At 41.4% G+C, this 139,162-nt stretch overlaps 6 protein-coding genes across 6 annotated transcripts in view; 4 read left to right on the forward strand and 2 right to left on the reverse strand.

Annotated features, from left to right (window-relative positions):
* LOC139467730 (uncharacterized) overlaps nucleotides 1-86 on the forward strand; it is a 5,012-nt gene extending 4,926 nt beyond the window's left edge. Inside the window, exon 5 of the mRNA XM_071249239.1 lies at nucleotides 1-86. This exon is cut by the window's left edge and continues 1,078 nt beyond it. Within this exon, the coding sequence (XP_071105340.1) occupies nucleotides 1-86 (86 nt within the window).
* Nucleotides 87-15,801: 15,715 nt separating this feature from the next.
* On the reverse strand, nucleotides 15,802-53,544 carry LOC139469415 (inhibitor of nuclear factor kappa-B kinase subunit alpha-like). The gene is made up of 20 exons (XM_071251580.1): nucleotides 53,482-53,544; nucleotides 50,110-50,218; nucleotides 45,941-46,156; nucleotides 45,160-45,318; nucleotides 44,081-44,170; nucleotides 42,749-42,873; nucleotides 38,787-38,894; nucleotides 38,190-38,322; nucleotides 34,345-34,536; nucleotides 33,935-34,063; nucleotides 33,349-33,440; nucleotides 30,099-30,200; nucleotides 28,259-28,311; nucleotides 26,910-26,974; nucleotides 25,191-25,303; nucleotides 23,733-23,782; nucleotides 22,711-22,813; nucleotides 22,189-22,333; nucleotides 19,925-20,097; nucleotides 15,802-17,026 (listed from the first exon to the last, which is right to left on the reverse strand). Exons 2-20 carry the CDS (start codon nucleotides 50,197-50,199, stop codon nucleotides 16,924-16,926), a joined length of 2,241 nt encoding a protein of 746 aa, XP_071107681.1. The 5' UTR covers nucleotides 50,200-50,218; nucleotides 53,482-53,544; the 3' UTR covers nucleotides 15,802-16,923.
* Nucleotides 53,545-55,520: 1,976 nt separating this feature from the next.
* LOC139469416 (D-beta-hydroxybutyrate dehydrogenase, mitochondrial-like) lies at nucleotides 55,521-71,312 on the forward strand. Its single transcript, XM_071251581.1, has 8 exons — nucleotides 55,521-55,646; nucleotides 55,811-55,944; nucleotides 56,573-56,854; nucleotides 57,559-57,759; nucleotides 58,758-58,910; nucleotides 60,677-60,870; nucleotides 68,259-68,495; nucleotides 70,050-71,312. The coding sequence occupies exons 2-8, from the start codon at nucleotides 55,893-55,895 to the stop codon at nucleotides 70,152-70,154; spliced, it is 1,224 nt and encodes a 407-aa protein (XP_071107682.1). The 5' UTR covers nucleotides 55,521-55,646; nucleotides 55,811-55,892; the 3' UTR covers nucleotides 70,155-71,312.
* A 16,731-nt stretch (nucleotides 71,313-88,043) lies between these two features.
* Nucleotides 88,044-91,450, reverse strand: LOC139467731 (dentin sialophosphoprotein-like). The gene is made up of 2 exons (XM_071249240.1): nucleotides 91,402-91,450; nucleotides 88,044-90,319 (listed from the first exon to the last, which is right to left on the reverse strand). Exons 1-2 carry the CDS (start codon nucleotides 91,448-91,450, stop codon nucleotides 88,044-88,046), a joined length of 2,325 nt encoding a protein of 774 aa, XP_071105341.1.
* An 8,130-nt stretch (nucleotides 91,451-99,580) lies between these two features.
* Nucleotides 99,581-102,147, forward strand: LOC139469417 (beta-1,3-galactosyltransferase 1-like). Its single transcript, XM_071251582.1, has one exon. It carries the CDS (start codon nucleotides 100,880-100,882, stop codon nucleotides 102,110-102,112), a length of 1,233 nt encoding a protein of 410 aa, XP_071107683.1. The 5' UTR covers nucleotides 99,581-100,879; the 3' UTR covers nucleotides 102,113-102,147.
* A 284-nt stretch (nucleotides 102,148-102,431) lies between these two features.
* Nucleotides 102,432-108,888, forward strand: LOC139467732 (golgin subfamily A member 6-like protein 6). Its single transcript, XM_071249241.1, has 2 exons — nucleotides 102,432-102,474; nucleotides 108,254-108,888. The coding sequence occupies exons 1-2, from the start codon at nucleotides 102,432-102,434 to the stop codon at nucleotides 108,886-108,888; spliced, it is 678 nt and encodes a 225-aa protein (XP_071105342.1).
* The last annotated feature ends 30,274 nt before the right edge of the window (nucleotides 108,889-139,162 follow it).

Raw genomic sequence — 139,162 nt, forward strand, 5'->3', positions numbered from 1 at the left:
AAACACCTAAAACATGGTACTTGTTGTTACTCTCCCTGGCACTCGACATTAAGTGGATGAAACAAGGACTGGTTGGCTCGGAGTAGAGTGATTATACTGAGTCTGAGTGTTTTTTTATGTTAAACTGCAGCATGGTATCTCAATGGGGTAGCACTATGAAATCCGCATTAGTCCGGACACGCACGCACGCACGCACGCACGCACGCACGCACGCACGCACGCACGCACGCAAGTCGCTATAAAGGACGTTAAACATCATTTCACCTTGCCTCATCTCATTTACCCCAGGCTTCAATGTTTCAATACGAGATTTGTGTACCACAGTGGGTCAGGTGTCAAGGTGAAATCGTTTCAAGGATATTAATTGTGAATCTAAACAAGAAATTGACTTATCTAGTGAACATGTGTGTGGTACAACAATACATACACTGGATTTTTACAGGAGAATTTAATGAAAGGTCAATGAATAAATTGGATTTGGACCGGAGATTTTAATGACAGATCGATAGATCAATATATATATATATATATATATATATATATATATATATATATATATATATATATATATATATATATATATATATGTATATATGTATTGGCTTTGACAGGAGGATATTGGCAAGCAACATATGTTTGATAATTGTGAATTAAAAAGAGTACCTAGGAAGAATGGGTGATAACATGTTAACATCTCAGGAACTGGTCATTTATTAAAGGGGAGGGGGGAGCTGTCAACAAATGACACAGCGAAAGAGTTTGTTTGTTTGTTGTTTTACGCCGAACTCAGCAATATTCCAGCTATATGACGGCGGTCTGTAAATAATCGAGTCTGGATCAGACAATCCAGTCCATGAGCATCAGTCCACACACGTTATTGGGATGTTTTAACCAAGTCAGGGAGCCTGACCACCCTATCCCCTTAGTCGCCTCTTACGACAAGCATAGCCGTCTTTTAGGGCAAGCATCGGTTGTTGAAGACCTATTCTACCCCGGATCTTCACGGGAAATTTATCACCAATCTCCAACGATCAGTTTCTTATGCTTGATGACATTACATATAGTCGAGTTGTTTTTTTTCCTTTCAATCTGTATACATGTAACCTGAAGTCTGCGTAGAAAAAGACAGCTCGGCACTTGTTGGGTTTTCTTTTGTGTTTGTTTGTTTGTTGTTTAACGCCGCCCTCAGCAATATTCCAGCTATATGACGGCGGTCTGTAAATAATCGTGTCTGGGCCAGACGATCCAGTGATTGACATCATGAAAATCGGTGTACGCAATTGGGTAACAATGACATGTTTTAACCAAGTTCGCAAGCCTAACCACCTGATCCCATCAGTCGCCTTTTACAGCAAGCATGGGTTGCTGAAGACCTATTCTACCCCGGATCTTCACGGGTCGTTTTGTTTTGTGACACTATGTTGCAGTTATGCTATGTTGAATAGGGATGATCGTGAGCCTGCGTCCCCCAAAACAGCTGTTTGGGATAATTTTAACATCTCTGTTACCTTTTGTATTGGACAAGGAAAAGTCTGTTGCGTATTTTCCACATTTCTGAAATACACAACACGGCGACGTGACATTCAGATAGCTGGATTATATTACGAGTAATGAAAATTACTTTTACAAAACCACCTACAACATAACATGCGGGGGACACCAGAAAAAGGCTTCACACGTACACCCATTTGGGGAATCGAACCGGGTGTTCAATGTGATGAGCGAACGCTTTAACCACTAGACTACCGACAGTGTCCTGTGTTTGCGGGAAAGGTGCTCACCGAGATTGTAATAACGATTGCTTATTGGGTGGAATACAGTAGCTGTGACTTAAGTCTGTGTAGTTCATGCACATATGTTCATCTTCTCACATCTATTTTTTTGTCAAATATCGTTTACAGACTGGTCAGTTATTCCAGGGGTGAGTGGGTCAGAAGTTTTTGATGCACTAACGTACTGAAAATAATGATGACCCTAATGATGGTCATATTTATGGATGACCCTTACGATGACCATGAACAGTGTTTTCTTGATCCTCCCCGAAAAGACAAAATGCAAATGTACTTTATATTGTATTATGAAATGTCGATTTTTGTCCATGACCCTCCCCAGTTATGTGTTTTATACCCTCCCCTAGAGACTCCTATTTCTAAGTGACCCTCCCCTAGAGACTCCTATTTCTTAGTGACCCTTCCCTAGAGACACCTATTTCTTCGAGACCCTCCCCTAGAGACTCCTATTTCTTAGTGACCCTTAACTAGACTCCTATTTCTAAGTGACCCTCCCCTAGAGAGTCCTATTTCTTAGTGACCCTCCCCTAGAGACTCCTATTTCTTCGAGACCCTCCCCTAGAGACTCCTATTTCTTAGTGACCCTTCCCTAGAGACTCCTATTTCTTAGTGACCCTCACCTAGAGACTCCTATTTCTTAGCGACCCTTAACTAGAAACCCCTTTTTCTAAGTGACCCTCCCCTAGAGACTCCTATTTCTTAGTGACCCTTCCCTAGAGACTCCTATTTCTTAGTGACCCTCCCCTAGAGACTCCTATTTCTTCGAGACCCTCCCCTAGAGACTCCTATTTCTTAGTGACCCTTCCCTAGAGACTCCTATTTCTTAGTGACCCTCACCTAGAGACTCCTATTTCTTAGCGACCCTTAACTAGAGACTCCTATTTCTTAGTGACCCTTAACTAGAGACTCCTATTTCTTAGTGACCCTCCCCTAGAGACTCCTATTTCTTAGTGACCCTCCCCTAGAGAGTCCTATTTCTTAGTGACCCTCCCCTAGAGACTCCTATTTCTTAGTGACCCTCCCCCAGAGACTCCTATTTCTAAGTGACACCCCCCCCCCCCCTAGAGACTCCTATTTCTTCGAGACCCTCCCCTAGATACTCCTATTCCTTCGAGACCATCACCTAGAGACTCCTATTTCTTCGAGACCCTCCCCTAGAGACTCCTATTTCATAGTGACCCTTCCCTAGAGACCCCTACTTCTAAGTGACCCTCCCCGTGAGACTCCTATTTCTTAATGACCCTTAACTAGCGACTCCTATTTCTTAGTGACCCTCCCCTAGAGTCTCCCATTTCTTAGTGACCCTCCCCTAGAGTCTCCTATTTCTTAGTGACCCTCCCCTAGAGACTCCTATTTCTGACCCAACCCACTTACAATTAATGACCGATCCCTTAAGAAACCTATATCACAGACAAAACATGTCAATGGATGACTAGTGGTGTTATTTTTGGAGTGGTGACATAGGTATGTGTGAGCAAAAATATAGAGAAAGTAATAAAACAGGAAATAGCAAATCCTGGGTCACAAAACAAAGCGTGCTTCTGAGGTTACACTTTAACTGAAATGGTGTAACAGTTGAGTTGTAAAATATTTTTGAACGGGGCTTATTATAAGTAATCAGGAAAATATCTGCAAGATTATTTTATACTGTACTTCAATGGGAACATTTCAGATAGATTCGGGGCGGTGGGGTAGCCTAGTGGTTAAAGCGTTCGCTCGCCACGCTGAAGACCCGGGTTCGATACCCACATGGGTACAATGTGTGAAGCCCATTTTTTGGTGTCTCTCGCCGTGATATTGCTGGAATATTGCTAAAAGCGGCGTAAAACAATACTCACTCACTCAGATAGATTCATTATCTGCAGCTGGCTAGATTGGATGCAGCTATTCATAGTGTACTTATTTTCACAAGAACAAAGTGTTTGTATTCTATATAAACATGTTCTTGAAATGGGATGCGTTAGTATATGCACTGATCATATTGTCAATCAACAATATCACAGCTAGGTAATGAACATGTTCAGTAGGTCGATACAGACCTAGGTGCTGCCCACACAAGATGTTGTACCTGGCATAGTTTTACAAACCAGTGAATCATAACATGTTTTTATAATATCAAATTTCATCCAGGTTATTTAACGTCATTAATTTAGAATTACATTTCTCTTAAATGAGGTTCACAGCAGATGTTCATCTATGTTTTATGTGTGAGTAAGTTGGTTTTAACGCCTCTTTTAACAGTATTCCAGTTATATCACGGCGTGTCAAATTAATGTGGGAGGAAGGCCCGAAATGATGCATGTCTTAGACGTTTACCACTTCGGTGAAACCCACGAGAAGGGGTATGGTGCTGACAAACCTAAAGACATAATCGGGGCGAACTGGGATTCGAACCCACAACCATAGGTTTCTAGCGTACCCAAGGTATTGCGGCGCAATAGACTGGGTCGCCCGTGCCCTCCTATGTTTTATGATATAAGTTGTAGCGGGATCACGAGGAATAAAAGGGATTTATGCTCCCTCTCGAAAATCCACGCGAAGCCTGTCTTGCTCGTTGCGGGGTATAAGGGATTTATTCACCTGCTGAGAAATATATTTCCCTCCAAGGCGGGATACAAGATCAAGATCACGTGGACCAATCAGATTTCATCATTCTGACATGGAGGTATGATAATGTATTGTCAGGACATGTATGTTCCAGTATGTTAGAATAATAGTCAAGTACAATAATTTTGAATAATTTGTCAATTACTAATTTCCAAGTTCAAATTTGTGTTTCCTATATAGAGATATCAACTCATGTTTTAAGCACCTGTAACAACTGCACATCATTAATTGAAACAAGGCACCTGTAATTTATCAGTAAGTAAGTGAGTGAGTTGGGTTTAACGCCGCTTTTAACAGTATTCCAGTTATACCAGTAATATTCCGGAAGTAACTCACTTAATGTCTTTGTGGGTTGGATGGTCCTTATTTTTTATGATCCGACCCGTGAAGATTCGGGGTTGAATAGGTTTTCATCAACCTATGCTTGCCGTAAAAGGCGACTATGCTTGTCGTAAGAGGCGACTGACGGGATCGGGTGGTCAGGCTTGCTGACTTGGTTGATGCATGTCATCGATCCCAATTGTGTGGATCATTGCTCATGACATCAGTCACTGGATTGTCTTGTCCAGGCTCGATTAATTACACAGACCGCCGTCATATAGCTGGAATATTGCTGAGTGCGGCGTTAAACAACAAACAAACAACAATTTAATGAACCTTTCGAAGCTGTTATTATGTCAAACTAGACAGTTATGAAAATGAAACAAATATGTTTACAAAAGCTTACTTTCATTCAAACATAACATTTTAGCTCACCTGACAGCAACCATATTGAAAAACCCCCTCTTTAAGACCATTACTCGGCCATTTTATTTCAAAATGTAACAAAATTTGGTGCGTGTGCATTATTAAAAGGATTGACCTCTATTTCACCTTTGCGCTACCATGCTTCTAAAATCACTCATAAAGCAGTTCCTCTCACTGTAAACATCACCTCCTCAGAAACCCTTGAACCAATGTAGCTGAAACTTCTCACGCCTTTCCCGACCAAAATATGACACCTGAATCAATCAAAAGGTTCAAATCCGATTTTCAATATGGCCACCACGGCAGCCATATTCAACAACAGTTTATTTAAAATTCTTAACAATGTTTGTACAAAATGTAATGACATTTGGTACACATGTACCACTGTTTGCAATATTTTAAATTTTTACCTTGATAATTTCTCTACAAATGCATATTTCCCTTTGTCAACTTCTCATTTGAAATTGCCAGACTGAAGGAGCTTTGGTTTGTATGCATCTTGACTGCATATTTTGTTCAGTTAGATTTTAGTGTTAGTTATTGATATTAATGGAGGAAAAAGTTTAACATAAATCACAGACTGTTGACTACATTCCCAGGTGAGCTACTATCTATTATTATCATTCTATATTTCTTCAAAAAGACCTCATGATAAATGTCAGGTCCGGTACAAGATATACTGTTTGTGTTACAACTGCTTGTGTATATTGGGAGAACATTTGTCTGTTTGTTATACTGGACAAGCAGACAGCTGGGACAATGTCTGACTGGTATTTCAGTATTTTAATGAACATCCATTAGGACAGCCAAACATTTCATTAATAACAGAAATTCTTTGGAGAACATCTCATCTGGATAAACAGTGGCACGTCCAAAAGTATCAGTTTCAGGACAGTACAATAACATACTGATGCTGTCATTTCTTTCAGAAAATCACAATATATTAAATTAATTAATAATATTATCCATAATAGGTGGGTGATTGTTTTGTAAAGCAAACATTGTTGTATTCTGTCAGGCAAATTGATAAACACACCTAAGGTAAAGGAAATAAACACACCTAAAGTATATGAATACCGTATTCGCCGTAATAAGCGCCCCACTCTAATAAGCGCCCACACCGATATTTGCTGATATATTGGCTAGTGAACAATCCCAATTAGCACCCTTCCAATTGATCAATGTACGCAAGACTTATTTATTCGCCTATAATACACACTCGTGTGTTATATGCACCCTTAATTATGGGCAATTAAATTCTGGAAAAATATATCTGTCATACATAAACATTTCAGGCTGTCACTATAAACCACGAAATTTATCTTTCAACTGTTTTTTTCACCAACATAATATTCTAATAAGAGCCCCCTATTTCTAATTTGGAGAGGGCCCTGGGCGCTTATCATGTCAAATACGGTACTGATGTTACAATATTCAACATATATACTCACTGCCAAAAGAAACGCAAAACATAAAAACAAATAGAGAAGTATGTACTTCGAGAAGAGATGTTTCCAATGTGCACCAGTTAATGACAAAACTAACTATCAGTCAAGCGTCACCAGTGTCCTTATTCTTATCATGATATGCTGCAGGTGGTTTCCAAATCCTACACCAGACATATGGTGCATCTCGAGTCACACAGTTGATGCGTTCAAGTGGGTCGATTCACACAACATACCAGTATGTTCGTTTGTGTGTACAACCAATCTAATGTCTCTTGAATATGAGTTCTTCATATATTAACCAATGTGTATGGTATTGGCTCTTGATTTGGGTCATCGTACCCCGATGTCATGGATTGTTGCTCACAGTATCGATCACTGGATATTTAGTTAAGCCCGGTATTTGTTTGTTTCAATACTTAGATCATTGAGGAGTGTGGGAAGGCACATGTTTCAACCAATCATAACACAGTATCGTTTGTAGTGCATATTTTTCAATATTTCTGTTGTTTCGGCTGTTTTACTATTACTGTAATAAATGTTTTAATCAGTAGTGTTTTTTTACTCATTTTCAAATATTTATGAACATTTTAATATGAAATGGTAAACAGAGAGATAAAACAATGTAGGACCTATTTTCATCTAAATATTAACCTACTCTGACATTTGCAAACTCTGTATTGCTTTCCTTAATAAATATATCAGAATGCTCATATCATCATCCCGTGGGTACATGGCCTACAAAAGTACAATGTGTGAAGCCCATCAGTCCTTGAATACCTTACCTCTGTAACACCATAGCAATACATTCCTGTATTGGCTGTCAATGACACAACATTTGTTTGTTTGTTGTTTTATGCCACACTCATCAATATTCCAGCTATATGGCAGCGGTCTGTAAATAATCAAGTCTGGACCAGACAATCCAGTGATTCACATCATGAGCATCGATCCATGCAATTGGGATACGATGACATGTATCAACCAAGTCAGCGAGCCTGACCACCCGATCCCGTTAGTCGCAACAAAATCTTTAGATTTTCGACAGACGTCCTCTTCACTGCCAACATATCTAACAGCTGTGTGGAAAGCCCTTTCCTCTGCTTCACTGCCAACATATCTAACAGCTGTGTGGAAAGCCCTTTCCTCTGCAGGAAATGCAACTCCACATAGACAGTGATATTAGTGTGATTGACATCCAAAACAGGAATGTATGGCTCTGGTGTGATAGTAGTATTCTTAGACTAATACATAATGAAAACTTTTGTTTGATTTCTGGTGTCCCCTGCCATGATAATGCTGCAATATTGCTAAAAGGAGTCATTTATCAGCAGTCATGCATTGGATCACTTAATGCTGATTCCTATTGAGTGAGTTAAGTTTTATGCGCCGTTGAACGGTTGTGTCAGTAATTTGATGTTAAAAAAGACTAAGTGATAGACGTTTCCCACTGGTTAAACCCAGGAGCACCTGTATGGTGTTGCCATGGTTATGGGATCCTAAGACTACCATGGAACTAACACCCCATTTTTTTAAGAAACAACAATACGTTCAATAAAATGATGAACCAAGTTTAATGTATTTTCACATACAACTTGAGGCTATTATTGTCTTTTAGACAAATGGTACAGTATATATGGTGAGAGAAAACTGTCAAGATAGTATCTTTAGGATTGATTCAGATTTAACAATATTACAACCATCAATGAATATATCTAAAGGTATGTAATCTTTGCCAGTACAGTTGACAAGAACAGGGCACGATATATTTTACAAGTTTTTCAATCTTACATCTCTAATTTGACCGGCTTAATAAGTAATAAATCTACACAGAAAGGTATGTTGCTTTCATTTATCACAGTACCGGCATCGTCACTGAAACTGAAATTACATCTTAGGAGCATCTTCCCAAGGCAAAGAGAGTCCACTAGCCTTTTTAACAAAGTCTTGTTTCCACCCTTGCCACATCAAGCCCACTTTCCTGTGCTTAATATGATCGGACTATTGCACATATCGATAGTCCAATCAGAGAATGTTTCTAACAATCAACATCCATGACTGGAACACCTTCGTATGAAAGTGATTTACCGCTGCCTGTCTTTGTTGACACGTCTTTTTCATCTTTTAAACTCCCCAACGATTGCCTGTTTTTGTGTCAGGGAAGAAATCGTGAATATTTTTGTTATCTGATTGACGAGGTCGTCGCCTATGGTAGTTGCCATTTTTGTGAAGCTACACGACATAATAACAGTGATCTGATTGGATATCGCATTTTCATTACAAGGGGCACAACTCGTGATCTACGCGAGGTGGCGCCAGGGTTGAGCCACGAAAAACGGCCTTGATGTGGCAAGGGTAGAAACTAGGCTTTGCTATAGGCTAGTGGACACGCTTGCCTCAGGAAGATGCCTTAGTGTGGCAAGGGTAGAAACTAGGCTTTGCTATAGGCTAGTGGACACGCTTGCCTCAGGAAGATGCCTTAGTGTGGCAAGGGTAGAAACTAGGCTTTGCTATAGGCTAGTGGACACGCTTGCCTCAGGAAGATGCCTTAGTGTGGCAAGGGTAGAAACTAGGCTTTGCTATAGACTAGTGGACACGCTTGCCTCAGGAAGATGCCTTAGTGTGGCAAGGGTAGAAACTAGGCTTTGCTATAGACTAGTGGACACGCTTGCCTCAGGAAGATGCCTTAGCGTGGCAAGGGTAGAAACTAGGCTTTGCTATAGGCTAATGGACACGCTTGCCTCAGGAAGATGCCTTAGTGTGGCAAGGGTAGAAACTAGGCTTTGCTATAGACTAGTGGACACGCTTGCCTCGAGATCATCTGTGTCCTGGCACCTTTACCCAATGTACATTGAAACTTGACCCGAAGTGCTGAACAATAATGGAACTGCAGTGGCCCTAGAGAGTCAGGTGAGCTACATGTTCTGCCCATGTTCTTCCCAGCGATGGTCGCCTATAAGTGGATTCAGTGGCTCCAACCTGCTCCCTACAGACAGAACCAACTGGAGCGATGAACACGGGAATGGATTCCTCCCCAAGGAGAGTTTCAGTCTTCCGTCCCAGTAGGGCTGGGACGGGTAACTCGGGTACCCAGGTCGGGTGGGTCCTGAGTAGGACCCGGGTACCCACAGGACTACCCAGACCCATGGTTGGTCATGTGATATATTGTTGAATGACGAAAAAAATATCTAGAACTCTATGGTTACACTACAAGTCACAAATACTATGCACCCATTTCTTCTGACTTTTCACATCGTTGAATAAAGATAAAACTTGGGTCAACTTCAGTTTATGCATAACCACATTGTTTAATACATGTATCTAAATATGTTTTGCCAGTGCTATGGTAATAAAATACCCAATCGGACATTTTGTACCTATCTCTTGAGGCCTAGGGTGGGTATCCGGTAGGGCCGGGTAATAGGGGGGTGGGTACCCGGGTAGTAAATTCGGACTCGTCCCAGCCCTACGTCCCAGCACTGGGAGTGGGATGGAGATTGGGAGATTGATGATAACTTCTAGTGGACACGCTTGCCTCAGGAACATGTCTTATGAGATGAACATACTGTGTTCCAATGTACAGCTGGGTTACTGGTACCTCAACTGAATCAGGAGCCATGCAGAATGAGGTTTGAAAAGTTAATTGCAGAGTGGTTTTATCTGCAGGTAATTAATATTTACAATGAACACAATGTGTGCTCATCTTGCACGATGCACATTGAAAGAAACTGATAACTGACAATTACTTGCGTTGAATACACAGTAAGCTTCTTAAACATTTTTGCAGTAAAAACAAATCCTAAAATTATAACTAGTCAAAAAATGAAAAACATTTTAAACAAAAAACACAGCTGGCCTTGAGTAGGGCAAAATTCCCCTCCAATGACAATTCTAGAGTTTACATCCATTTTAGTCATACCTTCACCTTCAGTGACCAGTGACCACTGGCCAGAGTTAGAAAAAATAGCTTAGGCTAAAAAAAATAGTCTTGGTTCTCAGGCACCGACCACATCATCATAAAATCTGCCACACATTTAGTTTTTATTTCCATTTTCAAAATAATTTTTTTTCCCTAATACTTAATAACAATGCGATCTAATATAGCACACAGTTACTTCCCCTTACTGTGCATCTTGTGTTTAATATGGTCATTGCGGCAATAGGAACCTTTCCCAGGTTGATGGTACACAACTGTTTATTTGGTTACATATTTGTTTGAAAAAGGATAAAAAAACCTAAAAAAACACCACCCGCCTGCACTATATTTTCAAAAGTCATGCCTGAGAACCAATTCTTTTTTTTTTTTTTCAGCCTTAGGTAAAATATTGATTCACGTCGCATTCATGATTATATGCACATAGCCTTCAACATATACCATGAAATACAATAGATGTAGCCATGATGATCTGTATTTTGCTGGTTTGGGAGACAAGGAGCTGATCCTATTTTTTATCATTAACATTCACATCATACATCATGTACACATGCCATCACAGCTCTCTATTCACAATGTATATATATACATCAAACAAAGCTATATACACAGATTAATAAATAACATATTGTACAAAGCATGGGACTGAAAAGTGGCAAATTGTCGCACAGATAGAAACATATTCAACAATTTTAGCATCATTATTATTTACCTAATGGAAGAACATAGTGTATACAGTACTATAGTGTATACAGTATTATGGAGCATACAGTACTATAGTGTATACAGTACTATGGAGTATACAGTACTATAGTGTATACAGTACTATGGAGTATACAGTACTATAGTGTATACAGTATTATGGAGCATACAATACTATAGTGTATACAGTACTATGGAGTATACAGTACTATAGTGTATACAGTACTTTAGTGTATACAGTACTATGGAGTATACAGTACTATAGTGTATACAGTACTATGGAGTATACATTACTGTAGTGTATACAGTACTATGGAGTATACAGTACTATAGTGTATACAGTACTATAGTGTATACAGTACTATGGAGTATACAGTACTATAGTGTATACAGTACTATGGAGTATACAGTACTATAGTGTAAGCAGTACTATGGAGAATACAGTACTATAGTGTATACAGTACTATGGAGTATTGACAATGATTCAGCACCCCCAAGGGCGGGTGGGTAGCCTAGTTGTTATAGTGGTCACTCGTCACGCAGAAGACCCGGGTTCGAGTCCCAACATGGGTACAATTTGTTAACCCACTTCTGGTGTTCCCTGCCGTGATATTGCTGGAACCTTGCTAAAAGTGGCGTAAAACAATACTCACTCACTCCCTCACTCAGCACCCCCATGCAGGATACTGATGACCAAATGTTTGTTTGTTGTTTAACGCTGCACTCAGCAATATTCTAGCTATATGACGGCGGTCAGTAAATAATCAAGTCTGGACCAGACAATCCAGTGATTGACGTTATGAGCATCAATCCACGCAATTGGGGTACGATGACATGCATCAACCAAGTCAGCCAGTCTGACCACCCGTTCCTGTTAGTCGCCTTTTACGGCAAGCATGGGTTGCTGAAGACCTATTCTACCCCGCATCTTTACGGGTCTGCTGACCAAATGGATGGGTTTAACAGTAATACTGTGCATCCAGGCATGACGCCAAGTATGTTGACCATTACAACTTTGGAGAACAAGGAAGCACAGGTATGGTACAGACTATGGATCACAATCAGACTTAACGTGGGATTCAAACTCATCACTTAATTGCTGACACCGTTGAGCATGCCAAGGGACAAAACTCTGCACACTGTATTGTCACATCTTGGACCAGCGGCCCCCAAGATTAGTCAGTGATTGCCTTACACACAGGATGGGAATAAACATGTGACAGCCAAAACTTGTAAATAGACGGGGTGTGACAAATTATGCCAGCCATTCCTTATTATGAAAATATGGTTAGGGAGCCTTCTCATTTATTAAGATGGTACAAATGTTATATTAGGGATAACACTTTCATAGTAAAGTACACATTTTCCTACTTTTTGGGGGTTGAGTCCCATCCGTGATTCGAACCCACTCTGCTAGAGTGAGGCACCTAATGCCAGCACACAAAATCTAACCCACTCAGCCACCGAGCCACAAAAATGAAAGTCTGACAACTGGTTGTATAGATCACATACTTTGTGTACCCCTCTGACAAGTGTAAAAATTGGCACAGCTCCCATGGCGGAAAGCTGTGAATACACAATGTCATTTAGAAATTGGTCAAATGTAACAAATGTTATATCTGTATTTTAGTAAGAATATGTTATCCCAAATATAACATTTGTTCTATCTGACCACTTTCTAAAATGTGTGGTGTTCCCTGCTGTCATATTGCTGGAATATTGCTAAAAGAGGCGTAAAATGAAACTCACTCACTCACTCTCATTAAAAAGGACCAGGAATGGAACATTGAGAGAACAGGAGATGTTAGGTGGATCACAATTACAAACAGAGAGGAGGATCACAATTACAAACAGAGAGGGAGTGAGCACTGTTTTAGCAATATTCCAGCAATATCATGACAGGGAACACCAGGAATAGACTTCACACATTGTACCCATGTCAGGATTCTAACCCGGGTCTTCAGCGTGGCGAACAAACGCATTAACCACAAGGCTACCTGACCACCCAACAATTACAAACAAGGTCTGGGTGGAAAGGAGTCAATGTACCTCATTTCACATCAGTTTTGTCACCTTCACTGTGAAAATCTGGGAAACATATAAAGTAGCGTGTTTCAGTCAAAGCTGGTGTGAGCCATGAAACAGTGGCCCAGCAATGTGGGAGATGTATTGTTAGTTTACCCATTCCTGCTTTTTATAAACTAGAGCAGTCGGCCCTAGGATTACTAAATACATTGACGGCACTCAACCCAGCAAAGTAGAATCTGTACTTTACTAAGAAAGGGTTATCCCAAATACAACATTTGTTACATTTGACCACTTTCTGAATGGCATTGTGTGTTCACATTGAATACGGTGTTTCCCTGCAGATGTAAGACTCAGATTCATTCATGTTATATGTACATACTTGGTGAGGAATAGCTGCTGGCAGAGACCTTATAATAGATAATCTATTATATGGTCTCTGCTGCTGGTAACTTTTGCATGACTGATTTATGTACAAGTTTCTTTGAAACTAACAATACTAAAGAGATATAACCAAAGGCAACACATGAATCTCTGATCACGACACCTCCACACGGAGAGACTGCCATTTCACCCTGTGGTTCCGATTACCCAACCCCTCCTATTTTATTTAGTGGAACCCGCTGTTCATGAACGAACATGAAGATACATACTGAACAGGGTTTATCTACCATTCCAAACTGAATGGCCTTGGCAGGCAAATTTGAAAAAATTGTGATATTGTTCAAAATTGGATTTTTTACTGTTCGTATTTCTGTAAATTTTAAAGAATTAGGATTTGTTTTATTCAAACTGGGAATTTTTATTGACATTTGCTGCTGACCTGGGGCCGAAAATTGGCCTCGGAGAAAAGAAATTGGATTTTTTACTGTTCGTATTTCTGTAAATTTTAAAGAATTGGGATTTGTCTTATTCAAACTGGGAATTTTTATTGACATTTGCTGCTGACCTGGGGCAGAAAATTGGCCTCGGGGAAAGAAATCTTAGCACTAAGGTGATCGTAATGCCCATACTTTAACATAGGTTTACGATCACTTTGTGGAACAGGGCCAAGGCCGGAGCAGGTCCAGATAAACCCTGCAGAACTTGACCGCAGTTCCCCAAATAGAAGCAGAGGTTTTAAAAGTGAAGTGTAAAAGGTCTACCTCCCTTATTTTGAAAATATAATATAATCTGAACCACATTTTCTTAAGATTTTAGCATGATTTCATTGCTTAGACATTCAACAGTTCATCACTAGATACAAAAACTATGCACATTCAAAAACTGTACGAATAAAACATTTCCTGTACAGTATAACTACAACCTGAACAATGGCTGTTGAATGTAGACCATATCAAGTCCAGCATAAACATAATACACGTTTCAATAGCTATAAAAACTGAAAACAATTTTAGATTAACAAAATGATCTGTAAAGCAAACTCAGGGTGCATTAAATACACAATATCAGAAACGTTTATTAATAAATAGCTGGTCCTCTGTGTAACTCGTACAGTACTCAGTGTGCGAGACTGTCGGATTAACGGGTCTAAATAGCACTGATATAATCGGTTCCCAGTGTTGGATAAAGCCGATTGTCGGATTAACAGGACTTATATCGACATTAAGTAAAAGTCACTGTGGTAGTTAAAATCCTGAGACCAAAACACACATGCCGGTACTCCATTTTTAAGTAAAATATCAAACTCATGAACGAGTTTAAAGGTGTAATATCAGATTTCAAATCAAAAGAAAACATTGGAGTTCTGTTAACAAATCACGAACTATGTGTTTTTTTAATCTCTAGACCTGGCCAGTTTTGTCAATGGTATTTAAAGGGTAAGTAGGGTATTGCTTTGTTATCACTATTTGGGCCAGTAGACATTCTTGGTTAATTTCCATCCACAAACACTTAGCTATATGATGATGGCATGTAAACAGGTAAGTATGGACTAGACAAACCAATGATTGATATTATGAGCAGCCTCCCATGCCATTAAGGTATAACACGATATGAAAAAAGTCACTGAGCCGACCCCTTGGGGCCTGTTCAACAAAGCAATCGTGAGCGCCACGACTTTCGTAAATGTTAATGTATGGTCGTTACGATCGTCTTAGTGAGATGATCCCCTTTAGGAATGATCCTGATCCACTTATTCGCCTTGTATGACCTGCAGCAGGAGGTGAGGTGAAGGTGAGGTGAAGGTGAGGTGAAATTGGGTTTAACGTCGCTGTTTTGTTATGCGTTTTGTTGTATTCGAGAATGATGCATAACTTAAGGATCACAGGAGGCGTCTGCTTGAAGTTGGGTTTACTCCGAAAGTTAGTACATGAAGTCACGTGATGTCCCATTGACATATTTGGGGACGTGATGCACAAGATGAATATTACATATCGTAACAGTCCCGTCAAAGATTATTGCACTTATATAGCGACGTGCATGTGTGTGTGTGTGTGTGTGTGTGTGTGTGTGTGTGTGTGTGTGCGTGTGCGTGCGTGTCTGCTTGTACTAGTCCAGACTGATGCCGATTTGTAGTGCTAGCTCACTGAGATACCATGCCGCAGTTTAACATGAATACCCAACTCAGACACAGTATACTGACTCCGAGCCGACCAGTCCTTCTTTTAGCCCCTTAATGCCGAGCGCCAGACAGCATAACAACAAGTACCATCTTTTAACATCTTTTGGTATGATGCGGCCGGGGATCAAACCCCGGACCTTCTGCTCTCCGGGCAGATGCTCTACCACTAGACCACGAAGGCGGTCTGCAGCAGGAGGAGCTGGGGGCAGACTCTACCCTGGACCACCGAGACTGAACATAAAGCAGGCTCTCATTATTGCCGATCATACTCCTAACCTCTGACAGACAGACCAATTAACATAATAAATTCACATTCACAGAATCTCAAAAGACTGGTGAGGACACTACAACAAGGCAGAGGAATAACTCACTAACACGCAATCACAGTCATGGTTCATTCTCATTCAAACGTCACTTATGCATATTTGTGTGATGATGTGTGGTTATTATAAACATGATTCTGCCACGAGGTTAAACGATGGATATGTACAGTCCATTAATTATTATTTGATAAATTACATCAGCCATAAAAAGTGTGATCTAATTTCACCACTTGCCACCCTACATGGTGTTCGTATGACTGACGATGACACCTGGGGTCTGTCCACCACTTCTCACTAACACTTGTTGCCATTGAGGTGAAAACAATGGAGCAGCTAACGATAGTTGTTGATGAAGCATGACGTCCTTAAAACCAGGATCTTATTAACACAACAAACAAAGCCCTGGTAATCTCTAGCCACATAGGCATGTTAGGGACAATATGGCTTCCAGATGAAAAAAAAAAAATATATAATAAAAAAAACATCGGCATTATCTCTGGAATGACAAAATCCTGATCGTCCCTCCAAAGCTTCCAGGGGGACACACATCCCTCCACAGCTTCCAGGGGGACACACATCCCTCCACAGCTTCCAGGGGGACATACATCCCTCCACAGCTTACGGGGGGCCACATATTCCTCCAAAACATCCAGGGGGCCACACATCCCTCCACAGCATCCAGGGGGACACATATTCCTCCACAGCTTCCGGAAGGACACATCACTCACTCCATACCACACTAATGCACAATGTCCCTTGAGTGAAGCTGGAATGAGCGTTGGCAGTCCTAGCTGGTGGGGTCAGCGATATCGATGACATCGTTGAAGGATGCCATGAGGGACATATTCTCCTCCTGTTCCTCCCGGAGACTGTGCATCATCTCCTCCATCCTGGAACAGATCAATACATACAGATCAACCAATCATCAAAGAGCTAGTACAGATCACGTCTCAAGTCCTTCCACTTGTCAGACACCCAGTTGTCAGTGGAATATTTTTTAACTGTCACACCCCGCTTTACTCACAATGATACGACCCAGTGAGTGAGTGAGTGAGTGAGTGAGTGAGTGAGTGAGTGAGTGAGTGAGTGAGTGAGTGACATTTGAGTTTTTCTGTACGCAAATTAATTGAAAGAAATTGGGTTTTCAATATTTTGGGGGGGGATTTTACGCACATACACGGCATATCTGTAGCTCTGGTGAAGGTTCTATACCAAGAAGACCACCAAGTGAAGAAGTAGATCTGGAGAGCAGCCTTTTGGCCTTCCTCACACTAGGCATTTCCGTATTCATAATGATTGATGGTCATTCTATATGATGTTATCAGCTGATCATTGCAATGTGTTTTTTTCAAAGCGCATAACACCTGATAAATCTTTTCCACTATGGATCATAAACAACTACTATTCTAATCTTTTTTTAAACTCTGAAAAGGCAACGTAGATCTTGTTAGGTAGGCAGAGCATGTATACTGTTTTGTTGGTCATCTACCACCTATGACTCCACCTCAGTTAAACTGCTGGTCGCCTGTAACGCTCATCAATTATTTGGTCCCTGAAGGTAGCGTTGTAGCGAGGGATCACTGTACGTACATGCTCAGAGAAGGGACATAACTCTGCGATGTTTACAACTGGGCCATTCCAACTCAACCCACTTGGAGAGAATTTCAATGGATCACAACATTATATTGTTGTATTGTTTTCTTCATGAGGAACCAAACTGTTCCCAAACAAATGTTGGTATTGAAACCATATACTTTTAGCTATCATTACAAAACATAATAAAATCATACAACGTAAATAATAAAATTACAGAGAAATGTATGGCCTAACCAAACATATGAATTATGTAAGCAACTCAAATTCTTCTGACAATCTGCATAGTGTTATTTTCTTTGTGGTTTCCATTGTAACTCCGAGACTGGATGGAAAATGAAGACAGAAACTGTCAAAGTTGTGCATGGTTGAACTGAAACTTTGACAATTTCTGTTAAATTGACCACATCATTGAAAAGCTTTCAATTCACTATTTCTCCCAACAATCAATTCAAAGTAGAATTCACTATTTCTTTCTACGATAAAACCTGTGAAGATCTGGGTTAGAACAGGTCTTCAACAACCCATGCTTGCCATAAAAGGTGACTATGCTTGTCATAAGAGGCGACTAAAGGGATCAGGTGGTCAGGCTCGCTGACTTGGTTGATGCATGTCATCGATCCCAATTGCGTGATGTCGATCCCTGGATTGTCTGGTCCAGACTCGATTATTTACAGATTACCGTCATATAGCTGGAATATTGCTGAGTGCGGCGTTAAACAACAATCAAACAAAAAAACAAACAAACAAACAAACAAGCGTATAGTCGACAAAGTCATCTATATCCGCCACCCATTTTAACACGTTATGGTCCCAAACCATGTAACTGACCCAACATTTCTCTTAGCCCATGTCAATATAGGTGCAATAGAAATTCTAAAATAAACATTTCTAAAACTCCTTAATATCAAATGGCACCAGTTCAGTATGTGCTTTATATATGGACATGCAATGTTTGGCAAGGAAATATTTAACAATTTATTTGTTATACTCTAGTAACTAAGTGAACCCACCCTATATCAAAACTTAAATCCAACTTGTTGCCATGAAAAAAATTCTTAAAGTGCTAAATATGAAAAGGCACCAGTTCAGAATGTGCCTGGTAGACATGCAAAGTTTTGTAAGAAAGTATTTTACGTTTTTTGAGTTACGCTCCTGAAACGAACACCACCCATATAGAAGTCCAGCTTGTTGCCATGGAAACGTTAAAATAAAAATTTCTAAAATTCCTAAATAGCAAAAGGCACCAGTTCAGTATGTGTCTGGTAAACATGCAAAGTTTTGTTAGAAAGTATTGAATGGATTTTGAGTAATGCTCTGGAAACAAACTCTACCCTGTAGAACCTAAGTCCAACTTGTTGCCATGGAAAAATAAAAAATAAAATTTTCTATAAATCCTTAATAGCAAAAGGCACCAGTTCAGTATGTGCCTGGTAGACATGCAAGGTTTTGTAAGAGAGTATTTAAAGGTTTTTGAGTTACGCTCCTGAAACGAACTCCACCCTTATAGAACCTTAGTCCAACTTGTTGCCATGGAATCATAAAAAATAAAGATTTCTAAAATTCCTAAATTTCCTAAATAGCACAAGGCACCAGTTTAGTATGTGCCTGGTAGACATGCAAAGTTTTGTAAGAAAGTATTTGACAGTTTTTGAGTTACGCTCAGGTACGAACACCACCCATATAGAACTTAAGTCCAACTTGTTGCCATGGAAACGTAAAAAATAAAATATTCTAAAATTCCTTAATAGCAAAAGGCACAAGTTCAGCATGAGTCTGATAGACATGCAAAGTTTTGTTAGAAAGTATTCAATGGGTTTTGAGTTATGCTCTGGAAACGAACTCGACCCTATAGAACCTTAGTCCAACTTGTTGCCATGGAAACATAAAAAATAAAATTTTCTAAAATTCCTTAATAGCAAAAGGCACCAGTTCAGCATGAGTCTGATAGACATGCAAAGTTTTGTAGAAATATATTTAACGGGTTCTGAGTTATGCTCCAGACATGATTTCGGGACGCACGCACGCATGAACGGAACCTATTTCAATATTCCCAGCCAACTTTGTTGGGGCGGGGAATAAGAAACAAACTTCCTACGATGATATTCCCATACTATGTAGTTGAGCCAGTCAAGACTCCACACTGCCTACAGCAAGTACACCATGCAACAATGTTAAGGAGAGAGAACTCTCACTTCTTGCAGCGCTCCTTGGACTCCTCCATGACCCGCAGAGATTCCTGGTTCCCGCTTGTCTGGAAGGACATCAGAGTTGCAGTGCCAAACATGCTGGCCAGACTTGATGGTCCAGAAGAGCTGGTACGTGAGTTGGACCGCACAAGAGTACCAGACTGCTTGCCTTGATTCACCTGAAACCAGTCAATCGTGGACCCGCTGTGAAGTGAACATGTCAGCATGGATATTGTTCATTCGACACAAAATGTTATTATCAATTGAAAATAATTGCAAGAATTTCCAACTATCACATAGTAAATTACCTTTTCCCCCAAAAATATCCTTCAAAAATAATATTGCATTCCTTCAGCAAAAATATGAATATTTTTCAATGATGCATGTATAGGTGGTGTCTCGTTTTGTTTGTTTGTTGTTTAATGCCACTCAGCAATATTCTATCTATATGACCGTGGTCTGTAAATATTCAAGTCTGGACCGAAAATCCAGTGATTGACATCGTGAGCATCGATCCACACAACTGGGATAAAATGACATGCATCAACCAAGTCAGCGAGCCTGACCACACGATCCTGTTAGACGCCTCTTACGGCAAGCATGGGTTCCTGAAGACCTATTCAATAATCATGTAAGAAACACATTGAAAAAACATATTTGTAATCATCATAATATTTTGACATCCTGGCAATGACAGGAGAATTTGAAATAGAAAATAAGAGTTTTCAGTAAGAAAGAAATTAATTTCCTGGAAGTTCCATCTTCCGAGGTAAGCGTGTCCACTAGCCTATATCCAAACCTAGTTTCTACCCTTGTCACGCTAAGGCATCTTCCCGAGGCAAGCGTGTCCACTAGCCTATATCAAAACCTAGTTTCTACCCTAGAAACGCTAAGGCATCTTCCCGAGGCAAGCATGTCCACTAGCCCATATCAAAACCTAGTTTCTACCCTTGCCACGCTAAGGCATCTTCCCGAGGCAAGCATGTCCACTAGCCTATATCAAAACCTAGTTTCTGCCCTTGCCACATGAAGGCATCTTCCCGAGGCAAGCATGTCCACTAGCCCATATCAAAACCTAGTTTCTACCCTTGCCACATGAAGGCATCTTCCCGAGGCAAGCATGTCCACTAGCCCATATCAAAACCTAGTTTCTGCCCTTGCCACATGAAGGCATCTTCCCGAGGCAAGCATGTCCACTAGCCCATATCAAAACCTAGTTTCTACCCTTGTCACGCTAAGGCATCTTCCCGAGGCAAGTGTGTCCACCAGCCTATATCAAAACCTAGTTTCTACCCTTGTCATGCTAAAGCATCTTCCCGAGGCAAGCGTGTCCACTAGCCTATATCAAAACCTAGTTTCTACCCTTGTCACGCTAAGGCATCTTCCCGAGGCAAGCGTGTCCACTAGCCTATATCAAAACCTAGTTTCTACCCTTGTCACGCTAAAGCATCTTCCTGAGGCAAGCATGTCCACTAGCCTATATCAAAACCTAGTTTCTACCCTTGTCACGCTAAGGCATCTTCCCGAGGCAAGCGTGTCCACTAGCCTATATCAAAACCTAGTTTCTACCCTTGCCACACTAAGGCATCTTCCTGAGGCAAGCATGTCCACTAGCCATGAAGGCATCTTCCCGAGGCAAGTGTGTCCACTAGCCCATATCAAAACCTAGTTTCTACCCTTGTCACGCTAAGGCATCTTCCCGAGGCAAGCGTGTCCACTAGCCTATATCAAAACCTAGTTTCTACCCTTGCCACATGAAGGCATCTTCCCCAGGCAAGCACGTCCACTAACCTATATCAAAACCTAGTTTTTCACCCTTGCTACATGAAGGCCACTTTTCTGGACTTGACCCTGGCACTATCTCGCGTAGATCACAAGTTGTGCCCCTTGTAATAAAAATGCGATATCCAATCAGATTTCTGTTATTATCTCGTATAGCTTCACAAAAATGACGAGTACCATAGGCGAGGACCTTGTCGATCAGATAATGAAAACATTTGTCATTTCATCCCTGACACAAAAACATAGCCAATTGTTGGGGTGTTTAAAAGATGAAAAAGACATATTCGTGCCAACAAAGACATACGAAGGTGTACCAGTCGTGAATGTTGACTTTGTGAAACATTCTCTGATTGGACTATTAATATGTGCGATAGTCCAATCACGTTTAGCACAAGAAAGTGGGCTTGATGTGGGAAGGGTGGAAACAAGATTTTGAAAAAAAGGCTAGTCGACGCCCTTGCCTGGGGAAGATGGGAAGTTCAACTGACCACGACTTTGAGCATGTTCCAGATGTCCTGCTGCCGGTTTTGCTGGTTGGTCATCAGCTGTCGGCTGGCCGCTGTAATCTCATCACAGCACTGATCCAGGGATGGCATGATCTTCTGCAGCTCATAGCGACACTGCGACACTTTACTGACAGCCACAAAACAAACGTGTAAGACTCAGAGTGACATAGCTTTTAAGCCGCTTTCAGCGATATTCAAGATTTTCTGAATGAAAACACTTTTGCTTTAAATCAAAGATGGCTCCCTGTATGATCAGGAAGGCTAAAAGGGAAACTTGGGCTAAATATCTGAATATTTGTAGATGGGAATGACAGAAGTAGGCTCTAAGCCCAGGTGTAAAAACAAATCCAGGATTTTTCGCAAAAGTGATTGTAACTCCCATACCTTAACATCGACTTATCAGTCGTATTGTTTTGTACAACGAGACGCAGGAAAGTGTTACACGTAAGACCTAGGCTCAGTATCTGAATATTCCTCGTGAGGGAAAAAGATGTCAGGTCTCACCCCAGGTAGGTGTAGAGATCCACGACGGACTTGTCCCTGACCAGCACACACTTGACGACAGGCTGCACCATCTTGGTGTGGTCCATCAAGTTCCCGCGGTTCTCTGAAGCAAACACCAACTTATGGAACCTATGCTATCCTGTAACCCTGAGGCTCGTCACAATAAGAAAGTGAGTGAGTGAGTATGGTTTTACGCCGCTTTTAGCAATATTCCAGCAATATCACGGCGGGAGACACCAGAAATGGGCTTCACACATTGTACCCATGTCGGGAAACGAACCCGGGTCTTCGGTGTGACGAGCGAACGCTTTAACCACCAGGCTACCCGACCGCCCCCACAATAACAAAGACTAGTAACCACTGTTGATACTATCTCTGTTGTCTCCACAATGTTTAAACCAATCACATGCTATCCTTCTTAAAGTCCATCCTTTGAATATTTAAAAGGCAAGTCTCTGGGTAAGGCTGGTGATCACTTAGTATGTTTAACTGTCATGAATCGGAAGTGCTCTACAAAACACTGTAAGTCAGTCTACCGCTAATATGAAGGAGTGACTATTAGTCAAATTGTAAAAGATACGGGGTAATATATCAAACGGAATCTTACTTAATTCCCATCTGTAACAGGTAGTATATAGCTCACATCAAAAGTCAAATTGGAGTAATCAATATTCCTTAAACTTGACGTCACAGTATTGTAATTTTGTTGGTTGGTTGGTTTGTTGTTTAACACAGCACTCAGCAATATTACAGCTATAGGACGGCGGTCCACACAATTGGGATAGATGACATGCATCAACCAAGTCAGCGAGTCTGACAACCCAATCCCGTTAGTCGCCTCTTACAACAAGCATAGTTGCCTTTTACGGCAAGCATGGGTTGCTGCAGACCTATTCTACCCTGGATCTTCACGGGTCCCACTGAGTTGGTAATGTGTAACATACAGCTTGCCTTGTTGTCCAGACGGTCAAGGAAAAGAATATCGAGAACAAGTCACACAGACAATGGTGTGATGTCCTTACCCTTTGGTGTCTGCATCAGTTCTTGGTATAATTTTTTGGCTGACTCTTCACTGAAAGGAAATAATTTGACATTCATTGTCAAGCTCATTACAATGCAACAATTGCTTGACAGACTGTATCCACTATAAAAACACACAAAATCATTTCTTTCTGTACCAATTGTTTCCAGCCAAGAATCAAAAGAAACGAAAATGCTTTTTGAAGTTGATTTGAACCTATGTCTGGAGAAGAGGAAGATATTGTCATTCATATGCAGCCTTGATGTTCTTTCTTTAAGGTGCCTGTTGTTTCTGGCGGTGTATCTAGTAGTAGTGGGACGATACACTGATGCATCGGTGGATCGCGATATTTTACTTTCCGAAACAAGTATCGATCTTAGTCACGCACTAAGAACAAAATATAGATTCATACTTTAAATGTTTACTTTATGGCTGTTACACCAAAGACTAATTAGTAGTGAAAATTAGTTACGAAAAAGTAAATATTTTCATCTGTTGCGTCATACTTGACACTGCCAGCTGTAAATCGTCAGTGTGCCATGTATTGACTATCCTGTCTATGAAAAAGATGGCTTACACATCACAGATAAGAGCACTTACAAGTATTGTGATACATATTGGATCGTGAAGAAGGTATCGTGATACTTATCGGATCGCACAGTTGGTGTATCGTCCCAGCCCTAGTATCTAGTGAGGGTTCTGGTGGCATATCTAGTTAGGGTAGTGTTCTGGTGGCACATCTAGTGAGGGTTCTGGTGGCGTATCTAGTTAGGGTAGTGTTCAGGTGGCACATCTAGTGAGGGTTCTGGTGGCGTATCTAGTTAGGGTAGTGTTCTGGTGGCACATCTAGTGAGGGTTCTGGTGGCGTATCTAGTTAGGGTAGTGTTCTGGTGGTGCATCTAGTGAGGGTTCTGGTGGCTTATCTAGTTAGGGTAGTGTTCTGGTGGCACATCTAGTGAGGGTTCTGGTGGCTTATCTAGTTAGGGTAGTGTTCTGGTGGCACATCTAGTGAGGGTTCTGGTGGCGTATCTAGTTAGGGTAGTGTTCTGGTGGCACATCTAGTGAGGGTTCTGGTGGCGTATCTAGTTAGGGTAGTGTTCTGGTGGCACATCTAGTGAGGGTTTTGGTGGTGCATCTAGTTAGGGTAGTGTTCTGGTGGTGCATCTAGTGAGGGTTCTGGTGGCGTATCTAGTTAGGGTAGTGTTCTGGTGGTGCATCTAGTGAGGGTTCTGGTGGCGTATCTAGTTAGGGTAGTGTTCTGGTGGTGCATCTAGTGAGGGTTCTGGTGGCGTATCTAGTTAGGGTAGTGTTCTGGTGGCACATCTAGTGAGGGTTTTGGTGGTGCATCTAGTTAGGGTAGTGTTCTGGTGGTGCATCTAGTGAGGGTTCTGGTGGCGTATCTAGTTAGGGTAGTGTTCTGGTGGCACATCTAGTTAGGGTTCTGCTTTCTGTGGCTTACCAATCACATAGGACATCATTCTGTTTTATTCTAGCAAATGGACTGCGCTGCAGCTCGACAATCTTCGTCTGTAGGGCTGTAGCCTGCTGTTCCAGGATGTTCACTCTCTCTTTCTGTGGATGTGCAGATACAAAACAACTATTAACAATATCGTCACGTCAGGCAAGAGAACAAATGGAGTGTTACAATAACCTGTGAGATTTCATGTAGGACTCGGACTGAAGCGTTATCGTTCCTGTTCAATACCTTTAAGCTGGCATGGGTGGCAAAGTCATCTAAAGTGCCACTAGTCACTGTGCAGAGTTAATTCCCTTAGGCATGCCAGGATTCTATGAACATAATTTTGGACATCCAAGATGTCACTTGGTTTGTCAGCACCATACCCTTGCTCATGTGTTTCAGTGGTACATTTCTAACACCGGCATCACCTGAGGCTCACTGCATTCTGCTAACACGCCATGATATAACTGAAATATTTCCAAAGCAGCATGACACCCAATGCACTGACTCACTTAGTACTCTTATTAGCATTAAGAAGCAGTGATATCAGTGAAGACTGATGCATGGATTTCAACTTGTATTCTTTCAGCGAGAGGCTTTGCTACATGCTGGAGTGCGGTTATCAGGCTAGTGGATGATACAAGTACCTGTACCGAATAGTCACATCAAAACAACACAAGAAGCTGAAGTGTCGGTCCTTCTTCCTACATGACCTATAATTTCTTGTGTTTCCTATATGACCTATAATTTCTCTTGTTTCCTATATGACCTATAATTACTCATGTTTCCTATACAACCTATAATTACTCGTGTTTCCCATACGACCTATGATTACTCGTGTTTCCCACGACCTATTATTACTCCTGTTTCCTATGACATATAATTACTCCTGTTTCCTATATGACCTATAATTACTCGTGTTTCCTATATGACCTATAATTACTTATAATTCCTACATGACCTATAATTACTCGTTTCCTACGTGACCTATAATTACTCAGGTTTCCTATATGACCTATAATTACTCGTAATTCCTACATGACCTATAATTACTCGTTTCCTACGTGACCTATAATTACTCGTGTTTCCTATATGACCCTATATTTATTCTTATGGATGATCCAGTCACCAGTAAGTCAGAGCAACGAATCAAAAACACAGAAAAAATTTCCAGGACAGCTGATGGGTCGTCTTCATGCTAGCATCGGTGTATATTCCAGCAATATCACAGTGGGGGACACCAATATGGGCTTCACACCTGGGCACCGGGAGTATACACCTACGTTCCTTACTTACACCTTAGTCATGATGTGGTGGACATGCTGAACGGGCTTCTCGTGACTGAAATAATATCTACGATGTATTTGACTTGGGAAGTGACCTGATTATGCTGATTTCTCCCCAACAATAGTAATCACTCCCTGATAGTGCACATTCCAGCATGACTCGGCACATTCCAGCATGACTAGGCACATTCCAGCATGACTCGGCATATTCCTCTCCATAGAGGGACAGAGAGAGAATCTGCAGCCCTAAACAAGACCATCAGCTTATGTTTATTGTCTCCCCAGAAACTTTGACCTGTCTGTGTAGGTCTACAGCTCCATCTGTTTACGTGACTGATGACTGACACTGCACAGAAACATCTCAGTCTGCTGATTTATCACGGAACTCTAGTAACCATGGCAGCTGCATGTGGGAATATCTATAGTTTCTTACCAATTCTGAGAATCTTTCGATTTCTTCAGACATTCTGAGCCATTTTGAGAACATTTTTTCAGATGCTGAAAAGAAAAAAGAGCAATAAAAGTATGACATAACATCAACAGCCATACAAACTAACTTCAGAAAACCACAAACCCTACCACTGACTGGCCTGGACCAGACAAACCAGTGATTGATATAATGAGCACAGACCAAACTGTGGGTACTGTGACATGCTATAAAGACACACATGACCATTAGGTCGCCTCCTAGGACCAGCACACCTTGCTGGGGATCTGTTCGTACCTGGAAACCCAACGGAGGACTCAGGATTTTCAGGGACAAAGGACAAGGGAATGACAAATACTATCAACAAATCACTTCTAAACATTAAAGAATGGTAAGACAAATGTGATGGAACAGTTGGCAGCTTGGCAACATCAGGCTCACATGCACTGTATTTCCATCTGTGCAAAGCTTCATGAAAAAATTATTGGACAGTTTTACGATAAGCTCCAGAAGAAGTGAGTGAGTGAGTATGGTTTTACGCCGCTTTCAGCAATATTCCAGCAATATCACGGCGGGGGACACCAGAAATGGGCTTCACACACTGTACCCATGTCGGGAATGGAACATAGATCTTCGGCGTGATGAGCGAATGCTTTAACCACTAGGCTACCCGACCGCCCCTCCAGAAGCAGAAACAGCCCCATACCGATTCCTACTTATGCCCATGATAATGAAGCCTTTCAAAATTCTCTTCAACGATGGCGAGTTTCAAGAAGTAGATTTTTAAAATCCTTTTTGCTTTAAATATAAATCCTACGTTCAGAGGAGTCTTACAACAATGAAACTTGCAAAAATTGACACTTGCCAAAAAACTGCATTGGGAAATGGCAGTTGATGCGAGCAGAAGAAGCGGGAATCCTGCCTAGCTACAGGTCCAGTTTGTATAACTGCCATCAACTTTGGAACTTCTCATTTTTATAAGTTTGTCCATGTAGTGACTTTTGTAGATCCCATCCAAACACGATCAGACATTCTCACAGCAAGTGATGTTAGATGACTGCAGGGTACTTACTTATGCCACCCGTGAAGATCCGGGGTAGAGTAAGTCTTCAGCAACCCATGCTTGCCGTAAAAGGCAACTATGCTTGTCGTAAGAGGTGACTAACGGGATCGGGTGGTCAGGCTCGCTGACTTGATTGATGCATGTCATTGTATCCCAACTTCGTGGATCTATGCTCATGATATCAATCACTGGATTGTCTGGTCCAGACTTGATTATTTACAAACCTTCATTATATAGCTGGAATATTGCTGAGTGTGGAGTTAAACAACAAACAAACAAACAAGCCACTTACTTATGCCCCCGTTAGATGCCTGGTCCTTATAATGCTGCATGTCAAACACCAAGCTGGGGAGGAAACAACAGACAGCCTAGGTCAATACATGACAGTGACAGTTGCAACATACTTCAGTCATTCATCATCGTGCATCATCATGCATCATAGTGCATCATCATGCATCATGGTTCTGCTTTCATGATAGAGTTCGATATAAGCTGCGTATTTGCGTAAAATATTCATTATATCAATTGAAATCCGCAGATAAATCGAATTCTAGCATATCAAACAAAAACTATAAATACCCTGTTGAAATAAAATTAATGCATATATGATAACAATTAGATAAAACGATTGGGTATATTACAACTGTCAGACAAAATGATTGTGTATCAGCCGATCACCAAATTCACTTACCGACAGTGACATTTGGAAAAGATTCTGCGACAAACATACTGATAGATGGCAATTGAAATGCACAATCGAGCCTAGTCAATATACATGTTGTATCTTAATTAGTCGCTGATGTTTTATGCTGTCGAATTTAATTATAAGGATTGACTGTGTATTTTTTTCTGTTCATTGAGGTATGAATCGAAAAACCAATGTGCAAACTGTATGAATCCGCGAAGCCGATTCTTGCAAAAGTTTGCACATTGGTTTTCTATTACATTGACTGTAATATTTGGATTCCCCGACATTCCGAAGTAATAAAACAAGTGCGCCTCGGTGGGCGTGGCTTAATTTTTTTACATTCATTGAGAAATGAATGCAATAACACGTGACCAATTCAGCTAATCAGAATGCAGGAATCTCCATGAACACAACAAAAATTTAATTATTATCTCCTTTCTTACAATGCTAGGTTTTGTAAACAAAAAAATGGCGGATAGGGAGCCACAAGCAGACGCGGACGGGTATACTACTATTCACATAGTTTTAAATGATTTTAAGTTAAATACCTAAATGTCAAGAAACAGGTGAGTAAAAAAAAATTTGAATACCCTTTAAAATTTGTGGATAACCAATCAAAACCACCCCCCTGGGTAAAATACCCCAATAACCAAAAGCTTATCTGTAGCTCTGTTCTTGTATGGAGATATCATTACAAGATGTGTACACAAAGTTCACAAATTACACCATTAACTTCATGAACACTTGAACGATCCTTATTCCTTGGCTATAACTAGCAAAGACACACTTGTGTACTGGGGTAACCACTCTATTGGTGTTCTAAAATATATGTAGGATCATGTCTGTTGACTTCTGAGGTGCCTATCCCATTAATGCCCTATCAGCAAAGCTTAAAAAAATAAAAGAATTGGTTCTCAGGCAATGACTTTTGAAAATATAGTGCGGGGGGATTGTGCTTTTTTAGATTTTGCTTGTTCAAACTAGTATGTAACCAAATAAACAGTTGTGTACCATCAACCTGGGAAAAGGCCTCCATACATAAACAAGCATACAAACTATTGCCACCATGACCCTAATATGAGATGCGCAGTAAAGCAGTGCGCATGTGAAGGGAAAATATGCATGCTATATTTGATAACTGAACAGTTATTTGACAGAAATCAGAAACTGCAGAATATATTTCACTGAAATATTAATTAAAAGCTTCCTACAGTGTACTTCCTGACATGATGTTATGTTAATCTACGAGCAAATTACTCACAATGTGATGGCAAACTACTTAAGTTATGCTGTTTTTCAACAAATAGATTAATATATATTTTTCCATAATAGTTGACATTATCATCGCAATACTGCCATTATTAGATTACAATCATAGAGAGGTAGTTTACTTTGACATAGTATTGGCTGTTGACTTTGACATAGTATTGGCTGCATGACTTACCTTTCTTTAAAATGTTCCTTTCTTGCCATCAGCTGTCCTATTTCATTTGTCATTCTGTTCTTTAACTTAAGGAATGTTGAATTTGTTCGTAATAAGTTGAGCCTGAAAATGAAATTGTAAAAAATGTGTTTGATGTTTGCGAAAATCTAGCCTGTTTACTGTTTGATATGTCCAAAGTAGTTTTGCTTGTGAACACACACTGTCCCAATAAGGGGAGAGCACTCCTGTGTTGCAGGTCACTGCGTTGGACACGAACACACACTGACCCCACAAGGGGAAAGCACTCCTGTGTTGCAGGATCACTGGGGGCAAACGAACACACGCTGACCCCACAAGGGGAAAGCACTCCTGAGATTAAGGGTCACTTGGAGCAAACGAACACACGCTGACCCCACAAGGGGAAAGCACTCCTGTGTTCCAGGATCACTGGGGGCACACGAACACACGCTGACCCCACAAGGGGAAAGCACTCCTGTGTTGCAGGATCACTGGGGGCACACGAACACACGCTGACCCCACAAGGGGAAAGCACTCCTGTGTTGCAGGGTCACTGGGGCACACGAACACACGCTGACCCCACAAGGGGAAAGCACTCCTGTGTTGCAGGGTCACTGGGGCACACGAACACACGCTGACCCCACAAGGTGAAAGCACTCCTGTGTTGCAGGGTCACTTGGGGCACACGAACACACACTGACCCCACAAGGGGAAAGCACTTCTGTGTTGCAGGGTCACTGGGGCACACGAACACACGCTGACCCCACAAGGTGAAAGCACTCCTGTGTTGCAGGGTCACTTGGGGCACACGAACACACACTGACCCCACAAGGGGAAAGCACTTCTGTGTTGCAGGGTCACTTGGGGGCACACGAACACACACTGACCCAAGGGGAAAGCACTCCTGTGTTGCAGGGTCACTTGGGGCACACGAACACACACTGACCCCACAAGGGGAAAGCACTTCTGTGTTGCAGGGTCACTGGGGGGCACATGAACACACGCTGACCCCACAAGGGGAAAGCACTCCTGTGTTGCAGGGTCACTTGGGGCACACGAACACACGCTGACCCCACAAGGGGAAAGCACTCCTGTGTTGCAGGGTCACTTGGGGGCACATGAACACACGCTGACCCCACAAGGGGAAAGCACTTCTGTGTTGCAGGGTCACTTGGGGGCACACGAACACATGCTGACCCCACAAGGGGAAAGCACTTCTGTGTTGCAGGGTCACTGGGGGGCACATGAACACACGCTGACCCCACAAGGGGAAAGCACTCCTGTGTTGCAGGGTCACTTGGGGCACACGAACACACGCTGACCCCACAAGGGGAAAGCACTCCTGTGTTGCAGGGTCACTTGGGGGCACATGAACACACGCTGACCCCACAAGGGGAAAGCACTTCTGTGTTGCAGGGTCACTTGGGGGCACACGAACACATGCTGACCCCACAAGGGGAAAGCACTTCTGTGTTGCAGGGTCACTTGGGGGCACACGAACACACGCTGACCCCACAAGGGGAAAGCACTCCTGTATTGCAGGGTCACTGGGGGCAAATGAACACACGCTGACCCCACAAGGGGAAAGCACTTCTGTGTTGCAGGGTCACTTGGGGGCACACGAACACATGCTGACCCCACAAGGGGAAAGCACTCCTGTGTTGCAGGGTCACTTGGGGGCACATGAACACACGCTGACCCCACAAGGGGAAAGCACTTCTGTGTTGCAGGGTCACTTGGGGGCACACGAACACATGCTGACCCCACAAGGGGAAAGCACTTCTGTGTTGCAGGGTCACTTGGGGGCACACGAACACATGCTGACCCCACAAGGGGAAAGCACTCCTGTGTTGCAGGGTCACTTGGGGCACACGAACACACGCTGACCCCACAAGGGGAAAGCACTCCTGTGTCATCCCTTGCTTGTAAACATAACAGGCAGTCGACTAGACTCTATGTCTGGTTGTGGCCACCAAGCACAGTGGCAAGCTGTGGTGGTGGCGAAGACAGCATTGAGAGGTCCGAGAACAGGCTTTCACTGTGAGAAGCTTGACACTGTCCTCAAGCTCCTTCCCAGCCCGTGACATCTTCGTTTTACTCTCGGTAACATCGCTGCCACCAGTGTGGGAGCGGCCATTACAATTACCCTCTAATCCCAAATGTTGTAACGTTTATATCTTTGTTTGTGTCTTTGGGAATGCCATAACAGTTAATTTTGAAAAGATTTACGACTGACCATATTTGCCCGATGAAGTTACCTTTTTGTTTGTTTGATCAGATTGGTTCACTCACTCACTCACTCCTACTATTGCAATTACATGATAGATGCAATGAAACAGAAATTCAAATTGACAAACAAAGAAAATAATTAAACTGGGGTAAGAGTATTTGGCGTCACGACGGGCATCACTTGTTTGTATACATAATGGTCAGTCGGTTGCGAGTTCAACTCCAAGCATGCTTTTACAGTGTGGAGCTTTCAATGGTGGCAGTGGTAGCATAGAGAGCTCCGCGACACAGGATACCACTGTGAGGAGCTTGCTCCGTCCCTATTAAGGGGAGAGCACCCATAGACTGGAGTTGGCGAGTTGTAGTTCTGTGGTTTCGCATAGAGAACGCCATCAGTGGTCCAGGTGAAACATGTATACCATTTCCCTGACTACTAACAAGGGTGGAGCTGACAAACCAAGCATGATCATCAGGGCGAATCTGGGATTTGAACCCATGACCAGAGGGGTCCTACCACTGATGTTTTCTTTTCACATTCAATCTTGAGTTCAATCTTGAGTTTAACACTTTTCAAACCATTTAATATTCATCAAGATCAAGAACAGAGAATCAGTCTTCCCATGATAAACATATCCTTAAAACTCAATATATAGAATTGGTCTTCCCATGATAAACGTATCCTTAAAACTCAATATATAGAATCAGTCTTCCCATGTTAAACGCATCCTTAAAACTCAATTTATAGAATCAGTCTTCCCATGATAAAAGTATCCTTAAAACTCAACATATAGGATCCGTCTTCCCATGTTAAAGGTATTGTCATAACTCAGTACAGAGAACGATCTGTTGGATACACATTGGTGTAAAAAATTGTACTTGTGGTAAATTCCTGTGGTACTTGTGCCGAAAAACGACAATTATTAGGGCCAGTGCTGAGAAAGTAGTTAATTTCCCTGCTCTAGATCTTCAATTATTACCACTGACCAGAGTGCAGGCGTAATACAATGGAAGTACTGCAACTTACATGGCCGCCCTCTGACTTAGTATCAACCTCTTAAAGTCCAGATTCTGTTCATGGCAGAAGTAGACTGAATGTGCCCAGGCCCTTCTCTGTTCCTGTAACACCATAAACATCATTGACAACATCAAAAACACCATTGAAACACCACAAGCATCATTGAAACACCATGCCCATCATTGAAACACCATACCAATAATTGAATTTGACAATATCATTCTCATCATTGAAAACACTGATGAGTAACAGAGATGACACCAATGTTGGTTGGTTTGTTGTTTAACATCGCACTCAGCACTCAGCACTCAGCAATATTCCAGCTATATTACGGCAGTTTGTAAATAATCGAGTCTGGACCTGACAATCCAGTGATTGACATCATGAGCATCGGTCCATGCAATTGGGATATGATGACATCCATTAACCTAGTCAGCGAGTGTGACCACCCGATCCCGTTAGTCACCTCTTACGACAAGCATAGTTGCCTTTTACGGCAAGCATGGGTTGCTGAAGACCTATTCTACCCCGGATCTTCACGGGTTGAGTGACACTGATGAGGGACACAGATGAGTAGGTGCATCTGCAGACTCACATGTGCCGGGAGGAGTGTGTTGGGTTCCTTCACAATCAGTTGAACCATCCTAGGCAGTTGCTTCTGCTTCCGGGGGCCGGGCGAAGAGTTTCCTTTTCGGAACAGAAATACAATCCATTCCTCGTCATTCTGAAATGTGAAGTCACTTACACAAATTAATTTAATAAGAGAGTAAAGACTGTACATAAATATTCAGCTAATGAAACCCATAAATACATGTCCTGACCTTAGCAAACTATCTGCATTTAGATGTGTTCAGTTATACAAAGAGATTGAGAGTGACTCACCGGTTGGTTACTTCTACAAGCTGACCAGTAGAGTGACTCACAGATTGGTTACTTCTACAAGCTGGCCAGTAGAGTGCCTCACCGGTTGGTTACTTCTACAAACTGGCCAGTAGAGTGACTCACCGGCTCTGTCCAGCACTGATAGGCCGGGGCGCTGGGGTCTGGAGGAATGCCGCTTGCTAGGAGGATGTCCTGCTCCGCCACCGGGATCTTCGTCTCCTGCTCGATGATCAGCTGCAGGTTCTGCATCGTGTGCTCCTCCGGCACGGGGTACGTGATCAACTGGTTCGCCTCCACGTACAGGATGTGCACAATCTGTGACAGAAAGATAGGATGTGTGACAGAAAGATAGGATGTGTGACAAAAAGATAGGATGTGTGACAGAGAGACAGGATGCGCATGATCTGTGACAGAAAGCCAGGATCTGTGACAGAAAGATAGGATGTGTGACAGAGAGACAAGATCTGTGACAGAAAGATATGCTGTGTGACAGAAAGATAGGATGTGTGACAGAAAGATAGGCTGTGTGACAGAAAGATAGGATGTGTGACAGAAAGATAGGCTGTGTGACAGAAAGACAGGATGTGTGACAGAAAGATAGGATGTGTGACAGAAAGATAGGATGTGTGACAGAAAGATAGGATGTGTGACAGAAAGACAGGATCTGTGACAGAGAGACAGGATGCGCATGATCTGTGACAGAAAGCCAGGATCTGTGACAGAAAGATAGGATGTGTGACAGAAAGATAGGATGTGTGACAGAAAGATAGGCTGTGTGACAGAAAGATAGGATGTGTGACAGAAAGATAGGATGTGTGACAGAAAGACAGGATGTGTGACAGAAAGATAGATGTGTGACAGAAAGATAGGATGTGTGACAGAAAGATAGGATGTGTGACAGAAAGACAGGATGTGTGACAGAAAGATAGGATGTGTGACAGAAAGATAGGATGTGTGACAGAAAGATAGGATGTGTGACAGAAAGATAGGATGTGTGACAGAAAGATAGGATGTGTGACAGAAAGACAAGATCTGTGACAGAGAGACAGGATGCGCATGATATGTGACAGAAAGCCAGGATCTGTGACAGACAGATAGGATGTGTGACAGAAAGATAGGATCTGTGACAGAAAGATAGGATGTGTGACAGAAAGATAGGATGTGTGACAGAGAGACAGGATGCGCATGATCTGTGACAGAAAGCCAGGATGTGTGACAGAAAGAGAGGATGTGTGACAGAAAGACAGGATGTGTGACAGAAAGACAGGTTGTGTGACAGAAAGACAGGATGTGTGACAGAAAGATAGGATGTGTGACAGAAAGACAGGATGTGTGACAGAAAGATAGATGTGTGACAGAAAGATAGGATGTGTGACAGAAAGATAGGATGTGTGACAGAAAGACAGGATGTGTGACAGAAAGATAGGATGTGTGACAGAAAGATAGGATGTGTGACAGAAAGATAGGATGTGTGACAGAAAGATAGGATGTGTGACAGAAAGACAAGATCTGTGACAGAGAGACAGGATGCGCATGATATGTGACAGAAAGCCAGGATCTGTGACAGACAGATAGGATGTGTGACAGAAAGATAGGATCTGTGACAGAAAGATAGGATGTGTGACAGAAAGATAGGATGTGTGACAGAGAGACAGGATGCGCATGATCTGTGACAGAAAGCCAGGATGTGTGACAGAAAGAGAGGATGTGTGACAGAAAGACAGGATGTGTGACAGAAAGACAGGTTGTGTGACAGAAAGACAGGATGTGTGACAGAAAGATAGGATGTGTGACAGAAAGACAGGATGTGTGACAGAAAGATAGGATGTGTGACAGAAAGACAGGTTGTGTGACAGAAAGACAGGATGTGTGACAGAAAGACAGGTTGTGTGACAGAAAGATAGGATGTGTGACAGAAAGACAAGATCTGTGACAGAAAGATAGGATGTGTGACAGAAAGACAGGATGTGTGACAGAAAGACAGGATGTGTGACAGAAAGACAGGATCTGTGACAGAAAGACAGGATGTGTGACAGAAAGACAGGATGTGTGACAGAAAGATAGGATGTGTGACAGAAAGACAGGATGTGTGACAGAAAGACAGGATGTGTGACAGAAAGATAGGCTGTGTGACAGAAAGACAGGAAGTGTGACAGAAAGACAAGATCTGTGACAGAAAGACAGGATGTGTGACAGAAAGACAGGATGTGTGACAGAAAGACAGGATGTGTGACAGAAAGATAGGCTGTGTGACAGAAAGACAGGAAGTGTGACAGAAAGACAAGATCTGTGACAGAAAGATAGGCTGTGTGACAGAAAGACAGGATGTGTGACAGAAAGACAGGATGTGTGACAGAAAGACAGGATGTGTGACAGAAAGACAGGATGTGTGACAGAAAGATAGGATGTGTGACAGAAAGACAGGAAGTGTGACAGAAAGACAGGATCTGTGACAGAAAGACAGGATGTGTGACAGAAAGATAGGATGTGTGACAGAAAGACAGGATGTGTGACAGAAAGACAGGATGTGTGACAGAAAGATAGGATGTGTGACAGAAAGACAGGATGTGTGACAGAAAGACAGGATGTGTGACAAAAAGATAGGATGTGTGACAGAAAGACAGGATGTGTGACAGAAAGACAGGATGTGTGACAGAAAGACAGGAAGTGTGACAGAAAGACAGGATGTGTGACAGAAAGATAGGATGTGTGACAGAAAGACAGGAAGTGTGACAGAAAGACAAGATCTGTGACAGAAAGACAGGATGTGTGACAGAAAGACAGGATGTGTGACAGAAAGATAGGATGTGTGACAGAAAGACAGGATGTGTGACAGAAAGACAGGATGTGTGACAGAAAGATAGGATGTGTGACAGAAAGACAGGATGTGTGACAAAAAGACAGGATGTGTGACAGAAAGACAGGATGTGTGACAGAAAGACAGGATGTGTGACAGAAAGACAGGATGTGTGACAGAAAGACAAGATCTGTGACAGAAAGATAGGATGTGTGACAGAAAGATAGGATGTGTGACAGAAAGACAGGATGTGTGACAGAAAGACAGGATGTGTGACAGAAAGACAGGATGTGTGACAGAAAGATAGGATGTGTGACAGAAAGATAGGATGTGTGACAGAAAGACAGGAAGTGTGACAGAAAGACAGGATGTGTGACAGAAAGACAGGATGTGTGACAGAAAGACAGGATGTGTGACAGAAAGACAGGATGTGTGACAGAAAGACAGGATGTGTGACAGAAAGACAAGATCTGTGACAGAAAGATAGGATGTGTGACAGAAAGATAGGATGTGTGACAGAAAGACAAGATCTGTGACAGAAAGATAGGATGTGTGACAGAAAGATAGGATGTGTGACAGAAAGACAGGATGTGTGACAGAAAGACAGGATGTGTGACAGAAAGATAGGATGTGTGACAGAAAGACAGGATGTGTGACAGAAAGACAGGAAGTGTGACAGAAAGACAGGAAGTGTGACAGAAAGACAGGATGTGTGACAGAAAGACAAGATCTGTGACAGAAAGATAGGATTTGTGACAGAAAGACAGGATGTGTGACAGAAAGACAGGATGTGTGACAGAAAGACAGGATGTGTGACAGAAAGACAGGAAGTGTGACAGAAAGACAGGAAGTGTGACAGAAAGACAGGATGTGTGACAGAAAGACAGGATGTGTGACAGAAAGACAGGATGTGTGACAGAAAGACAGGATGTGTGACAGAAAGACAGGAAGTGTGACAGAAAGACAGGATGTGTGACAGAAAGACAGGATCTGTGACAGAAAGACAGGATGTATGACAGAAAGACAGGATGTGTGACAGAGAGACAGGATGTGTGACAGAAAGACAGGATGTGTGACAGAAAGACAGGAAGTGTGACAGAAAGACAGGAAGTGTGACAGAAAGACAGGATGTGGTCCCATGTCAAATTGATATCACAACCAGTCCACTGACCTTCAAGTCCAGCGCATGCTGCAGCATGTTAAAACACTTGGGCCTCTTGTCCGGCGTGAGGCCCCCTCCCCTGGCCTTTGCGTCCCACCGCAACATCTTCCTCAGCCACTGCTCAAAGTAGCCGCGCATTGTCCTGAGGGAGACAATATCTCACATCAAGGCTTATTTGCATATCATGTGACTGGACTTTTCTCTTGTTTGTAGTTAAACATGATTTTTCAGAAACCAGTATAGAAAGGACTAATGCAAGTATTGGGGGCCGCTTTACATATTGTTTTGCATAATTACAAAGATATACTACTACAACTGGGACAGTGAGTTGCATGACAATATATATTTATACATCAAAGTAACCGTATCGCTAACTCTCCGCTGGGCTTTGATGATACTTTCTTTATGAATGCTGTGACGAAGCGTCACATGGCGCTGGCCTGTGGCAGAGGTACTATGCTGGATGGCTGCTGGCCGCATGGAACTCTGGGTAGGAGAGTGTTCTGACCCTACATCACAGATTCCTGACCAGCACTGACAGATAAAACAGATTCATTCATTTGTTAGTGAAGAGTTTACTTCTCCACACACATCAAAACTACAAACCTGGAAAGATGGTTGGGAGCCGGAAGCCTCTTGTGGAACTTCACCTCTCCTGTGTTAGTCATCTCTGCACAGATGTCTTCTGGGGACTTCTGGCACACCTCCTTGTGCCTGAAGCCAGACACACACTTTAACAACACATCTACCCCCACATGTTGGGTAATATAACAATATTCACAACACATCTACCCCCACATGTTGGGTAATATAACTACATTCACAACACATCTACCTCCACATGTTGGGTAATATAACTACATTCACAACACATCTACCCCCACATATTGGGTAATATAACTACATTCACAACATATCTACCCCCACATGTTGGGTAATACAACAATATTCACAACACATCTACCCCCACATGTTGGGTAATATAACTACATTCACAACACATCTACCTCCACATGTTGGGTAATATAACTACATTCCCAACACATCGACCCCCACATATTGGGTAATATAACTACATTCCCAACACATCGACCCCCACATATTGGGTAATATTACTACATTCACAACACATCTACCCCCACATATTGGGTAATATAACTACATTCACAACACATCTACCCCCACATATTGGGTAATTTAACTACATTCACAACACATCTACCCCCATATTCGACCTAATAACCGCCCCGCTCTAATAAGCGCCAACGGCGATATTTGCTAATATATTGGCTAGTGAGCAATCCCAATTAGCACTCCTTCTGAATGATCAATGTACACAAGACTTATTTATTCGCGTATAATACACACTCGTGTGTTATATGCACCTTAAATATGGGCAATTAAATATCCTGCATTAGGAATAAACATTGTATTTAGCGAGCCTTGGTGAGCTAAATACATAGTGTTTATTCCTAATACAGGATATTTACCATCCCCAAACACACAAGCGTGATAACCTCTTTTCCATATAATGTCATTCTTTAATTCTGTGCTTCAAAATCGCTTTCCATCTCTCACAAACATTACGGAAACATTGCGAGTTTTCTTGGAATGCGCGCATTAATATTTATTACGTCACAGGGTAAGCATGGTAAGTGATGTGTCAGGCGGACAGTAACAGTAGCCGATATAGTTCAAACTGAAATCAGTTTCTTATACAGTGGCGAAGCAACATATACGCAAAACAACAATTGTTTTTAATAGCCTTTTGCGGCAATCCATCGGTCTGTCCGCTAGAGTAACTGCCTTTTGTCAAAGGGAAGCTACTCTAACCCTAGTCTATAAGACGTCACGGCCACGGTCAGACGTTGTTGACAGTCGGTCTGTCCTGTCATAACGTTAAGAAGTGTAGTCAGATGTACACACAGCGACAAAACGAAACAAGGTAACAATTCAAACATATTTCGGCCAAATCCAACTATTTTAAATTGTGGAGAAGGTTTCAAGCCGCAGAGGTCTACAAGCACACATATGGCTACTGATCCCTTTTGGCTACGCCTCGTGCCCTCGCAAAATTGTTTCGAAATTTATATCTCCAAAGTTGCCAAACTTATAAAAAGCCTTAGCTACGTCACAGTTAGACACTGATTTTAGACTGATTAGACTGTTCTTTTTGATAATGATAGCAATTATCCCTATAGTTTATCCAGATTCCCGATGGTTAATTCTTACTCGATCTCCGAATGACGAGGACGACGCCATGTTTGTTTATAAACAGTGAAAGTAGTCCCTACTTGACCTTTGATATTTACACCTCTATCCGCATATGACCCCAAAGGATATCGTTTATATTCGTTGGCTTTATCCTGCCGAGAAACCTACCCATTATATGATAAAGTTATTTATTTATTTATAATGTTTTGAGTGAAGCTGCAACTAAACTAACATGATATTGGAATAAATTATTCCTGATAAAATAATAGTTTCAGATACAATGCATACAATCATTGTATCCAAATTCTTTAAACTTATAGTATAAGGATAATTTTTAATCAGCTGTAGATTCTGGAAATGTGTGCACAGCTGATTGTTGCTTCCAGCTCAGTTTACAAGACAATACACACGGTAATCTTAATCTCTGCGTATAAAACAAAGCCTATCAGAACAGGAAGTACAATTTAATTGTTAAATCATCATGTCTAGTGATGTTTTATCTCAAATTTGTATTCACCAAGTTTAATTGTTATGATCTGTTTGTTTCCTTGAATTTTCTGAAGCGATATGTTGTAATTATTTTCTGTGGAACTCATTTTTATTGCAAATGTAGGGACTGTGTATGCACTGGTGACATGCTTCATTCTGACTCGATTTATAGACAGAGTACATAAATTAGCATTGATTTTGAAGGCTTGTACAGGGGGGTCGCCTTATACATGTGGCTCCTTTTAGACGACGATATACAGTAACTCTTTTCTACAGGAAATATGAGGGTTCTGGAAAGAAATGAAGTGTACTGTAATACTATTTCAAGTACAGGAGTGTAATATTTCTTGTAAAGAATTGGGTATCCCTCAGGGTGCAATAATCCATTCTATACAATCTGCATCTATTCTATACATTTGAGCATACTGGATGCACATTTTCGCATCATGTTAAAACCTTGTCTGCTAACTGGTAATCTACTTACTTTGTTGGGACAATGTCTCAATAACATTCAAGGTACAGTCATCCCCCACGATAACGCAGGTCTTGGGGTCCATGGACGACACCTCACGTTATCGGACACTCGTGTTATTCCAATTATGGAATGTAGGTCGGATGATAGTTCAGCTAACGAGGACAAGGATACATGTATGTGTATGCACACTTGAAGATATATGTGTATAAATGTGCATGGTTAAGATAGAAAAATTAACGTTTGTTTTCTGAGAAAAATAAATATATATGAGGGTATTCTTGTGTTTTTCTTCAAGGAGGTTCGATCTTTTGTACAAGTTTATGTAGCCTGTTATAGTTAAAACATGTGTAAAATATGTTTTAACTCCTTCTTTACTTAGCTCAATGCTAGTTTACAAACAACTCGACGACCACTTTTTGAGCGATGACACTAAGCACGATTTTCTCGACAAATAAGCCAGTTCAACACTATTTCAGACTGCAAATTATTATAATGTATGAAATAACATGTGGGTTGGACAATAAAAACAAATGTTATATAACACCATAGAGGTACCAATTTTGTGCTAATTTCAAAACACCTTATCAAACAATGGAGCAGCAGCATGCGAGCTGCTTAGCCAATCAAATGACTCGTAGGTTATTTGTTTACAAAAAGGAAGGTAATGAGTGGTTGATCGCATTAAAAACTTTACCAAAAGAATGTAGAGAAACACGATGGCAGTGATACAACACAGGATTTATTAGATAAATTGATAAGTATATGACAACAGACGCAAATATTTATCACAGCATATAGTAGTGTGATTTCATCACTCACTTCTTACTTTTAGTGGTTACAGCTGAATCTTAACTCTTACAAATTGCTTTCAGACTGTATGTGATGACTATGCAATTCATAACTTGCGGATGTTGCTCTGGATTAAGTACTTATTCCAATGACAACATGCGGCACGCTTGATGTTCAAAACTATTCACGAAAGTTCACAGCTGAAAGGGTAACAACTTACTAACAAGGTAAATGTTTATTTAATAATTAAAGTTAAATTGATGAGGCTGGAAGTCTGATCCTAATAAGATATGGAGAACATACGACGTGTGTTTTTAACAACTCAAACAAACCAGGTGTTCATTGTTGTTTGGATATTTATTTTATTAGTTCATCACTGTTCTAGTAATGATGTTGAGAGCAAGAGATTGGTAACAGACCCCCAGATGGTTTAGTGCCTCCATAGTTTAGGTTGATCTTGATTAGATCAAGCAAAAAAGGACGACCATAACGTAAAGCTAGCATCTAATTTCCCACAAGGCATTAATCATGATGTCTAGATCAACACTGTGGAAGCATACAAGATGACAGAACCAAGTGGTGCCCTCTGGAGTCTACTCACCATCTGACTGGAGGAACGGTGGGCAGGAAAGGCCGGAATCCCACAATACACTCAAACACAACTGTCCCAAACGACCAGTAGTCCACGGTGCATGTGTATCTTTGGGACGCAAACAGCTCGGGGGCCTGGGGCAGACACAATCACGGAGTCAGTGAACTGCATTTATTTATTTACCTCCCAGCATGTCAACGTAACACAGGGGGCAAACCTGCACTAACACAAGCAGTGACAAAAATATGTACAAGGGGGTGCATCTGAGATGTGAAATCACAACCAGCTGATCCTGGTCAACTAAGGGAGGCAACTTTCCAAAGCGGGATGCAGCACATACCACTGAGCCATTTCCCCCCCCTCATGAATAAATGTGAAAGGCAATTTTAACATATTTCTTTGCTTATTCAGGACCTGTACCAAGATTATTCTGTAGTAAATAGCTGGGTAAAAGAAGTTAACTCTTTTCAGACAATCACATTGAAGTATTAGCTATAGTAAGCAGGCTTCCAGGAGAGTGAGTGAGTGAGTGAGTGAGTGAGTGAGTGAGTGTTCCAGCAATATCACAGCGGGAGACACCAGAAATGAGGTTCACACATTGCACCCATGTGGGGAATCAAACCTGGTCCTTCAGCATGATGAGCAAACACTTCAATCACAGTACCGCTTCCCAAGGGAGTGTATTTTGGTGATGTCACAGATGTCTGTGATCATGTTCTGTGATTTATAGCTGACTCAGCTGTATTCCAGCTGAGTAATTGCAGCCTGTAGATAACCTTGGACCAGACAAACCAGTGGTTGATAGCGTGAGTAAAGATCCATGTCATCAGTACATGACAGGATTTGATATCAAGCAGGAAGACATGATTTCAATCCCAATATCACATGATTTTTATTTGTTTGTTTGTTGTTTCACGCCACACTCAGCAATATTCCAGCTATATGATGTCGGTCTGTAAATAATCGAGTCTGGACCTGACAATCCAGTGATTGACATCATGAGCATCGATCCAGGCAATTGGGATATGATGACATGCATCAACCAGGTCAGGGAACCTGACCACCCGATCCCGTTAGTCGCCTCTTACCACAAGCATAGTTAGCTTTTATAGAAAGAATGGGTTGCTGAAGACCTATTCTACGCCGGATCTTCACGGGTCCAATATCACATGAGTCACATTACACGAGTCACCTTTGACACAACATTTGTATGAGTCAGTTCTAGTTCCTACACCTGACAAGTAAGAAATGACAAGGAGCACTGTAAAGCTACTCTCACCAAGAATTACCACAGGGGCAACATTTTGAAAATTGTGCAAGATGAAATGAAAAGGTTCTCACGAGGTACTGCAGAGTTCCAACGAATGAGGTGCACACACTTCCCTGGTCCAGCTCCTTGGCGTAGCCCAAGTCTATGAGCTTGTACACAGTCTGAAACACAGAGGACAACATGGGCTGACAGCTCCAGCACAACATTAGCATACAGTTCCCCAGTCTACCAATGCCATAACAGGTTTCATGTGCAGTACCCAGGGGATGGAAGAACAGGGAACTATTTGCTTCCAGAGAGTCAGCGTTGTTTAATGCCAGTCAGCAATATCCCAGTTATTGTATAGTGGCCTGCATCTTCCTGAGGCAAGGGTGTTAATTGACTGTAAAAGTCCAGTTTCCACCCATGCCAAACTAGGCTGTTATTCCGAAGTTACATTTTGGGTGGACTAACAATTCTTTGCATCGTCCAATCAAAGCCGCATAACAAACTAGATATCCGGTTCGTTAACAACATCGATTTTGGTCGACTGCAGGATGTGCAGAGCATGTCTATGTCAACTGGTGTCGACAGATATTTTTCAAATTTTTTCATGTTTTTAATCAAGGTGCTAAAGTGATTTGATGCACTTTGCGAGGTAAGACACGTTTTGTTACAGCAGAGATCTTGATTATCAATTAGATCGTCTTTTACTGGGCGCTGCCTTTTTGTTAGAAGCAAATGCAAGTAATATGAGAGGTGGAATCTGACTGATCAATAGGAGGGACATAGAACTTGTAATGGCCATCGGTGGCGTTACGGCCGTGCTATGAAACTCCAGCCTAGTCCGGCAAGGGTGAAAACTGGACTTTTATAGACAGTTAACGCCCTTGCCTTGGGAAGATGGTTGGATACACCAGATATACCTATCACTAAAAGCTGAGCAAAGATTCATGCCGCTGGGTCGCAATTAGTCGAGTCAGCGAATGTGACCACGTCATCCATTGTAGTCAGTTCTCAACACCAGCATCAGTAACTGGAGACCAATCTACCCTGAAATCTCAACAGGGACATGGGTTCCATGCATGTATGTGACTGATTCTTGGAATATTACATTCCAAAGATCTACCAAACAAACAGTAATGAAATGACCGTATGTTTTGATTCTTACCCTTTCCTCCACTTGCTGCAGTACAATATTCTCAGGCTTCAGGTCACGGTGGATGATCCGGTTGTCATGGAGATACTCCACAGCCAGCGCAATGTCCCGCACCAAGCAGCGAATGTCGTACTCTCGCATCCCACAACAGTTTTCAGGTTTGTTCAGCACCTGTGGATTGAAGTTTGTCCCTCTCAGTTTAGTCAACACACATTAGGGAGTGAGTGAGTGATGTTTTACACCGCTTTTTGCAATATTCCAGCAACATCACGGTGGGGAACACCAGAAATGGGCTTCACACAATGTACCCATGTCGTGAATTGAATCCGGGTCTTCAGTGTGACGAGAAAACGCTTTAGGCTACCCAACCGCCCCTCAACACACATTGAATCATGTACAAGGAATAGAGATATCAGAAAAACATAAATAAAAGTGAATATTATCATGATTATCATATAAGGCTAAAAAAGATAATAGTCTTGCTTCTCAGGCACCACCTGCATCATCATAAAGTCTGCCGCATGTTTCGGTTTTATTTCCATTTTAAAAAAAACACAAACAAAACAATCTTGATACTTGAAAAACAATGCCATCCAATATAGCACTCAGTTACTTCCCTTAACATGCTCACTGCTCAACTGCACATCTTGTTATTGTCATATTGTTATTGTCCCAGGTAGATGTTAAACAACAAACAAACAAAAAACAGTACATGCGGTTCACATTAATGACCACACTTAAAAAATGTGAGATTATTATTTACAAAACTGGAAATGCTGAGAGAGTAACCTACCCGTCTAAGGTCCCCCCCAGCACAGTATTCCATGGCCAGCAGGGGGACCTCATCGCCAGTGACATCAAGTCGTGGAGGGACCTCCCGGGCAGCGATCACGTTATCGTGACACAGTCGCTTCATGATGTCGACCTCCATCTTCCATCGCTGCCGATGTTTGGGCGACATTTCGTTCTGCACCCGACATCGCTTCAAGGCGATTTGTTCCCCATTCTCCTGGTAATGAAAGTAAAACAATCAGAATCCTATTTATATATACTATAATGAACAACAAAAGTTCCTGTGACATTGAATAAGATTTAATGCAAAGTTATGTTTTTTACCAAATCTGAAACAATTTCGGTTTGCAACAGATAAAAGACCCCTGTAAGTGTTCAAATGGTTTAATTTGCCATACTGACTTCAGAAAAAGTGATTTCATAAAAAACCCATGAACATCCCAAAATGTCAATTTACAAATCAATAGTGTGTGTGTCCACCTCTGGTTGGGATGCAAGCAACACATCTTCGTATTGGTATCACAGGAACTTTTGTTGTTCAGTATATGTTAAAGTTACGTCCATACATCAAACAATATCTGTTTGCGTTTATCTGAGAGTGATATGGGTAGATTGTGATTTTTTTAATTATTATTGCCTATGTATCCTACATGGGTAAAAAAAAAAACACTTTGTGAGTGTATAGCTACGTATCTATTATTAAATGACAATATAATTGATCGATCATGATTTTAAATCTAAAAACGTAAATAGATACAAATCTCATGCCACATCAAGACTCAGTAATTATTTTGTCCTTTTAAGCAAAAAGAAATTAAAATGAGACAAACTTAAATTATTATTATCTGCAAATGAAGGCCACGAAAGCATGTAAATAAGAATACATATAAATATGTATAAGGAGAACTGACCTTTGTGGTACTAAGCCATTGTAAATTGACAGATTGTGATGACTGTTTAACATCTAAATTTAATGGTGGCTATTTTAAAATAGATGCTTAAAAACTCTGGGTCGGGCGCAATAATATTTACTGAACAAAACTACACGAGCTGCACACTAGTTTCCTGACAGTCGGATACTGATGCAAGGCAATACAAAACTTTGGCAAATTTGCACCATAGATTGTCATAAATGATACTTCATGTGAAACACCCTACATAAGATATGCACATTGTGTATAAAGGCAAGGCAGTTCAAGACCTAGGTACAGCATAAAATATGGATTGATAATACAGTGATCCCTCGCTATTGGGCTCTTCGATAAAGCGCTACCCCGGTTACTACGCGCGGTATCGCATGGCTCCCAAAATTTATGTACACTTTTAATACTGAGAGTTTTAAACAGCCGTGATTGCTTTGATATTCGCTGTTCATTTGCACATAACGCTTCTCATTGCATAATCAACCGTTTATCGCTGAATGGAGTTTTCATAATCTGTTCGAAAACATCCACGGCAAGTCCCGGTAATACGATTGTTCTACTAGTTAACTTTTCACACTATACATCCTTTGATCTTAGAAGAGCATGCATGCAATAAAAGAGAACTACAAGCGAAGTTTATTTTCTTACCTCCTCATACAGCTAACATGTGCATGGTGTATCCACACATTTCATATCACTGGTGAGCTGTGACACACTTATGCATAGATTACTTTGAAGACATTTGAGATATAACAAAATCAGTTGCATTCCGTCTTTGACGTTTGACATTATTGACAATAACAAGTCTGTATCAGTAAATCTAAACTTTATTTCATCACAATAGTTTATGTAAGTTATTATCATTGACAACAATTTCATATAGATAATCGTTAATATTTCTTCCAATTGACGATAATTCCGATTATCAATCTTTTTAGCCAGCCCTAACAGTAGCAGAACTAATCACAGGCCAAGCCTGGACAACCAGCACCAGCAGGCAGCTGACCAGACGGACATTAGGTGCAGACACCTTGGGCTGGCTATCGATATAGATTATTATCGATAAGTTATCCATAAATATCAGAGAAGTAATTGTAGTCAAATAAGCACACACTGGTGATATTAAAGTTAAGTGAGTGAGTGAGTATGGTTTTATGCCACTTTTAGCAATATTCCAGCAATATCCATCGGGTGACACTAGAAATGGACTTCACACATTGTACCCATGTCGGGAATCGAACCCGGGTCTTCGGCATGACGAGCCAATGCTTTAACCACTAGGCTACCTGACTGCCCCTATTAAAGATGAGATTCTTGGATACTGGTAAAGATATTAAGATTAATAGCCAAGTTTGTTTCCATATCATATCAGGGCTTGCTTACGTTCTCATGTTTTAGTCCACTAGTCCTTATCATGACAACATATAATGAAATCCTTAAAAATAGCAAAAATAGTCCTTCTGAAACCTTAACTATTGGGTGAGGTGAAATGGGGTTTAACGTCGCGTCCAAGATTATTGCACTTATATAGCAACGTGCATGCACGTGTGTGTGTGTGTGTGTGTGTGTGTGCTTGTACTAGACCGGACTGATGCTGATTTATAGTGCTAGCTCACTGAGATACCATGCAGCAGTTTAACATGAATACCCCACTCAGACACAGTATACTGACTCCGAGCCGACCAGTGCTTGTTTTAGCCCCTTAATGCGGAGCGCCAGACAGGGTAACAACAAGTACCATCTTTTAACGTTTTTTGGTATGACGCGGCCAGGGATCTCTGGGCGGACGCTCCACCTCTAGACCACGGAGGCGGTCCTTAACTATTGGGGATTTGGCAAGGACTACAAGACTAGTGCCAATTTCTAACACTGAGTAAACCCAATTGTTTAATGTTTGTGTTGTCTAGTCCGTGGCATGGTGTTATGATCTGGAAACTATTCGATATTATGTTCAGTAAATTAGGAGAAGAATTTCATATTTCCTTCGTAACTGACAGTCAGATGGACATCAGATAATAAACCGTAACACAGGTTCACACTGATCATGCTGATGACATGGTGAGCTATCGATATAGATTATTATCGATAAGTTATGTTCAGTAAATTAGGAGAAGAATTTCATATTTCCTTCGTAACTGACAGTCAGATGGACATCAGATAATAAACCGTAACACAGGTTCACACTGATCATGCTGATGACATGGTGAGCTATCGATATAGATTATTATCGATAAGTTATGTTCAGTAAATTAGGAGAAGAATTTCATATTTCCTTCGTAACTGACAGTCAGATGGACATCAGATAATAAACCGTAACACAGGTTCACACTGATCATGCTGATGACATGGTGAGCTATCGATATAGATTATTATCGATAAGTTATGTTCAGTAAATTAGGAGAAGAATTTCATATTTCCTTCGTAACTGACAGTCAGATGGACATCAGATAATAAACCGTAACACAGGTTCACACTGATCATGCTGATGACATGGTGAGCTATCGATATAGATTATTATCGATAAGTTATGTTCAGTAAATTAGGAGAAGAATTTCATATTTCCTTCGTAACTGACAGTCAGATGGACATCAGATAATAAACCGTAACACAAGTTCACACTGATCATGCTGATGACATGGTGAGCTATCGATATAGATTATTATCGATAAGTTATGTTCAGTAAATTAGGAGAAGAATTTCATATTTCCTTCGTAACTGACAGTCAGATGGACATCAGATAATAAACCGTAACACAGGTTCACACTGATCATGCTGATGACATGGTGAGCTATCGATATAGATTATTATCGATAAGTTATGTTCAGTAAATTAGGAGAAGAATTTCATATTTCCTTCGTAACTGACAGTCAGATGGACATCAGATAATAAACCGTAACACAGGTTCACACTGATCATGCTGATGACATGGTGAGCTATCGATATAGATTATTATCGATAAGTTATGTTCAGTAAATTAGGAGAAGAATTTCATATTTCCTTCGTAACTGACAGTCAGATGGACATCAGATAATAAACCGTAACACAGGTTCACACTGATCATGCTGATGACATGGTGAGCTATCGATATAGATTATTATCGATAAGTTATCCATAAATATCAGAGAAGTAACTGTAGTCAAATATGCACAAACTGGTGATATTAAAGGTGAGACAGCCAGATGGACATCAGATAATAAACCGTAACACAGGTTCACACTGATCATCCAGTTGAATACAATGTACTCACCTCATTTTCCCATAGCACCACCGTCCCAAAACCACCGGATCCAAGTGTCTTAACTTCCCTCCAGTTTCCCTTCTTTACTGGCTGTGTCATTCCAGGGACACTTCACCACCTGAAATACATGCCACCATGTGATATATGTGATATACACCTGAAATACATGCCACCATGTGATATATGTAATATACACCTGAAATACACGCCACCATGTGATATCTGTAATATACACCTAAAAACATGCCACCATGTGATATATGTAATATACACCTAAAAACATGACACCATGTGATATATGTAATATACACCTAAAAACATGCCACCATGTGATATATGTAATATACACCTAAAAACATGCCACCATGTGATATATGTAATATACACCTGAAATACATGCCACCATGTGATATATGTCATAAACACCTGAAATACATGCCACTATGTGATATATGTCATAAACACCTGAAATACATGCCACCATGTGATATATGTAATATACACCTAAAAACATGCCACCATGTGATATATGTAATATACACCTAAAAACATGACACCATGTGATATATGTAATATACACCTAAAAACATGCCACCGTGTGATATATGTAATATAGACCTGAAATACATGCCACCATGTGATGTATGTGATAAACACCTGAAATACATGCCACCGTGTGATATATAGAGGTTATCACGCGAGTGTGTTTGGGGATGGTAAATATCCTGCATTAGGAATAAACATTGAATTTAGCGAGCCTTGGCCTCAAATAAAATATTTTTCAATTTCCTGAATAATATTGCTACTAACATGATTAACGAAGGATAAACAAACACGTTTTGGATGATAAATAGAATGTCAAAAGACACTAGGTGAGATTCTCTATCACCCATATTATATGCAGTTGGTAGAGAAAAACTCAAATAAAATATTTTTCAACATCCAGATTAATATTGCGACTAACATGATTAATGAATGATAAACAAACACGTTTGGGATGATAAATAGAATGTCAAAGACACTGGGTGAGATTCTCTATCACCCATATTACACAGTTTCCCACTGCCATGACTACAATGTTTGCCTACATGTATACATGGTATCTATCTAACACATCCATCATTTCCTTCCAGAAACTTACTAGCCTCACAACACTTCCTTGCTTGGCATGTTGAGACAGTTTAACATTTTTTTCCATGTCCAGTAACCATGGTAACCAATATGAGTAAGGCTGTAAAGATTTGCCAAATAATCTGTGCATCTCACTGATTTCCCCCCACTATTCTATCCTACACAATGATGGTTGACAAACTGGACATAATTTATGGACAACAACTTCTTTAATACTGTAAAAAGCAAAGTTTCGGGTAGATCCTTATACTGTTGTCTTGCTTGACAATGGTATCAGGATCTACACTGAAAGGTCGCTTTTTACAGTATTAACATGATTAAAGAAGTTGTTATCCATAAATTGTGTCTACTTTGGCATCTGCCAACTTCTAAGTAATGCCTATCAAACAATTCACAATGATGGTTGTATGGATAAAATAAAATATTTTTCAACTTCCAGATTTATACTGCTACTAACATGATTAACAATGATTAATGAAAGATAAACAAACAAGTTTTAACATCATGACCATGGCAAGATACCGGAACATAACTGATTGGGATGTTTGTTAGAATAAAGATGTTTATACGTATTATTCACCATTTCTTACAAACTGCGGTGATAAAATCTCATATTTGTTCCAATTCAGCCAAAAATTGTCATAAGTCTTTTTATATGTTTTTTAATTTCAGTTTGTTTTTGTTGGTCAGTCTAAAAAAAATAAATAAAGCCTAAAAATATAAAAAGCCTTACCAGTAAGTTACCACTAAGACATGCACATGAAGGATGAGAAAGGAGAAGGAACTTTTTTTTGTACATTGTGACATCGTTGTATCAGTAAATGTTTAATGTTGATGCTGTATCGATACAAATTAACAAACGTAAACCACTACTACAGAAAGTCTACAGACTTGACAATAATAACATAACACGACTAATATACTTTGTGCAGAGGATATATAGGGGGGGGGGGGGGGGCAGGGAGGTTTAGTGTTGGGTCCTATTGGGTTTCAAAGTAGTAACGGCAAAGCAGACAAGTAAATAATTGTCTGTAAACTCACAACCAACTGTCTTACAGTGGTAGGATGATTAAGAAGCAGGCTCCCTAAGACAGAAAACACTGAATAGTGGCAAGCGATAGAAGATCACATTAGAGACATCAAGAAATATTACAAATACGTCTGAGATAAAGATTTAATGAAATATTTAGTTTAAACATACATCGGTTCAATCTGACATTTTGTGCATTCGGAAGAATCGTGCAATATACATTTCTTACATTTCAGAATCACGATATATCATGATACTAAAACTTATTTATCAATGACATCCCTACTTTTTGAAAGAGCAAACTGACAAATAACATGGCTCTGTTACAACTCAAGTGTTTTTCAATTAACAAGCACACATCAATCAGTTACTTCATTGTTGAACATGTCAAAAGTAGAGTTCTTGTTCTAGGCCTACCACTTTGAAGATCCTGGGTCTTAAGTAACCCATGCTTGCCGTAAAAGGTGAATGTGCTTGTCATAAGAGGTGACTAACGGGATTGGGTGGGTGAAACTCACTGACTTGGTTGATGAAAGTCATAGTATCCCAATTACGTGGATCGATGCTCATGAAATCAATCACTGGATTGTCTTGTCCAGACTCGATTATTTACAAACCACTGTCATATAGCTGGAATATTGGTGAGTGTGGCATTAAACAAAAAACAAACTTTCTCAGGTGTTTTAACAGTTGACATGGTACACAGTTACTTGTGCTATTGTATCAGTTTATGGGACTGACCACACAGTGATCTGTCATTAGTTGCATAATCATTCCGTATTTTAATGTTCTGGCCATCAGGAGAGTGTGTTTATACATCTAAATAACCATCTAAAAATTACCTTTCAATATCCAAAAGAGATAGACGTTCACTGATGCAGTTTCCGAGATAGAGTGGACAGTAGGTCTATAATCTTCAGTCCGACTGAGATTTTCCCGTGTGACAGTACTGGTGGAATGTTTATGTTAATTCGTAGAATGATCTGTTTGTATCATTTCATCTATATAGATCTATACTTCCTGAAACGCATACAACGATGCGATAGTCTCAGAAACTGGAGCCATCACTTTGACTGACATGACAGACAAATGAATCTTATCCTCGAGTTTACATCACAATAAACACAATTATTTCACTTATTTTGCTACTAGAGAACTTACTTCATATACTCAATACCGCAAACTGATACATCATAGAGCAAAGAACGCTGGAAACTTACCACAATACTTATATGTGATCGTCAAACCAATGTAACAGGAAGTCTTCTGAACCTCGTTTCGATGTGAGTATTTCTAAAAATAACTTCAGGATTTCCTTCAACCACGTGACTGTACTATTTATAGGGCGGGAATTTTGACGCGCAAAACACCGCTTGGCGCGCTTTATAACGTGATAGGTTGACTGAGTATTTGACGCTGGTGTGTTGTTGTTATTGACTGTTGACCACGAACTAAATTATGGCGAACCCTAGATTATATTTCATCCGAAATCCCCCATGTGAGGATGTCCAGTCCCTAATAGATTTCGTAGTTTGGGTACAAACTCATGTCCTGTTTTAAATTACAACAATAAGCCGAATTGAGAATTATTGAAAACATGCAGGTTTATCCTTTAATTATTTCATGATACCCCCCCCCCCCCCCCCAAACACACACGCGCGCACGTGCGCGCACGTTCTGTTACCGTCGAGACTTATAATATAAACGAATTAAGAATTGTTATCATGAAAAACCAAAAAAAAAATGATATTAATAATCAATGTAGTCATGCAGATACGTTTATTATGATGTCGTGGTTTATTGTATTGATTGTTGTTTCAATAAAGCGTGTGTGTGAGCGCGCGTGAATGCCGAATACCCTTTAAATAAATCCCGAGTCCCACGTACCACACTGTCGAGTCCCAAATACCCTCTAAACAGACCGTCCGAATCCAGCGTACCACACTACCACGTACCGAGTACCCTCTAAAATAGACCCTTAATCCTGCAAATCATACAACCGAGTCCCGAATGCCCTCTAAAAAGACCCTCACCCCACACCCCTCCGAATCCCGCGTACCACACTGCCACATCCCGAATACCCTCTAAAATAGACCCCGAATCCTGCGTATCATACCTGTAACCGAGTCCCGAATGCTCTCTAACTAGACCCTCACCCCACCCCCCTCCGAATCCCGCGTACCACACTGCCACATCACAAATACCCTCTAAAATAGACCCCGAATCCTGCGTATCATACCTGTAACCGAATCCCGAATGCCCTCTAACTAGACCCTCACCCCACCCCCCTCCGAATCCCGCGTACCACACTGCCACATCCCGAATACCCTCTAAAATAGACCCCGAATCCTGCGTATCATACCTGTAACCGAGTCCCGAATGCCCTCTAACTAGACCCTCACCCTACCCCCCTCCGAATCCCGCGTACCACACTGCCACATCCCGAATACCCTCTAAAATAGACCCCGAATCCTGCGTATCACACAATCGAGTCCCGAATGCTCTCTATATAGACCCTCCGAGGTCGGATTCTTTTGAGGGTGTCATCATTTTTTAAATACGGGTAAATATTTTTAAAGCTTGAACATTTTATTAACATCCTTAGGGAAGCTGTACGTAATATTGATATTTCACATAAGAAATAAACGACTCGTGGTCGTTGTTTATCGTACAATAAAATACTACAGGGAGAATAGAGGCTGCGCCCCTCATGGTTTATTCTCCCTGCAGTGATTTATTGTACGATAAACAACTCCCACTCGTCGTTTATTTCTTAAATATAAGATAACTGCGCCATAAATCACAAAGGACAATGAAGAACGAAGCGTGGTTTATTTCACGAAAAAACATTGTTCTATCATGACGTCGATTCTGGAGATTCGAACATGCGCTCTCAACGTCATCATTATTTAAATACAATAAACATGGAAACCTTCAAATAGGGGCACGTGATACGTTAAACAACTCCCACTCGTCGTTTATTTCTTAAATAAATTATTCCATCACGTGAGCTGAAAATGTTGACATCAATATCGCCAGGTCACTCGATAAATATCATCTATATATTAAAAATATGTATATCACACATTATTCGGTGCCGCCAATCATCGATCCCACAACGATACGAACCATGATGTTGTTGAACGCGATCATACATGTATGTGAACCTTATTCGTCGTAGAGTTACCTACTCTTGACTAGTCTTCTTATTACACGACGCTTATCTTTGTGCGCTCTAAATATCACAAAGACGGAACCTTGTCCCCACCGGACACTTGTCAACACAGAGATCAAGATCGACGGCCTTGATAAGTGATTGCGAGTGATCTATGATCTTTTGCAGCTGATAACATGTATAGATGACACATATACTTCACAAAGAAGGGTATTTATGATGCCAATTCAGTACACAGTTTGCTTAACGGCTAAATCATTTGACAACGGAAAGATCGGGAATGTATCAGACAATGATAGCTAATAGTAATAGGCTATATCTATGATGGTATGAAATCTAGTATATTAACCGACATTCAACCTTTTGTTTATCAGGTCGCTCTCTCAGATGGTTGGGTACCTGCCAGAAAACACGTCAGCAGTAGGAGAAAGGTGAAACTGATTACAGGACTGATTAATGTTCCGACTGCACCAACTGGAGATACACAGACCCTTTCGACATCTTGTGTGTACGTTTCCTTTCCTCTTCATCATTTTGGAAGTTCTCATTGTATTGTTGACACATATGCCTCAGCTTTTCTCACCTTGTTATATCTGTGATAATTGTTGATCATATCTGAAATTGTAACATTAAATCATAAATGTCCTTTTTTTAAATAGCTATCATCCCATAAACACTACCCATGCACCTATTTATGTAAATCTCATTTAAGTTAACAATATTTGGTGTGGCATTCCATAATTTTTCTAAAAGCAGTGTTAAACTTTTACCAACTCTTTCATCTCTTAGGGGGGTGGGGTCGGGTAGCCTAGTGATTAAAACGTTCGCATGTCACGCCGAAGACACGGGTTCGATTTCCGACATGGTGTGTAGTTCGCATGCCAGAAACCTATATCATCATCGTTTCAAATCCCAGATTATGATTCTAGGCTTGTCAGTATACTCATGTATGTGAGCTTCACCTAAGTTGTAATATCTAAGACATGCATCTCTTTAGACTTTCCTGCCACATCAAGTGATATGACTGAAATACAGTTATTCCGATAAAAAGGATCTACAAATAGATATAAATAGTTGCAAAGTAAGCAGCATTTATGACTTTCCAGAAATGTATACCTCAGTTTTTGTCTGCGCAGCCACCAAAGCTAAGTGTCAAGTATCCGACCAGCCTCCACCGAGATTTGCCACATTCATTCGAGGCGGCATGAAGCTGAAGCAGTTTGTAAACCTTCAGGTGTTTGAACTCTTCTATCTCCTCGTCCTTGCCTTCCTGCCCTTCTTTGTGGCCCAGAAGGTGGTCGGTCTTACTATCCTCACCGTTATTGGAGTCTTCGGGTTCTACTATATCTTCAAGAAGTTGCTGACAAAGACCATTGAAATCACAGGCCAGGCCGTTCTCATAACTGGTTGCGATTCAGGTGGGTTGGTCATAGATCCTCGATGTAACAAGCGACTTTATGGAATGGATGGTCAGTAGTAAAGGGGCGATGCACCGATGCATCAGTGGAACATGATTTTTTACTTCTCAATACAAGTATTGATCACCATCCCACACTAAGTAAAAGAGTATCGATTCTTACCTTAAATGTATTCTTAAATTAATGTTACACCAAACACTAATTATTAGTGAAAATGAGTAGTGAAAACAAATATTTTCATCCATTGCGCCATACTTGTCACTGCCAACTGTAAATCGTTAGTGTGCGAGGTATTTGGACATCCTGTCTATGAAAAAGATGGCCAAGATGGCTTACAGACCACAGATAAGAGCACTAACAAGTATTGTAATATGTGTCGTTGTGACCAAGGTATTGTGATACACGGTTTGTGTATCGTCCCAGCCCTAATGGTCAGTCTCGATGACTTGGTTGAGTGCATGTCATCGTACTCTGACTCTAATTGTTGCTCACAATATCAATCACTGAATTGTCTGGTCCTATTATCTACAGGCTGCAGTAGCATAGCTGGAATATTGCCATTTATCTAGATACTGATAATGATATGAGCACATATTTCCCTCTCTAATTGTGTTATGTAGATTTCTATTATTAAATTTCCTTTCTTAAAACCAATATGTTGCTCCCTGTAACGATGTGTCTGTTTTGTTATGAATTCCCACCAGGATTTGGCAATGCTATTGCAAGGAGGCTGGACAGCATGGGCTTCCTGGTGCTTGCTGGCTGTCTGTCTGAGAAGAGCGATGGTGCTGAGAGACTCAAGGCCAGTGGTTCCGGTCGGATTCATGTGTTTGAGCTGGATGTGACCAATGACTACAGTGTTGAGAGCTGTCTGGAGAGGGTCAATCAGCTGACCAGTGAGAGAGGTCAGCCCATGACACATTTAGTTGATAATGAGCTAATATTGGGGACTGACAAATTTTTCTTTTTTTGAGCCACATTGTTGTTTTTGGGGAGCCACATTGTTGTTTTGGGGAACCATAAAGTTGTTCTGGGGGAGCCACATTGTTGTTTGGGGGAAGTCACATTGTTGTTTTGGGGAGCCACATTGTTGTTTTTTGGGGAGCCATATAGTTGTTTTGGGGGAGTCACATAGTTGTTTTGGGGGAGCCATATAGTTGTTTTGGGGGAGCCACATAGTTGTTTTGGAGAGCCATATAGTTGTTTTGGGGGAGCCACATAGTTGTTTTGGGGGAGCCTCATAGTTGTTTTGGGGGAGCCACATAGTTGTTTTGGGGGAGCCATATAGTTGTTTTGGGGTAGCCATATAGTTGTTTTGGGGTAGCCATATAGTTGTTTTTGGGGAGCCACATAGTTGTTTTGGGGTAGCCACATAGTTGTTTTTGGGGAGTCACATTGTTGTTTTGGGGGAGTCAGATTGTTGTTTTTGGGGAGCCACATTGTTGTTTTTTTGGGAGTCAACTGTTGTTTTGGGGAGCCACATATTATTTTGGATCGAGCCACATAGTTGGGTATCCATTCTTTGAACAGCTGTACCACTTGTGAAATTCGTTGTTGATGCACAATTTCTAAGAGCGACAGAACACCTCACTGTGTTGACTGACCTCACTCACTCGTGGATCGACACTGAGATACTAGTTGTTCATGCCGTATCTGTCAGTGATCTGTACCAACGACTAGATTAACTTCTTTGAGAGGCATTTAGAAGGTGGAGTCCTTGATAAGGATAAGATATATAACAACTTCTTTATTACAATTAGGAGCAACATTTCAATTTGAGTTCTAACTCCGTTATAAAGCAAGTGATATCATCAAAAAACCTACACCGAATAATGAATAATACAGAAGTTGTTCATCCATATATCTTATCCTTACTTAAGAACTAGATTGATTATTTTTCCAGGACTCTGGGCCCTGATAAACAATGCTGGAATCAACTTTGAGGGTGACTTTGAGTTCTGCACACTGGACATGTTCCGGCAGGTGATGGAAGTCAATCTTTACGGAGCTATTCGCATGACCAAAGCATTTCTTCCTCTCATTAGACGAGCTAAAGGTGAGACAAAACACAATGGATATAAACTCAACTAAGACTGGATAGAGCACCAATCAGGGATTCAACTTGCTTATTGTGAAAGAGGGGGCACGGATGGCCCGGTCGTCTAAGGCACCGTGATTCACTGTGCAAAGTTGCGTCCCTTGGGCACGTCAGAAACCTATGATTGTGGGTTCGAATCCCGGTTCGCCTTGATTATGTTTCTCGGTTTGTCAGCACCGTGCTCGTGGGTTTCACCGAAGTGGTGAACGTTTGAGACCTGTATCACTTTAGGCTTTCCTCCCACATTAAGCTGAGATGCTGTGATATAACTGGAATACTGTTAGAAGCTGCATTGAACCCAACACTGTATGGGGTAAACACTGTTGTGAACACTGTGTCTGATCGGAACACTATAGGGTTAACACACTCTTATCTGAACACAATGGGGTGAACACTGTCTGATCAGAACACTGTATGGGGTAAACACTGATGTGAACACTGTGTCTGACCGGAACACTATAGGGTTAACACACTCTTATCTGAACACAATGGGGTGAACACTGTCTGATTGGAAAACTGTGGGGTGAACACTGTCTGATCAGAACACTGTATGGGGTAAACACTGATGTGAACACTGTGTCTGATCGGAACACTATAGGGTTAACACACTCTTATCTGAACACAATGGGGTGAACACTGTCTGATTGGAACACTGTGGGGTGAACACTGTCTGATCAGAACACTGTATGGGGTAAACACTGATGTGAACACTGTGTCTGATCGGAACACTGTGGGGTGAACACTGTCTGATCGGAACACAATGGGGTGAACACTCTCTGATCGGAACACTGTATGGGGTAAACACTGATGTGAACACTGTGTCTGATCGGAACACTGTGGGGTGAACACTGTCTGATCGGAACACAATGGGGTGAACACTGTCTGATCGGAACACTGTGGGGTGAACACTGTTGTGAACACTGTCTGATCGGAACACTATATGGTTAACACACTCTTATCTGAACACAATGGGGTGAACACTGTCTGATTGGAACACTGATGTGAACACTGTCTGATCAGAACACTGTGGGGTGAACACTGATGTGAACACTGTCTGATTTGAGCACAATGGGGTGAACACTGTGTCTAATCTTAACACAATGGGGTGAACACTGTGTCTTATCTGAACATATTGGGGTGAACACTGTCTGATCTGAACACTATGGGGTTAACACTGATGTGAACACTGTGTCTGATCAGAACACTGTATGGGGTAAACACTGATGTGAACACTGTGTCTGACCGGAACACTATAGGGTTAACACTCTCTTATCTGAACACAATGTGGTGAACACTGTCTGATCAGAACACTGTATGGGGTAAACACTGATCTGAACACTGTGGGGGTGAACACTGACCTGAACACTATGGGTGAACACTGTCTGATCGGAACACTGTATGGGGTGAACACTGTGTCTGATTGGAACACTGTGGGGTGAACACTGTCTGATCAGAACACTGTATGGGGTAAACACTGATGTGAACACTGTCTGATTTGAGCACAATGGGGTGAACACTGTGTCTGATCTTAACACAATGGGGTGAACACTGTGTCTTATCGAACACATTGGGGTGAACACCGTCTGATCTGAACACTATGGGGTGAACACTGGTGTGAACACTGTCTGATCTGAACACTATAGGGTGAACACGAGGTGATGTGAACACTGTGTCTGGTGTGAACACTTGTATTTTACCTGCATTGACCCTGGTTTTTCTTCCAGGTCGTGTTATAAACGTGAGCAGTGCCAAAGGTCAGCTGGCCGCCCCCAACAACTCTGTCTATGGTGTCACCAAATTTGGACTTGAATCACTGTCAGATGTTTTGCGGCTAGAGATGAGTCAGTTTGGCGTCAAGGTTGTGGTCGTTGAGCCTGGCAACTTTGGTGGTGCAACTGGCATGCTCAGCAAACCTACTGTAAGTTGTATAGCCATAACAGAGTCATGGTTCTTTGGTATTTAAAGGTTAGAACACTAAGAAAAAGCCTCATTGTTGTTAATTGGGGTACCAGGTTATGGTTTCAATTACTGTGGACAAAAACATTTATAAAATAAGACTTAGTTTAATTAGGGGTGATGGGGGTAATTTATTGCCATCAGAACTTCAATATTGTACATGGGTACTGCTTGTTACTGGTCACTCCTTGTTAGTGGTTACTGCTTGTTACTGCTTACTGCTTGTTACTGGTCACTCCTTGTTACTGGTTACTGCTTGTTACTGGTTACTGCTTGTTAGTGGTTACTGGTTACTGCTTGTTACTGGTTACTGCTTGTTACTGGTCACTCCTTGTTACTGGTTACTGCTTGTTACTGGTCACTCCTTGTTACTGGTTACTGCTTGTTACTGGTTACTGCTTGTTACTGGTTACTGCTTGTTACTGGTTACTCCTTGTTAGTGGTTACTGCTTGTTACTGGTTACTGCTTGTTACTGGTTACTGCTTGTTAGTGGTTACTGGTTACTGCTTGTTACTGGCTACTGCTTGTTACTGGTTACTCCTTGTTACTGGTTACTGCTTGTTACTGGCTACTGCTTGTTACTGGTCACTCCTTGTTACTGGTTACTGCTTGTTACTGGTTACTGGTTACTGCTTGTTGCTGGTTACTGCTTACTGCTTGTTACTGGTTACTGCTTGTTACTGGTTACTGGTTACTGCTTGTTACTGGTTACTGCTTGTTACTGGTCACTCCTTGTTACTGGTTACTGCTTGTTACTGGTTACTGCTTGTTACTGGTTACTGGTTACTGCTTGTTACTGGTTACTGCTTGTTACTGGTCACTCCTTGTTACTGGTTAATGCTTGTTACTGGTTACTGCTTGTTACTGGCTACTGCTTGTTACTGGTCACTCCTTGTTACTGGTTACTGGTTGTTACTGTTTAGTGGTTACTGCTTGTTGCTGGTTACTGCTTACTGCTTGTTACTGGTTACTGCTTGTTACTGGTTACTGGTTACTGCTTGTTACTGGTTACTGCTTGTTACTGGTCACTCCTTGTTACTGGTTACTGCTTGTTACTGGTTACTGCATGTTACTGGTTACTGCTTGTTACTGGTCACTCCTTGTTACTGGTTACTGCTTGTGACTGGTTACTGCTTGTTACTGATCACTCCTTGTTACTGGTTACTGTTTGTTGCTTGTTACTGGTTACTGCTTGTTACTGGTTACTGGTTACTGCTTGTTACTGGTTACTGCTTGTTACTGGTTACTGGTTACTGCTTGTTACTGGTTACTGGTTGTTACTGGTTACTGCTTGTTACTGGTTACTGCTTGTTACTGGTTACTGCTTGTTACTGGTCACTCCTTGTTAGGGGTTACTGCTTGTTACTGGTTACTGCTTGTTACTGGTTACTGCTTGTTACTGGTTACTGGTTGTTAATGGTCACTGCTTGTTACTGGTTACTGCTTGTTACTGGTTACTCCTTGTTAGGGGTTACTGGTTGTTACTGGTTACTGCTTGTTACTGGTTACTGCTTGTTACTGGTTACTGCTTGTTACTGGTCACTCCTTGTTAGGGGTTACTGCTTGTTAGGGGTTACTGCTTGTTAGGGGTTACTGCTTGTTACTGGTTACTGCTTGTTACTGGTTACTCCTTGTTACTGGTTACTGGTTGTTACTGGTTACTGCTTGTTACTGGTTACTGCTTGTTACTGGTCACTCCTTGTTAGGGGTTACTGCTTGTTAGGGGTTACTGCTTGTTACTGGTTACTGCTTGTTACTGGTTACTGGTTGTTACTGGTTACTGCTTGTTACTGGTTACTGCTTGTTAGTGGTTACTGGTTACTGCTTGTTACTGGTTACTGCTTGTTACTGGTCACTCCTTGTTACTGGTTACTGCTTGTTACTGGTCACTCCTTGTTACTGGTTACTGCTTGTTACTGGTTACTGCTTGTTACTGGTTACTCCTTGTTAGTGGTTACTGCTTGTTACTGGTTACTGCTTGTTACTGGTTACTGCTTGTTAGTGGTTACTGGTTACTGCTTGTTACTGGCTACTGCTTGTTACTGGTTACTCCTTGTTACTGGTTACTGCTTGTTACTGGCTACTGCTTGTTACTGGTCACTCCTTGTTACTGGTTACTGCTTGTTACTGGTTACTGGTTACTGCTTGTTGCTGGTTACTGCTTACTGCTTGTTACTGGTTACTGCTTGTTACTGGTTACTGCTTGTTACTGGTTACTGCTTGTTACTGGTCACTCCTTGTTAGGGGTTACTGCTTGTTAGGGGTTACTGCTTGTTAGGGGTTACTGCTTGTTACTGGTTACTGCTTGTTACTGGTTACTCCTTGTTACTGGTTACTGGTTGTTACTGGTTACTGCTTGTTACTGGTTACTGCTTGTTACTGGTCACTCCTTGTTAGGGGTTACTGCTTGTTAGGGGTTACTGCTTGTTACTGGTTACTGCTTGTTACTGGTCACTGCTTGTTACTGGTTACTGCTTGTTACTGGTCACTGCTTGTTACTGGTTACTGCTTGTTACTGGTTACTGCTTGTTACTGGTCACTCCTTGTTACTGCTTACTGCTTGTTACTGGTTACTGCTTGTTACTGGTTACTCCTTGTTACTGGTTACTGCTTGTTACAGGTTACTGCTTGTTACTGGTTACTTGTTGTTACTGGTCACTGCTTGTTACTTGTTGTTACTGTGTACTGCTTGTTACTGTGTACTGCTTGTTACTGGTAACTGCTTGTTCCTGGTTACTGCTAGTTACTGGTTACTGCTTGTTACTGGTCACTGCTTGTAACTTATTGTTTCTGGTCACTGCTTGTTACTGGTTACTCTTGTTTCTGGTAACTGCTTGTTACTGGTTACTGGTTGTTACTGGTCACTCCTTGTTACTGGTTACTGCTTGTTACTGGTTACTGCATGTTACTGGTTACTGCTTGTTACTGGTCACTCCTTGTTACTGGTTACTGCTTGTTACTGGTTACTGCTTGTTACTGATCACTCCTTGTTACTGGTTACTGTTTGTTGCTTGTTACTGGTTACTGCTTGTTACTGGTTACTGGTTACTGCTTGTTACTGGTTACTGCTTGTTACTGGTTACTGGTTACTGCTTGTTACTGGTTACTGGTTGTTACTGGTTACTGCTTGTTACTGGTTACTGCTTGTTACTGGTTACTGCTTGTTACTGGTCACTCCTTGTTAGGGGTTACTGCTTGTTACTGGTTACTGCTTGTTACTGGTTACTGCTTGTTACTGGTTACTGGTTGTTAATGGTCACTGCTTGTTACTGGTTACTGCTTGTTACTGGTTACTCCTTGTTAGGGGTTACTGGTTGTTACTGGTTACTCCTTGTTACTGGTTACTGCTTGTTACTGGTTACTGCTTGTTACTGGTCACTCCTTGTTAGGGGTTACTGCTTGTTAGGGGTTACTGCTTGTTAGGGGTTACTGCTTGTTACTGGTTACTGCTTGTTACTGGTTACTCCTTGTTACTGGTTACTGGTTGTTACTGGTTACTGCTTGTTACTGGTTACTGCTTGTTACTGGTCACTCCTTGTTAGGGGTTACTGCTTGTTAGGGGTTACTGCTTGTTACTGGTTACTGCTTGTTACTGGTTACTGCTTGTTACTGGTTACTGGTTGTTACTGGTTACTGCTTGTTACTGGTTACTGCTTGTTAGTGGTTACTGGTTACTGCTTGTTACTGGTTACTGCTTGTTACTGGTCACTCCTTGTTACTGGTTACTGCTTGTTACTGGTCACTCCTTGTTACTGGTTACTGCTTGTTACTGGTTACTGCTTGTTACTGGTTACTGCTTGTTACTGGTTACTCCTTGTTAGTGGTTACTGCTTGTTACTGGTTACTGCTTGTTACTGGTTACTGCTTGTTAGTGGTTACTGGTTACTGCTTGTTACTGGCTACTGCTTGTTACTGGTTACTCCTTGTTACTGGTTACTGCTTGTTACTGGCTACTGCTTGTTACTGGTCACTCCTTGTTACTGGTTACTGCTTGTTACTGGTTACTGGTTACTGCTTGTTGCTGGTTACTGCTTACTGCTTGTTACTGGTTACTGCTTGTTACTGGTTACTGGTTACTGCTTGTTACTGGTTACTGCTTGTTACTGGTCACTCCTTGTTACTGGTTACTGCTTGTTACTGGTTACTGCTTGTTACTGGTTACTGGTTACTGCTTGTTACTGGTTACTGCTTGTTACTGGTCACTCCTTGTTACTGGTTACTGCTTGTTACTGGTTACTGCTTGTTACTGGCTACTGCTTGTTACTGGTCACTCCTTGTTACTGGTTACTGGTTGTTACTGTTTAGTGGTTACTGCTTGTTGCTGGTTACTGCTTACTGCTTGTTACTGGTTACTGCTTGTTACTGGTTACTGGTTACTGCTTGTTACTGGTTACTGCTTGTTACTGGTCACTCCTTGTTACTGGCTACTGCTTGTTACTGGTTACTGCATGTTACTGGTTACTGCTTGTTACTGGTCACTCCTTGTTACTGGTTACTGCTTGTTACTGGTTACTGCTTGTTACTGATCACTCCTTGTTACTGGTTACTCTTTGTTGCTTGTTACTGGTTACTGCTTGTTACTGGTTACTGGTTACTGCTTGTTACTGGTTACTGCTTGTTACTGGTTACTGGTTACTGCTTGTTACTGGTTACTGGTTGTTACTGGTTACTGCTTGTTACTGGTTACTGCTTGTTACTGGTTACTGCTTGTTACTGGTTACTGCTTGTTACTGGTTACTCCTTGTTACTGGTTACTGGTTGTTACTGGTTACTGCTTGTTACTGGTTACTGCTTGTTACTGGTCACTCCTTGTTAGGGGTTACTGCTTGTTAGGGGTTACTGCTTGTTACTGGTTACTGCTTGTTACTGGTTACTGGTTGTTACTGGTTACTGCTTGTTACTGGTTACTGCTTGTTAGTGGTTACTGGTTACTGCTTGTTACTGGTTACTGCTTGTTACTGGTCACTCCTTGTTACTGGTTACTGCTTGTTACTGGTCACTCCTTGTTACTGGTTACTGCTTGTTACTGGTTACTGCTTGTTACTGGTTACTGCTTGTTACTGGTTACTCCTTGTTAGTGGTTACTGCTTGTTACTGGTTACTGCTTGTTACTGGTTACTGCTTGTTAGTGGTTACTGGTTACTGCTTGTTACTGGCTACTGCTTGTTACTGGTTACTCCTTGTTACTGGTTACTGCTTGTTACTGGCTACTGCTTGTTACTGGTCACTCCTTGTTACTGGTTACTGCTTGTTACTGGTTACTGCTTGTTACTGGCTACTGCTGGTTACTGGTCACTCCTTGTTACTGGTTACTGCTTGTTACTGGTTACTGGTTACTGCTTGTTACTGGTTACTGCTTGTTACTGGTCACTCCTTGTTACTGGTTACTGCTTGTTACTGGTTACTGCTTGTTACTGGTTACTGGTTACTGCTTGTTACTGGTTACTGCTTGTTACTGGTCACTCCTTGTTACTGGTTACTGCTTGTTACTGGTTACTGCTTGTTACTGGCTACTGCTTGTTACTGGTCACTCCTTGTTACTGGTTACTGGTTGTTACTGTTTAGTGGTTACTGCTTGTTGCTGGTTACTGCTTACTGCTTGTTACTGGTTACTGCTTGTTACTGGTTACTGGTTACTGCTTGTTACTGGTTACTGCTTGTTACTGGTCACTCCTTGTTACTGGTTACTGCTTGTTACTGGTTACTGCATGTTACTGGTTACTGCTTGTTACTGGTCACTCCTTGTTACTGGTTACTGCTTGTTACTGGTTACTGCTTGTTACTGATCACTCCTTGTTACTGGTTACTGTTTGTTGCTTGTTACTGGTTACTGCTTGTTACTGGTTACTGGTTACTGCTTGTTACTGGTTACTGCTTGTTACTGGTTACTGGTTACTGCTTGTTACTGGTTACTGGTTGTTACTGGTTACTGCTTGTTACTGGTTACTGCTTGTTACTGGTTACTGCTTGTTACTGGTCACTCCTTGTTAGGGGTTACTGCTTGTTACTGGTTACTGCTTGTTACTGGTTACTGCTTGTTACTGGTTACTGGTTGTTAATGGTCACTGCTTGTTACTGGTTACTGCTTGTTACTGGTTACTCCTTGTTAGGGGTTACTGGTTGTTACTGGTTACTGCTTGTTACTGGTTACTGCTTGTTACTGGTTTCTGCTTGTTACTGGTCACTCCTTGTTAGGGGTTACTGCTTGTTAGGGGTTACTGCTTGTTAGGGGTTACTGCTTGTTACTGGTTACTGCTTGTTACTGGTTACTCCTTGTTACTGGTTACTGGTTGTTACTGGTTACTGCTTGTTACTGGTTACTGCTTGTTACTGGTCACTCCTTGTTAGGGGTTACTGCTTGTTAGGGGTTACTGCTTGTTACTGGTTACTGCTTGTTACTGGTTACTGGTTGTTACTGGTCACTGCTTGTTACTGGTTACTGCTTGTTACTGGTTACTGCTTGTTACTGGTTACTGGTTGTTACTGGTTACTGCTTGTTACTGGTCACTCCTTGTTACTGCTTACTGCTTGTTACTGGTTACTGCTTGTTACTGGTTACTCCTTGTTACTGGTTACTGCTTGTTACAGGTTACTGCTTGTTACTGGTTACTTGTTGTTACTGGTCACTGCTTGTTACTTGTTGTTACTGTGTACTGCTTGTTACTGTGTACTGCTTGTTACTGGTAACTGCTTGTTTCTGGTTACTGCTAGTTACTGGTTACTGCTTGTTACTGGTCACTGCTTGTAACTTATTGTTTCTGGTCACTGCTTGTTACTGGTTACTCTTGTTTCTGGTAACTGCTTGTTACTGGTTACTGGTTGTTACTGGTCACTGGTTGTTACTGGTTACAGGTTGTTACTGGTTACTGGTTGTGTCTGGTTACTGCTTGTTACTGGTTACAGGTTGTTACTAGTTACTGCTTGTTACTGGTTACTGGTTGCTACTAGTTACTGGTTGTTACTGGTTACAGGTTGTTACTGGTTATTTGTTGTGTCTGGTTACTGCTTGTTACTGGTCACTGCTCGTTACTGGTCGCTGTTGTTACTGGGTTTTACTGGCTACTGCTCGTTACTGGTCGCTGTTGGTTACTGGTAGTTACTGGTTACTGGTTACTGGTTGTTACTGGTTGTTACTGGTCACTGGTTGTTACAGGTAACTGCTCGTCACCGGTCATTGCTTGTAAATGGTCACTGCTTATTTCTTGTTTGTGGTTGTTTTTACAAAAAGTAAAACAATTCTGTCATAAGCATAATTAGTTTGGCCTTTTCTACTTCTTTCAATTAATTATGTATCTGTGAAAATACTCCAGGGAGAAAACATAATGATATGAAGTGGATGTGTCTTTCAGCTGACAAGAATGCGAGATGAATATGACGAGATGTGGGAGAAGGCCTCCAGTGATGTGAAGGAGACGTACGGCAAGGCATACCTAGATGCCAAGTATGATGCCTTTGCGCAGTCCGCCTCCACCACATGCTCCACCCTGGCGCCAGTCATTGATGCCCTGGAGGACTCGGTCTGTAACATCAAGCCCCTTGCCAGATATCTTGTCAGCGGCAGCAACAAGTGGTTTGACTATTTTGTTGTAAGTATCGAGGTATATCCTGTTTGAAGTACAGACTTTCGGTGCCAACCTTTTGTTATGTTTGTGACTATCCTTCTAACATTTTGTTCCAAGCCCCGGGATTTAGAAACACTGTTTTTTCTGATAACATTAACGTTTACTTTAGGGAACCCCACCTCCTCATGTTTGTTGTAAAAGGGGATTGAAAAAAAAGTGACGAGTAAATATTTGATGATGTTTTTCATTGACCACATGCTGCAACACATCTGTTGTTTTTTCCATGAATAACATTACACAATGTCCATGTTAGTTTACATGGGTGGTGACCGCCTCCGTGGTCTAGTGTCCGCCCAGAGAGCGGAAGGTCTGGGGTTCGATCCCCGACCGCGTCATACCAAAAGACGTTAAAATATGGTACTTGTTGTTACCCTGTCTGGCGCTATGCGTTAAGGGGCTAAAACAAGGACTGTTCGGCTCGGAGTTAGTATACTGTGTCTGAGTAGGGTATTCATGTTAAACTGCAGCATGGTATCTCAGTGGGCTAGCACTATAAATCGGCATCAGTCCAGACTAGTACAAGCAGCCAACACACACGTGCTTGCACATAGCTATATAAGTGCAATTATCTTGGATGTGAGGTTAAATCCAATTTCATCTCACTTTATATGGGTGGTGATATACAGTAGTAACCTAATCCTGCTTTGCCGTTACATACTCAAATACCCGTTCTCCTGGGTTTCCCCGAAGTGGTAAACGTCTGAGACCTGCATCACTTCCGGCTTTCCTCCCACATAAAGCTGACACGCCGTGATATAACTGAATAATGTTAAAAGTGGCATTAAACCCAACTCACTCACTCTCATACTCAAAATGTATTCATAATTGCAACATCCCCCAACACGCTAGAGTTACCTCCCTTAGCAACAACACGTTTACGTTATGTCCCCTTGTCTTTGCTTGGTATTACATGACACTGAAAATAACCATTCGCAGACTTGTTAGTAGAGTTAAGGTAATACAGTACTCTGTCATCATGATGGAAATTTATTCACTATCATTGATACCCAGCACGAAGGAACATAGATAATAGATACATGTACACACGTTTTATGTCCTATTTAGGTGTCAACATCAACAATAATGAGTAATCATAATGGCGTTAATGTTTGTGGTTGTTAATTATTGTGTGCTGGGAGTAATGGAGGTCTGAACAGTTGACTTATTTCATATTTCCTTGCTATTACATAAGACATAGCTGGAATATTGCTGAGTGCGGCGTTTAACAATCAAACAAACAAACAAAACATAGAAAAACAACTTATTTGATTAAGACTAATACAATTTTGGTCTATTATGTACTTGATTATCTAATTTATTGGCATATTTATTGAATCTGTGATTTGTAACATATATTTAATCCCCACAATGGATCTAGGTCAGAAGTCCCCAGCACTGATTCTTGTGATGAGTTTGCTGTGCAGAGTTGTGTCCCTTGGGCCTGCCAGAAACCAATAGTTATAGGTTTAATCTCGTTTTACCAAATGCCAAATGTTGTATATGAATATATCTTTTCAGATTTTAATCTACTTGAAAACTATCCTGCCAGTAACCTGGATTGACTCACTTATCATCAAGCAATTCATCCACCCATACCCCAGGGCAGCACAGGCTGTGAGATGAACACAGCTGCCATCATCACCATGGAAACAGTTATTTGTTTGTTATGTATTAATATTATCATTTTTCATCCTCACTATCCTACAGACTTCATATTTATTAAAATCATAGTGTCAGGTTGTAATGGGATTGCTTGGTCATGCATACCTTGATGTAATAAAGTGACCATCACCATATTGATCAGCTGTGGAAAAACATTTTATCACTATGGTATTCGAGAACCTAAGACAATGTTTTATCTAACTTACAGGATTCAGTGTTGATTCTAATCATTTGCAGTTTCTCAACCAAACTTTCTAGTCAGTGTTTTTCGTTTTTTATTTGATGGATGAAAAAAGATCTACCTGTATTCATTCATTCACCTATTGAGAAACAGATTTGTGCTTTTGTTTATTCAGTCAGTCTTTGTGGGTTCACTGCTTCCTTTCTTATACAACACAATGTGGACTCTTTCCTCCCACATTCAGCCTCCATGTTGTAACAGGAACACTGTTTAAGTGGCGGTAAACCAACTCACTCACTCCATGTGAATTCCTTGTCAGTTGATTGCAGTATTTGCAAGGCATGTGTAATGTCAACATGCCTTCAACAGAAATTTTCCGAATCTTTTCATGTTTTTAATCAAGGTGCTCACGTGATCTGATGCACTTTGCGAAGTGTTACAATATAGAGCTTGATTATCGATCAGTTCATCATCACTGGGTGCCACCATTTTGTTTGAAGAAAATGCAAGTGAAGTGGAATCTGATTGGTCAATAGGAGGGACATAGAAGGGACATAAATGGTAATAGCCAGTGGTGGCACTACGAATGAGCCCAGAAATTCCAGCCATAGTTCCGCAAATGTGGAAGCTGGACTTTTACAGTTGGTTGTCTGGTCGAAACTCGATTAATAACAGGCCATGTGATACAGCTGGAATATTGCTGAGTGTGACACTAATCAAGAAAGGAACTAACCAATCATTGAAGTTATCACCCTGCTGTTGATGTGGGTGGTCTGGAAGAGGGCTGAAACCATTTTCCAGATAGTCATTTTATTGTCCGAGGAGAAATGCAAAATTCATGTTACTAGTCAAATCCTGTATATTTAATGTATTTAAGGATTGAAGATGCTATCACATGCTATACTTTCCTATACTTGCTAATAAACCAAGCCTTACTATACTGACACTGTGTACTGTTATTGTGTGAGTGTCAGAGGAGTATAATGATTGTATTCATTTTAATATTTGCTGCATCTTCCGAGGCAAAGGTGTTTCCACACCTGTGCCAAACTATGCTGGACTAACGAGTCCAGGCATAGTCCAATCAAAATTGTGTAACAAAATGGACATCTGGTCCCTGATCAACGATGCAACCACTGTGAAGATTTCAGTTGAATGCTGGATTTACAAAGCATGCGTAGGGTCAAATGGGCTTCGATGTTTTCCAAATCTTTCCATGTTTTTATTCAAGGTGCTTAATTGATGTGATGCACTTTGCGATGTAAGACCCGTTTTATTACATTATAGATCTTGATTATCGATCAGATCATCTTGACTGGTCAATTGGAGGGACATAGAAATGACATAATCATTAATAGCCACTGGTGGTGTTGAGCTTGAGCCATGAAATACCAGCCTAGTTCGTCAAGGGTGGAAACTGGATTTTTACAGTCAGTTAACTCCCTTGCCTCAAGAAGATGGATTTGCTGGGGCTGCCAATATATTGCCAAGGCTCGTCCCACTTCTTGAGAGATGATTTGTCTAGTATTTGAAAGCATACATATAATCTACATGGCTGCAGTAGGAGGTGTCACAAGGGTGTTGAAACATCTTGGTATTCATGTCCTTGTAAGGTATCCACGCATGGGATCAAACTACACTGTCTGCCATGTTGACTTTAGGCTGAATAACTAATTTGTAATCCTCAACAAATGTACAAAAACACTGTTTGAACTTGTGCATTTTTATCTCAGAAATGCCCCCAGGAATTCCACTTGGAAACAAGTGTCATGAATATTTTGTTTCTTTACACGATAGTCATTGTTTTGGTTGACACCACAGGATATAAACATTTTTAAAAGATTTTTGATCGATATCATATTAACACACATATTTTGTTAGGGTTAGTATCTTTGTAAATCCCTACATTTTAACGATAAAATAACTACCTTTGGAATTACTGTCCATCTCTCAGTCTCAAAAGACTCAACTAGGGTTGAAAACCGGCATGTTTTGGGGATGTTGTGCTAGGTGTCCCCGTGGCGACGTCAAACTTTGGATGTGGTTGGCAGAGGATCATCCTAACATGGCAAATAAAAAAGGTGGAGTTGAAGATTTCTGTATGTGAGTCTAATATCAACGTGTTTCGACTTCTGCCTATCTGTATGATGCACACATGTGCCTGGTTGGAGTGGTGCCTGGTTGGTGACAGGGATGGTTGTGTAGATTCAGCAACACAGCCTAGCTCCTGTGTCGACACTGGCTGTTATCCTTTATAGTTTGTTTGTTAATTAACCCTGCGCTCCGCACTATTAGAGGTGTATGAAAGCCCTCGAGTCTGACCCAGACAAACCCTGTGATTGATGTTATGTGCAGGTATGAACACCACTGGCATGTTTACAAGGCTTTAAGTTAAGTCACCAGTCTGTCCACCTGTTCGATCCATTCATACACCCTATAGGACCATTATAGGTTTCTGGCTCCTACCTTATTGGCCTCGTGACCCCCTTCCAACATCGTAAAACCATACTCACTCACTACTAAGACTGAAGGTACATTCCGTACAGCTGTATTGGGGGTGGGGATGGGGGTGGGGGACACAGAGGGAGCACATGTATTCTGAAAAAGGGTAGATGGCAACTGCCACATGGTCGAATGAGTAGTAGTAGTAGTAGTAGTAGTAGTAGTGTGTGTGTATTGAAAATAGAATCTGTACATGTCACAGTTCACCTCAAGACGTTTCAATTTATTATTGAAGGCAGTTGTAAAAAAACATCTTCTCATTTTGGGTCCACGGACACAAGTGATACATAACAACTTCACATTGTAGTCATTCCATAAGGCAAAATCAGACGTCTCGCGGATTTCCATGTGGCAATTCCCTTCTCTTCACGTTCAGGGAAATATGCTACAGTGCCCTCCCACACAACATAACGCAGTTTATTGAGTTACAGCCACGTCAAAAGGCCCGGGTGCGAGGTGATCTGCCACATAATGGTCCAACATCACAGAACGTCCTCCGAACTCGTGACATTTACATTGTGTTCCTCTGAGACTCCGACTGAAAGTGCTTAACGTCTTAGACCTGCGTCCCACCGAGCTTAAAAAAATGGCGTTAAAGCGAATTCACTCTCTCATTCTTAAGAAGCCAGACTGTCTCTTTATATATGGTATGAATCGAGTATGAAAGCTTGCATAAATGCGTTTGACCTATGTGAGTATCTGCAAATTATAAAGAAAAAATATCGGATCATTGCTATTCCATTAGATTTTGAGGTTTTTCTTTCAGCCATCAGAAACATGCTAATCTTTCAATCCTTGCAAAACAACGTGTGTTGTCCCTTTAAAAACTAAATCCCAGCTTTGGAATACATACTCCTAAACACACAGATTTATTTAAGGGAACAAACAGAAAGAACACGCGATAGCTACGTCCTCCACAGACAGAGGGGGGATGAGTTAGTGAGGTAGTGCTACAACACGCTGCATCAGCACCGTCTGAAACAACGGCAAGAGGGCACCTCATCCTGCGACGTGGGCTGCTGCAGCAGATGATTTAAAAAATATATCCCACGCAATATTTTTACAACAGCATCCACTGGCGACAAAATGCCAAATGCAGTCCAGCAAAACCTTGAGGGAAATCCACATGTCAAGCATGGATTATACAACGATGCCGGTACAGAAATGTACAATACTGCTACACAAAGGATAATAGATTTTGCAAATACCAGAGAGCGGCGCAGGAAGTTGGCCAGGGAGCCATCATGATATTGTATGGAATATTCCACTTGAATAACAGAGGAAGAAAAAAACATCTCTCTCTGACGATGGAGCAAGTCTCAACGAAGACTAATTAGTAGCGCAGCAATATTCTCTCATTCTCCCCAGAGACGATTTCTTCCTTTTTCGGCTTAAATTGCAATGGGTTGATTAGCCAGTAGCCGCCGTGATCTGGGACACGGGGCCCACGGCAGCCGACTACAGGGGGCGTTGTAACTGCTCCTCCAGGCTGACGACAGTCGCAACCTCCATCTGTCTATTTTGGGGACGATTTGCCATATTTAGGTTTAATGAAGCATTAATAGGTTGGTATTGACACTGTTCCGGGAATAAACAGAGTGGGTGCTGATTAATGGTGTCCCGTGCTGGTTTCGGGGACTTAGTGAATAGTCTAGTATTTTTTACGATTCTGTTAACATCCAGCGAAAGCACGACAGAGGGCATCAAGAATGTACAAAACACATTTGACCAATATTGGCATCTGAACCGATCCACGCGGTGTGACGAAAGCGTTACCACGTGGCTGCTCTGCCTCTCCACCGTTGACATTACGATGATATGAGCCGGGTGAGTTGAGGTGAGGTGAGGTGAGGTGAGGTGAGGTGAAATGGGGTTTAACGTCGCGTCCAAGATTACACCTCTTTTATAGCGAGAGTTGTGTGGCTGCTTGTACAAGTCTGGACTGGTTCCGATTTATAGTGCAAGCCCACTGATATACCATGCCGCAGTTTAACATGAATACCCCACTCAGACACAGTATATACTGACCCCGAGCCGACCAGTGCTTGTTTTATCCCCTTAATGTCGAGTGCCAGGCAGGGTAGCAACAAATACCACCTTTCAACGTCTTTTGGTATGACTTGGCCGGGGATCGAACCCTGACTTAGCCGGGGATCGAACCCCGACCTTCCGCTCTCCGGGCGGACGCTCTGCCACAAGACCACGGAGGCGGCCTTACGACGAGGAGGGCTCAACAGGAATATAATAAAACCGGTTTCACCAAAATGGCAAACTTCCACAACATGCGTATGTTCTGATCTCAATTATTGTTCAAGAAGGCGGCGTTACCCCAACTCACTATGCTTTGTAATGTCTCAGCGGGCAACCATTCCTTGAGGTCATTATCGCCGACTTGTCCAGATGAAGTGCCTACCTGTCACAAAAACACCCTCATGGTTTATTTGGCTTTGAAGTCTGTCAGCAGTATGTGCTGAATTGGCGATATCGCTAGAAGGCAGAATCAGTTAACTTTGGAAAAAAATCCTACATAAGTATCTCCTTACACGCTTTGTGCAACAATGTTAACTTTTTAGATAAAAGGAAATCTGCTCCTCTCGGCGCACCAACACAGCAGACGAAAATAATTTGTGAGGAGCTCGGAGAGAGAGAGAGAGAGAGAGAGAGAGAGAGAGAGAGAGAGAGAGAGAGAGAGAGAGAGAGAGAGAGAGAGAGAGAGAGAGAGAGAGAGAGAGAGAGAGAGAGAGTAATGTTTATTATAGTGTGTATACACTTCATACTAAAACACGTACACAAACTATAAAGTGTAATATCCGCCCAGGTATGGCCTACGACAAACGCACGCACGCACGCACGCACGCACGCACGCCAAATTACTTACACAATACCTCACGCACTCATACACAAACACGTAAACACGTACTCCACACTCACGAACATGCATACAATACTCAACAACAAAAGTTCCTGTGACACCAATATTTTAGTGTATTTTACAAACAAGTAAAGTTTGATTTTCAATATTGTAGTACAGAATCAAGTCACAAAAACGCAACTGCTACACAAAAGCATGCATTCCATGCAAAAGTTGACTTTTATGCAAGCCCCATACACTTCACTACCGAAGAATGGGTATAAAAACATGTGCGTTAACGGGAATCCATGTGCATTGTTTAGCATCGTGCTAACAACCACTCAGAAAAACAACAAAATTACGCAATTATTCAACATAACGAAATGCCACGTCTGTCCGAAAATAAGCGTCTGCGAGCCATTGGTATGCTTGGAGCAAGATCGAGTCAACGTGATGTTGCAAGACAATTTAGCGTCCACAAAACACCATTTGGTGTTTATGGCAACGTTGGCAACAGACGAATGCAGTCATAGACTATCCTCGGAGTGGCAGGCCACGCGTAACCAATAATCGACAAGACAACTGGATTCGAACAACACACCTACGAAATCGATTCCAGCCAGCAACAGTGACTGCAAGAAGCATCCCTGGCCTTCGACGAATATCTTCACAAACCGTACGCCGTCGCCTCAGATGTGCAGGTATTGTCGCCAGAAGACCCGCCAGACGTCCAATTTTGACAGGAAACCACCGACAAGCACGTCTACAGTGGTGCAGACATCGTCTACGCTTGACGGCCCTGCAGTGGGGACAAGTTCTATTCACTCACGAGTCTCGTTTTCACCTCAGCCATAGCGATGGACGGATTCGAGTGTACCGACGTCGAGGTGAACGTTACGTCAATCATTGTGTCATTGAAGAAGATCGGTTCGGGGTTGGCAGCGTTATGGTATGGGGTGGGATTACAGCAAGACAGAGGACCCGTTTGATAGTGGTAGAGGGAAATCTCAATGGACAGCGCTACCGCGACGAGATCATCTGCCCTGTTGTTCTACCGTTTTTGCGTCGTCATGGCCCAGGCATTACCTTTCAACATGACAACGCCCGGCCTCATATTGCTCGACTTGTTCAGGATTCTCTTCAACAAAACAACGTGAATGTCATCCCCTGGCCGGCTCGCTCCCCTGATCTCTCAACAATCGAGCACATGTGGGATGAGATGGATCGGCGACTTCGAAGTCATCCACGTATTCCACAGACACTCCAGGAACTCCGAAACATGCTCCAGCAGATATGGACAGATATCCCACAGGACTTGTGCGACGCCTGGTCCATTCCATGAGACGAAAATGTGTTGCTTGCATCGGAACCAGAGGTGGACACACACACGCTATTGATTTGTAAATAGACATTTTGGCATGGTCATGTTTTTATTTTATTTTATGAAATCACGCATTTTCTGAAGTCAGTATGGCAAATTAAATCATTTGAACACTTCCGGGAGTCTATTATCTGTTGTAAACCGAAATTGTTTCAGATTTGGTAAAAATACCCATGACTTTGCATTAAATCTTATTCAACAGGAACAGGAACTTTTGTTGTTCAGTATATAACAATTATACAATTATAATCACATACTTTACATATATATATATATATATATATGATGGGAATGCATGTCACTCAACATACACATTTCATATGTAATTCACACATTCAAATAGTCTACGACGAAGCACCAAAGTCTATCGTCTAGCCAGCTGCCATGGAATTGACAAATTTCAAATTTAAAGAAATGCTGAAAAAGACCTGAAATTCTTTGAGACAATTCTGTGCTTACGGCAAGCACAGATATCGATTGTCAAATGTCCTTTAGACTTTCTAAAGTCTTTTTCGTTTATGTCCTGTATGTGTTTTTATCCGACCGCCGTCTAAACCTGAAACCGACCTCTCCTATTAGGCGATATTCCCGTATGGACATTTCATGATTTCGTTGTAGGGATCAGCATATAACAAAACCTTTTCCATAATCTTATGAAATCTTTACTAAAAGCTGTTGATTGTTTGTTGTTTAACTCCGCACTCAGCAATATTCAAGCTATATGACGGCGGTCTGTAAATAATCGAGTCTGGACCAGCCAATCTAGTGACAGATATCATGTGCATCGATCCACGCAATTGGGATACGATGACATGTTATCAACCAAGTCAGCGAGCCTGACCACCCGATCACTTTAGTCGCCTCTTACGACAAGCATAGTCGCCTTTCACGACAAGCATGAGTTGCTGAAGACCTATTCTACCCCGGATCTTCACGGGTCGCATTTGTTTATGAATCACTATCAAATAGTAATGCCACAATTGTTCGCGAAAACGTCAGCGTATCCTATCTTACCAGTAGCACCCGTCACAAACATGCAAAGGCAAGTTAGGTGTTTATCCGTTACAAGCACACGTAAACACAAGACAGCTGTTCACCCGTCGCAAAAAACATGCAAAGGCAAGTCAAGCGTAGTAACTGATAACGTTTAATTACAACTTCCCATCGTTATGTCGCCATCTGTTAACTGCTTTTTATTATCTCTGGTTACTAAGTCGTCTTTGTCACCGCAACTTGCTTTGCAGAGTTACCTCCCAGAGCCGAGCTAGGATCCGCTGGTAGTTGGTTCGAATTCCACATTCTCAACAATTATGGTCCATGATCTGTCAGTAACATAACCCTGCTCGTGGGTTCCAACGAAGTGGTAAACGTCTGAGACCTGCATCACTTCGGGCTTTCCTCCCACATTAAGCTGACATGCCGTGATATAACTGGAATACTGTTAAAAGCGGCGCTAAACCCAACTCACTCACTCACTCCAGGAGGAAAATATGTATGACCTGCTTTCCCGCCAAAATAAGGGGTACGGGTGGCCCAGTCGTCTAGGGCACCGCGATTCGCTGTGCAGAGTTGCCTCCCTTGGGCACGCCAGAAACCTATGATTGTGGGTTCGAATCCCGGTTCGCCCCGATTATGTTTCTAGGTTTGTCAGCACCATACCCGTGCTCGTGGGTTTCACCGAAGTGGTAAACGTCTGAGACCTGCATCACTTGGGGCTTTCCTCCCACATTAAGCTGACACGCCGTGATATAACTGGAATACTGTTAAAAGCGGTGTTAAACACAACTCACTCACTTACTGACTCTCCAAAATATAGCTGACGCGCCCTGATATAACTGTTCAAGGCAGCGTTAAACCCATTTCCCTCACGTTACTTCCTGATTGACGTATTGGGAGTGTGTTGTTCTTCGGCCAAGCCCTATTGATTACAACAGCTTCGCCCACGGAGCCACGGACCGCGTCACAGAGGAAAGTTTGTTGAGTCACTCTTATAGCAGCAGTTGAAGGCGCGATATCTCACATGCCTATCACGACAGAGGTTCAATACAATGTCAGCCGAAAACTCAGAAATAATCTTTGGCGGGGAATGGCCACCGGAATTATGTAGATGCATTCCATTACTCATGTCGATGGGCCCCGGGAGATTTAGGAGAAAAAAAATGTCATCAGTGTTCTGTCTGATCCGAAGGTTAATGGGATCGGCGAGAGAAAATTTACAGCTATGTTCTGTATACCATTTGTAGCTGTCACAGTCAATAAATTGTTGCTGTGTATATCAGACAAGAATTAGTGCTACATGATCGTTGGCCGGTATCTTAGACCAGTGTCGTTGTTTGTTTGTTTGTTGTTTAACGCCGCATTCAGCAATATTCAAGCAATATGAAGGCTGTCTGTAAAAAAAACGAGTCACGACCAGACAATCCAGTGGTTGACATCACGAGCATCGATCTACACAATAGGGATATGATGAAATGCAACAACCAAGTCAGCAAGCCTGACCACCCGATCCCTGTTAGTTGCCTCTTACGACAAGCATGGTCGCCTTTTACGTCAAGCAAACAAACTCAAGGAACATAGGGATCGCAATTTCACACTACACAGAAATGAACAAAGTAAAGTGTGACATTTAAAGTGTATATTTTCTTTTTCCCGGCAGTTTACATTAAATGAGATACACGAATAAGGATGCAATGATTATGTTGCAAGGAAAACGGGAATTCTTACCAAGTAGAAACAGCTGTCCTTGAGACATGTTCTGAAATTATCTAAAAGCGTCATGGACTACTTTCACTCAGTGTCACTTTCTCATAAAAGTAGTACGAGCTAGAGTAAGTGCAAACAGGCGATGATAATTTTGCTGCATTATTACGAAAACTGCACAGGGAAATTTAGCCACAGGGTCAGTCGAAGGACACATTGCAACCGATGTTTTATGAAATAATTATTTGGAAGAAGATCAGAGAGATTGCAAAAGGTTTCGTTTTGACTTCTGAATTACACAGGCCAAAAAACGGACGCTTTAATGACGCGGGCAGCGCGTGGCACACGAAAACACTGGCGCCAAATGTCTTTCTCTGCCAATTGGATTGGATTCTGATACCAATTTGAGGATGAGCACGAATACATTTCGACCTGTGATGACTTGAAGAAATATCTTTTTGCTTGACCGTGGTTTGTAGGTTATGGATATGAAAAACGGTTTAAAAATAAATTACAGTTATTCCCCTTGCCAATTACAATGATGTTTCTACCTGACAGACTCCAATCCGGTTTTGTTCCTGGGTAGCCTGGTCGTTGGGGCATTCCGTCGGTAGATATTCAAGTAGAGTTGATATTGATGTTGATTCCTGCTGTGTAATATTTACAGGCTAAACTCACTCTCTCTCTCACTCACAAGTCTTATGCTGAGTGATTGTGAGTGAGAGTGCGCTTCAGTAAATGGCAGCGCTTGGTGAGGGGGTTTATCGTCGCGTTGCAGAATATTGCACTGATCTAGCCACGTACGTGTGCGTGTGTTTGTACTAGTCCGGACTTAAGCCCGTTTTATATTGATAGCCCTCCCAGATACCACATCGCAGTTTAACATGCCATCCCGCTCAGACACATTACTCCGACTACTACTACTACTACTACTACTACTACTACTACTACTACTACTACTACTGATGATGATGATGATGACGATGATGATGATGGTAATGATGATAATAATGATAATAATAATACAGAATGCTGCAGTGTTGGGGAGTCTTCACATTCTCTGAAAAGTTCTGGATGGGTTTGACTAGGCAGCGCTTCCTGGGAGAAGTCCCATTCGCTGTCACGGCTGCATGTAGAGGGGGCAAGGGCCTTGAGCTGATGGTGAGCCTAACTAGCCTGACTGTGCCAGGACTGTACATACTACTACTACTACTACTACTACTACTACTTCTACTACTACTACTACTACTACTACTACTACTACTACTTAATTGTAGTAGTGCGTCAGATAATGCTCACGGTGTACTGCACCCGGTCTTTGGATCAATGTGTACTTAAATTTCATTCTCGCCCCTTGGGGGTATATAAACCAGGCTGTCATTTGTGGCGCTAGAGGGTTTACACTCCATTGCCATCTCATCCTACCGGGGACCCATTCACAGCAGGGTGAAAGAGGTATATTTCGATTAAAGTCTCAGGGGACAGCACATGTAACCTGATATGCAGTGAACCCACCCAGACTCAATTATGTACAGAGTACAGCGTTAAACAACAAACAAACAAACTACAGTAAACTACATTTATAACGAACACGCTTATAACGGACTGACGGATATAACGAACTGGTTTTTTATCCCGTCCATTTGCTGTATACATGTATATGCTTATAACGAACTACGGTTATAAAGTACAAAAATAAGTGGTCCCTTTGAGTTCGTTATAACCGCAGTTATACACGAGCACTGGCACGGTGCTGACAAAACGGAAATATTCTCAGGGCGTTGGACAGCTAAATGCGGAGCTTGAAGAACTAAAACAATTCAATTGAAGCGCGTTGGGTAGCGGGTTGGTCTGAGCGTTTGCTCGTCTCGCCGGAGGTCAGGTTCGATTCCCTTATTGCTACCATGTGTTTATTTTCGTTTTCGACGCCGTGAAATGGTTTGAATATTTCTCCGTAAAACTCATTGCCGTACACACGAAGTAGCTGAAGATATTGCTAGGCAAAAGAAAGAATACATCGTCATATTTGGTGCAATGGTTTTTCGATAGTGATGTATTTGATAAGGCTATCAAGGGTGTGATTTGAAACTTAAGCTTGCAGTGTTTCGGCGACTGTTTTCAGCCTAGTAACGTTTTGATAACGTTTGAAATTTTTCGGTCAAATTCAAGTTTTACGTGTATACATTCTTTTGCCCGGTACTTTATATAGATATAGACTTTCTATGATAAACGAGAAATCGTGAGGCTTTCTATAATACACGAGAAATCGCGAGACTCTCTATAATACACGAGAAATCGTGAGACTTTCTATAATACACGAAAAATCGTGAGACTTTCTATAATATACGAGAAATCATGAGACTCCCTATAATACACGAGAAATCATGAGACTTTCTATAATACACGAGAAATCATGAGACTCTCTATAATACACGAGAAATCATGAGACTTTCTATAATACACGAGAAATCGTGAGACTTTCTATAATACACGAGAAATCGTGAGACTTTCTATAATACACGAGAAAGCATGAGACTTTCTATAATACACGAGAAATCATGAGACTCCCTATAATACACGAGAAATCGTTAGACTTTCTATAATACACGAAAAATCGTAAGATTTTCTATAATACACGAGAAATCATGAGACTCCCTATAATACACGAGAAATCTATTGCGGAAGTCTAAACGCGTCTGTCCAGCGTCATCGTAGTGTGCAATTTGACAGTTATCGTATAAACACTATCAACTGCATAACAGGATTTCCATATCGACATGTCTCAATGACGACTCTGTCTGGGCCGAACTGCTGCCTTATTCCATACTGACCTGCATAGCACTAAACGCGCTGAAGTCGCCTATGGATTATGGCTTTGAATGCGTCGTTATCAGGTTCGCTACTAAGTATATCTCACTCTCCCTAACGGGAACTTGGAAACTAAGTTAGGACATTGTCTGCCTGAAAATCTACATATAAACCCGACTTACTATCTCACTGACAAATGAGTTACCCTACAATTTCCTATCGTCTACTATGGAAATAAAGACATTTTGTCCAATAATGTTCATTATTATTTCACCTTTTATGCCCTAATTATGGACTATGTTTTTGAGACAGGCTATTGTCTGGCGAGGGCACGGGTGGCCCTGTCGTCTAAGGCGCCGCGATTCGCTGTGCAGAGTTGCGTCCCTTGGGCACGCCAAAAACCTATGATTGTGGGTTCGAATCCCGGTTCGCCCCGATTATGTTTCTAGGTTTGTCAGCACCATACCCGTACTCGTGGGTTTCGTCGAAGTGGTAAACGTCTGAGACCTGCATCACTTCGGGCTTTCCTCCCACATCAAGCTGACACGCCGTGATATAACTGGAATAATGTTAAAAGCGGCGTTAAACCCAACTCACTCACTCACTATTGTCTGGCGTTGACGTCTAAAATTCACACCCTAATTACCGCATGTTCCCGTGTTTCTTGCAGGTGAGCAATTGCTTGCTTTTCTTGTGTTTGTAGCGGGTACCACCGATGGGACAAGAAACGTCCGCCTTTACGCGAACACCTGGTATCATCACTATTTGATAGTGATTCCGAACAAATGCTTCTGATATAGACTCCGCTTGATGTAGCGATTCCTTATGATTATCGAAATGGTCGTCTTCCAGGGGCAAGGGAGTTAACTGACTGTAAAAGTCCAGTTTCCACCCCTGTCAAACTAGACTGAAATTTCCAAGCTCGAAGGTAGCGCCACTAGTGGTTATTACGAGTTATGTCCCTTCTGTGTCCCTCCTGCTGACCAATCATATTCCACCTCTCATAGAACTTGCATTTGCATCAAACAAAATCGCGGCGCCCAGTGAAGACGATGTGATCGATAATCAAGATCTATATTGTAATAAAACGGGTCTTACCTCGCGAAGTGCACCAAATCACTTGAGCACCTTGATAAAAAAACGCCGAATTGGTGATATACATGTTTTGCACATCATGCAGTCAACCGAAATATGCATTATGTTACGAATCGGATGTCTAATTCATTACGCGATTTTGTTTGGAATGCATAGACTCGTTAGTCCAGCCAAAATGTAACTCCGTAATTCCAGCCTAATTCAGCAGGAGGGACATAGAAGGGACATAACTCATAATAGCCACTGGTGGCGCTACGATCGAGCTTGGAAATTTCAGTATAGTTCGACAAGGGTGGAAACTGGACTTATATAGTCAGTTTACGCCCTTGCCTCGGGAAGATGAGAAATGGTATTACTAGCTTGTATTTACATTCATGTTCATGCGATGCTGTGCTACCGGTGCTGTGATATTGCCTTCAGACGGTGGCGTGTAATAACGAATACGTCACACTCGGCGAATATCTAATGTTGACAGTGATAGAAACAATAACAAGAGTGTTCATGTATAATTAAATCTTGGGAGATTGCATGGTTCGGTACATAACTGCATGTGCTGTTCAGGAAATCTGCACATATACCCATGTTTTCAAACTGACGTTGTTAACGTTTCCGAGAATTAACTTCATTACCGATACCTGTATAATGTAAATAAGATCCAAATATGTATCGGTACCACTGTCATATAGCTGGAATATTGCTGAGTGCGGCGTTAAACAACACACAAACAAATAATATATATATCAGTATGTTATATACTAATGTATGATTTCAAAGCTGTGACAACAAGTCATTGGTGTGTTAATTCAATCCCATCTTAAGATTCTCTGAACATTTAGATTTCAAATCATACACTTCAACTTCCGGTTCAGGCATATAAAGAGTTAGATCCAGAACCACTGCCACGATTACTAATATGCCACCCGATGTTTGTGGAGAACCACTACCTCGATTACTGATATACCACCCGGTGTTTGTGTAGAACCATTACCACGATTACTGACATACCAACCGGTGTTTGTGGAGAACCACTACCACGATTACTGACATACCAACCGGAGTTTGTGGAGAACCATTACCACGATTACTGACATACCAACCGGTGTTTGCGGAGAACCATTACCACGATTACTGATATACCAACCGGTGTTTGTGGAGAACCATTACCACGATTACTAATATGCCAGCCCATGTTTGCGGAGAACCATTACCACGATTACTAATATGCCAGCCGGTGTTTGTGTAGAACCATTACCACGATTACTAATATACCACCCGGAGTTTGTCGAGAACCACTACGACGATTGCTAATATGCCACCTGGTGTTTGTGGAGAACCATTACCACGATTACTAATATGCCACCTGGTGTTTGTGGAGAACCACTACCACGATTACTAACATACCACCCGGAGTTTGTGGGGAACCACTACCACAATTACTAATATACCACCCGGTGTTTGTGGAGAACCATTACCACGATTACTAATATACCACCAGGTGTTTGTGGGAAACCACTACCACGATTACTAATATACCACCCGGTGTTTGTGGAGAACCATTACCACGATTACTAATATACCACCCGGTGTTTGTGGGAAACCACTACCACGATTACTAATATACCACCCGGTGTTTGTGGGAAACCACTACCACGATTACTAATATGCCGTAAAAGGCAACGGGATCGGGTGGTCAGGCTCGCTGACTTGGTTGATGCATGTCATCGTATCCCAACTGGATCGATGCTCATGATGTCAATCACTGGATTGTCTGATCCAGACTCGATTATTTACAGACCGTCGTCATATAGCTGGAATATTGCTGAGTGGCGTTAAACAACAAACAAACAAACAAACAAAACTAATATGTCACCTGGTGTTTATGGAGAACCACTACCACGATTGCTACAAATATACTGTAGCGTATTGAGTATATTGAGTATCAGTAACTAATTGATATAGAATACACATATATTTCTAGTTTCAATTAGTAAAACATACTCACTCACACTAATTTTAATTACACAGCATCTTGGGCCGGATAGATTTTTGACGAACCTCATATTGTATATGTCATTCACGTTCATTAGCTAATGAAGATAGGAAGCATAATTAGGAACAGCAATCGATACCCAATAGAAGCAAATCTTCAAATCCGGACAAGATATAATGAAAATCACCATGTGTTCCCGTGTGTATAGGAATGCGATCCTTTGTTTCCTTTGCAATTATAGGGTTAATGCTGGCTCCACCTTGGTGTCGTACGTTGTGCGTTATTATATGTAATATCCACTTGATTCATATGGTATGGGATCGATATGCTTTGTATTGAATATGCTCACAATAACGTAAAGTACAAAGAGACCTTGACATATATGCTCAAGGTCAACACTTGAGCTCTTGATCCTTGTTCTTGTGTAAGCTAACGGTATTCTTTAGGTTTACTCAAACGAATTGTGACATGGATGGACGACCCCTACTCCTCCACTCCCACCACACCCTCCACCACACCACCCACATTTTGAGTTCGTTTTGGGTAAATTGGATAACAACGAATTCCGTTTTCACATTACAAAAAAGCAATAAATTTCAGCAATGCATTCTGATGCAGCTCAGGTGACTAAATAAACAACATCCTAGATCAATAATGAATTGAAAATACACCGTGTCCTTAAAATTGGCATAAACGGTAATTCAGTAACTTGGTTTAATGTTTTTTGTTTTATACATTTTGTTCTTAAAGATTGATAGTGATGGTTATATGTTCCATATCAATCGCACTCTGAAATGACACTATTTGTTCTTAACGCGGGTAATCGATCCAAATTCGATCAGTCGTGTACGTCTCACACTCATTAAACAATGACTGCGGGCAGAATTAAACATTGGACGCAAACAATTCAGTAATAAAGACATAAAAACGTACACCTTTGCACAGTTTTCATTGCACAGCACACAGCCCCAGGTATCAATTCTCCTGACAATAACGCTGACAATGCGGTAATCGACCTGTTCCCAGACGTATTGTTTCTTTCCTTTCCGTAACCGTTTGGAATTACCACTATAACATAAATCAACAATTTCCTGAAACTTGACCCGATAATTCCCGATTTAGTAGGAAGTGCATGACCAACCCTGTCTGTGTGGGGTCGCTAGTGCTACTGAACACCCATTTCCTGAAGAAGGCAAATATGGCGGCGTTATAATGGCCGGCCATATTGACGCGCCAGATGGCCTCTCCCAGGGTGGCACGGTGAGTCAACATATCCTTGATGCTTTAATTACATGTTATTTTGTCGTTGGAGAACATTGGGATCTTTTAAAAACAGAAGTTACATTTACAGTATTGACTGTAGTTCAAACCTACTATTACGTTGTGGTATGATGACGTTCTTGTTGGTGTCCTCTCATTGCATGCTAGCTTCAGCAACACACAATAACAACAACAAATCAGTCTTTATTTCAGTTCAAGCGTGTGAGTGTGTGAGTTGGGTTTTACGGCTGTTTTGAAAGTATTTCATATATATCGAGGCGAGCCATGTAGGAGGCAAGCCCGAACAATTTACACGTACGCTCCCGAATGTGCATCCCTTGGGGTTGACTCTTCCTTATCCCCTGACACAGTGAGGGTTGGGAAATGATGTCCGCCATGATGACCACCTCCACCCCCCCCCCCCCCCCACACACACACACACACCACACACACACACACACACACACACACACACACACACACACACACACACACACACACACACACACACACACACACACACACACACACACACACACACACACACACACACACACACAGACAATCTGGCAATGATCACACACGCACACACATCCGGCCATGATCTCACACACACACGCACGCACGCACGCACGCACGCACGCACGCACGCACGCACGCACGCACGCACGCACGCACGCACGCACACACACACACACACATCGGGCCATGAACACACACACACATCGGGCCATGAACACACACACACATCGGGCCATGATGACACACACACACATCAGGCCATGATGACACACAGGTACAACAAAACTGAGTGAATGGTCAGGTGTTAAAATAACTTATTCATTTTAAATGACTCGCTAAAGCTCTGAACTTAAGACATTAATTTCACTCGTGACATGCTTAATTATTTTTTTGAAATGGTAATGCCCCGGCTCACACGCCCTTTGCTTAATTGATTTCATTTATTCATCGCATCATTCATTTCAGAAATAAGTAGGATGACATGAGTCACAGGTAATGACTGATTTACATGATGAAACGTTCTACATCTACTGAAGGCAAACTTCTAGGTCACCACGATGTCAGCCATGCACGTAGGTATCGTAGTGCTTGTGAAGAACCTCGTCTTTTGCCACTGTTCGTCTACTACCGCCGTTATCACTTCTACGTCTACTGCCGCTGTTATCATTTCTACGTCTACTGCCGCTGTTATCACTATGTCTACTGTCACTGTTATCACTACATCTACTACAGCTGTCATCACTACGTCTACTGCCGCTGTTATCACGACATCTACTGCCGCTGTTATCACTACGTTTACTGTCGCTGTTATCACTACGTCTACTGCCGCTGTCATGACTACGTCTACTGCCGCTTTTATCACTACGTCTGCTGCCGCTGTTATCACTACGTTTACTGTCGCTGTTATCACTACGTCTACTGTCGCTGTCATGAATTCGTCTGCTGCCGCTGTTATCACTACGTCTGCTGCCGCTGTTATCACTACGTCTACTGTCGGTGTTATCACTACGTCTACTGCCGCTGTTATCACTACGTCTGCAGCCGCTGTTATCACTACGTCTACTGCCCCTGTTATCACTACGTCTACTGTCGCTGTTATCACTACGTCTGCTGCCGCTGTTATCACTACGACTACTGTCGCTGTCATGACTACGTCTACTGCCGCTGTTATCACTACGTCTACTGTCGCTGTTATCACTACGTCTGCTGCCGCTGTTATCACTACGTCTACCGCCGCTGTTATCACTACGTCTACTGCCGCTGTTATCACTACATCTACTACAGCTGTCATCACTACGTCTACTGTCGCTGTCATGACTACGTCTGCTGCCGCTTTTATCACTACGTCTACTGTCGCTGTCATGACTATGTCTGCTGCCGCTGTTATCACTACGTCTACTACAGCTGTCATCACTACGTCTGCTGCCGCTGTTATCACTACGTCTACTGCCACTGTTATCACTACATCTACTACAGCTGTCATCACTACGTCTACTGTCGCTGTCATGACTACGTCTGCTGCCGCTTTTATCACTACGTCTACTGTCGCTGTCATGACTACGTCTGCTGCCGCTGTTATCACTACGTCTACTACAGCTGTCATCACTACATCTACTGCCGCTGTTATCACTACGTCTACTGCCGCCGTTATCACTACGTCTGCTGCCGCTGTCATCACTACGTCTACTGTCACTGTCATGACTACGTCTGCTGCCGCTGTTATCACTACGTCTACTGTCGCTGTTATCACTACGTCTACTGCAGCTGTTATCACTACGTCTACTGCCGCTGTTATCACTACGTCTGCTGCCGCTGTTATCACTACGTCTACTGTCGCTGTTATCACTACGTCTACTGTCGCTGTTATCACTACGTCTACTGCAGCTGTTATCACTACGTCTACTGCCGCTGTTATCACTACGTCTACTGTCGCTGTTATCACTACGTCTACTGTCGCTGTTATCACTACGTCTACTGCAGCTGTTATCACTACGTCTACTGCCGCTGTTATCACTACGTCTACTGTCGCTGTTATCACTACGTCTGCTGCCGCTGTTATCACTACGTCTACTGCCGCTGTTATCACTACGTCTACTGCCACTGTTATCACTACATCTACTACAGCTGTCATCACTACGTCTACTGTCGCTGTCATGACTACGTCTGCTGCCGCTTTTATCACTACGTCTACTGTCGCTGTCATGACTATGTCTGCTGCCGCTGTTATCACTACGTCTACTACAGCTGTCATCACTACGTCTGCTGCCGCTGTTATCACTACGTCTACTGCCACTGTTATCCCTACATCTACTACAGCTGTCATCACTACGTCTACTGTCGCTGTCATGACTACGTCTGCTGCCGCTTTTATCACTACGTCTACTGTCGCTGTCATGACTACGTCTGCTGCCGCTGTTATCACTACGTCTACTACAGCTGTCATCACTACGTCTACTGCCGCTGTTATCACTACGTCTACTGCCGCCGTTATCACTACGTCTGCTGCCGCTGTCATCACTACGTCTACTGTCGCTGTCATGACTACGTCTGCTGCCGCTGTTATCACTACGTGTACTGTCGCTGTTATCACTACGTCTACTGTCGCTGTTATCACTACGTCTACTGTCGCTGTTATCACTACGTCTACTGCAGCTGTTATCACTACATCTACTGCAGCTGTTATCACTACGTCTGCTGCAGCTGTTATCACTACGTCTACTGCAGCTGTTATCACTACGTCTACTGTCGCTGTTATCACTACGTCTACTGCAGCTGTTATCACTACGTCTACTGCAGCTGTTATCATTACGTCTGCTGCCACTGTTATTCCCACCGTCTGTTAGTATCACAACGTGTTTCGCTATTATTCATTTTTTTCTACCCCTACTGCTGCTGTCACTGCCTGTATTCTGCAGTTTCAGGTAACTCTGACGTGCGTCCTATTTACGCTGATGAACACACCAAAGAGTACATAAATAATACATTCGTGGGGATTCCGTCTTAAAACATATTTCCAGCCACCTGTCTATTCTTGATGACGACTAAATGGATCGGGTGGTCAGAATTTGCGTATCATCGAATCCCGACTCGTATCATTCACTGGCTTGTCTTAGCTTACTCACAGACCGCCGTCATATAGCTGGAATATTTAAAACAAACCAACAAATAAACAAACCAACAAACAACAAACAAACAAAACAAAGATTTGTAAACCATCAATCCACAATAAAAAAATGTTTAATTATAATTTATGAATGACCGACGATAATAAAGACGACTTTATTCATAGTTGCGTTAACACGGGAACGTTGGCAAACCAAACTGTTCTACACCCTGAGGGCGCCTAGCTCTGGTCGTGCATATTGCAGGGGGTTCTAACTGTTCTCCCGCTTGCCTCACCACGGAATCAAAGTTCAGCCGTTTTCATTTCCGAGACTTCATTAACTATATTGACAGAACTGCGGGTCAGAACCCTCTGACTCCGCGCACACAATAAACAAGGAGTTAAAAATCTCCTCATATTGATTTGAACTTTGTAACAATGGCTCTATTTGCTGTTCATCTGGTCACAAAACTTTGTGATGATGTAGATGATGAGTCACGATGTCGGTTTCCCAGATATGTGTCAAGAGGATTTGTTCTGTATGAATATGTAGAATTATGAATTCATAAAGGAATAATATGACACAGATGAAAGGTAATACTTTGAAGATGAACAGCGATGCCAAGGAGCTAACCAAAGAGCAGAAAAAACCCATAAAAAAATAACACAAACTATTTTAGCAACACACATGAACTGTTTTAAGAGACCGCGATGTGGATACTTGGATGGGATCGCAACACTCTTCTAATGAACGTTGCCATGATGTCCTTTTCTTTTAAAGTAGCGGAAGAAGCCGAAAAGACCCGAGTGCTAACATCCCCTAGGATCTAGACTCTCATATTCAACCCTCTCAAAGTTAACCATTGTGCCAGCAGCCTGGGCGGTCGGGTAGCCTGGTGGTTGAAGCGTTCGCTCCTCACACCGAAGGCCCTGTTTCGATTCCCAAATGGGTACAATGTGTAAAGCATTTCTGGCGCCCCCCCCCCCCCGTGATATTGCTAGAAAGATGCTAAAAGCGGCGTAAAACCACACTCACTCACTCTGTATATGCATTTGCATAGCCATGTATACATACGTTAAAACCCCTTTTACTTAAACGTTACTGACTACTGCTTAAAACGATATCGATAAATTATTTGACTCTTTTTAGCCGAATTCGGATTAAACGAAGTCTCCAGGTGAGCCCTTCCACCTTAACACATTAATTAGTTGTCGTGACGAGGCATCAAACCACGAAGACTTCTATGGGTATATTTTGGTACTTATGCTTGAGTAGTTAATTGCATGTCCAATTTAGGGGACCTGCTTATGTCGATGCTTAACTCCGTTTAACTCGAAATTCGAAATATCATTGCCGATATAAAACCACGTGGTGTTCACAAAGTTTAATGTCACCGTATGTGCGTGCTGATATCAAAGTTATCCTAATAATGTAATATTTATCTTATAAACTTCGAGTTAAAGAGGATTCACTGTTTAACACGTGTTTCGTTTCTTTATCGGGGTCTACTATTGCATTTAAAACAGCAGTATTTAAATTAACATTCCGTGTCAGAGATGCACGCCATCTTTGCCCATTATGCAAATATGGGCTTTTCCTTTGATAAGGTCTTAAATATGACGAGGATCTAACGACCCTTAGATTTAGTAGAAATAAACGAGCTCGTGTTACGCGTCAGATACGAAAATACAAAGTATTTCGACATGACCGATAAAAAATCAATACTGAATTGATTTCGTATTTAAATACCGCCAACAGGCACTCTGACGGGGTTTTGATATGGCCTCCTCTATGGTTAAGGAGATCGACCCCTTGCTGCCCCCTCGTCAAATCGAGTGGAACACGGACAGATCGGCTCAGTTCATGAAAACAACGATTCCAGTAGGGGTGCGCCATTCCGTCCGTGATTTCCCGATCAATGATGGAGTTTTCTAAGTCAGTGCTTAGAAGGAAATGCTATTGACTTTCGCTGCGTCTTACGGCGCTCTACTATTGATCCCACCCCGTCGACGATTTTTCGGTAGAAATCAAGAGTCACACAATCAGAAATTGAGATCCTGGAATGGCCAGCTGTGTGATGCTTCATTTATCAAAGTGGTTCGGGAGAGAGAACTGAAATGACTTGGCACACTTCGGAAAGTTCATTTAACTTACGTGCGCTTTAAGCGTAAATGCCAGCGCCACGAGTGGCTGCAAGTGCTTACAAGAAGAGGATCAGGAATCCGGGGATTGCATATCAACAAGAGTTGTAGAGGCTTCAGACTATTATTATAAATATATGAAAAAACCCATAAAAATACGAGCTTTTGTAGTTGGAAGAATAATTTTCTGTGAGATCTTGAGAGAAATTCGTATTTGTTCAACTCTCTCATACTCCTAAAATAATTTACCATATCTTTTGAACCTGAATTATCTGCCGTGAAACTTCTCCTTTAGTGAGTGAGTGAGTGAGTGAGTGACACAGACAACAGTGTTCAAGTTGTATCGAGAAACGGGAATAATATTAGTTAAAATGTATCAGAAAACATATATATCTCAATTCACACAATTATCCAAAAGTGAGCCAAACATGACAGGATCACCTATAACGACCTTGACCTTGATCTTATACCAACCCCAATCAATCTAATCAGTTCAAGGTTAAGAGCCGGGAATGAACCAACAGCTGCATCTATTTTATAGTAAAAATAAATGATAAAGTAAAACACATCTAAGGTTAATAAACGGTATCAATCGTCATCGGCGGAGACGTTCAGATTAATCAAAACCTTCCAACAACTCCTGAAATGGAGATATTCTTAAGAATTTATTGACTATTAAATCCTTAGATCTTTGCTGTATTGATCAATACCATTCTAACTACTTTCTTGTACATCATTTGCACTACACATATTTAAGGTCGATAATACCTATATTCCTTTAGAATAATACCAAGAATGTACATTTTTTTACAACAATTGACATCTGTATCACAAATGTTTATCGTCAACCAAAGATGTTTATCTTGCCATGTTACCACCCTTGAAGAGAATAAAAAACTTTGTCCCCCCCCCCCCCCCCCCCAAAAAAAAAAAAAAAAAAAAAAATAAAAAAATAAAAAACAAACTAAAACTCCTGAGAGCCAACAGAATGAACTGACATGCAATCTTTCTGTCTTTACACATTGCTCTAAAAATGGCTGACAAATATGTTCAATGAGAAAGTGAGTGAACAGAAAGACAACACAACCTTGAACAGATCTATCACGGAGCATCAGACAAATGTGGGAGGAATGTACTCTTACCAAAATCAAATTACACAAATGTACCTTTCTTGGCAATAGGTGCGTCTCACGAGAAGCTGCACCCATTCAACAATGCGCGAATCTAGAACGTCTGGACTAAGGAAGCCTGCAAAGGAAACGGGAAACGGTTTGATGCATTGGAAATTAGACTTGCCCCGCATCCAGTACCGTAAACCCCAATATGGGGTACATGTGTGTATTACGATTTTGGTCAGTGTACATTTGAGTATACATACCTGTACCTTATACGAGAAAGACCCTTTCACCTGCAGCATTGCAGACCCGTGAAGATCTGGGGTAGAACAGATCTTCAGCAACCCATGCTTGCTGTGAAAGGCAACTAATGCTTGTCGCAAGAGGCCACTGACGGGATCCGGGGTCAGGCTCGCTGACATGATTGATGCATCCCAATTGAGTGCTCATAATGTCAATCACTGGATTATTTGGTGCAGACTCAATTTTTACAGACCACCGTCATATAGCTGGAATATTGCTGAATGCGGCGTTAAACAACAAACAAACCAACAAACAAACAAAAGATATTTAAAAAAGGTATGTGCAATTCAAAAGAACAGTGATTTGAAGGTTACTTAAAGCCACATTAAATTGGGAAATAGCCATTTCTAATCATGTTTGCTATCTTATCATGTCTCTGAAGGTGCAATTTCCCTTACTAAAGGTCAAATGGGGCCAGTAAACCGAGTGTCTCTTGACACACCGGTATGCACAATTTCCAAGCTAATGTCTCGTTTACTCTGAACATGTCATCGAACGTGTTCATGTGAGAATGATTCCCCGCTAAACACGGGCTTTATCATCGTAATCTGTAGAATAAAGGCGACATATTGAGTCAACTGAAATTGCTATCACTGCATAATTATACGGATGATAGTACCCAATCTTTGTAACTTTACCTTGCAAATAGACGCTATATTGATGTCTTATGTAATCTGACTTCTAGTGCAGATGAAAGCGATACTTGATCACAAAGGGTTGTATGAAGATCAGCGTTGAGAAACAAGTGATGAAACAAATTGATTGATCTGATAGGATACAACGAAGGCGATCCGGAGAACACACTTTGGTATCGTGCAACAACCTTCCTGAGCCTATTAGGAGTTTCTTAAAAAAGGCCTAAGCAATGAATGTCAATATTTCTAACGGTTTCTCCTTCAGCAGTGTCAGTGTCAGTGAGTTTGGTTTTACGCCGCTTTTAGCAATATTCGAGCAATATCACGGCGGGGGACACCAGAAATGGGCTTCACACATTGTACCCATGTCGGGAATCGAACCCAGGTCTTCGGTGTGACGAGCGAATGCTTTAACCACCAGGCTACCCGACCGCCCCTCTCCTTAAGCAGATCTCTATTGTGCTGTAGGGGCACAGGTTCTTATTCTATATTTTAAATGTGTCCCCCTATTCGTTAAGAAAATGAGCGTGGTGGGTGCTTGTGTTGATTGGTCTGTGTTGTGTTGGATTGTGGCGTGGCGTGGCGTGGCGTGGCGTGGCGTGGCGTGGCGTGGCGTGATAGTTGGATCGAGGGGTTGATGGAGGGGTGGGTCGTTTGTGGTAAATGAATTGTTTACTGCATCATTTAAGTCACATACAGTTGAATCTAAAAAGAGCCATACATTTGGAAATCGAACGAGCGTCACCAACGTATCCCTGCACTGTTAAATATAATATAAAACTACGGTTATAACGAACACGCTTATAACGAACTGACAGATATAACGAACTTATTTTTTTGGTCCTGACTATTTGCTGTAGTTATGCTGTATATATGCTTGTAACGAACTACGGTTATAACGAACTGAAAATAGTAGTCCCTTTGAGTTCGTTATAACCGTAGTTTACTGTACCAGACATGATTAAGTCTTTCCATATTTATGGCTTGAGTGTTGGCAACTACTGGAATATGGACCCATTGTCATGGCGATCATGTATACTTTGCCCGACAAAGGTTGAGTCATCTTTCAAACCCTTCTCGTAATCGCCCACGTGCCATTTAATCTATATATGTCAAGACTGTCTCCAACGTTGTTTTTTTAAACTAGAGTCATGATTCAAATACAAAACATATATCTAGCTATTTTGTTGATCAAGGCTATGCAGCTCATATTTCTTTCGACTGCAACATTAAAAGAATCACTGCTTCTAGGACATGTCACTAGACTATACATGTCAACATCATTTGCAGTTAAAGATATAGTCAGCTTCAACGCATTATTGTTAATCATACACTTGCTTGGTAAAACTGTCGAATAATTCAATAAATGGCAACTTTAGTTATGGTTACCATGACAGCCATTTCGATATCTGATCCAGTATCTCTGACCACTTAGCGATACACTCAGTGGGACTGACCTCCTCTGACCACTTAGCGATACACTCAGTGGGACTGACCTCCTCTGACCACTTAGCGATACACTCAGTGGGACTGACCTCCTCTGACTACTTTGCGATACACTCAGTGGGACTGACCTCCTCTGACCACTTAGCGATACACTCAGTGGGACTGACCTCCTCTGACTACTTTGCGATACACTCAGTGGGACTGACCTCCTCTGTCCAGGTAGCTATATTCTCAGAGGGAATACCATGTCCTGTTGTGTCAACATCATATTCACATCACCGTATACTTTATGACATGCGGTCAAAAGGATCAAAATGGCGATTATGAAAATACCCAGAATAGAAGAGGCATATTAGACAAATCTTCAACAGGGTCAGAATATCGAACATGAAATATTCCAATTTGACAATGAATCATAAGTTTCAAAAGATGGTTACAACTGTCACGATATGAACATAAAATCCTGATTGCCGAGTAATCTTTATTTTCGAAAAATGCCTTACAAAGGGATCAAAATATCGAAAAAACAATTTATGATTGACGAGGAATCTTAAATTCTGACTGATTCATCAAATCGGTCAAAATGGGGAATGAGAAATATTCATGATTGACGGGGAATATTACATTTTGAAAAATGCTTATTGCTCACTGTTCCGATCTATTTTTGTTGGAAATAAAACGATGTGTATTTTCCTGAAAGCTCACAATTTTCGCTCGAAGCATAATACTATTTTCGGAAGACATTTGCAATAAAATCACAGATGACATTAGTATCCATAACAATGAGGGGATTAATTACGAGGAAATATTGATTTGCCTCCACCAATGTCGTCTTGATTGATGGTATGTCTGATGCTCAACATAAATGAAGTGATTAGAACTCGTATAGTTAAATATCGGAGCACATACGCACATGCAGGCACAGACAGAGGCACGCACACAGACACACACACACGCACAGACACACACAGACACACACACACGCACGCACGCGCGCGCGCACGAACGTACGCTCAATCACTTACAGGCACACACAAACACGCACACAAACACATGCACACACACGCACACATACATACGTAGACACACGCAGGCACACACTCACGGACACACAGACACGTACACACACATGTACACAGGCACACACGCACACGTACATGCACAGGCACAGCCACGCATACAGACACACACACGCACAAACGCACGCGTAATCACTAACAGACACACACACACGTACACAAACACAAGTGCGCACTCACGCGCATGCACACACACTCACGGGCACATACGCAAACAGACACACACAGAGACACACAGACACACACACAGACACACACACACAAACACACACACAGACACACACACACACACACACACAAACACAGGCATGGTTTTATTAGCGGAAAACAGGCTTCATGGATTAAACCCTTGTTGAGATCGAACCATAACATAAGAGAAGCGATAGTCAAAGATATATGACCTAACAACCGTAAAGCCGATATTTGTCTTATACTCTAAATCCGTCGGATAACACCGCCTCTTTGTCTTTAGCTGGTGTTTCACTAACCCTTTATTTACACTGTGACGTGTCATGTTTAATGTTACCCTGATGTCGAATCGTTATCATAGAAGAGCATTTTCACACAAAACTGGTTCTTTATCAACTCCATGGAGGTTAATGATGCGCTTGAGAGCTAATACTTTGTTTGACATTAATTTACCACGCGTTCTCCCAAAGGCATGCTCTATTTTTTAGAAGTTATATCCTATAATTTAAAGACGACAGATGCCAAAACTCCAGACGTTAAATCATCATTAGAACCGATGTGCTTCAGATTTTTTTTCAGTTTTTGGGAACTCGGAATATTCATTACAATGACATGAGAACTGTTCCTATGATCATTTGCAGGAAGGTCGCAGAAAAGGACAAATTTATTGCATCTTCAAGGAAATGAATTCCCTAAGCTCCATATTTCCGCCTCCGTGTAAAATCTGATATTTTCAGAATAGAATTATTCCACTCAAAAACATCTTCAGGGGAATGATACAAAATTGCCGAGCTTAAGTACCAGCATTTGAAAGTCAGCCACGCGACAGTAACATTCAGCGTCTTGAAATAGAGGCATTTGTAATAGAAATTAGCGTGATACGGTACCTTATATTGCCCCATAAACCATCCAGGAGAGATGATTTGCAAATATCACCAATACAAGCTGGAATAACAGTATTCCCAAATTATGCGCGTATCCAAATCGATCCCTCATTCCAAATCTCCGATGACCAATTTAGTACGTTGTAAAGGTTCAGTTATTAATACACACACTGACCGGAATGAGGAGAGTTCGGTCAATTGCAATTATTCTTGTTTCCAAGCGTCAGTTGAACCTAAATTCTGCTCAACCTTATTGTTTGTTATAAAAAAGGGTTCATCTGGTTGAAATTGCAATCGTTGCCGCCTGTTTCCGACTCTGATGTGGAAGTTAGGGGTGTCTGTATCTGTGAACACCAGGTCTAAAAGAGTACCTGATCAGAGTTAGTTGGTGAGTGTATTTTGTCAGTAATATTCGAGTCTGGACAGGGAAACCCGTGGTTGATAGCATGAACGGCGATCAAGGCCTTCAGGTTATGCTGAAATTCCATCTGACAGGTGGCGCACTGTGACCATCCGATCCCCCTTAGTCAGCCTATGACAAGCATGGGGTTAACTGGAGCCTTGTCAACCTCGGAACCGCCACAGGCGAGATTCGTTGACTTGAAAACAAGTTTTAGATTTTTGAAACGCATTCATCACATGTTGTACATATCTTAACTGTGCTACAAAAGACCCAACAAAAAATCGACAAAACAAGTTTTACTAAAACCCCTTTCGAATATGAATAATAAAAATCCCTCAACACAATGAAAAACTATGTGACGCTATATACCACAATAGGGCGTTACCCAAAGACACACACGGACACATTGAGCAGAAAGACACAGTTCAAGGATACATTACGGGCACGCTTCCAGGACCGTCTCGGTGACATTTGAGACCATTAATCTAGCCTTCACACATAATCGATTCCCATATGCCAAATGCCGTAAAGCGAATTCCACGATATGTACAACATAAACTTCCAATGCGTGTTGCAGTTCCCGCCTTTAATGCGGAGCAGACGACAAAGATTCTTCCAACAGTTATGACGGATGGGACAAAACTGATGGATGAAACTTGGAAAAGTCCGATCCTGATGAATGCCTGAGAACGCGTTTTGGCGCCGGGCGTTCACGGAGAAAATCTAGTCCGTCCATGCAATCTTTGATATCACGAGCAACACGCTCAGATCGATCAGTTAAAGAGCGGCCACGGGGGGAACTGTTGCATCAACTGCAGAGGAAGCAATTAGGCTAACTTGGTTTGACATCCAGTTATTATACCGAGTCTTCTCATTGATCGAAGCAAAGTCATGGATCACTGGGTTGTTGCTAATTACTATTGTTTGGATGAAGACGGAGGTCTGAGTGATTCATATATAAGCAGGAGGCGTGGAGACAGGAGGCCGTTGTCCCGCGGTGCTGGAAAGTAAGGAATACTTTTGAGTCTGATATAGTGTCCTGCTTGAGGATTTAATGCAAGCCCTAGTTCATCTGCTGCGTTAGAGGATAAATGTATCGGATATGAAATAAGATAGACAATGGAGATAGAGGCCGAACATATCGCTCACAGAATAACTCTGGAAGTACTGGATCGATTGATGTGTCCCTTTAAACCCGAGAACATGGGCTGAAGCACATTTCCAGGATTTGCAGTCGGACTAGAACCTTATCCGAGTACACTTGACTAAAAAGGGCCGTATTGGAATAGACAAGACCATTTTTATGCCTTGTCATAGAGCCATTAAACAACAGCTAAATGTGCTTTGGAAATGTTTGCGTGTAAGAAAAAGCAAATACAGCCTTTAAATCGACCGTGGTGTAAAAAAACCTCAAGGGCTCCTTAGAACTCAGTCATATTTAATGCACAGTCTCCAAAGAGAAGAGAAGTATTCATCTACCACGACCGGCTGTTGTTTGACGGATCGGTGGCCGCTAATACAAAGATGAACTGATTCACCGGCAAAACGTTGGGCCGATCACAGGTGAACAAAGGCAGTTAATAGCAGGTGCCCTTTGCCTGGTGCTTTGTTCGAGTTGTGACGGAGTAGGACAACTACAGATGCGGCGGCTACAGCGCGTTACATCACTAAGGGGACGGGCAGAATACTACACAACGACTTTAGTTCAGGAATGATTGTGTACGCTTCAAACGGCATCGGATTAAAACTTGTTCGTTGAACAGACATATTTCAAAGGGAATACTCAAGATCAGTGCTTTGCCTATATGGATTTCCATGTGCCATTTTCACGGATGTTAAACTGGGAGATATTTAATTCCCTGAAATAGCATGAGATTCGTGCAAAAGGATCAAATATTAATAACTCATAACTGAACATGGAATATGTTTAATGTGCTCTGTTTATTAGCATGTACCCCACTACTGCATGCAGGTGTTCATCGTTCGCGAGGCAAGAACCCAAGTTGTGGCGGTGATCGATCGGTTTAATTGATTGGAAAGTGTATTCTTACTTTTTTGTGTGTGAACTTAGTGAAGTTATCTCCTGCACGACAATGAATGTTTATCCGTGTGTTTTTCCCAATGCCATACACGCTGAAGAGAGCCTTTCTGCACCCATTGAGATGCGTTTTGGATCTACTTAATCGATTGTTGTTCAGGTTATCTACCAAGGTGGAAATGAAAGTGTGCCTATTTCTTAAGGGAAGGAGACCACAACTGTCGATTCGGAAGGCAAAAAATATCTGTGTAATTGTTTTGTGCGTTTTGTGTTTTTTCCTAATGGATAGCCAGCTGGGTTCGATCCGAAATGTTGTGGAGGACTCGACGGTAGACGAAGGCATATCGGAACTCAATGACAGACATTTGTTATTTCGCAATTCTCTACGGGATGGGGATTTCCTTAAAAAACGGAATTACCTCGGTTTCGATGATACCAAACACAAAATCGATAAAACGAAAAATAACTCCCAGTCTGACTTCCACACCGATCTTCGATTTGCGTCTAGTTTGATTTTGATTATTGTCGTCTGCTCGCACCCAGAGCACGTGCAGCTGAGGCAGACGATAAGGGCAACATGGGGCAATGATGTCAAACATTTGGGTGAGGCAGAAGTCGTGTTTCTCGTCGGGGCGATTACTGATGGTTCTTGGCAGGAATTAATAAGACGGGAAATGGTAATTCACGGGGATTTAGTCCAAGTTGATATTGTCGAAGACTACAGGAATCTTTCACGGAAAGTAATTAAAGGAATGGATTGGGTCGTGCGGAACGTGCCCCGGACTCGGTATTACATGAAGTGTGATGATGACGTTTATTTAAATGTGCCCTATTTACTGAGCGAGCTGAGGATGGGGGTCATCAAATCAAAACAAATATTAGGGGCTCTTAGTTCAAGTGCTCGGGTCATAAGAGACCCTAGGGACGATTGGTCAGTGCCTTATACTGTCTTCCCTGCAGAGACGTTTCCTCCTTATGTTGCCGGGGGTGGGTATGTCATGTCCAAATTAGCGTTACAACTTTTACTCAATGTCTTGCCGAATCAAAGACTCATCCATCTTGAGGATGTTTTTATCACTGGTGTTCTGGCCCAGGAAGCGGGATTATCGCATGTGAGCCATGAAGGGTTTTCTTTCTGGTTGAGTTCCAAAGCAAATCCTTGTGACATCATCAGCTGCCGCCGAATAGTCAGTGTCAACATGTCCGCCAAACGTATTTCCAAACTGTACAGTGAAATAAATGAAATATTATCCACCTCAGTGAACATTTGTTCCAACGGGACCAGTATTTAAAGACCTAACAAGGCCAGTTGGTTATTCTATTTCTGTTGCCACATTGTTGTAATAAATCGATTTACTAATAGACATTGTGTACTGTCCTGTGATCCCGGATGCAGACAATTAGACATGACAGTGTTTGGGCTTCTAGGCAGATATCTCAGGACGACAATCAATGCTGGGGGTGTTAGGGTTTATTCTTTGGAGGTTTGAACATCAGTATAACATCAGGTGCTGTGCAGATGGATATGAAACAGATTTAAATTGACGTCGTGGTCATTTGATCCGTCACTATCAGCATCAGCAACATTATCATCAAGGACAGATACATGCGATGGGGATGAGGGAGGTCGGAGGTCGGAGGTCGGAGATGGAGAGTGAGGGATGCACTGATACAATGAGTGAGTATGGTTTTACGCCGCGTTTAGCAATATTCCAGCATTATCACGACGGGGGACACCAGAAATGGTCTTCACACATTGTACCCATGTCGGGATTCGAAACCGGGTCTTCGGCGTGACGAGCGAACGCTTTAACCACTAGGCTATCCGACCCCCCGTTTAAATACAAACAAATGCTAGCACATAGTTGGGGATACAATCTGCGTTTGTTAGCCAAAATTAAGTCAGCTAAGTGTTATTTTAGAAACTGTTATATTATTTAAAACGCCAACATGATTAAAATGCTTCAGCAAGCGGATGAACACCTCCGCACCCTCTCTTCCGGACCCACAGCAGCAGCAGCAGCGATACCACGTGGTTGATTTTGATGAATAGGTGGGTTTGGTGTTAAGTCGCTTTTGGTAATGTTCCCGCTATATCACGGCGGGGGACACCATGAATGAGCTTCCAAATTGTACCAACGTGAGGAATCGAACCCGATTTTAGGCGTGAAGAGCCAACCTCTAGCCTGACCCATAGCTGCTGAGGTTGATGATCAGGCCATATCAAATCTATGTTTAAAATGTTCCGACATGCCATGAGAGATTAGCTTTTGTAATATGGAAAAATCTTGATTACCTTTACTTCTAGCATTTATTGACAACCCATAAATTAACTTTGGGCTGCATTTCGTAAGTTTAGCCTCTTTAAATCTCACAGCAAAGAAATTTTGATTTCAGGAAATGTAACCCGGTAATGAAATATTTAATTGTGATATTGAATAAGTGATCTAATGTTTTCCTACAGTCATCAACAGTATCATCATTATTATATTTTAAATTGTCTTTTGAATCTGAATGTATTCTGACAAATACGTCTGTAATCACAGATGCTTTAGAATGAAAAACTTGGCCAAAAACACTCACGTTTTGGTCGTGTTGTTGATTTCATCAGCTTAAAAAAATTAAATGATTTTATCCGCAATATTGACGTTTCAATTTCCTAAACTCTGTACTGACCTCATCAGAAGCAATTTGAAGATCATGCTTCAAGAAACATTGTCTATTGTTTGACGCTCCGGCTATGACGTCATTGCCTGCAGGTGCTCGTGGCTGTCAGATGTGTCTGGGAACGGCGCCTGACATTGTCTGAGAGTTATTGCCCAAAGCAGTGGTTATTGATTCAAGCAGCAGGAAATTAGGAAACTAATACATCCTCCTGATAGTATATTTTTTTTATTCATACAGACTTTATATTCTAATAGAAGAACAGTTCAGATGTGATTGTACTGTGGGAACGATTGGATGGGTAGACAAACCACGTAAAATAAGTGAGTGTATACATTATTAAAGAATGTTATTGTGAAATATTTATTTCTTAGTGTAACTCTAAAAGGGCTCGGAGTCCAAATTTACTCCCCGGGTACCCACCTCCCTATTACCCGACCATACCCGGGTACCCGCTACAGGTCTGTAGAGGTAGGTACAAACTGTCCTATTGGGAAATGTTTAACCGTAGCTCTGGTAAAATGTGTTTAGATACATGTAAGAAACGATTTGGTGAATACACTGAAGTTGACTGAAGTTTTAGTTTTATTCAAACATATAAAAGTCAGAAGGAATGGGCGAAGTAGTCAGGAAGAACTGCAAACAATAGTGACTTGTAGTTTAAACATAGAGTTTTAGATACTTTTTGTCATTAAACAATATATCACGTGACTAACCACGGGTCCGGGATATCTGTCTACGATGTGTTTTTTCCGAAAGTTAAGTCTGGACATAACGAATTCGGATGTAGTACAATATAGATTATAACGAATCTAATTCTAAACACCGTGCAGTGGTAACAAGCTTTAAAATATTTTGTTCATGTGAATAGTGACTTTCGGATATGAAATACCGTTCTACACCGAACTCCAACCAATCCACCCCGATGTCAGCACTCATTCTCCCCATCTTCGTACCCATCCACCCCCATCTCAGTATCCACCCACCCCGTCTCAGGATCCACTCACCCCATATTCGTATCCACAGCACAATCTTCGAATCCATCTACCCATCTTCGTACCCATCCACTCCCATCTTAGTAACCACCCACCCCGTTCCAGGACCCACACACCCCATATTCGTATCTTCCCACGCAATCTTCGTATGGACCCTTCTCCATCTCAGTACCCACCCACCCCATATTCGTATCTACAGCACAATCTTCGAATCCATCTACCCATCTTCGTACCCATCCATCCCCATCTTAGTAACCACCCAACCCGTTTCAGGATCCACCCACCCCATATTCGTATCTTCCCACTCAATCTTCGTATGGACCCTTCTCCATCTCAGTACCCACCCACCCCATGTTCGTATCTACAGCACAATCTTCGAATCCATCCTTCCATCTTCGAATCCATCCACCCATCTTCGTATCCAACCACCATCTTCGAATCTATCCACCCATCTTCGTATCCATCCTCCCATCTCCGAATCATCAACCATCTTCGTATCCATCCACCCATCTTCGTATCCACCCACCATCTTCGTATCCAGCCACCCATCTTCGAATCCAGCCACCCATCTTCGTATGATCTACCCATCTTCGTATCCATCCACCATCTTCATATCAGTCCACCCATCTTAGTATCCACCCACCCCGAGTAAGGATCCACTCTTCCCATATTCGTATCTTCCCACGCAATCTTCGTATGGACCCTCCCCTATCTCAGTACCTAGCCATCCCATATTCATTATATACAGCACAATCTTCGAATCCATCCACCCATCTTCGTATCATCCATCCATCTTCGTATCTATCCACCCATCTTCGTATCCATCCACCCATCTTCGAATCCAGCCACCCATCTTAGTATCCACCCACCATCTTCGTATCCAGCCACCCATCTTCGTACCCATCCACCATCTTCGAATCCACCCACCCATCTTCGAATCCAGCCACCCATCTTAGTATCCATCCACCATCTTCGTATCCAGCCACCCGTCTTCGTACCCATCCACCCATCTTCGAATCCAGCCACCCATCTTCGAATCCAGCCACCAAACTTCGTATCCATCCACCATCTTCGTATCCATCCTCCCATCTTCGCAACCCATCCACCCATCTTCGAATCCAGCCACCCATCTTCGAATCCAGCCACCCATCATCGTATCATCTACCCATCTTCGTATCCATCCACCATCTTCATATCAAACCACCCATCTTAGTATCCACCCACCCTGACTCAGGATCCACTCTTCCCATATTCGTATCTTCCCACGCAATCTTCGTATGGACCCTCCCCTATCTCAATACCCAGCCATCCCATATTCATTATATACAGCACAATCTTCGAATCCATCCACCCATCTTCGTATCCATCCACCCATCTTCGAATCCAGCCACCCATCTTAGTATCCATCCACCATCTTCGTATCCAGCCACCCATCTCCGTATCCATCCACCTTCTTCAAATCCACCCACCCATCTTCGAATCCACCCACCATCCTAGTACTCAACCACCCCATATCCGTATCCACCCACCCCAATCTCCCAACCTACCCGCCCCATCTTCGTACCAACAACTCTGCCACATTTTATTTTTGTGTCTTCATCTTACCTAATCCTATGCCCAGTACAATGCCGGTTCTTGGGGAGCCAGTAAACAGACTGATTTTCTCGGGCGCATTATTAATGAATGTGTGACTCAGTCAAGCCGCTCAGGATTGCTTTGTTCAACCTTTTAAAACCGCCATGAAACATTAAAACTGTTAACGTGAACAGGATCTGCAGAGGCGAAGTAATTAAAATTTTCCGCGAGTCTCGATTAATTGTTGTGTTTGGCAACGACGATTGTTGGATAACAAAGGATCACCCACGCCCTGTTGGTTTACTGGGTGGGAAAAGAGAGCATGTTTCGCCACATTTTGGTGAATTCCTGTTCTTCAGCTTCAAGGGTTACAACGAGTCACATTGTTCCCAGACAGTCACCGCCCCTCGACGGGAGGATGTGGTCGACCCCAAGCTGGAAGTTCTCATGAACGTGAATGTGCTCACATGCAGGATTGACTTTCAAAGATAATGTAACCTTGTAGCAATAATGAGTACAACGAGTATGTATAACGGTGATAATTATTGACCGCAGTATAACCATGCTGTACTTAGAAGGAACTATTACTACTACTACTACTACTACTACTACTACTACTTGTACTACTACTACTACTACTTCTACTACTACTACTTCTACTACTACTACTACTACTACTACTACTACTACTACTACTACTTCTTATTCTTTTACTACTACTACTGCTGCAACTGCTACTTCTACTTCTATTACTACTACTACTTCTTCTCCTCCTTCTTCTTCTACTACTACTACTACTTCTTCTTCTACTACTACTGCTATTACTTATTCTTCTCCTTCTTCTACTACTACTACTACTACTACTACTACTACGTATTCTCTTATTTATTTCTATTACTACTACTTCTTCTACTTCTTCTTCTTCTACTACCACTGCTATTACTTCTTCTTCTCCTTCTTCTACTACTACTACTACTACTACTACTACTACTACTACTACTACTACTACTACTACTACTACGTATTCTCTTATTTATTTCTATTACTACTACTTCTTCTACTTCTTCTTCTTCTACTACCACTGCTATTACTTCTTCTTCTCCTTCTTCTACTACTACTACTACTACTACTACTACTACTACTACTACTACTACGTATTCTCTTATTTATTTCTATTACTACTACTTCTTCTACTTCTTCTTCTTCTACTACCACTGCTATTACTTCTTCTTCTCATTCTTCTACTGCTGCTTCTACTACTACTACTTCTCCTTTTTCTACTACTACTACTACTACTACTATTGCTACTACTACTATTGCTGCTGTTGCTGCTGCTACTGCTGAGGCTCCTCTTCACCAGAGATAGGCAATGTCGTGATTAGCGTCAACATCCTTGTGTATGGATTTTACGATGTTAAGAAAGAATTCTACAAATGATAATTGATTTCATAAATGGGGCATTTCATCGATCTGGTTCTGGTTGAGTTGAGATAAGAAGGAAGACATTGCTTAATCTTGATATTGGTTGAGACACACAGAGGATTATTAAATGATAGGCGAATGATGAAAGGAAATGAAAGACGACCGTTCCTTGATTATCAACATTTGCACAGACTTAATCACTGGGTCGTTTTGGGTGTGTTATGATTAACATAACAAACAGCATTATTAGCTGCACTGAAGTCACGAAGGAGTCGATGTTTCTTCATTAAAAAATCCAAATGCGTCATGTCATATAGCGCTTTCTATTAATATTGAAATAGTTTTCTTTGCTTGCGAGAAGATGAATTCAATTATACCACGCAGATCGGAATCCCTGTTTGAGTATAAACTTCTGGCATTAACTATCCCAGATACGAGCAGCGTACCATGGGATTAATTGTCGGTGACTGTAAAATGGGTTTAAAGGATGAGAGCGTGCTTTGGAGGATTGAGGTAGAGTTAAAAGTATGGGGGCTGCAGTTTTTTTTAATGAAGGACGTAGTGTTTAAAGGGTGGAAGCAGGTGTTACAAGGAGAGGTGAAAGGGTTTGAAGGAAGGTAGCGGGGTTTGAAGGAAATAGGCGGGCGTTTCAGATGAGAAGAAAGGTTTTGGAGGATGGGAGCGGATTTGAAGAATGAAAGCGCGTGTTTCAGGGAGGAAAGAAAGGGTTTGAAGGAACCAAGCGGGCGTTACAAGGAGAACAATGAGGTTTTGAAGGGGGGGAGGGGGGGGGGGGGCGGACGTTAAGAGGAGAGGAGATAGGGTTTGAAGGATGGAAGCGGGCGGTACAAGGAGAGGAGAAAGGGTTTGAAGGATGGAAGCGGGCGTTACAAAGAGAGGAGAAAGGGTTTGAAGGATGGAAGCGGGCTTTACAAGGAGAGGAGAAAGGGTTTGAAGGATGGAAGCGGGCGTTACAAGGAGAGGAGAAAGGGTTTGAAGGATGGAAGCGGGTGTTACAAGGAGAGGAGAAAAAGTTTGAAGGATGGAAGCGGGCGTTACAAAGAGAGGAGAAAGGGTTTGAAGGATGGAAGCGGGCGTTACAAAGAGAGGAGAAAGGGTTTGAAGGATGGAAGCGGGCGTTACAAGGAGAGGAGAAAGGGTTTGAAGGATGGAAGCGGGTGTTACAAGGAGAGGAGAAAAAGTTTGAAGGATGGAAGCGGGCGTTACAAAGAGAGGAGAAAGGGTTTGAAGGATGGAAGCGGGCGTTACAAAGAGAGGAGAAAGGGTTTGAAGGATGGAAGCGGGCGTTACAAGGAGAGGAGAAAAAGTTTGAAGGATGGAAGCGGGCGTTACAAAGAGAGGAGAAAGGGTTTGAAGGATGGAAGCGGGCGTTACATGGAGAGGAGAAATGATTTGAAGGACGGGAGGGTTTTTTAAAGGATGTAAGAGAGCGTTTCAGGATGAGGAGAAAGGGTTTGGAGGATGAAAGCGGGCCTTTCAGGACAAAGAGAAGAAGTTTGAAGGATGGGAGCGGGCGTGTCAAGGAGAAGAGGAAAGGTTTAAGGAATGCAAATGCTTAAGCTTGTTATATCAAAGTCTGAGGGAGTTTTGTCATTGGCTGCGTTGGTGTGACCTTTTCTTCCCTCTGCGTGGATTATTGCGCTCATCTTATCAGATATCACTATGAACCAGCTGTCTTATCGATCATTTCACCTATCACACCTGTCAGCGTTCACATTTGGACTACAGAAAGTGTTATTTATAAGTGCCTATCTGATGGCTATTCAAAGCTTTGGTAATAAACGTGTTTTCATATTTGGCTATTTGAAATTATCACTTTAAGTGTTATCCTGTTGAATGATAATGTTTTTGGTTATATTTGTTATCTTATTACCCGCTGCTATTAATAACTATGAGTGTTCTACAAACGGTTGATGTGAACACCCATATTATTTCATCACTAATCATTCCATCATGTCTATCATTCAAAGAAAATCAGGAGGATTTATATAATTATATATCTTATCATGGACACAGCAAATATTTCATTATCCCATGACAAAATACGCACATCCAATTCCACTCTGGGAAATTGCACAGACAAAGGAAAACCGAAAACCCACCCATTCAATCAGTGTAATGGTGGAAAACAATCTCCTGTTCCGAGCTAAGTTCTACCAAAAGATTAAATTATTTGTAATATTACCGCATTTTATTACAGACTTGAAAGAAATTTATAAATAACATAAATTGAAGCATCAAGCATTTCACCAAGAACCTTTGAAATATTCAAATTGTTGCTTTTAATATCGGGCAAAGAAACACCCTTGCATGTTGCAAGACATTTCAGTTAAGGGAATTATATCAGTCACCGGAATTATTCTGACTGATTAAAGCTGCTGCACCCAGAAAGAAAGGTGGGGAATTTTCCTTTGAAGCAGGTTACGTTACTAATGACCAGATATTTGTTTAATGAATGATTATGTTTTGGAATTTCCTTCAGAACCCGAATGACATTGTTACCCTTTCTCCTACGATGTCCGTTACAATTATGTTAACATCACAGTAGGTACTTTTTCGACCCTTCAATATTTAATATGCGTTTTCTGAAAATATTTGGAACATTGTCAGGGAACGGTTCCGACACAGAAACGACCCGTGTGTCTGATCTACGTTTTGTAATAATAGTATCAGTATGCTCACGACGGTAGCTTGAGATTCCTGTTTCACAATCTGATTGGATCACAATCATCGTGGCTGGGTAACAATCTGTGGGTCTCAATCAACGTGGCTGAGTAAAAATCTCCGTGGCTGGGTAACAATCTCAGTGGATCACATTCATCGTGGCTGGGTAACAATATGTGGATCACATTTAACGTGGCTGAGTAACAATCTGTGGATCACAATCAACGTGGCTGAGTAATAATATGTGGATCACAGTCAACGTGGCTTAGTAACAATCTGTGGATCACACTCAACGTGGCTGGGTAACAGTATGTGGATCACAATCAACGTGGCTGAGTAACAATATGTGGATCACAATCAACGTGGCTTAGTAACAGTATGTGGATCACAATCAACGTGGCTTAGTAACAGTATGTGGATCACAATAAAGGTGGCTGAGTAACAATCTCAGGGGATCACAATCAAGGTGGCTAAGTAACAATCTCAGTGGATCACAATCAACGTGGCGGAGTAACAATGTGTAGATCACAATCAACGTGGCGGAGTAACAATCTGTGGATCACAATCAACGTGGCTGGGTAATAATCTGTGGATCACAATCAAGGTGGCTAAGTAACAATCTCAGTGGATCACAATCAACGTGGCGGAGTAACAATGTGTAGATCACAATCAACGTGGCGGAGTAACAATCTCAGTGGATCACAATCAACGTGGCTGAGTAACAATCTCAGTGGATCACATTCATCGTGGCTGGGTAACAATCTCAGGGGATCACAATCAAGGTGGCTGAGTAACAATCTGTGGATCACAATCAACGTGGCGGAGTAACAATATGTGGAACACAATCAACGTGGCGGAGTAACAATATGTGGATCACAATCAAGGTGGCTGGGTAACAATCTGTGGATCACAATCAAGGTGGCTGAGTAACAATATGTGGATCACAATCAACGTGGCTGGGTATCAATCTGTGGATCACAATAAACGTGGCTGGGTATCAATCTGTGGATCACAATCAACGTGGCTGGGTAACAATATGTGGATCACATTGATCGTGGCTGGGTAACGATCTGTGGATCACATTGATTGTGGCTGGGTAACAATCTCAGTGGATCACAATCAACGTGGCTGGGTAACAATCTCAGTGGATCACATTCATCGTGGCTGGGTAACAATCTGTGGATCACAATCATCGTGGCTGGGTAACAATCTGTGGATCACAATCATCGTGGCTGGGTAACAATCTGCAGATCACATTCATCGTGGCTGGGTAATAATCTCAGTGGATCACAATCAGTGGATCAACGTTGCTGGGTCACAGTCTAAGTAGATCACAATCAGCATGGCTGGGTAACAATATGTGGATCATATTGATCGTGGCTGGGTAACAATCTGTGGATCACAATCATCGTGGCTGGGTAACAATCTGTGGATCACAATCAAGGTGGCTGAGTAACAATCTCAGTGGATCACAATAAACGTGGCTGGGTAACAATATGTGTATCACATTGATTGTGGCTGGGTAACAATCTGCGGATCACATTGATCGTGGCTGGGTAACAATCTGTGGATCACAATCATCGTGGCTGGGTAACAATCTGTGGATCACATTCATCGTGGCTGGGTAACAATCTCAGTGGATCACAATCAGTGGATCAACGTTGCTGGGTCACAGTCTAAGTAGATCACAATCAGCATGGCTTGGTAACAAACTCAGGGTTCAAATTGTACTGAATAATGTATAGCCCCCTAATTTTTCCTGTCTACTTGCCAATAGTTTCTTTTGATATTTTTTCGATCACTGCAATTTTGTTATGGAAAAAGAGGATCCGAAGAATTTAATTTCTTTGCACATCACCTTTTCCCCCGACTGCCAGCATGTCCAACGAACAATTTTCTTTCTGAGGTAAAACCTCACGGCAAATTATTCCGCTCCATTTTGCTTTGGGAACTAATAATTTTTACAAATAGAATTGCAGCTGCTCCCAATAATATCAAAGGAATTATCCAGAAGGCGACTATGTATAGGATATGATTTTTGTCGGTGCTGTGATGTGGTGTGTTAGTGTGTGGAGTGTAGTGTTAGTGTGAGGTTATAGCGTGTAGGTCTGTTGTGTTGTGTGTGTTGAGTGATGTGTAGTCTGTGGTTTGTGGTGTTGGGTAGTGTGTGGTCTGTGGTGGGTGGTGTATGATCTGTAGTGTTGTGTGGTGTTCTTTTGGAGTGTGGTTTATGGTATATAGTGTTGTGTGATGTGCTAGTGTGTGGTCTGTAGTGGGTGGTGTATGATCGGTAGTGGTGTGTGATCTGTAGTGTTGTATTGTGTGATATGTAGTGTTGTTTAATCGTGTTATCTCTAGTATTAAGTGTTGTCTAGTGTTGTGTGATATGTAGCGTTGATGTTGTGTGATTTGTAATGTTGTGTGCTGTGTGATCTGTAGTGGTGTGTGATCTGTAGTGTTTAACCTGTAGTGTTGTGTGATCTGTAGTGTTGTGTGGTGTGTAGAGTTATGTGATGTGTGATCTGTACGTACTAGTTGTATGTGTGTTGTGTGGTCTATTGTGTTTTGTACTGTGTGGTATGTACTGTTGTGTAGAGTGGCGTAAACTGTGTACGATTCCGACTATGTCCTGAGCATGTGTAAATGAATCACTAACAAATATTGATAATACCAGTGCTTGGTGTGTGTTTATGTAACTTCCTTCAAGGACGCTACGAGACATAATTACTATGATACACTGGATACTGAATACGGAACCGAATACTGATGTGGAATTTTGTGGGATGTCTAGGGACATTTGTCTGAGAATGTTACTTAAGTTTAAAGCGTCAGTTCCCTTTATTGGGAATTTCAAAATTCAGGAACATGCAGTCTTTTGTGATTTAGTGGGTCTGTTTCTAGTTTTAAACGTTTAAAAGCAATAACATGAACTATATTCTCTAATCGATACTGTGTGCTCTTAGTGCCTGTAGACCCACCCGTCAGCAAAAGTTCATTGCTCGACTCCTACAATATCCCGAGCATCAAATAGTGGGGATACAAGTAAATATGGTTCAAGTCAAAATATAGACTTGCATCGGACATCATTTTGGTCACTGATGCGTGAAATGTCTTCGACATGTCCGCCATGTTCAAACTTTGAGCAAGGGTCATATGACGCTCTTTGAAATCTTGGTAGATAGAGCGTGCTCGGTTGTATCTCAAACATTTTGAAATGTAGACACAAAGGGCTAGAGCTGCTGGAATGTTGCTCGACATGTAGGGAAAGATGATGTCACCCCTCTCTTCATAGTCTTGTGCAAGGTTTGAATCACCCTGAGTCTTTATGCATAGATCTAAATATAAACATTTTTTATTTCTAGTTCAGGTGGGTAAATCAGTCGAAGGGAATTAGATATTTGTCCACCATTGAAAGATATCGGATCTTCGATATACTTCAAGCTTAAATTAAACATCTAGGCCAAAATCTTTTGTTTCGATTTTGCCAATCCGAACACATTCAATTCAAACTGATCATGGCAAACTCCCATGAGGGTTTCTGCTTCTTTCCTCAATGTTATATCCTTAAATGTCAAAAACATGTTCAGTCCAGCATTTCACATTTTGTTTTGTCGGTTAAAATTCAGATGACATTTTATTTTCCTTTTGACAAATTGTCTTGAACCGTTGAAGATAGAGATGTAAGTATATCTATGGTCACCTCGTTTTGTGAAACTATGCCTTTTGGAACAAGTCGAGGTGAAATTGGGATTAACGTCGAGTCCAATATTATTGCACTTATATAGAGACGTACATGCACGTGTGTGTGGCTGCTTGTACTAGTCCGGACTGATGCCGATTTATACTGCTAGCACACTGAGATACCATGCCGCGGTTTAACATGAATACCCCACTCAGACACAGTATACAGACCCCGAGCCGACCTAGTCCCTTACCATCTACTATCTTTAAACGTCTTTTGGTATGACGCGGTCGGGAATCGAACCCCAGACTTTCCGCTCTCCGGGCGGACGCTGTACCTCTAGACCACGGAGACGGTCATGGAACAAGGAATACAATTTCCCCTTTAGTTTGTTGTTTGGGATGGTGGTGTATAACAATGACAATTAAACTATTTTTTAATAGAACAGAATTGAACTACTAATATTCAAGGAAATCCTATGAGATTTTGAGATTCCACTTGGTGTTAATTCCACTTGCCTCAGGGGCGGTCGGGTAGCCTAGTGGTTAAAGCGTTCGCTCGTCACGCCGAAGACCCGGGTTCGATTCCCAAATGGGTACAATGTGTGTACAATGAAACCCATTTCTGGTGTCCCCCGCCGTGATATTGCTGGAATGTTGCTAAAAGCGGCGTAAAACCAAACTCACTCACTCACTCCACTTGCCTCAAATACTTTCTGTGAATATAAGGAAAGTACATCCTTGATCGTATTAAGGTTTGTGGTTCATCTCTTAGACAGGGATATGATGGTACATTTAAAATTTGCTGGACCCATCAGTATAGCTCTCTCTGTACGGCTTTAGTGGAACTTCGGAATCCAGTACAAAAGAGGTATTGACATGTCTGTAGGCTTTGTAGTCTAGCCAAAAGTTGAAAGTAATGATGCATGGTTTTGGCAGATTTCCTGTTAAGATTCTGGCCTAATGTCGATGATATGTCATGTCACTTATAACAAGTTCTCTGATCCAACAATTAATGTTGTGATGCTTCTGTAGAATGGTTTTGTTGAGACAATTCCAAAGAGATGTTATAGATTTGGGTAAAACGATATAGTTATATAACTTTTTCATAGAAAGACCTTGTGGGTATGGAATTGTATGCTGTGTAGAAGAACAAAATATAGTTCTTGAATCAAAACAAAATGAAATATTACGGATTTGGGTAAAAACGATATAATTATATAACTTTTTCATAGAAAGACCTAGTGGGTATGGAATTGCACGCTGTGTAAAAGAACATAGTTCTTGAATCAAAACAAAATGAAATATTACAGATTTGGGTAAAAACGATATAATTATATATTTTTTCCATAGAAAGACCTTGTGGGTATGGAATTGCACGCTGTGTAAAAGAACATAGTTCTTGAATCAAAACAAAATGAAATATTACGGATTTGGGTAAAAACGATATAATTATATAACTTTTTCATAGAAAGACCTTGTGGGTATGGAATTGTATGCTGTGTAGAAGAACATAGTTCTTGAATCAAAACAAAATGAAATAAAATTACTGCTGAGTAATTATACGATAACGAGGTCGAAACATCTAGACTTACTCTATTTCGTGTTTGTACATTCAGAGTATTGAAAACCCTGCACCAAGTTCCCGTATTGTCGTTGAGTGCATGTTCAAGGCTCCGGGTTGACGCTGCATTACCTGCTGGTGTGATAACCTCTCACTAGAGGAGTGACTGACGAGGAAACCAATATTCGCTTGCAATAAAGACTGTTTAGCGCTTACTCATTACCGCAAGCAGGCCACCAATTGACTCACAACACCATGAACACCAGAACGCAAACCTAATCAACCGGCTTGAAATACGCACAGCTCCAGCCATTGTCTTAATAACATAACCAAAATAAAATATTTATCTTGCGCTTTTAACTTAATAGTTTTCTTACACATAAAATCTATATCCTCTAGTTACATTAGTGACCTAAGCGCCATTCCAACCGTTACTGCCACAAACACGTATCTCTGTGGTGTGTCTTCCATGAATAATTCCCAGGCAGTCGTGCCGTATCGGAAGCATCAACACAAAGTACTCTCAACGTAGGCACAGTGTAATACTCTTTGGCACACTGCTTCTAAGATGATTACAGTGTACAGGCAGTTTGATTGCTCGACCAAAGATTGTCTGTCTGGAATTCAGCCTTTGATTGGGCTGTATAGCGTCTGAACACGCAAGTGTGTAAGCTTGGTTTCTTTATGGTGTACATTGCGGTTATCAAATATCATCAATAACGATTACTGGAAAAGACGGCCATACGTCACTTTCTATATGCACAGCCACCGTAGTGTGCTATAGGACGAGGTGAATCCCTTCTGAATACATTTCTCGCCGATCTAGATATTGCCCATGAAATAAAATATATTTACTATAACAAGACACTACAAATTACCCCCCCTCCCCACTCCCCAAGTAATCAAAAGTTAAGTAGCGGGTATCATAAAATATTTTCTAGTACTGACGTATTTTGACATTTTTTATGTCTTGTTGAAGAAAGTTAGTCAATAATGTATTGATATTTTTTTGAGATTCAAGTGTTTCCAATTGTAAGGGTAACAGTGGCCGGGCCGTCAAAAACGCCAGGTTCACTGATAAGATTTGCGTCCCCTAGTCGTGCAAGGTTTCGCTGATCGTGATTTGTAGTACCAGATTCGCCCTGTTTGGGTTGCATGTTGATGATTTCAGTATTTTTTTTATACGTACACGTCTTGAATCACTTTGGCATTCCACCGCCATGATGCTGGCACGCCGTGATAAAACTGAAGTACTGACTGAAGCGGGATTATAACAACCCACTCACTACCTTCTCGTTGTATATACACACCTTACCATTTTAGTCCATTTTAGTCAAGGTAGTTCATGCAGTAGCTGGATGTTATATTTCTGTTAAACCAATGTTACAAACAAATCAACACAGTATAGCCTTTATTCCCAGTTCTGTTACATTTTGCCACAACACACTATATAATAGGAAGGCAGATACTGAAAGTGACGTCACAGACCACAGTCAATTTCTTTGACGTAATTATCGTGTGTGAGTGTGTATAACTACAGATCTTTGAATAAAAAAAAAAAAAAAATTCTGAAGAAGTGTGTGATTGAGTGAGTATGGTTTTACGTCGCTTTTAGCAATATGCCGCAATATCACGACGGGCGACACCAGACATTGGCTTCACACATTGTACACATGTGAAGTCTTCGGCGTGACGAGCTACAACATCACTAAGTAAAGGAATCTGCTTTAACTGAACACATTCCTATTCCGGTGTTCATTTCACAACAGAAGAGGAGTTTGCATTGTTAAATCTGTTTTGTAACTGTTGGTTGTTTTATGCCGCCCTAATCAATAGCCCAGTGTTATCACGACGGCCTCTGAATATTCACCACGGGTATGCTTCCTAATGCATGGTCAACTGGTAATATTAAGCCTATATACAAGAGAATGGGTGACTCGTTAGGCCCTGCTTCTTATCGACCTATCACAATACTGAAGTGTTCTTGGTAAGCTATTTACTGGTATTTTAAACACTAGATTAACTAACTATTTAAATGTGAATAACATATTATCGCCAGCCCCAGCTGGATTTCGTGAGGGATTTTCTAAAATTGACAATATTTTTGTTTTGAATGTGCTAATGATTATGCTAAAAAATAATATAGAAAAATTATATTGTGTGTTCATTGACTTTTCAAAAGCTTTTGATAATGTCTGGAGGTCTCTGGTCAAAATTGTTCAATTCTGGAATTACGGGTAAATTTTTAACATTAGTTAAAAACAGATATAGTGACATTAAGTCATGTGTTCAAATAGGCAAACACACTTCAAACTTCTTCAAAAAGTTACACTGGAGTTCGCCAGGGAGACAATTTATCTCCCCTACTATTTTCAATGTTCCTTAACCACCTCGAAGCGTGGTTGATAGAAAACTGTTCTCAAGGTGTCAAGTTAACGCTGTCAGATGAAACATTTACTCTCTGTGTACAGCTCCTGTTACTGCTGTACGCTGATGACATAGTTCTATTTGGTACCGACCCGGGATCTCTACAAACTACTTTAAACTCACTCTTATTATACTGTCGAAAATTGAAACTAACGGTTAACATATCTAAAACTAAAGTTATTGTTTTTAGCAGTGGTACTACAAAGAGAAAACTCGCGATCGCCCCCTTCATTTTCGACAATAAAGAATTAGAAACGGTAGACTTCTATGATTATTTAGGAATAAAATTCAATAAAAATAGAAAATTTGGACTTGCCATCAAAACTTTAATCGAGAATGCCACAAAATGTATATACTGTCTCCTGAAGAAATCCCGAAACATCAATCTCCCACTCGATTGTATTATAAAAGCGTTTGATGTTATGGTGTTACCAATCTTACTGTATGGTGCAGAAGTGTGGGGATTTGAATGTTTGAATATGGTTGAAAAAGTTCATATAAAATTCCTTAAATTAGCGGCTGGTTTGAAATTATCAACTCCTTCTTTTATTGTCTATGGTCTAAGAGAATTATAGGTTTTTGGCATAGACATATTATACGACCGCAACAAAATAAGTTTTCGACTCTAATATAAGGATGGATGCTAACGTAAACTCCAATATTCACCCTTGGTTATGTAATTTAGAATGTCTATTAAGCTCCTGTGGCCTGACCCAAGTATATGATATGCCATGTAATTTCAACACCAAGTGGCTAGTCTCGTCTGGGGAAAGAATATTGACCGATCATTTTCTACAATCCTGGAGAAGTTCAATGTTGTCGAGTCCAAAAGGTTTCTATTATAAATATCTTAAAGAAATGCCATTATTTGAAAACTATCTCTATCTACCTAAATCTGTTTATTAACCGCTCTTAAAATTTCGCAAAAATAGCCACAATTCACCAGTCGAGACTGGCCGCTGGAATAATGTACCCAGAGAACAACGTCTATGTTCATTCTGTAACTCCCCAGCAATAGCAGATTAATTCCATTATGTATTTCGATGTCAAGCTTTTGATAACAAAAGACTTGCACTTATTCCTAGAAGATATTTAACTTGGTCAAATGTGTTTTCATTAAAAAGCCTATTTTCAATGACCAGACTGAACGAGCTAAAACGTCTATGAAAATATGTATTATTTGTATTTACCACTTTGAATGCTAAATCTAAATGCACACAACCCTCTCGATGTATTTATCATATTCATCTCTGTACTTTATATATGCTCTTGTACCACGGTCGGTGGTCTATGGAGAATAAAGAAACTGAATAATCCAACAATCCAGTGATTGATAAACCAAGTCATCAAGCAAGACCACTACCATCTATTTTATGGCCTCCTACGACAAACAAGGGACTGATTCTCACCCGGAATCCCCACATGGGTATTCACCAACTTCACTCAGAATATGATTGTTTTGATTACAGCTGACAAACACACAATTACAGAGAGACTGCGCACAATCGTTAACCTTGACATTAGGAAGCACCGTAAAGCAAGTCTACTCGTTAATATTTATGAACTTCCCTATCAAACCCGGTAGTATAAATCTAGTTAATCTCTTTTAACATTTAGGCTAATTTGAACACATGGTTCCCTGTACACGTCAGGCATAGATCAACTAGAGTATATAACTCATATCTACCTCTAGATCATATTACACGAAGCTTGGTTTAACAGATTTGAGGTATCCTTTTGGTCGATCACCATTTGGTACAAAGTATGAATTAAGCTCATTCGTGGTGTGAACCGCCCTGGTGTTATTAATAATGTTAACATTGACGTAAAATCATACTCACTCACTCCCATAATCCCTCATTTAGACATATCAGGGTATCAACATTTTCTCTGAAGAATGTGTAACAGTCGTCCCTCCCCTTGAAAACAGGTTGCAATGACTTTCCTTCAGCTATCAAAATAGAAATAACCCACAAACTGTACTAAAGGGACCCGCACAAGCATGCCTTCACTTTGTGCATTAAACGTTATTAGATATATCGATAAACACAAACGCTCCCCAACCACTTTACATCTATCATTTGGACAGTCGGCAAACACCGGGCCTTCCCCAAATTTCCCAATATGGCCGACATGTTCTCCTGGCTGTGAAAACGTGTATTACAGGGCCGAGTACAACTATGGCACTGGGAGACTTGCCCGAGTTCTAATTGCCTTTGTTTACCATTCTATCCGTGTTCCATACTGTCATATAACTCTGATCAATAGCAACACAACACCCTCATACATCTCTGTCGAGCGGAGATGAGGGCCAAGGCAATAACATGGTTTTAACAACGCAAACAGCTTGAAGGTTTTTGGTTACATCAACTCAACGATGTATTTCGTTATAAAGCGATCTGGTATAACGCAGACACAAAAGAATGCTAGTTTGAGTACTTTCATAAAATGGTGTGTCTATATGTTAATATGTGTTGAGACTGGAATTCTCTTCATTTCGATGAATATGCATTGAATATACAAGAAGAACATGATACACATTCTACTATTTACGAAGTATTCGTTTAGGACCGTTGTGCTAGATGGCCTATGTGAATAATTACTTGTACTGTACATATGCTCGCCTGAAGACCTCGTCTGTAAGGAGTGAGATAATTGGATGACTGCTGTGGAATATATTGGAGAGTGAAAGACGTCATGATAGCCCGTTTTTGTGTTTTACTAATTAGGAGAAAGGCAGTTTAGTTGTTGTTTTTATTGTTGTTCTTTTGTCAGTTAGGATAATCAATAATTGTCTCTTCCCTGGCGAGTTAGTGAGTGAATGTTGGTTTTTGCTGCTGAGTGTAGATTCACACTACATCACGTCGGCCTGTAAGTAATCTTGTCTGGACCGGCAAGTGACTGACTGTATGGACGACGATCCGCCATACACATGCTCTACAATCAGAAACATGTCTGTGCCTTTGATAAGATAATATTTATTGCAGAAACGTTCCATTACGGGACAGATGCAATTTTAAAAGACAAGACATTATAATTCATATATACATATATACAGACATAAATAATTTACATTCCTGTAGACACATACAAAAACAAAATAATCAATATAATATATTTGATGATATTTTTATACATAAAATGTGTCAACGGTTGATTATGAAGGGGTATTTATTGTTTGAAATTATAGATATGGAAACAAATGCAGTTGATATTGACTGCTTCATTATTTGACAGGATGTAGTGAAATAATTTATCTTCATAACTGTGGACATTTACATTTACATTTTGTCTGGATAATTTTTCAAAGAGTATATTTCTTTCTTGAGTGTGTTTAATACAGTGAAGTAAGTAGTGTTTTTCGTCATCAATGGTTGAACATGTAGAGCATAGCCTCTGATGTAGTGGGGTTGGTGGCTTTGTATGTTTTCCAAGTTCAATATTTAATTAATGGTTACTTAATCTTAGTTTAGAAAAGTGAACTCGATATTTTTTTACTTTACAGTGACTGAGATAGGGTTCTAATTTTATTTCATTTTTAACTATCCTATATGTCCTAAGTTTTTTTTCTTTGCCTCTTTTTGCATTTACATCTTGAAGAGATTCCTTGAAGAGGGAGTTGAATTTAGATTTGATTGTCTCTTTGAATATTGGTGATAGGAAAGCTGAAGTACTCAAATTGTGTTTTCCTAAGAAAAGATTGAGCTGGTAAACCCATCCAGCTGCAGTTTTTCGGGGATAAATGAATCAAAGTTGTTCAGGAGGATTGATTCTACACCCCAGATTTCACTATTATATAAAATTACTGGCTCGAAGTAATGAACTGTATTTCACGGTGTGTAAGCTTGACATGCACATGTTTGACGTTTACCACTTTGTTGAAAGCTGCGAGCACGCGTATGGCGATACCAGTGCATCATCTAAGTATCCATATTCGAAATATAAAACGTCAACGCCAGAGAAAACCACTTTGAATATTTCACTTGAACTGGTGAAAATAATCCGAATGGGTCCATGACACTGCACCATTACTGTCCTGATACACCAGTGGACGTCGGAAGACGTTATGACAAAACAGGAACACAAATGGCCCAGTAGTCTAAGTTCGTTGCTTCTAATCGTGTTTTCTTGCTTGCCCTAATAACCTTTCATGGTTTGTCAATACCCGTGATCGTAGATTCTACCAAAGTGGTAAACGTCTCGGACATGCTGTGGCTTTAAGCATTTCAACGCATAGTAGTCTGACACGCTCTGATAGTACTGATATTGTGTTCAAAGTGGCGTCACTCGCTCAGTAGCGAATGTGCACTGACCAACACTTCCCCCATCTGACAAACCGACACCAACTAACTGTTTGGACAACAAACGGGCCTATGTAGTTTACCCGTAAGATGTGAAATGTGAAAAGACAAATAGTTCATTGGTATGAGGATGCATTTCGATCTCTTTAATCGCTGAAAGAAGTGAAGTATTGCACTTTGAAAAAGAAACTAAATACCACCCTTTTCCACTTATAAGCCAAAAATAACCCGAGAAATAAAACTGACATCAAAACGTAAAAGCTAATAGCACATATAAAGCGAAACATCAAATTATAATCCATATATTTGACTTTTAACGTTAGGGCCGATGTGGAAACCTAAATCCTAAAGCACGTTCTAAAGTGTGAAGCATATCTAATGCTCTAGTGTCATCTTTCTTGAATAATTCTCAAGAAGCTTCCGTCACCTCTGTGTGCGTCCCTGATTTAGACCATCCTGAGCCTGTGCGTCGGAATCCACCTGAGACATAACACCTCCCTTCACCCCCAAACCTCCAGTGCATACATGCACATATTACTTTTTGTCCATGTCCTGGTCAGCAGGGAACGTCTCGATTGCCCTCTCGGGGTGAATTTGCAACATCAAAGAAAGACAGGCAGCTCAATTCAAGTATGCAGTAAATATAAGTTCATTTGCTTTCCCTTTCCCAATTATAAGCCACAAATAACCCGAGAAATAAAACTGATATAAAAAAATATATCATCTAAAAACACATATAAAGCGAAAAATAAAATTATAATCCATATATTTGACTGTAAACGTTAGGGAAACCTAAATCCTAAATCCTTAAGCACGTTCCAATGTGTCCTAGTGTCATATTGCTTGAATAATTCTCAAGACGTTTCAGTCACCTCTGTGTGCGTCTCCCATTAAGACCATCCTGTACATGTGCTTCGAAATCCCCCAGGGACATAACACTTCCCTTCACACGACACATACACAAATAGTCATATTAAATTATGTTCTATGTCCTGGTCAGCAGGGAACGTCTCGATTGCCCTCTCTGGGTGAATTTACAACATCAAATAAAGACAGGCAGCTCAATTCAAGTATGCAGTGAATAAAAGTTCATTTGCTTTCGTCCGGAGATGCCATCTCTTCTAGAGTAAATATATTGATAAGTTTAAGATCCAAGAGGGTTCAGTAATCCTCATACCCAGTGAGTCATGTCAGGCATCACCCCTGTTGGATGAAGTTGTTCGTTCATCGATTCCTGTAATGGTAAACCCTGGAGATGGTCCAGCGCCTCATCCAGTGTGGTACTGCGGATCAATGTTATAACAATGTACTAACAAGGCCCATTCAGTCATTGGTTAGAACATTCCTGTAACGTTAACTTGACTGAGACACAGGGTTCAGTGGTAAACGACCGCTTTAACGGCCTTAGATGTGTCGGGCTGTTTGTCCCTGTCATCAAACTATTCACTAGTGGGTTTTACCAAAGTGGTAAACGTCTAACGTTCGCCCTTCTAAGTCATTTAACAAGTCATAGTAATGTCCCTTGGTAGTGCCAGGATCCGCATGGGTTGGGTGGTCAGATTCATCCTTACTGTGACCCTTAATGTTGCTCGCATCGTACACGTGACCGTTTGAAGGAGGTTGGATCCTGTTAAGTCACTGTAGGCTTTCCTCATATTACACCTTGATAGAACTAACATAACGCCCAAAGCGACGTTGAACCCAAGTCACTCACTCACTCACCACTCACATGTACTTGGTCTTGATAGCACGCCCTACACTTGAAAGTAGACAAGTAAACACAGGAGTGTATTCAAAGAATTGTATACTTACTTACTTACTTATATTGGAGATTTAACGTGCGCTTTCCGACTGCAAGCGTATGTCGCACACGGGCCCGGCCAGGCCATTTAATGTGTTTCAAAAAAGGGGAAAAGTGAGTTTGTGCAACCCAGGAGGGGGCTTTAGGGGTTACTTATATAGTAATTTTGAAATTTTGAGATTTGGAAAGAATGCCAAGAGTGGGTGGGGGACGAACTAAGGTAGCTGTGTGTGTTGGGTGGTTATCAAATAAGGTAGTTTTGGTTTTAATATTTTATTTGGGGTTTAAATGCGACTAATTAGTCCTGTTTTTATTAGGTATATGCCTAAGGCTTTGAATTTTTCTAATTTATTTTGTGGATTTAGGATTGATTCTAGTGTAAGTCCGGTTTTAAGATTTAGGGTGGTCTGTAGTGTTGTTCGGTGTGTTTGGTAGTGTGTGCAGTGAATGAGTACGTGTTCTGGTGTTTCTTGTTGTTTGCAATGTGGGCAGTTTCCTGTTGTGTGTAGTTTAGCTATTTTACGGTGATTATTTAGTTTGGTGTGGCCTGTTTGTAGTTTGGTAATTATTCTGTCGATTTTTTTGGATGGGTGTAGTATTTTGGGTTTATTTAGGGGTTTTTTGAGTACTTTCCTGATTTGGCTATTTGAGTTTTGGTATATATTTTGCCATTTTTTGTTAATTTTTTGTTTAGTGACACTTTTGATTTCTGATTTTGAGCTGGGTAAGTTTAAGCTTATTTCTGGGAGTTTAAGGGATAATTTTGCTGCTTTATCTGCCTTTTCATTTCCAAAGATTCCTACGTGGGCGGGGATCCAAATGAACTCTATTTGTTTACCTACCTTAGTTAAGTTGTTTGAGCTATTGAGTATTTGATTTATTAGTTTGGGGCAGTTTTTAGTGTTTTTATTTTTGAGGGCTTGTAGTCCACTGAGAGAGTCGGTTAGGATGAGGATTTTTTGGTGTTTTTTAGATTGCTGATTGTGTAGTGCTGAGGCCATGCCCATTAGTTCGGCCGTGAATATGGATTGGTTGTTTGGGAGTCGGTAAGATTGTGTGTCTTTGGTTGGTTGTGCGATGTGGACTCCGAAACCTGTGTGTTTTGAGATCGGATCTGAGGATCCGTCTGTGTATATGTGACACCAATTTGGCCAATGTTCATGTATGTATGCTAGTGTGGTGGTTTTAGCGATGTTAGGATCGGTCTGTTTATTTAGTGTATCGGCTAGTGTTGTGTCTATTTTTGGTATTTTAAGTTTTGGAGTGAAGATATTGGATGATTTATTGTTTTGTTTAAGATTATTTATTTTGTGTTCGTTTAGGTAATTGGTTATTCTTTGGGAAATTGGAGTAAGTAGTGGATGTTTCCGGGCTAGGGCTTGGTTTCTAGGGCTAATATTTTGTTTTATTAAGTTTTCGATTAGTGGGTTTGATTGGGACGCGGCCCAGAAGTTTAGGGTAAGTTGTTCCCTACGTAGTTTAAGTGGCATTTCTCCTGTTAAGGCCTGGAGTGAGGTGGAAGAGGTGCCATGTTGAGTTCGTGTGATTAGTTTTAGGGCCTGATACTGGATTGAGTCTAGTTTTTTAATGAGAGAGTTGTTTAAGGTGTCGTAAATGGCACTGCCGTAGTCTAGTTTGGACCTAATTAGTGATATATAGAGTGAGAGGAGGGTGTTTTTAGAGGCCCCCCAGTTGGAGCCGGTTAGGCATCTTAACGTGTTTAGGTCTTTGCTGCATCTGGTTACAAGGTTTTTAATGTGAGCATCCCAGGTGAGATGTTCATCGAAGATTAATCCTAAGAATTTGGTTTGTTTTTGGAATTTGATTGGTTTGTTGTTTAGTTGGAGGTTTAGGGTGGCGGGTTGCATATTTTTGTGTTTAAATACTATTCCTGTGGTTTTTTCTGAGTTTATGGAGAAGCCCCATTTGTCAGTCCATTTTTGTATTTTATTTAGAGATTTTTGTAGTAAGTTTTGGGCCATTTTAATGCTTTTAGTGCGGATCCAGAGGGCTCCATCATCCGCGAATTTTGATGTGTTTACTTTGGGGGATAGTCCCTCGAATAAATCGTTAATCATAATATTGAAGAGTGTTGGGCTTAGGATGCTGCCCTAGAATTGTATAGACATATGTGACTTTTTTATATCCACGTTGTGTCGTTTAGCCGGGTCATGTGACATTGCGTTGATCCCGAATTAGATCCGATTGGACACTTGGTTTGTCAGCTACATATCCCTGTCTTTCGCGTCAACGGCGCGCGCAACTCTGGGCTTTCCGCCTGCTGACAGGCTTTGACAAAACTTAAATACTGATCAAAGAGGCGCTAAACGCAATGCACCCACTCACTCCTGTCTAAGCACACCCGTTTACATCAGTTAGAGTATATCACTCCCTAATCGCTTTACCAGAATATCTTCACCTAACAAAACATCGCGACGCACTATGGAAAAAGGCCACAAGATGATTACGTGAGAGAAATCGACAGTACTAATCTCTTCATATGTAGAATACTGCCATGGATATATGAAAGAGTGTTAAACTCGGGGCTGGTAAATCAATTCCTTTGATGCTGAAAGGAAGTTTGGTCTTCAATGGTTTGACGTCATTATGGTTATTTAGCGGAAACCTGTAATCATCCTTGCGTCAATAGTTCTCCATAAAGCGAAAGTTTAAATGTCTAAATATGGTGTCTTTTGTTAGAATATCAGCTCAAAGACAGCAATCTATTAACATGTTTTTGTAATGCAGCATCCCCCCCCCCTCTCCAGAACATCGTCCATTTGGAAACGTGATGCAATCTTCGTGCAACTGAAAAAGATGTGTCGCAAATGTGCAATAGAGTTGCATATAATGCATATAATTGGGGTATTTTTTCTAAGAATGAACTGGAGCACATTGGGACCTTTAGGTAGACCATGATATGAAATAATGGTTTTCCGATGTCTTGAGTATTTATAGTTTGAGATATCCTCTATTATCAAGCGTTTTATATCCCCACTCTATTATCATAAATACTCTGGATCCACAAATGGTCGGTTCAGCTTATATATCATAATATACAGAATAGAAATACACTGGAGGATTGATACACTGGTAAGCTCCTTATTACAGCTTACATTTACAGCTCGTTATAATTAGGCAGTGAATGAAAGGTGACGAATGAGTGAGTGGGGAGTGAGTGAATGGTGGACGAATGAGTGAGTAAGTAGGAGGTGAGAGGGTGGTGATTGAGAGAATGGTGGACGGAATGAGACAATGGTTGACGAATGAGAGAGGGGTGACGAAAGAGTGAGCGGGGAGTAAGTGAATGGTGGACGAATGAGTGAATGAACAGTGAGTGAATGGTGGACGAATGAAAGAGTTTGAGTGAGTGAGTGGGTGTGAGTGAATAGTGGACGAATGAGTGAGTGAGTGAGTGGGAAGTGAGTGGAAGTTGGACGATTGTGTGAGTAGGGTAGTCAGTGCACGGGTCAAGGGATTAGATGGGAGAGATTTAAAACCACGCCTGTATACCCTGACTTGTGTTAAATAATGAAATATCGAGTGATTGAAATCGGCCTCTGGAGAAATAGTGAATGCAAAAGTGGCTGATTCCGATGCTGCGACCATGTCACGATGACCCGGGTGATGTCGGATCAGCTACCTGGAGGACTCCACTTAACCAGGAGCCCGAGCGGCACAGGTGGAGGAGCAGGTATATGCAAATATATCACCGCATAAGTGCAGTGAATCACCTCAGTTCAATGTCGGAATTGTAAAATAAAATCTCAATTTGATCTCCTAAGAAAATAAACTATAAGTTTTTTAAATGTTAGGGACTTTTTTTGGACAACATTGATAAATATCAAAGCAGATAAGGACCAAGAGGATGTGAACGCCGGCTGCATCCACACGAGACATGACAAGGATGTTCAAGCATTTCTCATTACATTCAATGTGTACATAACAGGCCAAATAGAAAGACATTATTTACTCCACGATAATAATTTAGATAGAGTTGTCCATCTTGTTCGGCAATACAGAGGCTGTTTTGTGCCTTTGGTCATATCCTGTTATTGATTCAGGCGTAAAACTATCACAGTTCGACAATTTCTCTGACGTAATTATCGTGTTTGAGTGTGTATAACTGGTGATCTTTCAGCAAAATACGTTATTTCTGAAGAAGTGTGTGAGTGAGTGAGTATGGTTTTACGTTTCTTTTAGCAAAATTCCGCAATATCACGACGGGCGACACCAGACATGGACTTCACACATTGTACCCATGTGAAATCTTTGGCGTGACAAGCTAAAACATCACTAAGTAAAGGAGACTGCTTGAACCGAACACATTCCTATTCCGATGTTCATTTCACAACAGAAGGGGAGTTTGCATTGTTAAGTTGTTCCTTGTTGTTTTAACGCCGCCCTAATCAATAGTCCAGTTATATCAGGACGGCCTCTGAATAATCGAGTCTGGACCAGGCCATCCAGTGATTGATGTAATTGTACGTTCAAACGCAGTCGCGTATAATGACGTGCAAAATGTCACCGAGCTTGACCACTCCGATCTATTTTATGGCCTCCTCCGACAAACAAGGGACTGATTCTAACCCGGAATCCCCTGTGGATATTCATCAACTTCACTCAGAATATGATTATTTACTTACAGCTGACAACACACAATTACAGAGGGACATTTTTATCACACAAATGCACACACTTCATTAACCTAGACATGAGGAAACACCGTAAAGCAAGTCCACTCGTTAATATTTATGAACCTCCCTACCCCAGTCGCTTGCAAACCCCGGTAGTGGAGGCACATTTAAAACGAGTTCACCTCTTTTGACAATTTAGACTCATTTAAACTTTCATGCATAGAATAACTAGAATACATCACTCATATCTACATGGATAATAGTTGGGTTTTAATTGAGATGACATCACACGAAGTTTGGTTTAACAGCTTTGCGGTATCGTTTTGGTGGATCACCACGTGGTAAAAAGTATGAATTGAGCCCATTGGTGGTGTCCACCGCCCTGATGTTAATCAAATAATGTTAAAAGCGCCGTAAATTAATACTCACTCACTCCCATTGATCACTCATTTAGTCATATTAGGACATCAACAGTTTCTCTGAAGAATGTGTAACAGTCGTCCCTCCCCTTGAAAACAGGTGGCAATGACTTTCCTTCAGCTATCAAAAGAGAAATATCCAACAAATTGTACTGAATGGCCTCGCACAAGCATGCCTTCATTTTATGCATTAAACATAATTAGATATATCGATAAACACAAACGTTCCCCAACCACTTTACATCTATCATGTGGACAGTCGGCAAACCCCGTTCCTTCCCCAAACTTCCCAATATGGCCGACGTGGTCTCCTGGCTGTTAAAACGTGTATTACAGGGCCGAGTACAACTATGACACTGAGAAACTTGCCCGAGTCCTAATTGCCTTTGTTTACCATTCTATCCGTGTTCCATACTATCATATTACTCTGATCAATAGCAACACAACACCCTCATACATCTCTGTCGAGCGGAGATGAGGGCCAAGGCAATAACATGGTTTTAACAACGCAAACAGCTTGAAGGTTTTTGGTTACATCAACTCAACGATGTATTTCGTTATAAAGCGATCTGGTATAACGCACACACAAAAGAATGCTAGTTTGAATACTTGCATAAAATGGTGTGTCTATATGTTAATATGTGTTGAGACTGGAATTCTCTTCATTTCGATGAATATGCATTGAATATAAAAGAAGAACATGATACACATTCTACTATTTACGAAGTATTCGTTTAGGACCGTTGTGCTAGATGTGCTATGTGAATAATTACTTGTACTGTACATGTGCTCGCCTGAAGACCTCGTCTGTAATGAGTGAGATAATTGGATGACTGCTGTGGAATATATTGAAGAGTGAAACAAGTCATAATAGCCCGTTTTGTGTTTTACTAATTATGAGAAAGGCAGTTTAGTTGTTGTTTTTATTCTTGTTCTTTTGTTAATTAGGATAATCAATAAATGTCTCTTCCCTGGTGAGTGAATGTTGGTTTCCGCCGCTGTGTGCAGATTCACACTAAATCATGTCGGGCTGTAAGTAATCGTGTCTGGCATAGAAGTCTTACACGCTCTGATAGTACTGATATTGTGTTCAAAGTGGCGTTAAACACAATTCACTCGCTCAGTAGTGAAACGATAGCAACGGGCACAACAGCCATCGAGGACATCCTGAATGTGCACTGATCGACCCTTCCCCCATCTGACTGAGTGTAGGAGTGATGCCTGATGCGGAGAACATGTAGAATATATTGTCGTCATAAACATGTTGGCCTGTGACAAAACAATGGGCATTTTCCATTTCCAGATGATACTAAAAGTGGCCATTACTTGGAAGTAGGGGAGAGTTCAGAGACAGGAAGTCCCCAGTCGCCAGCGACCACATCAATAGGGTGACCCTGGGACTTCTACCTCTGTTGTAGTTTATTATATCGGGGTTAATTTTTAATGACGTACTTTCAGAGTCAGCGTGACGCCATGACAGTATAGTGAGATACTAGAATATTCTTTTATGGACGTGCTTTGTGATGTTTGTACCATGATAATTACTAACTATAAGGTGAAGTCCAGTTGTAAGTCAGATGGTTTAGACTACATCTTAGAGTAAACCTAACTGTTTACTTGTCTTCCAGACAAACCGACACCAACAAACTGTTTGGACAACAGACGGGTCTATGCAGTTAGTCCGTAAGATAACAATGTGAAAAGAAAACACAAACAGTCCTTTGGTTGAGGATGAATTTCGTTCTTTTTGATCACTGAAGCAAGTGTTGCACTTTTTAAAAAGAAACTAAATATCTCCCTTTCCCACTTTTAAGCCGAAAAGAACCCGAGAAATAAAACTGACATCAAAAAGTAAAAGCATATAACACATGTAAAGCGAAAAATCTAATTATAATCCATATATTTGACTGTAAACGTTAGGAAGATGTGGAAACCTAAATCCTAAAGCACGTTCCAATGTGTACAAAGTGTGAAGGATATTTTTAATGTCCCAGTGTTGTATTCCTTGGATTTTTCTCAAGAAGCTTCCGTCACCTTTGTGTGCGTCTCCCATTAAGACCATCCTGTGTCTGTGCGTCGGAATCCTCCTGAGACATAACACTTCCCTTCACCCCCAAACCTCCAGTGCATACATGCACATATTACATTATACTCCATGTCCTGGTCAGCAGGGAACGTCTCGATTGCCCTCGCTGGGTGATTTTGCAACATCAAAGAAAGATAGGCAGCTCAATTCAAGTATGCAGTGAATAAAAGTTCATTTGCTTTCGTCCGGAGATGCCATATATTGATAGGTTTAAGATCCAAGAGGGTTCAGTAACCCTCATTCCGAGTGAATCATGTCAGGCATCACCCCTGTTGGATGAAGTTATTCAGTTTGGTAATTGTTCATCGATTCATGTAATGCTAAACCCTGGAGATGGTCCGGTGCCTCATCCAGTGTGGTAATGCGGATCAATGTTATAACAATGTACTAACAAGGCCCATTGAGTTATTGGTTAGTATATTCCTGTAACGTTAAAGTGGTAAACGTCTAGCGTTCGCCCTTCTAAGTCAATGAACAAGTCATAGTAATGTCCCTTGGTAGTTCCAGGATCCGCATGGGTTGGGTGGTCAGATTCATCCTTATTATGACCCTTATTGTTGCTTGCATCGTACACGTGACCGTTTGAAGGAGGTTGGATCCTGTTAAGTCACTGTAGGCTTTCCTCATATTACACCTTGATAGAACTAACATAACGCCCAAAGCGGCGTTGAACCCAAGTCACTCACTCACTCACCACTCACATGTACTTGGTCTTGATAGCACGCCCTACACTTGAAAGTAGACAAGTAAATACAGGAGTGTATTCAAAGACTTGTATAGACATATGGCACTCGTTATATCCATGTTGTGTCGCTTAGCCGGGTCATGTGACATTTAGTTAATCCCGAATTAGATCCGATTATGACACTTGGTTTGTCAGCTACATGTCCCTGTCTTTCGCGACAACGCGCACGCAACTCTGAGCTTTCCGCCTGCTGACAGGCTTTGACAAAACTTAAATACTGATCAAAGAGGCGCTAAACGCAAAGCACCCACTCACTCCCGTCTGAGCACACCCGTTAACATCAGTTAGAGTATATCATTCCCTAATCGCTTTACCAGAATATCTTCACCTAACAAAACATCGTGACGTACTATGGAAAAAGGCCGCAAGATGATTACATGAGAGAAATCGACAGTACTAATCTCTTCATATGTAGAATACTGCCATGGCTATATCAAAGAGTCTTGAATTCGGGGCTGGTAAATCAATTCCTTTGATGCTGAAAGGAAGTTTGGTCTTCAATAGTTTGACGTCATAGTGGTTATTTAGCGGAAACCTGTAATCATCCTTTCGTCAATAGTTCTCCATAAAGCGAAAGTTTAAATGTCTAAATATGGTGTCTTTTGTTAGAATATCAGCTCAAAGACAGCAATCTATTGACATGCTTATGTAATGCAGCATCCCTCCCTTCCCTCCTCTCTGCCACATCGTCTCATTGGAAACGTGATACAATCTCCCTGTAACTGAAAAAAATGTGTTGCAAATGTACATTAGAGTTTCATGTAATGCATATTATTGGGGTATTTTTAAAAAAAATGGACTGGAACATATTGGAACCTTTAGGTAGACCATAATGTGGAATAATGGTTTTCCGATGTCTTGAGTATTTATAGCTTGAGACATCCTCGATTAACCAGGGTGTCATATCACCACTCTTTTATCATAAATACTTTGATCCACAAACGGTCGGCCATATATCAAATTATACAGAATAAAAATACACTGGATAATCGAGGATAAGCTCGTTACTACAGATTAAATTTACACTCGTTATATTTAGGCAGTGAATGAAAGGTGACGAATGAGTGAGTGGGGAGTGAGTGAATGGTGGACGAATGAGTGAGTAAGTAGGAGGTGAGAGGGTGGTGATTGAGAGAAAGGTGGACGGAATGAGAAAGGGTTGACGAATGAGAGAGGGGTGACGAAAGAGTGAGCGGGGGGTAAGTGAATGGTGGAAGAATGAGTGAATGAACAGTGAGTGAATGGTGGACGAATGAAAGACTTTGAGTGAGTGAGTGGCTGTGAGTGAATGGTGGACGAATGAGTGAGTGAGTTGGGAATGAGTGGAAGTTGGATGAATGTTTGAGTAGGGTAGAGTAGAGTGAATGGTGGACAAATGAGTGAATGAACTGTGGGTGAATGGTGAACAAATGAGTGAATGAACTGGGAGTGAATGGTGGACGAATAAGTGAATGAACTGTTTGTGAATGGTGGACAAATGAGTGAATGAACAGTGAGTGAATGATGGACGAATCAGTGAATGAACAGTGAGTGAATGATAGACGAATGAAAGACTTTGAGTGAGTGAGTGGCTGTGAGTGAATGTTGGACGAATGAGTGAGTGAGTGGGGAAAGAGAGGAAGTTGGACGAATGTGTGAGTAGGGTAGTCAGTGCACGGGTCAAGGGATTAAATGGGAGATATTTTAGACCACGCCTGTATACCCTGACTTGTGTTAAATACATGAAATATCAGCCTCAAATCAGCCTCTGGTGAAATAGTGAATACGAAAGTGGCTGATTCCGATTGTGCAACCATGTCACGATGACCCGGGTGATGTTGGATCAGCTACCTGGAGCAGGAGCAGGTAAATGTAAACATATCACTGCATGGGTGCAGTGAATCACCTCAGTTCAATGTCAGAATTGTTAAATGAAATCTCAATTTGATCTCCTAAGAAAATAAACATCATTTTTTTAAATGTTAGGGATGGTTTGTTTGGACAACATTGATAAATATTAAAGCAGATAAGGGCCAAGAGGATGTGAAAGCCGGCTGCATCCACACGAGACCTGACAAGGATGTTCAAGCATTTCTCATTACATTCAATGTGTACATAACAGACCAAATAGAAGGACATCTTTTACCCCAAGACAATAATTTAGATAGAGTTGTCCATCTTGTTCGGCAATACATTGGTTGTGTTGTGTGCCTTTGGCCACATCCTGATATTGATTCAGGCGTAAAACTATCACATTTCGAGAATTCAGGCCTGTAAAGGAAAAACTTGGTGGTCCCATTATTCTGCCAGTATTCTACATACTATGGAGCAACAGCGCCTGTTTCTCATCGGTATTAAATGTTTGCAATCTTTGAAACAAATAATAGAATTGATGGAAAACTTGTCAACTCAATATACAGTTGTGTAAAGGTTGTGCTCCTTCGCCTTCCGCTATCTGTGGCTTCGATTCCAAAATTCGATCCGACAATTTAGTGAGAATGGTTGGATGCCTTTTAGTAATATTCCATCTATAGCAATACCAGGGTTGGGTTTCAAAAATAGCATCTATGTCAGGAATCGGACCATGGCGTGACGGGCGGTAGGGTAGCCAAGTGACTGAAGCGTTCTCTCATCACGCCGGAGGCCCGGGTTCGATTCCCCCACATTGGTACAATGCCCGAAGCATATTTCCGGTATCCCCGGCGTGATATTGCTGGAATACTATCACCAAACGCCATGAAACCATACCCATTGTCTTTGCCGTAACGGCAAACACTGCACTTAGGTTTTTATGAGTTTTGTAGTCACGAACTTTAAGTAATAGTCGTGGTACAGCAGATCTTCCGATGTCAGTCTATTTAATTTAAGTTATTTATTTATGATGTTTGGTTTGGAAGTTGTTGGGTTTCAGTTGTTATGGATACGTATAAGTCCTGTGTCACTTTAGCATCCTCCACCCCATCCCCCCCAAACATCCTCAACCCCCACCCCACCACCACCACCCACCCATACACACAGCATGATGCTGACACGCCGCGATAGAACTGAAGTAATGATTGAAGGGGCGTTATATCAACTCACTCATACTCTCATCACCCAGAGCAGGTTGTATATTGTATTGTGTATACACACCTTACTATTTTAGAAGGTAGTTCAGGTAGTAGCTCGATGTAATATTTCCAGTAAACCCATGTTACAAACACACCAACACAGTAGGTGAATATAGCCTATATTCCAAGTTACGTTACATATCGCCACAACACAATTAATAGTAGGTAGGCAGACACTGGAACTTACGTCACAGACCATGGTCAATTTCTCTGACGTAATTATTGTGTTTGAGTGTATACAAGTACAGATCTTTCAGCAAAATAATTCTTTCTGAAGAAGTTTGTGAGTGAGTGAGTTTGCATAGTTTTACGCTGATTTCAGTAATATTACCGCAATATAACGACGGGCGACACCAGACATGGGCTTCATACATTGTGGTCATGTGGGGTCTTCGGCGTGACGAGCTAGCTACTCACTAAGGAAAGGAATCTGCTTGAACTTAACTCATTGCTATAATAGTTGGATAATAGTTGGGTTTTAATTAGATGACATCACACGAAGTTTGGTTTAACAGCTTTGAGGTATCGTTTTGGTGGATCACCACATGGTACAAAGTATGAATTAAGTCCATTCGTGGTGTCCATCGCCCTGATGTTACTTAAGTAATATTAAAAGTGTTGTAAATTAATACTCACTCACTCCCATTATCACTCATTTAGTCATATCAGGACATCAACAGTTTCTCCGAAGAATGTGTAACAGTCGTCCCTCCCCTTGAAAACAGGTAGAAATGATTTTCCTTCAGCTATAAAAAACAACAACTATTCAACAAGCTGTGCTAAGAAGCCTCACACAAGCATGCCTTCACTTTTTGCATTAAACGTAATAAGATATATCGATATAAACAAAAGTTCCTCAGCCACTTTACATCTGTCATTTGGACAGTCGGCAAACCCCGTTCCTTCCCCAAACTTCCCAATATGGCCGACGTGTTCTAATTACTGTTAAAACGTGTATTACAGGGCCGAGTACTACTATGGCACTGAGAAACTTGCCCGAGTCCTAATTGCCTTTGTTTACCATTCTATCCGTGTTCCATACCGTCATATTACTCTGATCAATAGCAACACAACACCCTCATACATCTCTGTCGACCGGGGATGAGGGCCAAGGCAATAACATGGTTTTAACAACGCAAACAGCTTGAAGGTTTTTGGTTACATCAACTCAACGATGTATTTCGTTATAAAGCGATCTGGTATAACGCACACACAAACGAATGATAGTTTGAATACTTGCATAAAGTGTTGTGTCTGTATGCTAATATGTGTTGAGACTGGTATTCTTTTCATTTCGATGAATATGCATTGAATATACAAGAAGAACATGATACACATTCTAGTTTTTACGAAGTTTTCGTTTAGGACCGTTGTGCCAGATGTGCTATGTGAATAATTACTTGTACTGTACATATGCTCGCCTGAAGACTTCGTCTGTAAGGAGTGAGATAATTGGATGACTGCTGTGGAGTATATTGGAGAGTGAAACAAGTCATAATAGCCCGTTTTTGCGTTTTACTAATTAGGAGAAAGGCAGTTTAGTTGTTTTAATTCTTGTTCTTTTGTCAATTAGGATAATCAATAAATGTCTCTTCCCTGGTGAGTTAGTGAGTGAATGTTGGTTTCCGCTGCTGAGTGCAGATTCACACTACATCATGTCGGCCTGTAAGTAATCTTGTCTGGGCTCTATAATCAGCTAGGTGTCTGTGCCTTTGGCTTCACGCTGCTATGAACTGTATTTCACAGTGTGTAAGCTTGACATGCACATGTTTGACGTTTACCACTTTGGTAAAAGCTGCGAGCACGCGTATGGCGATATCAGTGCACCATCTAAGTATCCATATTCGAAATATAATACGTCAACGCCAGAGAATAACCACTTTCGATATTTCTCTTGAATTGGTGAAAACAATATGAGTGGGCCAATGAAAGTACACAATTACCATCAAAATACTCCAGTGGACGTCGGAAGACGTTATGACAAAACAAGAGCATAGATGGCCTTGTAGTCTAAGTTGCTTCTAATCTTGCTTCCTTGCTTGCCCTAATAATGTTTCTTGGTTTGTCAATACGCGTGATCGTAGATTCTACCAAAGTCGTAAACATCTCGGACATGCTGTCGCTTAAGCATTTCAACGCATAGTAGTCTGACACGCTCTGATAGTACCGATATTGTGTTCAAAGTGGCGTTAAACACAATTCACTCGCTCAGTAGTGAAACGATAGCAACGGGCACCGCAGCAATCGAGGACTTCCTGAATGTGCACTAATGGACACTTCCCTCATCTGACAGTGAGTAGGAGTGATGCCTGATGCGGAGAACTTGTAGAATATATTGTCGTCATAAGCATGTTGGTCTGTGACAAAACAATGGGCATTTTCCATTTCCAGATGATACTAAAAGTGGCCATTACATGGAAGTAGGGGAGAGTTCAGAGACAGGAAGTCCCCAGTCGCCAGCGGCCACATTAATAGGGTGACCCTGGGACTTCTACCTCTGTTGTAGTTTATTATATCGGGGTTAATTTTCAATTTCATACTTTCAGAGTCAGTGTGACGCCATGACGGTATAGTGAGATAATAGGATGTTCTTTTATGGACGTACTTGGTCATGTTTGTACTATGATAATTACTAACTATGAGATGAAGTCCAGTTTTAAGTCACATTGTTAAGACTACATCTTAGAGTAAACCTAACTGTTTACTTGTCTTCCAGACAAACCCACACCAACAAACTGTTTGGAGAACAAACGGGTCTATGTAGTTTACCCGAAAGATAACAATGTGAAAAGGAAACACAAATCGCCCTTTGGTATGATGATGAATTTCCATCTTGTTGATCACTGAAGAAAGTGTTGCACTTTGAAAAAGAAACTAAATACCACCCTTTCCCATTTATAAGCCACAAAGAACCCAAGTAATAAAACTGACATCAAAAAGTAAAAGCTAATAACACATATAGAGCGAATAATCAAATTATAAGCCATATAATTGACTGTAAACGTTAGGGCCGATGTGGAAACCTAAATCCTAAAGCACGTTCCAATGTGTACAAAGTGTGAAGGATATTTTTAATGTCCCAGTGTTGTATTGCTTGAATATTTCTCAAGACGCTTCCGTCACCTCTGTGTACGTCTCCCATTAAGACCATCCTGTGCCTGTGCGTCGGAATCCTCCTGAGACATAACACTTCCCTTCACCCCCAAACCTCCAGTGCATACATACACATATTACATTATACTCCATGTCCTGGTCAGCAGGGAACGTCTCGATTGCCCTCTCTGGGTGAATTTACAACATCAAAGAAAGACAGGCAGCTCAATTCAAGTGTGCAGTGAATAAAAGTTCATTTGCTTTCGTCCGGAGATGCCATCTCTTCTAGAGTAAATATATTAATAAGTTTACGATCCAAGAGGGTTCAGTAATCCTCATACCCTGTGAGTCATGTCAGACATCACCCCTGTTGGATGAAGTTGTTCGTTCATCGATTCCTGTAATGGTAAACCCTGGAGATGGTCCAGCGCCTCATCCAGTGTGGAAATGCGGATCAATGTTATAACAATGTACTAACAAGGCCCATTGAGTCATTGGTTAGAACATTCCTGTAACGTTAAAGTGGTAAACGTCTAGCGTTCGCCCTTCTAAGTCAATGAACAAGTCATAGTAATGTCCCTTGAGAGTTCCAGGATCCGCATGGGTTGGATTATCAGATTCATCCTTATTATGACCCTTATTGTTGCTCGCACCGTTCACGTGACCGTTTAAAGGAGGCTGGACCATGTTCAGTCACCGTAGGCTTTCCTAATATTACCCCTTGATAGAACTAACATAACGCCCAAAGCGGCGTTGATCCCAAATCACTCACTCACTCACCACTCACATGTACTTGGTCTTGTTGCAGTTGAACGTAGACAAGTCAAAACAGGAGACTTGTATAGACATATGACACTCTTTATATCGATGTTGTGTCGTTTAGCCGGGTCATGTGACATTGAGTTAATCCCGGATTAGATCCGATTATGACACTTGGTTTGTCAGCTACATGTCCCTGTCTTTCGCGACAACGCGCACGCAACTCTGAGCTCTCCGCCTGCTGACAGGCTTTGACAAAACTTAAATACTGATCAAAGAGGCGCTAAACGCAAAGCACCCACTCACTCCCGTCTAAGTACACCCGTTAACATCAATGGAGTATATCACTCCCTAATCGCTTTACCAGAATATCTTCAGCTAACAAAACATTGTTACGCA

This window comes from Haliotis cracherodii, unplaced genomic scaffold (assembly GCF_022045235.1).
Source record: "Haliotis cracherodii isolate W230 unplaced genomic scaffold, xgHalCrac1.p SCAF_2, whole genome shotgun sequence".
Classification (NCBI taxonomy): Eukaryota; Metazoa; Mollusca; class Gastropoda; order Lepetellida; family Haliotidae; genus Haliotis; species Haliotis cracherodii.

Bases quoted from the DNA above. Each gene is read 5' to 3' on its own strand.
- LOC139469415 (XM_071251580.1), bottom strand. From the start codon at position 50,199: ATGACACAGCCAGTAAAGAAGGGAAACTGGAGGGAAGTTAAGACACTT. The intron at 38,895-42,748 runs GTGAGTAGACTC...GTCTGGCTTCAG, and splicing joins ACCGTTCCTCCAGTCAGATG to GCACAAGGAGGTGTGCCAGA. The intron at 25,304-26,909 runs GTAAGAAACTAT...GCACATCCACAG, and splicing joins TCGAAAGATTCTCAGAATTG to AAAGAGAGAGTGAACATCCT.
- LOC139469416 (XM_071251581.1), top strand. From the start codon at position 55,893: ATGTTCCGACTGCACCAACTGGAGATACACAGACCCTTTCGACATCTT. The intron at 57,760-58,757 runs GTCAGCCCATGA...TTATTTTTCCAG, and splicing joins TCAGCTGACCAGTGAGAGAG to GACTCTGGGCCCTGATAAAC. The intron at 60,871-68,258 runs GTAAGTTGTATA...TGTGTCTTTCAG, and splicing joins GCATGCTCAGCAAACCTACT to CTGACAAGAATGCGAGATGA.
- LOC139467731 (XM_071249240.1), bottom strand. From the start codon at position 91,450: ATGGTTAACTTTGAGAGGGTTGAATATGAGAGTCTAGATCCTAGGGGA. The intron at 90,320-91,401 runs GTTAGCACTCGG...TGATACTAACAG, and splicing joins GAGTCTAGATCCTAGGGGAT to ACGGTGGGAATAACAGTGGC.
- LOC139469417 (XM_071251582.1), top strand. From the start codon at position 100,880: ATGTTTATCCGTGTGTTTTTCCCAATGCCATACACGCTGAAGAGAGCC.
- LOC139467732 (XM_071249241.1), top strand. From the start codon at position 102,432: ATGGGGATGAGGGAGGTCGGAGGTCGGAGGTCGGAGATGGAGA. The intron at 102,475-108,253 runs GTGAGGGATGCA...GAGGTTTTGAAG, and splicing joins TCGGAGGTCGGAGATGGAGA to GGGGGGAGGGGGGGGGGGGG.